Raw genomic sequence first — 144179 nt, 5'->3', positions numbered from 1 at the left:
TGTGGATTTTCGTGCACTGAACAAAATCATGGTAAAGAACCATTATCCACTCCCAAGAAGAGTATATTTGGATCAATGGTGTCCAATAGATGACAGATCTTGGATTTCCTTTGGTGTCTAACTTCTGGATGCTGAATGGAAACTTGTCTGACTGAAAGTACAAGAACATATGAAACAAAACTGAAGAGTATTTGAAAACTCTCTCATTTGGTAGTCTGATAAACTGTTCATGGATTCTGTCTGCTATGAACTGAGCATAGTTTTAAATTGTACCAGGAGGCTTGCCTGGGCAAAAGATGGAAAGGAAATCAAGAACAACCTCATCCACATGTTCATCAAAGGTGTACCCTAGAATTCAGGAGAGCATGGTAATACTTTGTCTGTGTTGGGTCCCTACAATACTAGTGATTACCCCATTACTATTGTAGTTATACCCCTTATTTATATTGTTGTGCCCCTATTACCCCCATATTGTTATTTCTGTGCCCCATAGAATCCCTCTATTGTTATTTTTGTGGCTTTATATTATTATTGTTAGGTCGGCTGGATTATATTTTGACTCCTTAGACTCCTATATATAGAAAGGAGGTTTTGTCATTTGAATCATCCAAGAATTGTTCATTTATGTAATGTAAAGGAGGTTGCCCCCTCAAAGAGGCTGAATTATAAGGCGTTGATCTATCTTTTCTATCTTTTCTTGAGCTGGTTTCATAACATTTGGTATCAGAGCTTTGGATTCTAGGGTTTCGCTGCTCCAAACAAGTCATCATGGAATTTTTGCTATAATTTTTTTTTTCTGTGACGTTTCAGAAGTCGCAAAAAAAACCCATTTGAGAAGAAATCGCGCTGAACCTTGGGTCCAAATTTTAGAGCTTTTTGCGCGATATTTTCGGAGATATGATCTGAGGAAGTTGGTCTTTTTGCAGACTCCTGAATTACATTCAAAACAGGTGACATGGGGAAAATCGTCATAACTTTCTCTCTGAGGATCGGATTGAAATTTTGTAAGAAGGTACAGAAAGAGGACAGACTGTAGTTTCTTGTATGCATTTTTCAGATCCATAGGTCGAAACAATGACTCGTGGCTCGTCATACAAGTTTGCTCTACTAAACTAGTCTATAAGCAAGTCATTGAGGGAGATTTCGCATAACTCTTCCTCAGAGAAACCAATTTGTGTCAGACTTGTGGCATTGGAAAGAGGACTCAGAAGGCTACTACAGGTAAAAATTTCAGAACTGAATGATCCGAAATTACAGAGATACATCAGATTCAATATCAGGCTTCTACAAAGTGAAAAAAGGTGTGTAGTTTTTCTTTAAATTTTTGCATAAGCTTGGTTTGAAGGAATTCAAAGGGCATAGTGAAGCATTATTATCAGTAACTTATGCACCGAGGAAAGAAAATGCAAACACATAGTAAGGAACCTAAAATCTCTAGCATGACTCGTGAAGAAGAGGAAGAAATGCTACATGATATATCAAAGTTACAAGAACAAGTGCAACAAATGTCACGCTCACAAAAGCTAACAGAAGCTAAGATAAATGGCGTGGAATCTAAGATAAAGGGCATGGAAGCTAATATGGATGATTCGAACACAGATTTGAAGAGAGACATGGCAGATTTGAAGACAAATTTGAAGACAGACATGGACGAATTGAAGATAAATATGAATAAGTTGCTACAAGAAATGGGCACTAAGGATGAAAGGGTACTAAAGGAAACTCATGATGAGAATAAAAGAAATGTTAATCATGATTCCATAGATGCTAATGTTGGATCGAAGACTTACCATATTCCAAAAATCGATATGAGGAAGTTTGATGGCAAGGATCCTGCCACATGGATATTACAGATGGAGCAATTCTTCGATCTCAATAATGTGAAAAACACACAAAAGGTACGTATGGCAACTGTATATTTGGAACCAAATCAGTTTGTATGGTATCAATGGCTTTGGTCTCGTAAACAATTTATCACTTGGGCAATTTTTACGGAAGAATTGATAGCACATTATGAGGATACAAAAAGCAACACTTTTTTTAGCCAATTGATAAGTCTCAAACAAAAGGGTTCAGTAATGGAGCACATTGAGGAGTTCCAAAAATTGAACATAAGGGTAAAAGATATTCCGAGGAGCATAGGATTGATGTGTTCATAGGGTCTTTAAAGGATAATATCCAACATGATGTTCGCCTTTGGGAACCTGATTCATTAGAGAAGGCATTCAGGTTAGCAAGAAAAATGGAAAGCAAAATTATGGCAACCAGGAAGCATACCACTCACAACTATAAAGACGGAAGTGTTGTTGCCCCTAGTCTTCCACAACCTATAAGGTTGACACCACAACAATTGGAAGAAAAAAGAGCAAAAGGGCTTTGTTACAGTTGTGATAGCAAATACACTAAAGGTCATAAGTGTGCTGAGAAGAAATTATTCTACATAGATTGTGAAGAGGAAGAAGAAAAGGAGCAAGAAAGGTCAAAAGAAGAGGATATATTCCAGGAACAAAGCCTAGATGAAGAACAAATAAATCCAACCATATCTTGTAATGCATTGGTGGGAATTACCACTCCTCAAACCATCAAGATAGAAGGACAAATCAAGAAGAAAAAGGTAATAGTGTTGATTGATTCAGGAAGCACCCACAATTTTATTCATTGTAGGGTAGCAAAAGAATTGAATTGCTTCCTATATCCAGCACCAGAGTGTCAAGTGATGATTGCAAATGGAGGAACAATAAATTGCTCTGGAAGGTGCCATAATATCAAGCTATCCATGGGAGAATATGTATTGACTAGCCCAATGCTTTCCATTCCAATGGGAGGTGCTGATGTTGTACTAGGAGTCCAATGGCTACAATCCTTGGGTACAATAGCTTTTAATTTTCAAGAACTTTTCATCAAATTTTCTACGAAAGGAAAGGAAGTTGAATTAAGGGGTATTGCAGGGAAACCAGGAAAGATAATCAGCTCTAATGGTATGACAAAGCTTCTAAAAAAGGAGCAAAGAGGTGTAATTGCACAATTATGTTCGCTAGATGTTTCCACATTGGAATCATCTATTTCTCCAGATCTCCAAAAAGTCCTGGACAATCATTCCAAGGTATTTGAGACTCCCAAAGGTCTCCCACCTATGCGTGATCATGATCATGCTATTCATCTGATTCCAGGAAGTGTTCCTCCAAACATCAGGCCGTACAGATATCCCTATGTCCAAAAAAGTGAAATTGAACGTATGGTTGCAGAAATGCTAGAGGCTGGTATAATTCAACCGAGTCAAAGTTCTTTCTCTACTCCAGTAGTATTGGTGCACAAGAAGGATGGATCATGGCGCATGTGTCCGGATTATAGGGAGCTCAACAAGCTCACTATTAAAGATAAGTTCCCCATTCCTGTCATTGATGAATTACTGGATGAATTGCATGGATCAATTTACTTCACCAAGTTGGATCTTCGTTCGGGATATCATCAAATCAGAATGAAGATTGAAGACATTCCGAAAACAACATTTAGAACTCATGAGGGTCATTATGAATTTTTGGTCATGCCTTTTGGCCTTACCAATGCACCTTCAACATTTCAAGGTTTGATGAATTCAATTTTCAAACCATTCCTTAGAAAATTTGTGTTAGTATTTTTTGATGATATACTAATCTACAACAAGTCTTGGAAGGATCATGTTGAACATGTTGACAGGGTGCTACAACTATTGGAGGAGAAACAATTATATGCAAAAAGATCCAAATGTTTCTTTGGAGTCCAGGAGGTGGAATATTTGGGTCATATTGTATCTCATGAAGGAGTTAAGGTAGACCCTAGCAAAATTAAAGCCATTAAGGAATGGAAAATCCCCACATCCATAAAGCATCTGCGAGGATTTCTTGGGTTGACAGGGTATTATCGCAAGTTTGTTAAGAATTATGGGAGAATAGCAGCACCTCTAACAACATTATTGAAGAAAGATGCATTTTCATGGACTCCGGAAGCAACAAAGGCCTTTGAACATCTTAAAGAGGCAATGTGCCAAGCACCGGTCTTAGCTACACCGGACTTCACAAAAACCTTTATTGTGGAATGTGATGCTTCAGGAAATGGAATTGGTGTTGTTCTAATGCAAGATGAAAGACCCATTGCTTTTGAAAGTCGTCCAATCAAGGGAAAGTTTTTAAGCAAAGCTATTTATGAGAAGGAAATGTTGGCAATACTCCATGCACTTAAGAAATGGCGACCCTACCTAATGGGAAGACACTTCAAGGTAAAAACGGATCATGATAGCCTTAAATACTTTTTAGAACAAAGATTATCCTCTGAAGAGCAACAAAAGTGGGTCACAAAGATGTTGGGTTATGACTTTGAAATCATCTACAAAAAAGGGAAGCAAAATGTGGTGGCAGATGCACTCTCAAGAAAGGATGAGGATGTGGAAGCATTGTTGTGTGCCATTTCTATTATCCAACCAGATTGGATAAATGAAGCAAGGGAGGAATGGAAGAATGACGAAGAAGTGTGGGCACTTATTCGAAAGCTACAACAAGATTCCAGTACGTCTGATACATTTAGCTGGCAAAATGATTCGTTATGGTACAAAGATCGCTTATACCTCTGTAAGAATTCCCAGCTAAAACAAAAGATTCTTATGGAATTGCACACTTCTCCCTTAGGAGGGCACTCAGGATTTTTAAAAACTTATCAAAGTTTTTGGGATGGCCTTAAATCAGATATTCAAAAGTTTGTGGCGGAATGTTTGGTTTGCCAACAAAATAAAGTTGAAACAATTAAGACACCGGGTCTATTACAACCTTTATCCATTCCAAGCCAACGTTGGGAGGAGGTTTCAATGGATTTTATCACAGGTTTACCCAAGTCTGAGGGAAAAAGTGTCATCATGGTGGTAGTTGACAGACTTACCAAGTATGCACACTTTTGTGCATTATCACATCCATTTAAAGCCAGTACAGTTTCTACTGCATTTATGGAAACAATTCAAAAGCTACATGGAAACCCAAAGATTATTGTAAGTGACAGAGATCCCATTTTCACTGGAAATTTTTGGACAAAATTATTTTCTTGTCTTGGTACTCAGTTAGCTCATAGCTCATCTTATCATCCTCAATCTGATGGGCAAACTGAGATAGTAAACAAATGTTTGGAAGGATATCTTCGTTGCTTTGTATCTGATAAACAGACACAATGGGTCAAATGGTTGCCTCTGGCTGAATGGTGGTATAACACTTCCTTCCATACAGCAACAAAAATGACCCCATTTATGGCACTTTATGGGTATCAACCACCATCCATCACATCATATTTAAGAGAAAATTCTAAGGTTCAGGCAGTGGAACATCACATCGAACATCAACAACAAGTCCTCCAACTCTTAAAGGATAACCTCGTGTTGGCACAAAATAAAATGAAACAACAGGCAGATCAACATCGCAGTGAAAGAAGTTTTGATGTAGGTGATTGGGTATTCCTACGGCTACAACCATATAAGCAAATGTCCCTAAAGCAAGCTAAGAAGGATAATAAATTATCACCAAAGTATTATGGTCCGTACAAGGTGTTGCAAAAGATTGGTACTATGGCATACAAATTGGAGCTTCCTGCAGCTTCTCGATTGCACCCAGTTTTCCATGTTTCATGTTTAAAGAAGGTTATAGGCGACAAGCTCCCAGTTCAAACAATATTTCCAGAACTTGACGAGGAAGGAAAAATTATATTGGAACTGGAAGCAGTCACAGAAACAAGAACTCGACAGCTACGAAATCGATCAATTTCAGAGTATCTTATCAAGTGGAAGAACTTATCCGCTGAAGATTCCACATGGGAGGATGAGAATTTTATGCAGAAGTATCCAGAACTACTCAAGCGTTGAGGACAACACTTTTTTGAAGGAGAGGGGCATGTTGGGTCCCTATAATACTAGTGATTACCCCATTACTATTGTAGTTATACCCCTTATTTATATTGTTGTGCCCTTATTACCCCCATATTGTTATTTCTGTGCCCCATAGAATCCCTCTATTATTATTTTTGTGGCTTTATATTATTATTGTTAGGTCGGCTGGATTATATTGTGACTCCTTAGACTCCTATATATAGAAAGGAGGTTTTGTCATTTGAATCATCCAAGAATTGTTCATTTATGTAATGTAAAGGAGGTTGCCCCCTCGAAGAGGCTGAATTCTAAGGCGTTGATCTATCTTTTCTATATTTTCTTGAGCTGGTTTCATAACAGTCTGCCCCTCTTAGAGAAAATGGTGGCAGCATATGGAGGACTACTTGTAGGAGTATGAGACTCCTCTATGATGAAAGTTTGAAAAATCTGGGCCAACTTGGGAAGGTCCAAGTTCGTGTAGAGTTCAAGTAAACCTTCAATGGAAAGTGGGGTCTCATTTGGGCTTGGCTATATTTGCAACATTTTATTAATTGATTCTGTAGTGATGGTGAATAAAACTTGTTGGTCAGGGGTGACTATGGCTCTTTGGCTGGGAATATAGCAAGCTTGGTAGAAGTGGATGATTTATGGGAATTGGTGTACCTGTGTGAAACAATACTTGGGAAAATTTGACTCCCAAAGGTGAATGTCATCATTCTGGTTCAAAAACTTGTCTTTACTCCAGCAGTGGAGTTTTAGTAGGTAGGCAGGCGAAAAATTGTCCCTGATTTGAAAGTCTCTGTCGGCTAAAGGAAGGTGGTCAATGTCCAGGTGAGGGGTTTGCAAAGGTCTTACATCCAAAGAGGTTTGGGAATCCATAATTAGGTTTATTTAATTGAATTGTGTTTTATTTGGCTTTAGTAGTGAGGTTTAGAAGCTTTGGAACAGTGGGGAGGGTAATTACAGTCTGTAAAAAAGGGTTTGGGATGTACAGTCGGCTTCTCATCAATTCAGGAAGGTTTTTAATTAATTTAATCAATTAACCTTTGAGAATTATTGTTTATAATTCAAATTTACAACGTCGTTCTGGTTCTATCAGGAATACCTGGAAATTTGACGGTTTGGTGTGTAGACGGGGTTCTGTGGCAGCTGTAGAGGGTACTGAGGCTTGAATTGACTATTTACTGCTTCAATTTGGTGTTTGCAGCGTCTTCAGGTGGAAAAAGGCAGCTAAATTAGTCGCTTGGAGGTTCAGGGTGTCAGAATTGGTTTAGCAGAGGTTTACAGTGAAAACAAGCGAAAAGAGCAATTTGGGGCTTTTTCAGCCTTTTAAGAGATAACAGTTACATTTTGGCATGAAATTTATTGAATGAACAGTGGGTAGTTTTTGGTTTAGGCAGGGAGGTTGTTTTGTACAATATTGCACCGCTTTTGGATGGCGGGTGGTATTTTTTCGCGAGCACGCGATATAACCCAGTGCCGCCACGTAGCAAAACAGTGCCCGGCCAAAACCGTGAATCTCGCATGCTCTCAGGCCGTTAACTGTTGAACAATGAATCCACGCGATATGGCTGTGCACCGTTGGATCTGTGGGTGGGAGATCAAAGGGATATCGAGCAGTGAAGTTGCACGGACAGGGTTGTGAAAGTGGTTGGCGTGGCACGGGGTTTAATTACAATAAATTGTAATTAATTAATGAATAATGTCGAGATTTTTAATATAAGAAAATGGATAATAAAGGTGGGACCCTGGGTTATGTGGCGGGGTTTTTTTAACTGCACCAAGGGTTGGTGGGTTAAAAGGGGTGTCAGGGAAATATAAAGTGGGGGACGTTAATTACATAATGCGGGGGCATAGTAAATAACTTAGGATAAAAGGGGTTTTGTGTGTTTTTAAAGCGAAAAGGGGAAACTAATAAGGGGGGAATGTAGTATTTGTAATGGGAATGGATTTCACACTTAGGGAAAGGGGTTTTGGGAAGGGGGGATGATTTTTGAAGGGTAATGTCTAGGGAAATGTGTGAAACCAAGGGAATAAAAGGTCAAAATGAAGGGAAAGGGTTTTTACAAGTCATGAAGGGATAATGAGGGGAAATTAGCAAATAAGCATGTGAGGGTCCAGTGATATGAGGGGAAATTAGTGAACCAGCTTTGGTGAATATCTTTTCTTTTTCACAACTCCTCCTGCACATGAAACATAGGATCTAAGCATGATGAATGTGCTTTTGACTCGGCAACCTTGTACATTTGCAACATTTCTTCTACCTTCCCTTTATTTATCCTATCATTTTCTCTTCATTTTAATGGGTGCATTTGAGCTCACTGATCCAGGTGGATGTTGGTGGCCACCCACCTATCCCATTTGGACTCCCACAACTGTCTTTTTAATTTTTTTCATTTTCCTAAATTGTAGCACACTTTACTATTTTTAGCAGTTTTTTTTTGTCCTGAACTTCTGGAGCCGTTTTGAGGCCCTAAACGACATTTTTTGGGAAATCCAAGGGCAACATGGGTTCATGGACTGATGTTGCCCTTCCTAAAGTGGTAGTGCTCGGATAGATCTTTCTAACGAGCTATTGTACGTGTCAAACACAAAGATCGTATGCCAAAGTTACGACCTCGGGAAATTGATGTACCAATTTACCCAAACGGGGCCCACAATTTGGCATTTCATCTTCTAGGGTTAGGTTTTGCGATGTGAAGGGTTTTCTATCATTTCTCAACAATAAATAGGCCTTTGAGCCTCATTGTAACACAGTTCAGAGGCATGTAGCTGCCACATCTCTTCTCAAAGATAAGCTACCATCGCCCTAGCTGGTTTATTTCCATTTTTGGTTGTAAGAATATTTCAGTATTTTCCATTAATGAAATGAAACATTATTTCCGTTGCATCTTTGTGTATATGGTTCTCTGTATTTTGTTGCGTTCCTGTTTAAATCCAGATGACTTACTGACCCTTTATTTCCTTTTCTTTTGATGAGAAAACTATCTAATTCTAACCTTATAATTTCCAGTGGCTTAGATTAAACTGATGAGATCATTATTATTCTCTACCAAACTACTGATCTGCCAAGATTAAACAGTTTGGCTAGATCTTTATTCTCTATCTATCAACATGAAATTTAAATCATGAATGAGTCGAGATTAAACTATTTGACCACCATGGATTGTGGTATTTTTGACAAGCTGCACACAATCTTATTTTGCAAGGTAAAGTAAAAAGTAGTGGCATTTGAATTTGCACACTTTCATGATCTATTTTTGTCTCTTTTTGGGGTTCACATTTTTTGCTTTTTTGATCTTTTTCTCTCTTTTTGTCCTTTGATTATTCTTTTAGGACATACCCTCTTTAAATTTTTTAATTTGTAATATGGAAACATTTTGTAGAAAGCAAAAGTATGTACAATATTACAATACTAACCATAGCCAATTCAAAATTATGAATCCTATTATTATAGGACCCTAACAGTGGCTCCACATGGGGACGACATTTCCTGGTGAAATGTCAAGAACTTTAAGATCAATAGCCTTTGAAACTTTGACTGTGGTTGCCTTGTAACTGATGCGTTGTGATCATCTTTATTCATACATATGATGGTACAGCGTTGAAAGCTTAGGGCCTTCTCTCCGGGCTTCAACTTCAAAATATTACCATCCAATCCAATCTAACTTTGCAATGTTATATACAATGAGCAAAGTAAAATGAACTACTGTTAATCTGTGGATAAGTAGTGCTTTAGCATTCTACCATTGACTGGTCCACCTAGTAGATATGTTCCATCTAATTATCTCAAGAAAAATGCATTGTTACCTCTGTAACCATAACTGATATAGGGGCCTTGGCACGAGGAATCAAATTTACCATGTTTACCCTTCTCTTCTCTTCTAGAATCCCATTTGAGTACTTTATCACCTATGTAGAAATCATCAACTTTGGTTTTCTTGTCAAAAATATTTTTGATTTTATCCTGGATCACTTGTGATTTGACATAGACTTGTTCTCTGGTTTGCTGCAAGTGTATTGTCTAATTTATCCTCCTTTGGATATCATTTGGTTCTACTTGCAGCTCTTGAATCATTTTCATTATTGGTACTCCTAAGGAGGATGGAAAAACAACATCCGTTCCATATAGTAACTGGTAAGGAGATGTACCAATGGACTTTTTGGTAGTTAGCCTGTCTGCCTATAAGGCATTGACCAACTTTTTGTTGCAAGTCTTCTTGTTGTCTTCTAACAGATTCTTGATGATATTAACAAGGCTTTTGTTTGAGGATTCTGCAATTCCATTACCTTGAGGGTAATAGGTAGTAGAATGGCCAAGGGTAATGTGATATCTATTACAAAAGTCTACAATTTTCTTGAATTTGAAAGCAGCTGCATTATCAGTAATGAGCTTTTGTGGGCATCCAAATCTTGACAGGATATTGTTCTCAAGAAATGAAATGATGACAGAGTCTATGGCTTGTCTAGAAGGGATGGTTTCTATCCATTTAGTAAAGTAATAAGTGGCTGTCAAAATCCATTTATGCTGGGCTGAGGAGGATGGGTGAATTTCCCCAATGAAGTCTAAACCCCATTGTTGAAAAGGCATTTCTGTGGAGATGGGTTTGAGAGGTAATGGTAAGAGTTTCCTTTTGCCTTCAAATATTTGGCACTTGTGACATGAGGTCACATGTTTCTTAACATTTGCAAAAAGGGTGGGCTAGTAAAAACCTACCCTTAAAAGCTTATCAGCAGTAGTTTTCCAATATAGGTGTCCTCCACAATCTCTTGCATGAAATTCTTGCATAACTTTGTCAGCTTTATCTTTTAATAAACAATTCAATAGAGTGCCACCATTAAATATGATACAATATTTCATTGATTTCATTTTCAAAAATCTAGCTTTAGTTCTAGACAAACCAAGAGGAGCTTGTAGGTTTAGTAAAACAAATATAATATTTTCATACCACAGTGAATCTATGAAAGCTTCACTGGTTTGTGGAGTCGCCATCTCTTCTTGATCATCTATGGCACCAATGAAAATTATATCTAAAGCTTGACAGTTTGATTCGGCCATGAGTTTAGCTAAACCTTGGCCTTTGATAAGTTTTGTAGGCTTTATTTCTATGTCATATTACAAAATAGTGGCAATCCATTTGCCTCTCTTTCCTTCAGGCCTGTTCTATGTCAGAATGTCCTTTACTATTGAATTTGGAACATAAGCAATGATGTGTGAATACAAGATGTACACTTTGAAATCTTTAATAGCTTTCACTAAAGCAAGTGCTTGTTTTTCCATTATGTTGTACTTCAGTGTAGCATCCCACAAAGATTTGCTGAAAAATGCAATAGGTTGTTCATAGCTTTGGCCATTCTTTTGCAACAAGGCTACTGCAATAGTATGTTCTGAAGCAAAAGAAAAAATTATAAAATCTTTTTGGAAATCAGGACTTATGAGGACTGGTGTTTTAGTAAGGGCTTCCTTGATTGCCTCAAAAGATTGTTTAGCGTCTACTATCCACTTAAATGATGAAACTTTCTTTAACATGTTATTTAGTTCTCTAATTAATTCTGCTAAGTTAGAAATGAATCTCCTAAGAAAATTTATTTTTCCTAAAAATGACTGTAATTCTTTGATGTTTCTAGGATGAGTGATGGTTAGGATTTCCTCTATTCTAGTTGGATCTATTTTAATTCCATCCTTTGATATTATGTGCCCTAAGAGTTTACCTTCTTTTAGACCAAAGAGTGCCTTTTTGGGATTTAAGGAAATGCCAAATTTTCTGCATTTAATGAAAACTCTTCTTAGGTGATCTAGATGTTCATTATTTGATTTGGAAAACACTGTGATGTCATCTTGGTAAACTACTAGAAAGTCATGGATTTCTTTTGCAAAGACTATGTCCATTGCTCTTTGGAATGTAGCTCCAGCATTCATCAATCCAAAAGGCATATTCAAATACATGAAAGTACCCCAGGGAGTGGTAAATGCAGTCTTTGCTTGATCCTCTGGTTGAACTAAGATTTGGTTGTATTTAGAAAATCCATCAAGCAATGGAATTCTGGATGAACGCGCTGCCCTCTGAAGAATGTCGTCCATTTTAGGGAGAGGGTAGTTATCTTTTAATGACACTTTGTTCAAGTTTCTGAAATCAACACAGAGTCTGATTTCTTCTATTTTCTTTCTAGTAGTGACTAAATTAGAGACCCAATCTGAGTATCTAATAGGTGCTATGATTTGTGCATCATACATCCTTTTCACTTCTTTCTCCATTAATGGCATAAGAACTGGATTAATTATCCTAAGATTCTGTTTAAAGGGTTTATGATCTTCTTTGATGGGTATCTTATTTTGAATAATGCTGGTATCATGAGACTTAAGGTCTTCATAACTCCAGGCAAAGACATCTTGAAACTCTTTGAACAAACTAATGTATTTCAGATTTTCATCTGGAGGTAATGCTTTGGATTATTTGATAAGTTTGGGTTTTTCTTCAGTTCCCATGTTACATTCTTCTATGTCTACTCTTAAAGGCTCCATTTTTTGTTTCCTAGCTACATCCTTTGAATCAAATAAATCTTCTAATGGGACAAAGTTATTTTTAAGGTTTAAAATTTCAGGATCATCATTCATTATTTCTTCTATTTCTACCTTCTCTAAGTTATCTATTTCTACTTTAGTGAAACTAGTGGGTTTATCTGTATCTAAAGCATTTATATCTATCTCACTATCTATGTTATTGTCTACTGTATAATCAATATCTATGTTATTGTTTTGAAACTCTCCTTCAGCATTCATGAAATCATAGATTTGAGAATCTTGTGAGAAAATCTACCAATATTTCAAATTATTAGGTATAACAGGCCTATGTCTCACTTCTGTAGTGTACTTGTGGTTGGGTTGAAAAGGTAATTTGCAGGTACTAGCAAAAGTGGCCAGACTGTGAGCTTGCATGTTCTGTTTCCTAGGAATGGCAGCAAAATCAGTTTCAAGAAGGTCCTTAATCAGATCTAGGACAGTCTCTCTGTATTGGCTAAGTCTGGGATTAGTCACAGAGTATTCACCTTTGATTTGTTTTATAGTCAATTCTGAGTCTCCCATGATAGAAACTCTCTTGGCTCCTAGTTTTCTTACAATTTGTAATTCTAAGATTAAAGCTTCATATCCTTCCATGTTGTTAAAGGCATCGCCTTCAGAATGATTATTTTCCATGTTGTGAATCCAAACTCCTGCACCTGCTCCTAATATATTCATAGAGCCATCAAAATCTAAATGCCATAGAGACTCATGAAATATGTTTTCATTATCAGGTGCTTTGTAATTTTCTTCTACAACTGTGACTTCAGTTTTTCCATTATCTGAATTATACAAGATAAATGAGTCCATATCAGAATGCATGGAGTATATGGGGTAATTCTGTGGTTTTTCTGAACTACTTGCCATGTACTTCATCAATGTTTCTCTGTAAAGATTTTTTTGCTGACCAAGCATTGATATGGTGGCATATGACATGTCTAACTGTAGAGATCCCTGTAATTTTGCTCCCCATGAGCGAGCTAACAACATTCCATATTTGGGCGGGATATCAACTACTACTATGTCCATGACGATACTCTTTGCTGAGCACTGGACTAGAGACACACACAAATCTTTAATTAGGTCAAGGCATTTGACTTGGCTTGAATCAAAGGAAAAGAGGTCCTTGTAGGGTCTGGTGATATCTAAGTTTAACCTCTCCATGATTGCTTTAAGCATTAAGTTATGGGATGCCCTGAATCTAGCATAGCATTATGTAAGATTTTATCATGAGCATTTAAGCTTATGTACAATGGAGTGATACCCCCTTGTTGATGTTTGCCATTTACTTTTGGACCAAACAATAACTCATGTTGATCATCATTAAGGTTTACAACATCTTCTCCTTCACCTATGTTTAGTGTTTCAATGATTCATGCTTTGTATGCTTTGTTCGTTACTAGCTCTTTCAAAGGAACTGATATTTTCAACTTGGCTACTTCAGTCTTAATGTTGAATGGCAATTGAGTTTTGCTTGATTGGATGATATCTTCCTTAGGAATTGTGGTCCGTGTAGTTTTATCTTCTTTTTCAGCACTTGGAAATTCAGTTTGTGTCTCAATAGTTTTGTTTTGAATTCTCTTAATTGGAATGGTCTAAGTAACAATTTTAGTTTGAGTTTTATTTGAATTTATATCTACAATTTCTGGGCTGGAAGGCTCCTGAGTTCCTCTAGGGAGAATTTGCAGAACTTTGGTCATAGGAGCTTCTGTTATTTTCTTAGTTTGGGTTTGGACTGATTTCTTAGTGGGAATTTCATTATTCTTTTTGCTTCTAAGGCTATATTGTTTGTGGACTTCATAAATAGCAGATTCATAGCCTTGTTTGTAGTCAAAGGACTCCCCAGATTCTAATTTCAATTGTTGTAACATGTACATTTCCTGTTCTTCCTAAGTAAGAAAAACAACATCTTCATTTTTAATTCCTAATAGATTTATCTGGATATCGTCCTCTTCTTCATGGTTTTGTGAACCTTCAGCATAGTTTTCCTGGAAAGGAGGTCTAATCTACTGATCTGGTATAACATCTCTTGTTTTTCCAGTGTTAGGATTCTTCTAAAGTTGGGGTTTCTTATTGGGGGTGTTTTTTGATTTTCCCACTGAGATTTTCTTTCCATGTTTTCTAATATAACCATTATCCTTTCTACACTCTTAGCTAAACTATCTATTTTACCATCAGAAGTGGAGGTTTCCTCTTTAATGACAATTATTTTATCATTTCTCATCCTAGCTTTCTTAGCTAATAAATTGGCTTCTACACTAACATCATTTCTTTGCATTTTTTCCAATGTTTCAGGGTTTCTTTCCCTTAATTGGTAAGACATGTTAGTGTCAAAACCATCAAGAAATTTGATCAATGTTAGGTTTGGTGCAGGTTTAATATTAGCAGGGATTGCATTGTAGATTCTATTGAACCTAGTACAATAATCATGAACTGATTCATTAGGAGCTCTTATAATGTTGTCATATTCAGATAATATTTGCAAAGGGTTTTTCTTTCTTTCCCATCTATCAATAAACAATCTATGGAAAGAAGCTAAATCTGCAATATGATTAGCAGGTAAAACTTTGAACCATTTTAACACCCCCTGTTAATGTTTGGGCAAAAACCTCATTTGAACATCAGACTCATCAATCTCATGCAATTTGAAATAAACAATCATTTTATTCACATGTTGTTGGGCAGTATACTAGCGAGTAGCATCAAACAAAAAGATTTTACTTTGATAATCTTGGGGCATGGCATGAAGTTGTGCTGGTAAGACCAAAGGTGCATATTTGTCTGCCATGGCTGAGATTTTGGTTTTGACTTGGGGGCAAAGTAGTGGTGCTTGAAGACGTACTTGAGATGGCTGTAGATGAACTAGATGAACTTGAGATGTTCGGTTGAAGAGGAAGTTGAGGAATGAATGGTTTAGGGGAATGAACTGTGGTGGATATTATAGGTGAGGTGGTAGTAAATGAAGTTGTATTTACAGTATTTGAAGATTTTGTAGAAATGTCAGGGGTAGCAGCGTTCAAGGCAGCTAATTCAACTGATTGTTGAAGATAGGCCTCGTTTATATGTCTTATTAAGGCATAGGTTAAAGCTTCTAGTTTATCAAAAGTATCCAAAACCCGTTGATCTAAATTTTGATGTATAGGCACCTTTTTTGACTCAATGAATTGAATAAAATTAGGGTCTATTACACTTTCATGAATTGAATTTTCTGATTTGCTTCTAAACAAGGAAAGCTCAAATGACAGATCAAACTGAATATCCTCTAAACTTGATAATTCTTTGGGGAGTCAAAATTTGCTTTAACTAACTTACTACTACTTCCTTGACTTTCTACCTTTTTTGGTTTTCTTTAAATTCTGTCAGGGTCATCAACTATTGTAGCGGGGTTTGGATCTAGATTGGCCCTGGTATAGTGTGTTCTCCTGGAAGCTAGAATTTTAATTTTTTAATTGTTTTATGGAACTTTTTTCAACAACTCTAAAATGACCTTAAGGTGCAAAAGATGAGTTTTAAAGTTTTCTTAAAGTTTTATTACACTAAGGACTAGTCCCCAGTATGGTTGCCATTATGTTATCATTCAAAAATTTCTCTAGAGTTGTTATGAAATAAATGATAGAGGTAACCATAAACCTACTTTGGAGATTAGGATCTAGCCTTCCTAATACTTAGAGAGGGCTCTCTCTTTATGATTTAACTTTGTTTAGTTAGTTGATTTTAGGCTAGTTATGATTGTACTTGGGTTTTGATTTTGATTTGGTGGTGAGATCACTAACTTAGATGGATAGAGGGATGTCTTTTACCATTGGGCTATGGGGTCAAATGTCAAGCAATCAGGACTGGATCAAGTTCTAAAGATAGTGTTTACAGGGTAAGGTAGCTGAGTAAATTTAGATCTTAAGGCTGGATGGTGAAGTTGATTTCAATCGGATCCAAGGGGAAATTAAGGGTTCCTTAAATCGGATTATGAAGGAAGTGAAAGAGGTCAACGGAGATGGGAGAGCAATTAAGGATTCTCAGATCTGGATATCAGAAGAAAACATTAAAATTATTAACTATTCAAGATGGAGCGTACTTAAACAAATTCTGTAATATAATTCCAATTAGTTCATTCAATTTAGATACCATGCAAGTTTGTGAAATACATAAGAAGATAACAATTTGACAAAAGAAAATACTTCACTGCAGTAGCTCAACACATGAATCCTGTAATGCAATCTCTTTATTACTCAGTCCAGTCTGCTAACTTGAAAAATTGGTATAGTAACCCTTAGGTTTCAGATCAATACAACTATAGAAATGTCTAGCAATCCACACCCAATACTTCAAATTATGAAGTATTTATACAAAAATAATGTACAAAATATCCCAAATTGTCTTGGGAATTAATATAGGAGAAAGAAATATCTTCATGTAAGAAGATAGAGACAGATGTTCAACTGCTGCAATCTTTCCCTGTTTATTAGGCTTTGTTGTCTTATTCTTTGATCTTTTGTTGTTTATTCTCCTTTGTTGTTGGCCTTCTACACTGGCTGTTCTTTTTGCTTTGCCTTTTTTAACTGATACACTTTCATCTGGCTGATCTGTCAGTTTTCTTTCACTGTGTTGTTTTCACTTTTATTGTGCATTTTTATAGTAAGTCATTTAACATCTCCCAAATATATGCATTTGGTAATTTGATATTTACCATTCTCCTGTAAATTTCATTTGCTTCTGTGTACTTAGCAAAGGTGGGTCTGTTCACAAAAAGGTGTTTTACCTCATGACGGAAGTAGAATAGGTTCTCAAATGTTTGGTACAGAACCTTTCCTGTAGGCATTCCCTTCATAGAGGAATTATTGGCTTGATCTCTTGCCACCTCTCTGACTTTCCTGTTGTAGTCTTCTTGTGGCATCAATTTGGCATTTATCACCAAGGGATTTGGCAGACCTTTTTGCCTTAAAGCATCAAACTTTACCATGAACCTGTCTATAGCCAGCTGCATGGTTTGGCACTTGTCCTCAAGGTTGATCATTAAATTCCTCTTGGTGGGCACCTTTTTCTCTTCTAGTGTTGTGCTAGTCCTATCAGCTATGTCCAACTCCTGCAATTCATATTTGTTCTTAGAGTTAAGAAAGTGGATTATTTTGGTGGCTTCTTCATCCTTAACTCTCTGAATTTCTTCTGTAGCCTCTTTGATTAAATCAATTTGTTCAAAGATGACTTGAATGGATGGCCAAATATCATTGACAGAGTCAATGATATTGGCCCATAACTATTCTTTAGCTTGGCCAAGTGGCTCCTTTAATGTCAATTCTTTTTCCAAGCTCTTCATTCTTTCAGTCAACCTAGTTGACTTCTAAACTTCATCCTTGTGCATAATCTGTGCAAGCTTATTCTCGTTCTCTAGACTTGTTATCTTTTCTTTAAGTTTATTTATCTCTGTGGTCTGAATGGACATGTCCTCCATTGCTTTGACCAATTTGCTAGCCTCATCACTTGGCTGAGCTACTGCTGTTGTGGAACCTGTTGCTGATGTAGATGTTGTTGCAACTGGAAGTGTTGTAGCCAGTGGAGTTGTGGGAGCCAATGAAGCTACCAAGGTGGATGGTACTGTTGTAGTGACTATTGGAATGGCAGTGGCAGTGGCTGTCTCAAGGCTAGCTTGTTTCAACTGTATCAAACTGTCCAATTCCTTCTCCATTTCCTTTAATTGATCATTTAATTGGAGAATGAGGTCCATCATCTCCTCTTGCTGGGTTTGGATTTCAAGGACCTCCTTGGTCTGTGGATGCTTTGAATGAGGCAGCTTCAGTTGCTTCTTTAAAGCAGCAATATCCTCATTCTTCTTTTTTATTAATTTCTCTGCAGCTTTGACATCATTGGGATTATACCCAAGCTCAATCACCAAGTCTTCCAGTGACTTGATTCTGTTGTCCTTGGCCTATGAGGAGGCCTTTTCCAGCTTGTACTGTGCAGTGATATTATCCAATGAACTTTGAAGTTTGTGCACAGTCATAGCTTTGTTTGTAATGGTGGAATAGATCATCTCACCCGCCTGCTTATGAAACTCAATTTGCTAAATGGGGTGAACATCCTTGGCCAAAACTTCAAAATCTATTTTCTTATAGTCTGTTGATGATCTTGGCTACTGGACTGTAGGTTGCATGAGTTTCATTTTCATCTTCCGAGTCTTAATGTCAAAGGTTGACATTAAACTATTTTGATTGGTAGGTGTTTTCTTGAAGTACTAGGCATAAGTCTCGGCCTTCAATGCCTCATTTCTCAACTTAATTTCCTTGTATTTTTCCTTAATATCTTTCTCTTTATCTACAGGCTTGCGGGATGAAGAGACTTCAATGCTGAGTTGTTTCTCAATAGGTTGGGTGTTTGAGGTAGAAGGCTGGTGTGTTTCTCCTGAAGTTGTTGGGCCTTTATTCCTTGCAACCATTGTTTCAATGTTAGTGATTTCCACTGTGTCAATGGTGTCTTCTTGTTTAGTTATAGGATTAAGTTTGGGCTTCTTCCTGTAACTAATCTCAAATTGGTCATTTGTAGTGTCCATTGCTAAACTAGAACCTTCTTCCCTGGTTCTCTTAACATTTTTGTCTTCATTGGCTGGAGTCTGTAAAAGAGGAGGAATATTCATTGGTTCTTCTAGGGCTGGAACCTGCAGAAAGGAACTAGTATCAATATTCTTTTCCACATCAATTAAAGTATTCTCCACATCCACTACAGTATTGTCCACATATATCAAAGTGTTTTCCAACCATTCTGACTGGTCGACAAATCTCCCAATGTCTGTGTTTGGTCAATTTAGTGTGATATAAATTGCTATTTAAAATGTCAATCCGGGATTCGTAAACTGACGAAGTGAAGTGTACTATATGTACTAGATAACCGTTTCCTTAGTCTTTTGTCGTTTTTGAGTTTTTTTTTGAGTTTGTTTTTGGATTTATCTTTCCCTAATGTGTGATGGCGAAAATGAAAGTGAAGTATGAAGTATGGATGGTGATGGTGGTTTCTACAATGATTTTCTCAAACTTGAAAGTGCTCAAGAAGAAAGTTTTAAAACAACTAAACTGAAATCAATTCTTAAGAGGAAGTAAATGCATCAAACATTGAACTAATGACAATGGCCCAGTATCCTTGCTGCTGAATGAAAAGAAAGTAAAAACTGAACTTAAAGCAACTCAAACTAAAAGCAAAGCAACTAATTCACACTACTTAAACTCTTCAGATCCTTTACCCTTCAGCTCAATCTACCTTGTGGGAAGCAATCATGAACAAGTCAAGCAATATGATATCTAAATGGCAAGAAATTAAATTGCATAAAAGAAACTAGTCACACTACTTTAACTCTTCTGGTCCTTTACCCTTTAGCTCAATCTACCTTGTGGGAAGCAACCATGAATAAGTTTAAGCAATATGATAACTAAATTGCAGAAAGGAAACTAATCACACTACTTCAACTCTTCTGATCCTTTACCCTTCAGCTCAATCTACCTTGTGGGAAGCAATCATGAATAAGTTTAAGCAATATGATAACTAAATCACACTACAGTTAGTAATATTCTGATTTCTTGCTAATAGAGTCACTTGACTATAGAAAGAAACCATAAACTGATGAGCAATATGATATCTAAATAACAGAAAAAATAAATAAGCAAATCACAACTTGAAAAAGACAGTGCTGGAATTAAACTTCAGAAAATGAAAGTTAGCAGGAAGGACAAGATGATCTCATATGTCAATAGTTATCAAAAAGATGAAAATTTGCCCGGGCTGCCTAAGAAAACCTGCAGAAAATCACTGATCAGCTGACAGCTATAAGAAAACAGAGGTGAAAATATAAACAACAGTGAGTTAAGAAACATTAAAACAACGTGTTTGTACAAGCTAAAGATTATGAAAGCAGAAACATAATAAAACCAAATGAAAACTTTACAGGGCTTCAGCGCGCAGGGGCCCTCTGCCACTTCAGCTAGTCAACGAGTAGTCACACGAATGAACTCAGAAAAGTCTTCTCATATATTAAAGCAGCAACATATATAAAACAGTGGGGTGATAACAATAACAGTTCCGAAATTACATATCCAAAAGCCTCTCTACAACGTTCATCAACGCGTTATTTATAATGAAAAAGTGCTGAACTAACTAACTGAATCCTATGCTATTAACTGCGTTTCCAAAGACACGTAGATCCCTTCAGCCGAGATCTAGCGTAACTGTCATCATGTCTATTAAATCTTCGGAGTGGTAGCTGTTGGATTCAGGTTACGGGGATGATCTCCAGGTGTGCCGGTGTCTTCGTGAGCTGAGGACTGTGCCACGTAAACGTTCACGTGCTCAAAACAGAGACGTGCCACCGCTGAACTCCTTGGTTGGCTTTGCCTTTGACCCTCGTTGACCGTGACCTTCCATGGATGATTTGGCTGATTTGAAGGGACACGTTCCATGTATCCGTCACCTGGAGCTTGCCCATGTGGCTCGTTTCTTCATAGGACACCTGTAGCATAGCTTTTAACAAAATAGCTGCGGAATCCTGTGCTGGCTGCAGAAACCTGTGCTGGCTGCGGAAACTGACAAGTTTCTGCAGCTGCATGAACAAAAAAACTAAACCAAACAACAGTCATAAGCATAGTCAGAAAACCATATAAAAAGCTCTTTTTAGACTATAATGCAATGATTTAACAACTGGGTGGATGAAGTAAGTGGAAAAAGAAGGCTGAGAGGGTGTATAGGAAGGTGCAGGTTTGAGGCTCAACATACCCCCATTGTGAAGGTGTTGCATGTCCTCATGCAACCAAAATTGAGTTATTTCCCTCTAATCCATATGTTCTGATGCTTCTGCAAGGACATCTAGCCCTCTTTTCTTCTTCCTTGATGCTAACATCATCCTTGGCTTCTTGACTAGACATTTGAACTTGAGGTTAATCAATGCTCTGCTTAACTTTTTGCACTTCTTCTTCAGTTTTCTGTTTTTCTTTTGCCACAGTCCTAAATGGAGCATAGTGTTATCATGGACAATCTTGTCTACTTTACTCTGCTCTTTGAGTGCTTCATTTTCTTGTATGATATGCCTATTTAGGACTTCTAACTCAAATACCTCCTGTTTCAAAGACTGAACTTGTGCATCAAGTGGCAGAGTGGTACTTGGTCCTGCAGCTGATTGTTCTAAGGATTCCAGGTAGTTATATACCTCTTGCTGATTAGGATCTACCTCAGGTGTCTTTCTCGGCCTAAACTCAAAATCTGGTGGAGGAGGACTGCTCTCTCTTTCCGGCCGAAAAGGGCTTTCCTCACGTGGAGGACTTGACTCAATGCTTGGCTAGGCTGGAGATTTCTCAAGTGTCTCTTCACCTAAATCAATAAAGTGAGACTGTTTTTCTTTGGTTTTATTCCCCTTCCCTTTTAGCCTAGTGCTCCTTCTTAAGTATGAACTAGTACTCTTCTTTTGTGCACTCTGTTTTCCTTTTTGCTTTTTCTTGGCTATAGCAGCAGCCTGAAGATCTATTAATCTTTCTGACAGAGGTTGATAATCCTCTTCTATGGATTGCTCAGGGGATGGATAGACTTCTTGAATGGTTCTTTTGCCTTTTTCTTTCTTTTGTTTCTTACTTTTAGCTCTGTCTTCTTCTTTTTTTTTGGACAGTTTCTTGAATTTCTATTGTAGGAGAGTCTTGGATTGTAATGTTCTTTTCTTTCCTCCTACTTTTCCTTGGAATCTTTGGTGGACTGCTTCCAGAGGCCTCAGACGGCTCTTGGAAGTAGTTTCTTGTCAAGAATTGCTCCCAAGTATCCTTAGTTTTCTTCAACTGATCCTCAATAAGAATTTTTATGAGCCCATGATGGTAGAGATGAGGTTCAATGTTGCCTACGTGTTTTTGAACTGTAAAACTCATCTTTTTCAAACTTGATAGCAGAAAATGAGGCAAATTAAGAGTGTGACCGTCTATGAAATTCATCATCAGTTTAACATGATACATATACATAGAGCCAAAACGACCTTCACACGTGATAAATTTTTTGGATGACTAACAGTAGACTAGACCATTCCTCTTTTAGTACATGAACAGGGATGCCTCTTGTAAATACGGTGGTATCCATACCTTGGTTTTGTAGCATGGTTCTCCATATTTGATCGTCCACACTTCTATTTTTAAACCACCTTTCACCTTCTTGAGGTAGACCCGTGGCAGCTGCTACTGTGGCCTCGGTCACTGTGAATTTTAAGTCTCCAACCTCCACTGTTTGTCCATCAAAAGACCACGCAAAAGCTTTGGTCACCTCCTTGTTATGGCCTTTAAATTTTTGGATAAATCGTAGCCATCTGACTTTCTTCAGCAATTCCTTAACTTGAGGATAACCCTCCTAGTATTTCGGTCCTTCCGGCTCAGCTCTCAGTAATTTTCCCATCCTCTGTTTTAAATTCCACTGAGAGTTATTCTGCATGTGAGGGTTTAAGGAAAAAATAGCTCTGTTACAGGGTTTAGGATAGACTGTAGTGACTGCAACGGGGTTTAGGATGACTGTAGTGACTGCAGTCAGGGTTTAGAACGAACTGTAGTGGCTGCAGTTAGAAATGGAGAACAGGGAATGGAAGTATCCAAATTACCGGAGGAACAGAGGGTGAGCAGCAGTGAACAAGTTTAAAATAAAATGTGGATGCATGCGAGGAGTATGGTATAAGTGGAGTGATAAGCGAGTGGAGTAACGGCGGGATTCTTCGAATCGGATGACTGTGTATGAGGTTTTACACGTCTCAACAGACGGCTGCGGAAATTACGGCTAAGAAGAGCCGTAACACAATAGGTCACGTCTCAAGAGTACGGGTAATAAATGGAAGTGCAGTCAGTCTTGAGTTTAAACTCGGGATAATCATGAGACCGTTAGGGCAATGAATGCGAGGTGTGTGGAGTGATATCGTAGAATAGGAGTGGTAGTGGAGCTATCGTATCAAATCATTGCTCATAGTAGAACTTGTTATGGTTTAATGACTATGCGTAATTATGACTTGAATTGTTATTTGATAAAGATTTTTTTGATCATACCTTTGTAACTTTGTCAAGTCTTGCTCAAGGCTTCTAACCAGTTGCTCTTCTTTGATGTCTTGAAGATGCCCCATGTCTTTAGCTCAATTACTCCTGCATTTCATGATGATTGCACTAACAGTTGACTGTAAATTTTGAAAACATAGTGATACTGGCTGCGGAAATCATTTCTGGCTGCGAAACTGCTTCTGGCTGCGGAAATGGTTTCCTAGCTGTGGAAACGGTTTCCCAGCTGCGGAAACTCAGACAACATCCCCTTGACTGCACAAAGATAGTTAGAAAAGAACTAACTGAATGAAAATAGTCCTGAAAGGGACTTTTATTAATGAAATGAAATGGAATGAGTGGAATGAAGTGAAAATGAAGTGGAATGAAGTGAAATGGAAATGAGAATGAGATGGAGATGGAGTGAGATGGCAAATGAGGTGGAGTGAAGATGGAAAAGAAGGAGAGGAGATTTTTTTGGAAAATATAGAGTGTCAGGTGTCCCTGATTTTCACTCTACATTTTCTGCATAAGACCGCCAATCTGTGATTGGTTTTCAGGCTTATACATTTTTTTTTTTTTTCAAAAACTGAAAGAAACAAAGATTAGGCTGATGGGGGAGAAGGATTCTTCTCCACCAGCCTTATTGCAGAATTCTCTTGGAACATTTTGACAAACTCCTCTTTTGAAAGTGGCTTATGATAAATTTTCAATCGGTGGCCATTCACAATAAGAGGAGTTTGAAATTCATCAATGGTCTTGATTCTTACCGCTCCATTGTTAAAGACTTTGTCAATCTCATATGGCCCAAGCCAATGAGTCTGAAATTTTCCTTTGAAGTCTTTAAACTTGGAATCAAACAGTAAAGCCCAATCTCCCTCTTGAAACTTTCTCTCTTTGATGTATCTGTCATGCCACTTAGCTCTTTGATGTTGAACTAGATCAGTCCTTAAAATTGCATCTTGTCTGATCTCATCTAGCTCATTCAGCTGCTCCATTCTGTGCTTTTGGGCTTCTGATAGATTCATCCCCAACTGGACTGCCATCTTGAAGGTCTTGACTTGAAACTCAATGGGGAGCAGGACTTCTTTCCCATAAACAAGTTCATAGGGAGAATGTCCTGTTGTGTTCCTCCATGTAGTTCTGTAGGCCCATAAGGCTTCAGGAAGCCTTTCTGCCCAATCTCTTCTGTGGAGATGAACAGTTTTGGTGATGATGCTCTCAAGAACTTTGTTTGTAGATTCCACTTGGCCATTTGCTTGCGGATGGTAAGGAGTAGATTTTCTGTGCTTGATTTTGTATTCTTCCATCAGCTTCTCCATCAAGTTAGATGTAAATTGACTTCCCTGATCTGTCACAATTTCTCTTGGGACACCAAAACGAGTAAAAATATCCTCAAAAAGAAATTGAATAACTGAATTTTCAGTGGCAGAAGGCAATGCTTTGGCTTCTACCCATTTAGTGACATAATCAGTGCAAACCAATATATACTTCTTTTGTCTAGATGGTGGATTAATGGGTCCAATGAAATCTAAAGCCCATTTTTCAAAGGGTTCGATGAGTACCTGTGGTTGTAATGGCATTTCATTTGAAAGAGTCGGTCTCCCAACTCTTTGGCAGCTGTCACACCTTCTGACATATTGTTTTGCATCTTTGAAGAGAGAAGGCCAATAATATCCTAAAGAAAGGATTTTATAGGCCGTCCTCTTGTCAGCAAAGTGTCCACCGCATGGTTCATCATGACATGCCTTGAGGATGTCAGGCATTTCATCTTCCCGAACACATCTTCTGATCACACAATCTAGCCCTGTTTTAAACAATTCATTAGAAATCCATGAATAATTTGAACTCTCCTGAATAATTTTCCTTTTCTCATTAGGAAATAAGTGTGGAGGTAGCTTCCCTGTAACCAAATAGTTAGCAATATCTGCATACCAAGGAGTCTTAGTAGTTACTGCAAACAAATATTCATCTGGAAACTTATCCTCTACAGGAGAATCTTCGTTAGTATTTTGGATTCTAGACAAGAAATCAGCTACTGTATTTTGTTTCCCTGGTCTATCTAACACAGTAATATTGAATTCTTGTAAAAGTAAAAGCCATCTTGTAACTCTGCCATTAGTAACAGGTTTGTTCATGAGATATCTAATTGCAGAATGATCAGTATGGACAAAAGTTTCATAGCCTGTTATATAATGTCTAAACTTGTTGATTGCATGAACAACAACTAAGAACTCTTTCACAGTCACAGTATAGTTTAACTCAGTGGGAGTCAAATTTTTACTGGTGTAGTAAATGGCATAAGGAACTAAATCCTTTTGACCCAACACAGCTCCTAGAGCTGTATCTGAAGCATCTGTAGAAATATGGAAAGGAAGTTTCCAATTTGGCCCTCTCAAAATGGGTGCTTCAGATATTCTTGTTTTCAAAGTTTCAAATGCAGATTGACAATCAGGATCCCATTTGAATTCACAGTCTTTTGTAAGTAATTTGAAGAGTGGAGATGCTATTTTGGTGAAGTTTTCAATAAATCTTCTATAATATCCAGTAAATCCAAGAAAACTTCTAACATCTTTTTGACAATTTGGAATAGGCAACTTGGAGATGACTTCAACTTTTGATCTATCAACTTTAATCCCATCCCCTGAAATATGATGTCCTAAAACAATCCCTTCAGTAAACATCATAAAGCATTTCTCATGACTTAATGAAAGGTTTGTTTCTTTACATCTTATAAGGACTTTTTCCAAATTCTCTAATGCCTCTTCAAATGAATTACCATAAACTGTAAAATCATCCATATAAACCTCTACACAATCATGAATTAGATCAGAAAAGATTCCTAGTACTGCCCTTTGAAATGTTGCGGGTGCATTACATAATCCAAAAGGAAGTACTCGGTAAGCAAAAGTTCCCCATGGACAGGTAAATGTGGTCTTGTCCTGATCTTCAGGTGCTACCTGAATCTGATTGTAACCACTAAAACCATCCAAAAATGAGAAATACTTTTTGCCTGCTAAAGTATCTAATACCTGATCAATAAAGGGTAAAGGAAAGTGATCCTTCAAAGTTGCTTTGTTCAATTCCCTGTAATCAATGCAAACCCTCCATTTACCATTCTTTTTAGGTACTATAACCAAAGGAGAAACCCATCGGCTATCTGATATGGGATAAATGAAGTTCACATTAAGTAACTTTTGGAGCTCTTCTTTCACTATCTCCCTAAGGTTTGGATTCATCCTTCTTTGAGGTTGTCTGATTGGTCTACTGTTTTCCTCAATGTAGATGTGATGAATGCAAGTCTTAGGGTCAATACCTTTCATATCGGTATACTCCCATGCAAATGCAGTAGAATGTTTTTGCAAGATTTTGGTTAGCTCTTCCTGTTGTGATTTTTCCAAGTTTTTGTTGATATTCAATGTTTTTCCTGGAAAGATCTCAATGGCGGAACTACCAAACTCTTCCATAGAGAAAAGAGACATTTGTCTAGATGATAGATACTCAATGTCAGAATCCAACTGAAATTGTGTGTGGTCATATTCTGAAGATGTTTCAAAGTTTTCTAATGTGTTCAGAATTTGACTATCTTCACTGATCTCAGAAATGGTAAAGACAGGTTGTATAGTATCTTCATCATCAATCCACTCATTATCTCCTATTTCTGTAATTGCTTTTGCTGGAGGATACAGATTGAATTTCTTTGTCGAATTACCATCAGAAATATACATATCCCCAGACCTACAACTGATAAAAGCATCAGCTGTGGCTAGCCAAGGTCTTCCTAAAATGAGAGGATGTCCTCCTAAATTACTCTTGGGAGTTAAAATCATGAAATCTACTGGATATTCCCAAGAGTCTAAGGAGACTGAAATGTCTTCTAATACACCATCTGGTTTGATAATTGATCGATCTGCAAGTTGCAATAAAGTAGGTGTAAAAAGAAGATTAGGAAGTTTTAGTTGTTCCATAGTCTGTCTACTCATGATGTTGATAGCAGCCCCCAAATCAATCAAAGTATTTGGAATTTCTACCCCATTGATATGTGTTTTGACAATTGGACTACCGGGATCTACATACTTCTGCATAGTAATTTTTCCCATCATGATATCTGCAATTTTTCCTACCAGGTGGATTCTTCTTGTATCTCTTGGTTTCCTTCCTGGTCTTTTAAGACTCAACTCCTTTATTGTTTTTGCTAGAATAGGAATCTCTTTAATGGCTTGTAACAAGGGAATCTTGATACAGACATTCTTCAATTCATCTAGAAAATCATAGTCAGGCAACAAGATTTGTTTTTCCACCCCTTTGTCAATTTGTAATCTTTCAGGAAAAGGAGGTGTGGATGAAGATGCAGGTTGCTCAACTATAGGAGTTGTGGGGGTTAACTCTTTTTCTTTTCCTTTTTGAGTGCTTGGGTTTTGAAGAGATGCTTCAGAACCCTTATTGGCTTCAAGAGAATCTTCCTCAGAAATGCTTTGCTTTTGAGCATCTATAGAAGGCTTATCTAAGACTCTACCTGATCTGAGTTGTACATCATTGAGAGGAACAATCATATAGGCAGGAAATTGTTGACCTTCCATCATGTAAGCATTTTGAGGGTTTTTATTATTGGGGTTTGGCAATGGCTGAGAAGGAAGTTGATTTGACTTCTGTTGGAATGGAAGCAAGAGTTGAGAATTTGGATTCTGTTGAGAAGGTTGTTGTTGTTGTGGAAATGGCAATGATAATTGTGGATTTTGATTTGGAAGTTGTGGAGCTTGTTGGTTTTGAAAAGATGGAGGATATTGATAAAATTGAGCAAATCTCCCATAAGGATTTTGCATACCTTGTACCCATGATTGAAAAGGATTTTGAGGTTGGGACCAAGGTTGTTGCCAAGGATTCCAATTTGGTGGGGGTTGAAAGTTCATAGAGTTGTTAAACCCTTGATTTTGTTGCCCTTGCCAAGGTCTCCTTGCAACAAAATAGAGAGACTCGATTGTATTTGGATCTTCTTGAAAGACAGCTTTGAGCCCAGGAATTGAAGGACAATCCTTGGTCTCATGATTCTCTGAACAGATTACACATGTTTCTACAACTTTTGCATCCAAGGGACATTCCCTTAGAGCATGTTTCTTTCTACATTTTGGGCAAAAGATGGCCAAAGCTTCAGCTTCTGCTTTCTGCTTATTGTGAATCTTAAGAGTGTCTAGTTGCTCACTAAGACTCCCTAAGATGTCAGTTTTGAATTCATCAAGCATGTTGCCAATCTCAGCCCTACTTACTGATCCAGTTGCAGATTTGTTTGCTCTGATGAGAGAAGGATCTCTAGGCCCTTTTTGAGTTTTAGATTTCCCCCTTGAGAGATGGACACATAGCTCTGCTATATCATGAAGTGGAAGTTGAGATATGTCTCCTTTTCCCATCATGTTCAAAATATCTATCCATTCATCTCTAATGGCTTTTAATAGAAGGGCTTTCAAGGTCTCCTCATCTAAGTTACTCATTTTTGCTCTTTTCAGGTTGTATTGAAATCTTTCAAGTAAATCCTCCAAGTTTTCATCTTCTCTTTGCACCATTTTGAATACCTCATCCTTGTGATTGGTGGGCATACAATAGTCCAGGTACCTATCCAAAAATGTTTGTTTCATATCATTCCAAGTCCTAATGGATTGAGTGAGTAATCCCATGAACCATTTCAAAGCTGCTCCTTTCAATGTTGAAGGAAACAGTTTGAGTTTTTGAGAGTCTTCCAGATAATCATAAGTTCGACACACGACCTCAAACTCAAATAGAAATGTTTCAGGATCCTCATTTCTTAACCCATGAAAGTTTGGGAGGACAGATGGTGAGATGTTTTTCATTGTTGCTCGAGAGTCCTCATCGACTATAGGAAATCCGAATGAGTTATCTCCATCCCTATTTCCCCCAATGTTACCTCTACCTCCTCCATTATTTCCTCCTCCTCCTCCTCTACCTCTACCTCTACCGAATCCGTTTTCTCCTTCCTCTGTCATGGTAGTTTCCCCAGAGACTTCAGAGTCCTCTGGTTCCTCTATTAAGGGCGAACGAGAAGGAATTTCTCCCTCTTCTTCTTCAGGTGATTCTACTTCTTCAATTACAATTTGTCTCCCTGTAGAAGGAAGGAAAGGATCTCTTCCTAATTCAGATTCGATGGATGGTGTGGGAGAGTCAACTACTGCCTCTTGAATACCAAGAATCCTAGGGCTAGGAGTGTAGGTTGGAGATGATGGAGGTGTCTCTTGTCTATTCCTTGAAGTAGATGGAGTTGTAAAAATCGAACTCTTGGCTCTAGCTAAAAACCTTCCCCTAGAATCTCTTGCTCTATGCATGTCATTTTTTTTATTTTTCTTCAAGTCGGGCTAATAATTCTCTTTCTGATCTTCCAGGTCACTCTAGGTGCAAGAAGAGAGCATACTCAAGAAACTATTAAACCAATAACTTTCTCTTTTCTGATCCTCCAGATCACACTAAGTGCAAGAGGAGAGCATACTTTGAGAGGTTATCAATTTTCCTTCCTTGAAATTTTCTTGTTTTTTTTTTTTAAGAAATTGGCTACCTAATTTCACTTCCCCGGCAACGACGCCAAAATGTTTGGTCAATTTAGTGTGATCTAAATTGCTATTTAAAATGTCAATCCGGGATTCGTAAACTGACGAAGTGAAGTGTACTATATGTACTAGATAACCATTTCCTTAGTCTTTTGTCGTTTTTGAGTTTTTTTTTAGTTTGTTTTTGGATTTATCTTTCCCTAATGTGTGATGGCGAAAATGAAAGTGAAGTATGAAGTATGGATGGTGATGGTGGTTTCTACAGTGATTTTCTCAAACTTGAAAGTGCTCAAGAAGAAAGTTTTAAAATAACTAAACTGAAATCAATTCTTAAGAGGAAGTGAATGCATCAAACAATGAACTAATGCCAATGGCCCAATATCCTTGCTGCTGAATGAAAAGAAAGTAAAAACTGAACTTAAAGCAACTCAAACTAAAAGCAAAGCAACTAATTCACACTACTTAAACTCTTCAGATCCTTTACCCTTCAGCTCAATCTACCTTGTGGGAAGAAATCATGAACAAGTCAAGCAATATGATATCTAAATGGCAAGAAATTAAATTGCATAAAAGAAACTAGTCACACTACTTTAACTCTTCTGGTCCTTTACCCTTCAGCTCAATCTACCTTGTGGGAAGCAACCATGAATAAGTTTAAGCAATATGATAACTAAATTGCAGAAAGGAAACTAATCACACTACTTCAACTCTTCTGATCCTTTACCCTTCAGCTCAATCTACCTTGTGGGAAGCAATCATGAATAAGTTTAAGCAATATGATAACTAAATCACACTACAGTTAGTAATATTCTGATTTCTTGCTAATAGAGTCACTTGACTATAGAAAGAAACCATAAACTGATGAGCAGTATGATATCTAAATAACAGAAAAAATAAATAAGCAAATCACAACTTGAAAAAGACAGTGCTGGAATTAAACTTCAGAAAATGAAAGTTAGCAGGAAGGACAAGATGATCTCATATGTCAATAGTTATCAAAAAGATGAAAATTTGCCCGGGCTGCCTAAGAAAACCTGCAGAAAAGCACTGATCAGCTGACAGCTATAAGAAAACAGAGGTGAAAATATAAACAACAGTGAGTTAAGAAACATTAAAACAGCGTGTTATGTACAAGCTAAAGATTATGAAAGCAGAAACATAATAAAACCAAATGAAAACTTTACAAGGCTTCAGCGCGCAGGGGCCCTCTGCCACTTCAGCCAGTCAACGAGTAGTCACACGAATGAACTCAGAAAAGTCTTCTCATATATTAAAGCAGCAACATATATAAAACAGTGGGGTGATAACAATAACAGTTCAGAAATTACATATCCAAAAGCCTCTCTACAGCGTTCATCGACGCGTTATTTATAATGAAAAAGTGCTGAACTAACTAACTGAATCCTACGCTATTAACTGCGTTGCCAAAGACACGTAGATCCCTTTAGTCGAGATCTAGCGTAACTGTCATCATGTCTATTAAATCTTCGAAGTGGTAGCTGTTGGATTCAGGTTACGGGGATGATCTCCAGGTGTGCCGGTGTCTTCGTGAGCTGAGCACTATGCCACGTAAACGTTCACGTGCTCAAAACAGAGACGTGCCACCGCTGAACTCCTTTGTTGGCTTTGCATTTGACCCTTGTTGACCGTGACCTTCCATGGATGATTTCGCTGATTTGAAGGGACACGTTCCATGTATCCGTCACCTGGAGCTTGCCCATGTGGCTCGTTTCTTCATAGGACACCTGTAGCATAGCTTTTAACAAAATAGCTGCGGAATCCTGTGCTGGCTGCGGAAACCTGTGCTGGCTGTGGAAACTGACAAGTTTCTGCAGCTGCATGAACAAAAAAACTAAACCAAACAACAGTTATAAGCATAGTCAGAAAACCATATAAAAAGCTCTTTTTAGACTATAATGCAATGATTTAACAACTGGGTGGATGAAGTAAGTGGAAAAAGAAGGCTGAGAGGGTGTATAGGAAGGTGCAGGTTTGAGGCTCAACAGTCTGGCCTGGGATGATGTATGAAAGGACCCATTTGACTTTGAGCCTTAGTTTATTTATGAATCCATGAGAGTCATATTGCCACATAAAACTATTCTTGAAGTTCATCTGCTGCAAAAATTCATCTGCCTCTGGTCCAGCGTCCCTATTATTACAAATAAAAGGGCCCAAATGTTTTTTCATTTTAAATTGGGTCTTCTTCCTAGCTGATAGGAAATTGACTTCATTAGAGTTTATAATCTGCATAAAGTACTCTAATGCAAGTATCCTCATGGGTAAGTATTTGGGCAGTTTGTAAGGAGCTAGTTAGCATCCATATATCCTGATCTCTGTGTGGTCCTGGTATAGATACCAAACCCCCACTCTATTGTTATTTTCCAACTGTAAAATTCTTTTAATATTTTAGAGAAGATTCTTCGGCGAAAATCACATGGAATCTCATTTGTCGACGCGTTTCGAACCAACTAGTGTGGTTCATCGTCAGGACAAGTTGAAGAAACAGATCTAGTCTAGCAAGATAAATAGTCCAAGCAGAGACTCCAACGGCTACAAAAGATTAACGACTAATTTCTGACTCTAGAACCCAGGTTTAATTATTATTTTATTAATTTAATATTATTACTATTATTTATAACCAAGTAAAAATGAATTAACGGTTACTATTTAAAATATTACTTATATATATATATATATATATATATATATATATATAAATTTTAATTAAAATAATAATAATCGAATGATAAGAAAAGGTTAAGATTAATAAATTAAATACTAGGTTGGTATAAAAGTTAATTTAATTGTTATATATTAATTATCATTAATATTTACTCTTTTAATTTCATAGAACTAAGGTGAATTAGGTACAAATAAACAAATTAATGGTTAGTAATTCCTATATTTATTTAAATTATGTATATATATTTAATAAAACAAAATTATTTAATTAAAATAATATGTATAAATTGACCAATGGCTAATATAAGGACCATGGTCAAAATAAGTTATAATGGATGAAAGTAATTATAATTAGTATTAATAGCTAGTTAAAAGATAATATTTAATAATTATGAGCTACTTAGAAATCAAAAGGAAGGTAGGACCTCCCCCGATATTATAAGACTAAATTATATTTATGTAAAAATATAAATTATTGGTTAGCTTTTTATTCATTTATTTCTTTAAATTATTACTTATATATATATATTATACTTAAAATAATAATAATCAAATGTAAAGGTTAGGATTAATAAAATAAATATCACGATACTATAAAAAGTTAAATTTAATTGTTAATTAAATTATTCATTATATTAATTATTATTATTATTTACTATTTTATTTAATGGAATTAGGTACAAATAAACAAATAAACGGTTAGTAATTCTTTAATTTATTTAAATTATGTATAAAAATATTTATTTATTTATTTATTTATTTTTTAATTAAAATAAAATAAATTATAAATAAATACTATATGTTTAAAATAATATGCTAATATAAGGACCATGGTCAAAATAAGTTATATTAGGCGAAGTAATTATTATTAGTATTAATAGTCCGTTTAAAAGATATTATTTAATAATTATGAGCTATTTAGAAAAATAATTATGAGCTATTTAAAAAAAAAAAAAAACCACAGAAGACTAGGAGGAGAGGGCTGGGACCCAACACCTACTGACTTTCCAACCATCCTCTCTATTGAGATTGCTTGGTCTCTTTTCAATCTCAAGCGCTTCCCTGAATTTATGATGATGGAACTGCGAAACCTTAACAATAACACTGGCTTCTTCAATACAAACATGATGATTGGTTTTCTCAGCATGCTCAGCCAAAGCGGAAGACTTAGATCTCCTGTGCTTCAGATCCGCTGCGTGCTCGCTAATCCTTTGATTAATGGAGCGACCAGTCTCCCCAATATAGGGGGTCCCACAGGAACAAGGGATCATATAAACGCCCTTCATATCCTTAGGGTCGATGGGATCCTTTACTGATCTGAGGGACATACGAATAGTGCTCAGCGGCCTAAAGGTAACAGGGATACTATGTCTCCTGAGAATCCTACCAATTCTATCAGTGGTCCCTTGAACATACGGAAGATGGACACCAGGAACTCGATCTTTCGGTTCTCTTTTAGCCAGAGAATTCCTGGAAGCTTTAAGGAAAGCCCTTTGACCCATGTATCTACTGTAACCATTCTCCACGAAAAGATCCAGCAGATGGGATTTTTCCTTCTCAAAGCTCTCCTTGTCCGAGATCCTCAGGGCCCGAGTAGCAAGGGTACTTAGAACACCCATCTTTTGAGCCGGGAAATGGTGGGAACTGGCATGAAGATACTGCTCCATATGAGTTTTCTTACGAAAAACTCGATGGGCAAGGGAACCATCATCATTCCTAGAAATAAGGATATCAAGGAAAGGAAGACATCCCACAACCTCCTGCTCCTTCGTGAACTTAATGGCTGAGGATTGCCTGTTGAGATGATCAAAGAAGAGATCAAGCTCAACCTGGCCATGAGACCAGATGACATTGGTGTCATCCACATATCTCTTCCAAAGATTAGGCAGGAGCCGAGAAGAGTTCAGAGCCTTGGATTCAAAATCTTCCATAAACAGATTAGCAACAACAAGGGAGAGGGGGGATCCCATTGCAACCCCACATGTTTGCTCGAAGAACTCCCCTTCAAAACTGAAGAAGGTGGAAGTGAGACAAATCTCAACCAACCTGGCCGTGTCAGGATCTGTAAGGCGGTTGATCACATCCATGGCCTCATTAATGGGGATGCAAGCGAACAGGGAGACCACATCAAAACTGACCAGAATGTCCCCCGGATCCAGCTTAATGTCCTTGAGCTCCTCAATAAAGGAAGCAGAGTCTTTAACGAAGGACTCCGTATGACCAACAAGGGGCTTAAGCTTTAAAGCCAGGAACTTTGCCAGAAGATAGGTAGGACCTCCAATGGTGTTGACGATGGGCCTTAAGGGGACTCCCTCCTTGTGAATCTTGGGGAGGCCATAGATTCTAGGAGTAATAGGGTTGCTTTGAATGAGCTTATGGTGCAAGGAACTCAGAGAGCCAATGGATTTAATGGCCAAAGCCACATTTCTAGCAACCTTCTTTAAAGGATTTTTGGGAAGTTTTTTGTAGCTACCACTATTGTGAAGATGATCCAACATCTTACTGCGGTAATCAGCCTTGTTAAGAATCACGGCAGCACCACCCTTGTCTGCTTTGAGAAAAATGATATCCTTGTTCTGGTTTAAGGATCTGAGAGCAAAGGATTCTTCTTTGCTAAGGTTACTCTTAGGCGGCTTAGCCTTTCTCAAGACCACTGCACAATCCTGCCTGATAGTATCCTCGATCCTATCAGGTAAACCTCGGATCCCAAACTCAACATCACAGATAATGTCCTCCACCGGGATTTTTCTAGGGGCTAAGGCAAAATTTAAGCCTTTGCCCAAAACTTTAAAAACAGGAGGGGAAAAAACGAAACTGGAGAGATTAACAACCTTATTACCAGCAGCTCCTTTATTCTTATTATATTTGAGGCCATAGGAACTTTTGCTGGTGTCATTGATAATATCATTCTTGTTATTATTAATATTAGAATTAATATTATTATTATTATTAATGCAATAACTGTTATTATTAATATTATTAATAATATCACAGTTATTATTCGAATTATTAATATTATTAATAATATCACAATTATTATTCGAATTATTATTAATATTATTAATAATATCACAGTTATTATTCGAATTATTATTAATATTATTAATAATATCACAGTTCTTATTCGAAATATTATCAATATTATTTATCATATCACCGTTATTATTCGAAATAATATTAATATTATTAATAATATCACCATTGATATTCGAATCATTGCGCTGACTAATACTATCCAAATAATTCGAAGCAGCATAAGAAATATAACCCTGCTTAAAATTAAGGACCTGAGGGCAATCCCAACGAGTCAAACCACAGCTCAAGGGCTCATACTTACCGGCGTTGGAGCTGTGGACCACCGAGGCAGCGCTGTCCTCAGGCATAGCGGCAGCTTGACCAACGAAAGAAGAGTGGGGAGCGGAGATCGAACCCCCGCTGGCCTCCCCAACGTTGCCAGCCATACCGCAGCTATGGAACCCTGCCGCGTTCACCGAGGACGATGAGCCATCTATCCTTGATCTCGAAAATAAAGGCTCCACGCAGCCTGCACCCGAACGGTCACATCACCAACAGGAATCTCACGCTGCATTGATGAAACAGAGCTCTTGGAGGGAGAACACGGATCCGGATGGGAACCTTCGAAACGCGTCGACAAATGAGATTCCATGTGATTTTCGCCGAAGAATCTTCTCTAAAACTGATATGGATCACATAAGCCTTAACTCTCTTTTAATATCCTGACTAATCTTGGGCTAATGGCTTTGGTTAGCATGTTTATAACGGGATGCACAAATGAGTCATTGAACTCTTTATAGGAAGAAACAGTGGAGTATCTTTGGATCAATGGTATCCAATAGATGACCGATCTTGGATTGCCTCTGGTGTCTAACTTCTGGATGTTGAATGGAAACTTGTTTGACTGAAAGTACAACAACATATGAAACAAAACTGAAGAGTATTTGAAAAATCTCTCATTTGGTACTCTGATAAACTGCTCATGGATTCTCTCTGCTATGAACTGAGCATAGTTGTAAACTGTAGCAGGAGGGTTGCCTAGGAAAAATATGGAAAGGAAAGCAAGAAAAACCTCATCCACATATTCATCAGAGGTGTACCTTAGAATGCAGAAGAGCATGGTAATAATTTGTCTGCCCCTCTCAGAGAAAATGGTGGCAGCATATGCAGGACTATCTGTAGGAGTATGAGACTCGTATATGATGAAAGTTTGAAAAATTTGGGCCAGCTTGGTGTAGATTTCAAGTAAACCTTCAATGGAAAGTGGGGACTCATTTGGGCTTGTCTGGATTTGCAGCATTTGATTAATTGATTTTGTAGTGATGGTGGATAAAAATTGCTCGTCAGGGGTGACTATGGCACTTTGGCTGGGAATATAACAAGCTTGGTAGAAGTGGATGATTTCTGGGAATTGGTGTACTTGTGGGAAACAATACTCGGGCAAATTTGACTCCCAAAGGTGAATGTCATCATTCTCGTTTAAAAACTTGTCTTTACTCCAACAGTGGAGTTTTAGTAGGTAGGCACGGGAATGATCCGGATTTAAACAAGAACGCAACAAATTACAGATATGCAGCGGCAATAATAGTTTATTTCATTAATGTAAAATACTGAAATATGCTTACAAACAACAATGGAAATAAACCAGCTAGGGCGATGGTAGCTTATCTCTGAGAAGAGATGTGGTGGCTACATGCCTCTGAAATGTGTTACAATGAGGCTCAAAGGCCTATTTATTGTTGAGAAACAATGGAAAACCGTAAACATCCAAAAACATATCCCTAGAAGATGAAACGCCAAACTGTGGGCCTCGTTTGGGTAAATTGGTACATCAACTTCCCAGAGTCGTAACTTTGGCATATGATCCTCGTTTGAAGCGCACAATATCTCGTTAGAAATATCTATCCGAGAACTACAACTTTGGGAGGAACAATATTAGTCCATGGACCCATGTTGCTCCCAGTTTTCCCAAAAAACGTCGTTTATGGCCTCAAAATGGCTTTGGAAGTTCAGGACTTGAAAAATTGCTAAAAATAGTAAACTGTGCTACAATTAAGGAAACTGAAAAGCTGAAAGAAACAATGGTGGGGGTCTAAGTGGACTTGGTAGGTGGCCACCAATATCCACCTGGATCATTCCTCCCCCCTTAAGAAGCAATGGTCCCCATTGCATTGAGTTCCTCCATGAGATGAAGAAACTTCTGTTGAACTTGGTCCTTGGTGAGCCACTTGCCTTAGTGAAGGAGTTGGCTTGCTTTGACAACTTGATACAGTTGGATATTCTATTGGCGAGTGTGCTTGATCTGTGTGTCCATGATCCGATCAGTTGCAACTTGTTCCATGCAATCTTGATTTAACTCTCTGGGTGTGAGTTGTTCTGCAATGTCGGATGTGTCTAGTAATGGTGGAAAGTATGGCCAAAGGCAGTCCACATTGAACAGTGGGTGCAGGCCAAGAAACGGGGGAATGCTGAGCTCAAATGTATTACTTCCCACAACCTTGGTAATGGTGTAAGGACCATATTGGAGTGGTCTCAGTTTCTGATAGGCTTCGGTAATGCGTTCCTTTTACAAATGCAACCAGACTCTGTCGCCCACCTGAAACTTATGTGGCACCCGATGTTGATCATGTCGCTACTTGTACTTGGCATTTGATTTCTCCATAATGTCATGGACCTGTTGGCGAATATGTTGGATGTGCTCAATGAAGCTGGTTGCCTTATCTGTTTCGGACTAGACATGAGCCAAATCTGCGTAAGTAGCTACAAATGGCATGGCCACATCAATGGGACATAGTGGCTGGAATCCCAAGCCCACCTGAAAGGGTTGTGGCCAGTCGAGCTATGAAGAGCCCGGTTGTAGGTGCGTTAAACATAGGGGAGGCTCTTGTCCCATGTGCGTGGATGCTTTGAGTTGTACATGTGCATAATGTGTATGATCATACTGTTGACAACCTCTGTCTGGCCATCAATTTGAGGATGGAAAGCTGTGGACTTAGTGAGTTTGGTGTCTAGCATCAACCAGAGACTAGACCAAAATGTACTGAGGAACCTTTTGTCCCGATATGAGATGATAGACTGTGGGATCCCAATGTATACCCACACTCATTCAAAGAAGATTTTAGCAGTGGCTTCTGTTGTGATGTTCTTCTTGCAGGCCGCCATAATGGTCATCTTCGAGAACCTGTCGACGACCAAAAAAACATAGTTGTTTCCATGCTTAGTGGAAGGAAGGCCTGACATGTAATCAATGGAGATGGATTCCCAAGGTCGACTAGGGGTAGGCAGCGGGGTATAGAGGCCTTGCTTCTTGATGGTCGGTTTGGCATTGATGCACGCAGTGCATGATCTAATGTACTTCTTGACATCCTGTCGAAGATTCCGCCAATAGAAATACTTCTGAAATACTATCACCATTTTCTTGACCCCAAAATGCCCAACAACCCGATTGTAGTGTGCTTCCTAAATCATCTTGGCAGGCTCGCTTGAAGGAACGCAAAGGTGACCCAGGTGGCATAACATGGCATCCTGGAGGTGAAAATCTGGAACATGCTGATCCTCCAAGAGTGTCTAGTATGTGTGGTTGAATTCTGGGTCGCTTTTGTAGAGAAGTGGCCAATTATAAGTCTCGTGCCCACAAGAGTTGAGCATGGTGGTTAATGCCATGATCGGTGGTCGACTGAGGAAATATGAAACATTATTGGTGCTGCCCTTCTTATACTTGATATTCAAATGGAATTGTTGTAGGTATGTGGACCACTTTTGATGGTGATCATTCTGTAATTTCCCTTGGGTCTGTATGAACTACAGGGGTCGGTGGTTTGTGTGGATGACCGTTTCCTTCCCCAAAATATAATGCTTCCATTGTTGGTAGGCCTGCACAATGGAATACATCTCTTTGTCATAAGTGGGATACTTCCGGACTATGTCTGAAAGTGTCTCACTGTGATATGCCACTGGATGTCCGTGTTGAGTAAGGATTGCCCCAATAGCATAGTCAGAGGCATCTGTCTCAACCTCAAATGGTTATTTCAAGTCTGGTAATGCGAGCACTGGTGTCGTGCAGAGACAATCTTTCAACTCTATGAATGCCTCTTGTTGAGATTCAGACCAAAAGATTTTTTCTTTCGCTCCTCCCTTGGTGGCTTGACTCAAGGGTCAAGTGATATGAGAAAATCCCAACACGAACCTGTGGTAGAAGTTGGCAAGACCTAGAACGTTGCGAAGCTTTGTCAGAGTGGTTGGAGATAGCCAATCCTGAATGACTTGGATCGTGGCTGGATGCACATGCATCCTCTATTCATCAATAATGTATCCCAGATACTGAACCTGGGTCATGCCAAAAGTGCATTTCTCCAAATTGGCACATAACTTGTGTTGCCACAGTGTTTGGAGAACCTGTCGGATGTGGTGGAGGTGCTCTTGAAAACTCTGGCTGAAGATCATGATGTCATCCAAGTATACCACTACAAATGAGTTGGTGAATGGCCACAAGATGTTATCCATTAGCCTCATGAAGGTTGCAGGAGCATTTGTCAATCCGAAAGGCATCACCAACCATTTGAAAAGGCCCTCCTTGGCTTTGAAAGCAATCTTCCACACATCAGAGGGTTCGATTGGTACTTGGTGATATCCTAACTTCAGATCAATCTTGCTGAAATATTTTGCCTCCTTCAGTTGGTCCAGGATGTCATCAATCTGCGGGATCGGGTACCTATTACGGATAGTGATCTTGTTCAGCACCCAATAGCCAATACAGAGTCTCCAAGTCCCATCCTTCTTCTGTACCAACACGATCGGGCTCCCACAGGGCGATGAACTCAAACAGATGTGACCTTTCTACAACAGCTCTTGAAATTGCCTCTTGATTTCATTGTTCTCCAGAACGGAGCACCGATAGATTGGTCCATTGGGAAGTGGCGCACCTAGGGTCAAATCGATGGAGTGCTTGACCTGACAGTGTAGAGGAACCCCTACGGGGGAGGTGAATATGTCCTCATACTCCTCCACTGCCTTGTCCATCTGTAGTTGTCGTGTGGAGGGGCCTTGTCTGGAGGTCGTGGCCAACATCTTCTTCTTTTTTGATGGCGTATCATCAGGGAAATTTTTTTTCCCGGTTTTGGAAATGAGCTTACTGCATTGTTTTGTAGTAACCAAAGAGATGGTGGTAGGTGGTGCTACCTCCGGTATCCTATACAACTTATTTCCCAAAGTAACAATAATAGCATGGGACCTTGATTCATACACATCATGTCACTTCCATAAGTATGGTTGTCCTAGTAATACAGCACAAACTTCAAGGGGAGCAATGCCACACAATACCTCATCTGTGAAGGGCTCGATGTTGTATGGAAGACGAAACTGCTGGCTCACGCGAAGATCCCATCCTTGGTGAAGCCACTCGATGGTGTATGGTTGTGGATGTGCTGTGGTTGGTAAGCCCAACTACTTCATGACCTCTGCCAAAATGAGGTTTTTTTGGCTCCCGCTATCGATAATGAACTGTAGCAGGGAGCCCTTTATCCACATCTAGGAGTGGAAGAGATGCTCCTCCTCCTCTGGATCTTCGGGTTCCTCCTTATGTATCTTCGTGCTGGTGACGGTGGCATTGGGCTCCACATCAATAATATGCTTCCCTTTGTCATTCCCCTTGTCGAGTTTTGACTCAGAGTCGGAACATGCATCTGATTCTAAAACCTTTAGCTTGGCCACCAGTGACTTCTTGGCCCGATACTCACTTGTGTTGTGAGTGGATCTCTTATGGAACTCACACCACTTTCCTGTGTCCTTTTTTAGCTTCATGACACTGTTCTTTGCTTGCAACTTTGGTGGGTTGTCTTGGGCCGCCCAGCCTTGGCTTTGTCCTTTGTTCTGCGGTTTGGGGACACCTTTCCCTTGCTTTGGATTCGCAGATCCAAAGTCTCGCTTCTTCTATTTAAACTTTTGCTCGACCTTGACAGCATATAGGGACACCGTGCCGAGCGAGGGGATGTTCAGGAATTCTATTTCTTCCTAGATGTACTTGTGCAATCAGCCACGGTATTTGAGTACAAAATGCTACTATGAATCCTTGATACCCAACTTTGTGCAAAGGGTATGGAAAATATTGGTAAACTTTGGCACATCTTGGTCCCTCCCCTGCCGTAGCATGGTCCACTTTATGTATTGATCCTCATAGCTTCTGACAGGGTAGTACTGCTCCTTGATGGCATCCCGGAATGAATCCCAAGTGGGTGCGGCTAAAAATAGTGAGCCTATACTTTTATCCTTTTACTCGCAGTAGGTTTCCCACCAGTCCTTGACGTGGGGGGTTGCTTTGAGAAAAGAGAAAATAATCTTTTCCCGACTGGAAAAATCATGAACAGAAAAATAACCCTCTAGCAGATTTAACCATTTATCGACGGCATCTGCGTCTATCTGACCCTTGAATATGGGGATTTCAAAATTAACTTGTACCTTAAACGGTGTGGCGTTTCCAGAGTAGCTATTGGAAACTGATGTGTTGCCCCTAGGTAGCCGCTGAAGGCTCTGGGAAAAATTGTCCATCATCGGTTCCTTTATCGCTTGAGGGCTTCTTCAAGCAAGATTTTGATAGGATCTCCTGCCCCCTTGTATTTCTTTTCATCTGCTATAGGAGTCCATCGGGATTTGCGAGGCTGGTCTTGCAAAGGTTCGACCAGTTCAAGCCCTAACTCCTTATATCCCGACCTCATTGGGGACATGCAAAGAAAAACAAAGAAAAAGCAGACCAATCTAATACCACTGATCTAGATTTAAATAGGAACACAACAAATTATAGAGATAGACATAACACAAAGACGCAATGGAAATAATAATTCATTTCATTAATGTAAAATACTGAAATATGCTCACAAACAACAATGGAAATAAACTAGCTAGAACAATGGTAGCTTATCTTTGAGAAAAGATGTGGCGGCTACATGCCTCTGAACTGTGTTACAATGAGGCTTGAAGGCCTATTTATTGTTTAGAAACAATGGAAAACCCTAAACATCCAAAAACCTAACCCTAGAAGATGAAACACCAAACCGTGGGCCCCATTTGGGTAAATTGGTACATTAACTTCCCGGGGTTGTAACTTTTGCATATGATCTTTGTTTGACGTGCACAATATCTCGTTAGAAAGATCTATTCAAGAACTACAACTTTGGGAAGAGCAACATTCATCAATGGACCTACATTCTTCCATGGACCTATGTTGTTCTCAGTTTTCTCAAAAAACGTCCTTTAGGGCCTAAAAACGGCTCCGGAAGTTCAGGACCTGAAAAACTGCTAAAAACAGTAAATTGTGCTATAATTAAGGAAATTGAAAAGCTAAAAGAAACAATGGTGGGGGTCCAAGTGGACTTGGTAGGTGACCACCAATATCCAACTGGATCAGGGAAGCAGTGTCCTTGATTTTAAAGTCTTTGTCGGCTAAAGGAAGGTGGTCAATTTCCAAGTGAGTGGTTTGCAGAGGTCTTACATCCAAAGAGGTTTGGGAAGCCATAATTAGGTTTATTGAATTGAATTATACTTTCTGTGGCTTCAGGAGTGAGGTTTAGAAGCTTTGGAATAGTGTGGAAGATAATTATAGTCTGTAAAAAAGGGTTTGGGATGTACAGTAGGTTTCTCTTCAATTCAGGAAGGTTGTTTAATTAATTTAATCGATTTACCTTTAATAATTACTGTTATAATTCAAATTTACAGGGTCGTTCTAGTTCTATCAGGAATATCTGGAAATTTGACGTTTTGGTGTGCATACAGGGTTATGTGGCAGCTGTAGAGGGTACTGAAACTTGAACTGGCTAATTACTGCTTCAATTTGGTGTCTGCGACGTCTTCAGGTGGAAAAAGGTGGCTAAATTGGTTTCTTAGAGGTTCAGGGTGTTAGAATTGGTTTAGCAGAGGTTTACAGTGAAAACGAGCAAAAAGAGTAATCTGGGGCTTTTTCGCCCTTTTAACCGATAACAGTTACATTTTGGTGCAGAATTTATTGAATGAATAGTGGGCAGTTTCTGGTGTATTCGAGGAGGTGGTTATGTGCGATATGGCATCGCTTTTGGATGGCCGATGGTATTTTTCGCGAGCACGCGATATAACCTGGTGTTGCCATGTAGCAGAACAGTGCCAGGCCGAAACCGCTAATCTCGTGTGCTCTTGGGCTGTTAACTATTAGACAATGAAACCACGTGATATGAATGTGCATCGTTGGATTTGGGGTGGGAGATCGGAGGGATATCGCGCAGTGAAGTTGCACGGACGGAGTCGGGAAAGTGGTTGGCGGGGCCCAGGGTTTAATTACAATAAATTGTAATTAATTAATGAATAATGTCGTGATTTTTAATATAAACAAATGGATAATAAAGGTGGGACCTTGGGTTATGTGGGGGGTTTTTTAACTGCATCAAGGGTTGGTGGGTTAAAAAGGGTGTTGGGGAGGTATAAAGTGGGGGACGTTAATTACATAATGTGGGGGCATAGTAAATAACTTAGGGTAAAAGGGGCTTTGTGGGTTTATAAAGGGAAAAGGGGAAACTAATAAGGGGGGAATGTAGTATTTGTAATGGGAATGGGTTTCACACTTAGGGAAAGGATTTTTGGGAAGGAGGATGATTTTTGAAGGGTAATGTATAGGGAAATGTGTGAAACCAAGGGAATAAAGGTCAAAATGAAGGGAAATGGTTTTTACAAGTAATGAAGGGATAATGAGGGGAAATTAACAAATAAGTATGTGGGGGTCCAGTGAAATAAGGGGAAATTAGTAAACCAGCTTTGGTGAATATTGTCTAGTCAATTTAATGTCTTAAATTGCTCTACATAAATTATCAATCCGGGTATCGTAAACTGATGAAGTGTGGTGCACCATATGTGCTTAGTTAACCTTTCTCTTACTTCGTTGTTTTATAGTTTATGTTGTTTTTGGGGTTTTGTTCTTATTGGTTTTCTAAAGTGTTTAATGCAAATGGAAATCCTATTCTAAGGTCTTAAGAATACTTTTAAAGGACAAGTATGGATAAAGATTTCAAGACAAGGCCTATGTCCCTGATGGTAACTTCCAAAACTTAGCACTTCAAAAGAACTTAAAACATGTTATTGATGGAATTAGTATTTAAACAAAAGTGTAAATATACAACTAATTCAATCAAAATAAAATGCAATAACCAAACAATGAGCTAATGACTATGTGACCCAGTATCCTTGCTGCTTCAGCAAAAGGACAAGATGATTCTATCATGTCATTAGTCATTAAAAGGTTATGTGCATCACTAATCTACAATCAAAATAGAATGCAACAACCAAACAATGAGCTAGTGACTATGAGACCCAGTATCCTTGCTGCTTCAGCAAAAGGACAAGATGATTCTATCATGTCATTAGTCATTAAAAGGTTATGTGCATCACTAATCTACAATCAACCGGTTGAACACACTTGCATGAATTAAAATTGCATGAATGAAAAATCTAATCTATCAAACTTGAAAGCAATCAAATAACATAATGAAATCAAAGCAAAATTGAACACACTTGCATGAATTAAAATTGCATGAATGAAAAATCTAATCTATCAAACTTGAAAGCAATCAAATAACATAATGAAATCAAAGCAATATTTACAAAATGAAATCTACTCTACCTTACATTCTAATATGCTCCATGACATCTACTTCACATCTCCTTCCATGTTGAGAACATCAAAGCTTTATTCAAATTCTTCAAAAGTACAAAGTACAACAAAGTTCTCCAAAGCTTTCAAAAGCCATCAAGGAAGAACTACAACTTAAGAACTAGGGACTGAAAGACTAACTAATGAAGGAGAGAGATCTCCTATTTATACAAAAAGATGAGAGCCATCTCATTAATGATAGTCCATGAATCTCTCCCTCTACCTCTAGAGTCCTAATCAAAATAGGAACTGATAAGACACATGTCTTTTTAGAGTTACAATACAATTAGGAGATGTGACACATATCCTCATGATCCCATGATTCTTTCCAACCAAATTCGAATTTGGCCTTAGAGTGCCACATAAGGGTCTTCTAGAAGTCTCCTTTCAACCTAGACATGTCAACAACCTCAACCCATTTGTTAGGTATAAGCATATGCACATTATTTTCTAATGTTTAACCACAAATTCACTTAAAAGGCTTAGAATTAATAAAGATTGGAAAAACATAAAGGTGGCCCAATGATAATGAAAGTGGGATAAATGTGGTGACATAGTAGTGAAATGGAGGTGAAATGGAGGTGATATAATGGACATAATAGTGAAAGTGTAATGGAAATGAATGACATTTTCAAGACTCAACAAATATCCTTTCTTTTTCACAACTCCTCCTGCACATGAAACATAGGATCTAAGCATGAAGAATGTGCTTTTGACTCAACAACCTTGTGCATTTGCAAAATTTCTTCTACCTACCCTTTATTTATCCTAGAATTTTCTCTTCATTTTAATGGGTGCATTTGAGCTTGCTGACCCTTTATTTCCTTTTCTTTTGATAAGAAAACTATCTAATTCTAACCTTATAACTTCCAATGGCTCAGATTAAACTGATGAGTTCATTATTATTCTCTACCTAACTACTGATCAACCAAGATTAAACAGTTTGGCTAGATCATTATTCTTTATCTATCAACAAGAAATTTAAAGCACTAACGAGTCGAGATTAAATATTTGACCACCATGGATTGTGGCATTTTTGACAAGTTGCACATAATCTTATTTGCAAGGTAAAGTAAAAAGTAGTGACATTTGAATTTGCACACTTTCATGACCTATTATTTTTGGGGTTCATATTTTTTTTTTTTTTTTGTGATTTGATTATTCTTTTAAGACATACCCTCTTTACATTTTTTAATTTTTAATATGGAAAACATTTTTCAGAAAGCAAAAGTATGTACAATATTAGAATACTAATCATAGTCAATTCAAAATTATGAATCCTATTATTATAGGACCCTAACAGTGCCCAGAGATGGCCTTCTACGCTAAGCACTTCTTGGAGTTGAGAGATGGGCTTATTATTCGACCCCTGTATACGTTTCACCACTGGATACATGTTTTTCTCATTTCGCTAGGCCAGTTCAGAGTACGTTCTCATAGAGATGGACCACCATATTGATAGTCCAGACAAAATCTATTAGGTAGGTCATTTATTTGAAGTAGAGACCGAGGTGCACTTCATTTTTGAATGCCCTATCTACTACACGATCAGAGGAAGGTTCGATTTCTTGTTCATAGACTCTTAGACCCTCACAAAGTTTTTCTGGTATCTCGATCAGAGATGTTTGGCCCTATATATACAAGAGGCTCTTAAGTTCCGAGTGCATATTCTTCAGCCTCGCATCAGATCAGATGCCACAGAGAGGATCACAGATTTTTTCAGGGTACTACCTTCAGATAGGGGCACAAAGAGAATAATTGATATCATTTCATATCCAGACTCTAGACTAGTGAGGATCCGTGGGACCTCACCCCGCCACATGAGACCTCAGCTACTAAACCATCTTAGATCTGTCCCTAGGAGATATACTAGGTCCTCCAGACCTCAGCAATAGAAAAAATCCCCCAAAACAATGAGTTAGTGGACAGTCTGTACCTCGCACTAACCTTTCAGCAGGCCAACAAACTTTGTGGAATTTTTTCAGTGCTCTTCAATCAGTCTCGGATGTTAGGAGAGATGGGTATGATCCTCTTCGTCAAAGAATTCCATACATTGTATCTTTTACGTTCTTGCATTGTACCTTTTATATTCATGTATTGTGTTTTTTTAAAGGAGACCGTTTGGTTCTCCCACATTTTATGGACATCATTGTACTCAACAGTTCCTTTGACCTACTTTGTGGTCATTTGTTGCGCATAAATATAATCATCATATCTTATTTTATCCTCATAAAATCACTTATATACTTTGAATGCAATGTCGGAATTCAAATATACTAACTATAACTGGCTTCATACTGCGGCTACTAGACTAATGTCTAACTAAGGTCTATCTGTTCTATACCCTTGCATCTGAATTTCCCACCTGTGAAGACCATCGCACTGATCTGATTAGTCGTGGTTGATTCTTTTGGTATGACCGATGTCCAACTTATTATTGCAAGTATGTGTTAGGGCACCCTTCGCTGACCAGGCCTCGAACTTGTCCGACAGAGCATTAAAAAAAATATAAACCGCCGACTTCGAGCCACTTTCGTTGCGACAGGACTCAAACATGTTATCGAAGATCATCACATCCCGATATCATTTGATGTATCCACTTAGGGAATGAGAACAACCCTTTGCTCCCCTGATTTTCTTGTCGCAAGAAACGTCTAATTTCAGTCCGTCAAACGGACGAGAGAGAAGGGAGGGCTTGTTTCTGGATTTCGGTACACATTGGGGGTAGAGTGGAACTTGTTACTCTTCAACGCAGCTACAAATTGAACTTCGATTGACCTTAGATAGAAGTTCGTTGTGCCACTACCTCTGAATTTGACTTGGACCCCAAATGTTTTCCCTTTTGCCTTTATTCGATCTCTAGGAAATTACAAGCTTACACACCAATCTATACTTCATGCCCTAGAAACTTCGATTGCCACTAACTTTGTGGCCTAGAAACTTCCATTGACACAGGCACTCCAAATCTTTATTCCAAATTCATAGCTATTCAGAGCGGTTTCCTGTGTTGTTATGTGCCCTTAAATGATCCTCGTTACCGCAGAAACTAAATTATTTTACCTCGGGATATTTTCCATATGCTTAGGGGAAATTGGAGAACATTTCTCCAAATTAGATCTTAGTTGGCTTGAGACAAGGTTGATGTTCAACACAACTGGAAAAATTCCTCCCTTACTAACCCGAACAAAACACAGTTTTTTCAAAATGGTTTGTTGTGCCAGAGCAAAGAACATAAGGTGTCTGGGTAGGGATGGGATCAGCACCACTGAAACTAGATAGATGATTAGATATGGTGGAATCATCTCCACCAAAGCCAAAGAGAACGGGTCTTAAAACCCTTAGAGGCTCAGGCTCAAAGAAAACAGAGAAATCAATCCAACTTAATTATGATCAAATTGATTCTAACTCTCTTATATTTATAGATTTCTATCTCGGGTTTCTCCTCCTTAATTAATTGAGAGGGGTTCATGGAAACTCCTAACTTTGGGATTTTTTCCCTAGTTGCCTCAAAACTTACCCCATCTTTCCCAAACATTGGGTAATTAGGGTTTTCCCCTTTATCAAATACTATTTCCTGAAGGGGATTGATAAACTAATTCGTCCCTTGAGAAAATTAGTCCACTGGGGACATTACAGTCCCCCTTCCCAAATTTTCCCTTCCAAGAATGAAAACCCTTCAGTTTTAACAACATCCTTCCTTAGATTTTGCAGCTCAATAACTAACATGTTGGTGGGGAACATCATCATGCCATAGTTATTGTTTCACTTGTCAAATCATAGGTAAATTATGGGCAAATATATAATTGTGTGTTGTTGTTGAATTAAGTCCCATCTTAAATGATGTTCCTTCTCTTATCATAATTATAACCATTAGAAAAGAATTGTAGGTAGTTGATCCCCCCTTTGGTAGTAAAACCCTTGCAATAATTTCCATAAGATGTCCATGCTTTGATGTTATCTCCTCTTCCTTTGAAGGTGACTTATTTCCATCTTTTAGTGTTATGTCCTAGGCATGGTTGGCCATTGAAAAACTTCAACGTTGTGTAGGTGAAAGGCCCATAAACTTGTGAGGTTTCAATGGAACATATTTTCCTGCAATCTTGTAGTTGTTTGTCCTTGATAGGAATGATTCGGTAGCCTTCATAGTAACTGCCTGACTTTGAGGTAGGTTGAAAATCACCTTATTCCTATGGAGTATATCTTCCCTTTTGGTAGTTTTTGTCACCCCAAGATGCTTTGTAATAATATTGTGAGCATTGATTGTCATAAAATATTTGTAACAAAACTTGGCATGTAGTTCAAGGGCATGAGGTCTTTCCAGAAAATCATTAGCTTTTGCTGCCAAATAGTGGCTTTTACATAAAGCAACAAGCTTTGCCTCCTTAATATCATTGTTTCTTACCATTTTTTTTGCTACATACCTTTTTTCATGTCCCTTGAAGCACTCTTTGTAACCAGTATGATCTATGCTTCTTCCCTTTACATTTTTTCAGGAATCTACTAATACAATTTGCTCTGCCTTGTGGCCCCTGTTTTCACCAACAGTCTATTCCATATACATTGTTGTGCAGTCTTTGAAATAAGGGTGAGTTTCCAGAGTGACCTCAACTGGTTTGTCATTTGTAGTTGTAATGAGCTTCTCCTTAGGTGTAGATTCAAGTACAAAATATATCTCATCTTCATAGACTATGATCTCATCTTCCACCTTGTCATCATGAATGAATCTATCCAATAATTCAAAGGACAACTTATTCTTGGAGTACTCTACTAAGAGGTGGGCTCTCCAATCTCTCAAGAATGTGTCATGCTTGACATTCTCTTCATATCCCAGCTCATTAGATTGTAAGTTGTTACTTGTACTTCTACAAGCTGTCATGCAAATTACTTCGCCTTGTTTGGGTGTGACCTTCATTTGTGTGGTTGTTACAACTTGGGGACAACCAATGGCCATGCCTCTTAGTACTACCTTGTTGCCATTTGGGTCTCAGAATTCCATTTCCATTACTTGGTATTTCATTATGAATCTTCCTATTGGGAACAACCATTTTAGTCCCAACACCACATTAGTATTTGCCAATTCTATTACATAAAAACTGTCATTAAGTGTATACTTATCTAATTGCATGCTCAAATGTGGAATTACTAGTGTGCATGTCATATGATATCCATCAATCACCCTCACTTCGAAGCCCTCAAATTCTTGGGCATAAATGCTTCTCCTTACCACCACGACTGTATTAATAAAGTTGTATGTTGCTCTGTGAAGAGCATGACCCACCTTTGCTCCGGGATATTTGTCACCATGACTATTGTCTATTCAAATTCTGCGATGTACTCTTCTAGTGTCCCTGTTTGTTTGATTTGTGCCAATTCTCAAAATGTATACCAAGATCCTTCCAATCAAAATGTTTTATCAACCTTTGGGTGAAGTCCATATAAGAGGTTATGTTGGAGTGCCCCAAGGTGACCAGTCCATGGTACCACCATTCATGTGCTTCCCCTTCCAAATGTAAAGTGGAAAATTGGATAGCGTCTCATTTCGGCATGGGATTAAATTGGAAATAGGTATCCAACTTCTGTAACAGAGCCCTTACTGAGAATTTTGATGGCCCATCAAAAGAGGGGATGGATAGTTTTCCTACCTTGCGCATTGAATCTTGACTTCATTGTTCCTTGGGTCATTTTGGTATTTGATGTTGTTGTGTTCTCAGAAAGATAGAGTTTCTCGTGTATTTTCTTCTAGTGTTGCATACTCTCGAAAGTACGCATTAAATATTCCATCCTACTCTGCTGCTCGTTAGGTTGTGGTTGGTTGGTTGTCCAAAAACCGAGTAAATAAGGGTCTATGGTTACATCCATTGGTTGCCCTTGTGTTAGACTGTGAAAAGTATTGATGGCGCCACGATTATGCTTGTTGCTCCCTTCAGTGATAGGCCTATTACCAAAATTCAAACCATTGTTACCTAAATTGTGTATAGCATGGACAACGAGTTGTTTCATTTGTTGTTTCCATTGGGCTAATTGTTTTTTCCCTTGTACTATCATATTAGTCATTCATTGTTTTTCCCATGGATTATTCCCTGCAAGAGATCACCAGCCTCTTTTCCTCCTTGCCCTACTCTATCTCCCATATATAGATGATGGGTGATCCTCTTCCTTCTTACTCTAATGTTGCTTGTATTTTCTGGAAGCATATAAGCTCGTGCATTCAGAAGCTGGCAGGATGCATGGATCTAATACCACTATATTGTCCTAGGGTAATTTTTCCCCTTAGTGTTTCTTTGTTTGTTTAGGTTTTCCAATGATTTAAAAAAAACACATTTATGCATTCATATAACAATGGATATTCATTTATGTAATGCACAATTATAAATATCTTCAACAGTGATACAATCATTGCATCCAATGAGCAGTAGATTCAACCAATGACAAACAACACTTCAACTATTATTGTTCTATATTGTTGAAAGTAATAGGAAAACCATAGAAGTTAGGGTGGTTTTCTCACCAAATAGAAAATCAAGTCCCCTCACAAAAACACCAATATACTTTGGGTGCAATGTCAAAATTCATAAATCCAATATACTAACCATAGCTAGCTTTATACTGCAATTACTAGACTAATGTATAACTATAATCTATCTATTATAACCCTTGCATGTGAATTTCTCGCCTGTGAAGACCCTCACATTGATCGACGTATTTGTGGTTAATGTTTGTGGTATGACAAATGTTTGTCTTATTATTGTGAGTATGTGTTAGGGCACCCTTTGCTGACCAAGCCTTGAATTTATCTGACGGAGAGCTAAAAAAACATAAGTTGTAGACTTCAAGCCACTTCTGTTGTGATGAGACTTGACATGTTATTGTAGACCATCATGTCCCAATTTCATTTGATGTATTGACTCTGTGGGTTGGGGAATGAGAACAACCCTCTACTCCTCTAATTTTCTTGTTGCAAGAAATGTCTCATCTCATTGCATCAAACGAACAAGAGAGAAGGGGTGTTGCGGGTCTATCTCCGGATTTCAATCTATGCTAGGGGTCATAACATTTGCACTTGATACTCTTCGATACGACTACAAATTGAACGTCGATGGTCCTGTTGACCACTGGAGTGGCACCTGATGATTATATGAAGACTCCATGCCCAAGGATGTACTAAAGGACACTTGTACCATCAGATATCACCAGTCAACAGAGTTTTTAAACTCTACTTCTATTTCTCATCATCTTTCTTGTACCCAGATTCCACACCCCGCGGGGAATTGTAATAAGTGATTTAGTAATGATGAGTTTTGAGTTTGTAATAGGCCTAATATGTTGGGAATTGATCAATAAATGAGTTACACCTTGGAGTGTTTCTTTTATATGGTTAAATATCTTTTATTTTTTAGAGGCGGATAATTTTCTTGGTTTTTTCACTCACTTTTTACCCCAAATCCGGGGTGACAGTTTGAAGTTTGAGCCCCTAACACATCTTAGTTTTTAGAGTTGATGTATATTCCCATACTAGATCACACAAAAATATTCGTGGAATTTGGTTAGGTATAGGTAGTAATTTTTTAATTTTTTAGATTTTCCGCGGGTAAAAAATTGCAAATAAAATTGTATTTTAATTTTAATACGTGTAGTCTAGAGAAGTTGTATAGGGTATGAGTATTAAAAATTACACCTCTCACCCTCAAATTTCTTTTATAACACACTTTGAGGGGTTAATAATGTGTTTTGGACCTTCAAACCCCACATTTCCTAAGTTTAGTGGAAATTGTGGCATTTAATTAGACTAGAATTAAATAATATAAAGAGAAATAAATTATTCCATGTGACAAAATGACATGAAAATGAATTGGAAATTCTCCTAAGTCAAATATATGAGTCAATGGACATGTGGAAGATGACTGAGCACACTACATCATAAATACATCATTATTTGGCAAAATCGAATTTCCCATAGATAAAGCAGCAGTTGCACATGTGGAAAATCGAATTTATTAGAGGAACTCATGTACTAAAGGAATATTCTATGGAACATTTAGACTGAGGATTTCATGGGGTCTTCTCTCACTATTAGCTCAATTTGCTTCTACACTTAGCACTTCACATGGAGGATTACGAGTTTCACTTAGAGGAAATCACTCAGTCCCTATGGATTTGTGCAGAGCATCTTTGGGATCATCATCTGAAGTGGCAACAATTGGTTCGAATTTGACTGGAGTTATCTCATTACTTTGGTTCACTCAAGGATATGTTTACTATTCCATATAGAGAGTTCGACTTTTCATGGGTGCCACATGAGGAATTCGATTTGCCTTGATGTCTCTATCATCTCCACTTGGAACTCGACTTGCTCTTTCTTGGGATTTTCTCCAAGTTCAGTTCTCACATGCATTCTTCTTTGGGATTTGCTACCAAATTTCTATATAATGAGGCTATGGGCTCTCATATTATATCATGTAATACAAACTATTGTGCTTGATGAGACTCTGCGGGATTGTATTCACTACTTGCAATATAATACAACAGTTTTTGGAGTAAAGCATGATGGTGTTCTTCTCCTAATATATGTGGTAAATTCTTGACTTGTTATGCTTCTACTTATTTCCTCATGTCCTTGTTTTTTTCATGCTTGTTTCAAGTTATGTTAGTATGCATCTATCTCATATTAGCATAAGAATTACTTATTTTATTTAGGAAAAGAAATCTTCTAGTGGATGATAGATGTATCTCTAGGAATTCTTTCCACTGCACTTATTTAGTTTCATATCGATTTAATAATTTGTGGTGAAGTTTTGTATAGGAATCATTCTTTGGTCAACATTTTCAAGTGTGAAGGGAAATTCTCAGAGGAATCAACCCATTCTTGAAAAATATTCAAGGAGAGTCTGCATGTTTTGAATTCTAAAGTCTCATCTATATTTTATTTGTGTCTTTTATGGGTTCTTTCAAGTTTCTTAAAGCTTTGACTTCTTGCATCAAAATATGAAACTTAAAATAATTTTATTTCTCATGTATTGCACTTTATTTATCAACATCTGAGCTAAGTCATGGCTAGTCAAAGTGGAGAGTTTGTTCATACTCTTTGGCCTAGCCTCTTGTAGATTATTTTTTGTAACATACTTTGTAGTTTCTTGAGCTAACATTTGTTGTTGTAGATTTTTTCTAACTTGTTCTCTTGCAACTACTTGTAGGATTCATCATAAGAAAACTACTTAAAAGTTTGCATGCAGGACCTTGGGGCTCATATTTAGTGATTACTTCCACCTTTAGCCCGAATTCATCTTGGACAAGGCTGTGTTTTTCTTGAGGGAGATCGAGTTCATTTTGGCCATCTCTTTCTCTCTCTTGGTTGTGGCCATAGAGGAGGTTTATCTTCTCTTGTCCTTCTTCTAAAATATGCATTTTGTTGAGTCTTTGTGGGCCTCAAATTGCAAAAAACTTCAGCAAGGAAAGGTATATGGTTTGATTGCAATTTGGTATGACTTACCTTGGATTTTAAAGAATACTTCATTGTCTTTTCCTTCTTGTAACAACTAACAAAATTTCTAATTTTGAGAGCATAGATTTTACCCATTGGTATCCCAATCTCTCCACCTTTGGAGAAGCTTGTTGATTTGATTTTATTGGTTCTTTTTCATTTTGCATGCATATTATCTAATTGTGAAATTAACACAACATGCATCATACTTATTTTGCATTCAATTTAATTTAATTTACTACATGTTTTAAATCCATAACAAGTTTATATTATTTGCATGAAAACACTTTTTATTTGATCTTGTTTGTCTTGAACATTGTTCTGAGTTTACTTATGCTTCACCATTAAACATATTTTACATGCAGCAAGTGTTTTGACAAATTTTCTTCATAAAGTAACATTCTATTTCATGTCAAGCAAGTACATTTCAAGTTGAACTTAATTTTCATGTGTTTGGTTAATTTACTTACATGCACCAAGCATCACTACAACTTACCTCCAATTTAATTTGGTTGAATAGACTTTTAGGGACCCTCTACCTCTATTGATTCCTCATTGTGAGATCCAAATTTTTTGGGTGAGAATGAGGTCTAAGGACTAGAGTTCAATTGTAACTTTGTCTTAGAAATAATTAATCAAATAAACCAAGAACAACATTCCATCACATTTTCTTTGTTTGCAAAGTTCTTAAATTTCTTGCTATCTTGATGGTATAAAGTCTCACAAGTAAATCTTATTTTCAAAAGGCACTTTGGATGCAAGCATTGTAATCTCTTTTAATTTTGCAACAATTTTAATTTTCTTGTACTTGGAAATTGGCTTACCTTTTGGTTTAATTTCATATTGTCATGAATGATTGATTTCACTTTCAAGTACTATTATTTTGGGTTGCAAAATTAATTGCATGTTGTCATCTTGGTCTAAAATGTGAGTTCTTTTTTTCATCTCATTCTCACAAGTAGATTTCTAATTGTATCCTTTTGAGCGAGATAGTTTCCATGTTTTGATTGGTAGACTTATTCATCTTAAAAGAATTTATAATATCTTGTGCTAACAATTTATTGTTTCATTTTTCAAGATTAGTCCGGCTTTCCATTTGAAACCATTTCACTTCATTTTAGGCAAATACAATTTCATTTCTTAAAGAGAAATACTCTGAAGGCACTGGTTTTTTTTTTTTTTTTTTTTTTTTTTTTTTTTTTTTTTTTTTTTTTATGTATATCTTATGTATTGATGGTTATTAATCATGTCTATTTTTGCTTATAAATATTAAAGAAGTAATTTATTTATCTCTAACAACTCTTATAGAAACTCATATCACTTTTAACTCAACTTTTCATTAGGGACCACCCCCTTTAGCTAACCTAGGAGATAGGTCAAACAGAGAGAGTTGGGAGTGTAACAACCCCTTCTTTGAGTTACCTGCCACCAACCACACCTTGTGGGGTTGAAGGATTATCTCACTGACTTGTAGGTAGGTGTAGGCAGAAGGAGCAACATTTTTGGCGTCGTTTTCTGGGACTAGCTTTCTTGTACCTTGGAAATTGACTAGCCTTTTGGTTTTAGCATATTTGAACTTTAGATTTAGATTCTTGCTCAAATGGCGACTCCACTCAACCAAAAATTTGTAAGAGTCTCTACTAGGAGAAATTCAAGTGGTCTAGTTATCCCCTCTCCTGATCCTGAAAGGGTTTTTAGAGAGAGGTTGAACATACTTTATCATAATAGAGCTCTTACTAGTCTTGGGCAAGAGATTATTTTTTATATTCATTTTATTTTTCAAGAACAAGTAGAGTCTAGCATCATGAATGATCTTTTTGCTCTTTCTGACTTCACTAACATAAATGGTTATCCTCACAATATCCCTAAAAAGTCTATTGAAAAGTTGTCTTCCTTTCAAGGTAACAATGCCATTAGTGCTACATCACATGTGAAAAACTTTAATTTTTGTATCTTTAAATGGTGTAACACAGCTAACTATGAGGATGTGAAGATGAGACTTTTTGTTTTATCTTTAGAAGAGGATGCCCTTGATTGACTCACTGACCAATCTTCTAACTCATATAACTCTTCACAATCCATTATAACTGCATTTTTAGATAAGTTTGGAGAGAAGAAGGAAAATAGACATTTGATCAATGCCATTAGCGACATGAAGAAAAATGAGAATGAAACCATGGAGGAGTTTAACAAGAGATTCAATGAATTAGTAAAAAGCATGTCTGCTACTATTAAACCTCATAATGAATTTACGTTATGCTCATATCTAGATGCTTTTGGGGTTGACACTGCCTATGAGTTGAGGAGGAAGGAGCCTACAAATATATGTGTAGCTCAATATGAAGCCTTGAAGATAAAAAGGGCTAGAAAACAATCAGGAAAATCTGAAATTCTTGGTTTTAATAGAGGGCCATCAAAATCAAATAATTACAAAGGTAAAGCCAAAGAAGAGACAACACATGATCCTATTAAAGAATTATCTCAACTCATCAAGAGCATGGAAACAAATCACATTAAAGAAATGCAAGCCATGAAAAATAGGTCGGTGGCCATGGAAAGGTCATAAGTGTAAAGATTCCAACCTAGGCCAAATGATAGATGGAAAAAGAATAAAGGCCCCCCATAAGATTATAGGCATCTTAATCCATTAGAATCCACCAACATGGTATATCAAATTCCTCCTTTTTGTAGGCCATGTAATGAGTTCCATAAAGAGGCCACATGCCCATATGTGAAGAGAATCATGAAAAGTGGCATGTTAGGAGATGAACATGTAGGGACAAGTGGTCAAATAAATATGTTCTCCATGGAAGATCAGGTATACACCATTGAGATAAATCAAGAGATTGACCATAGGCCTAATAATTTTGGGGTTGACAATATGATTGCAAATTTTGACAAAGTCACTACGATTTTTGGGGAAAAGCCTACATCTGGATAGATTATCGCTATGGAAAAACACAAAGGGATGAATTATCATAGAAGGGATATTTAAGATATGAATAATCACAAAAACAATTCTCCTCCTACTTCAAAATTAATTTTTGACTTGGGAAATTGGGTGAATAATGCAGAGGTTTCTATTCTAGTGACAAAATTTTTAAGGATACCATCTCAAAGAGCCAAGTTACTAAATGCCATTGAAGTTAATCAAAGGGAAGAAAAGCCTAATGATGAACTAGAGGATGAGGAAATTGTATTGAAAAGTATGAACTGTTATGTGGGGAACGAATATCATCTACCATTTTGTGTTTCTTTGATAGTGAATGATCATTTTTTACACAAATTCATGCTTGATTCAAGGGCTTCATCAAATGTCATGACCAAGAAAGTCAAGGAGAAACTGAATTTAAGGGTATCTAGGCCCTATCACAACATATGTTCAATGGATTCTAAACGAATTGAAGTGTGTGGGATAATTAAATATTTTTCCTAGCTACATACCTAGACATAATAATGAGTATGGATATTGTTGTGATGGATGTTCCTGATTCATGGGGAATGCTGCTATCAATAAAATGGGCATTAGATATAGGTGGTAGCCCTCAAATGGACTTATCATATGCCACCATCCCCATGCCTAATAATACATTTGTCAGACTTGATCGGGAGTTAGAGAAAATATATCATGTTGAAGATCCAAGGAAACCCAACAATGAGATTTTCTATAGATCATGCTAGACAGGAAGTGATGTAGTGTTGACAAATTTTCTTCCCCCCCAATAGAAAAATTCAAAATGAAGAGATTAGACATAGCTCAAAAATCTTGGTTACTTCAAATTTTCAAGACAAAGCAGTAGGATTGACAATAATTGCATCATCATCACCATCGCAACTAACCAAGAAAAAAATAAAAAAGTGAAAAAAGACATAAAAAATGAACCACCAATTTTGAGAAGGATCAAGCCTCAACTCATCAATAGTTGAAAAAGGAAAAGGAAGAGGTTTGGTATATCTGATGGCCATAAACAGGTTAACATTGGGGCAAGTCATAGTCCCAAGATAGTCAGGATTGGACAAGGCACGTCAAAGAAAGAACCTATGGATTTTATTGTGAGTAGACAAGTTCTCAAGATGGATTTCACTGAAGACATCTGATGTCCGGGACATCTTTTTGTATCATATTTCTAACCTTATCCCTTGTCATTTTTGTTTAATTATTATTATTTCATGAATAAATTATCATTTATGCTCTTAGAATAAATTTACATTTCTTCATGTATGTACTTTATTTCATTTGATGATATTTTGAATGGATACTGTTGATATATGACTTTTGTCGGTGGATGCAGATTTCAGGTTTTTGCACACTATCACTTTGTATTTAGCATGAATCCCCATATGGAGCCAAATGTTCACCACAGGAGTGGCACATGATGATTATATGAAGACTCCATGCTCAAGGATGTAACCAGAGGACACGTGTACCATCATATATCCTTAGTCAACAGAGTTTTTAAACTCAACTTCTATTTCTCATCATCTTTCTTGTACCCAGATTTCACACCGTGCATGGAATTGTAATAAGTGATACTAGTAATGATAAGTTTTTGTAACAGGCTTAGGACGTTGGGACTCGATCAACAAATGAGTACACTTTGAGTGTTTTTGTATCTCGTTAATTATCCCTTTCTTTTTAAAGACAGATAATTTTCTAGGTTTTTTCACTCACTTTTTACCCCAAAGTCAGGTTGACGATTTCAAGGTTAAACCCCTAACACATATTAGTGTCTAAATTTGATGTATATTACCATACTAGATCACACGAAAAAAATCGTGGAATTTGGTTATGTCTAAGTAGTCATTTTTTAATTTCTTAAATTTCCCACAGGTCAAAAATTGCAAATAAAATTGTATTTAAATTGTGATATGTGTAGTCTAAAAATGTTGAATGGGGTATGAGTAATAAAAATTATACCTCTCACCCTCATCTTTCTACTATCACGCACTTTGAGGGGTTAATAATGTGTTTCGAACCCTCAAAACCCACATTTCCTAAGTTTAGTGGAAATTGTGGCAATTAATTAGGCTATAATTAAATAAAATAAAAAGAAATAAATTATTCCATGTGACAGATTGACTTGGAAATTATCCTAAGTCAAAGAGTTGAGTCAACGAACATGTGGAAGATGACTGATCACACTACATCATAAATACACCATCATTCGGCAAAATTGAATTTCTGAGAGATAAAGCAGCAGTTGCACATGTGGAAAATAGAATTTATTAGAGGAACTCATGTACTAAAGGAGTATTCTACAGAAAATTTAGACTGAGGATTTCGTGGGACCTTCTATCATTGTTAGCTCGAGTTTCTTTTACACTTATCACTTCACATGGAGGATTACGAGTTTCACTCAGAGGAAATCACACAATTCTTAGGGATCTGTGCAGAGCATCTTTGGGATCATCATCTGAAGTGGCATCACTTGGTTCGAGTTTGAATGGAGTTACCTCATTGCTTTGATTCACTCAGGGATGAGTTTAATATGCCATATAGAGAGTTTGATTTTCCTTGGTTGCCACATGAGGAATTTGATTTGCCTTGATGTCTCTATCATCTCCACTTGGAACTTGACTTGCTCTTTCTTTGGATTTGCTCCAAGTTCAGTTCTCACATGCATTTTCCTTGGGATTTTCTCTCAACTCTCTATATAATAAGGTTATGGTCTCTCATATTGTATCATGTAATACGAGCTATTATGCTCGAGGAGACTCTGCGAGATTGTATTCACTACTTGCAATATGATACAACAGTTTTGGGGTAAAGTGTGATGGTGTTCTTCTCCTTGCATGTGGTAAATTCTTTAGTTGTTGTTATGCTTCTACTTATTTCCTCATGTCATTGTTTATTTCATGCTTGTTTCAAGTTATGTTAGTATGCAGTTATCTTATATTAGCATACGAATTACTTATATGCTTTAGGAAAACAAATCTTCTAGTGGATAATAGATGTATCTCTAGGAATTCTTTCCACTACACTTATTTAATTTCATATTGATTTAATGATTTGTGGTGAGTTTTTGTCGATGAATCATTCTTTGGTCAATATTTTCAAGTGTGAGGGGAAATTCTCAAAAAAATCTACCTCTTATTGAAAAATATTCAAGGAGAACCCACATGTGTTGAATTCCAAAGTCTCATCTATACCTTATTTGTGTCTTTTAGGGATTCTTTCAAGTTTCTTAAAGATTTTATTTCTTGCATCAAAATATCAAACTTAAAATAATTTTATTTCTCACGTATTGCACTTCATTTATCAACATCTGGCTATTTTGAAGAGCTAAGTCATGGTTAGTCAAAGAGGAGAGTTTTCTCATACTCTTTGGTCTAGCCTCTTGTAGATTATTTTTTACAACATACTTTGTAGTTTCTTGAGATAACATTTGTTGTTGTAAATTGTTTATAACTTTTTCTTTTGCAGCTACTTGTAGGATTCATCATCAGAAAAATACTTACAAGTTTGCATGCAGGACCTTGGGGCTCAAATTTAGTGATTACTTCCACCTTTAGGCTGAATTCATCTTGGACAAGGTTGTGTTCTTCTTGAGGGAGGCCAAGTTCATTTTGGCCATCTCTTTCTCTCTCTTGGTCATGGCCATAGAGGAGGCTTATCTTCTCTTCTCCTTCTTCAAAAATCTGCATTTTGTTGAGGCTTTGTGGGCTTCAAATTGCAGAAATTTTCAGCAAGGAAAGTTCTATGGTTTTATGCCAATTTGTTAAGACTTACCTTGGATTTTAGAGAAGATTTCAATATTTTTTCCTTCTTGTAACAACGAATAAAATTTCTGATTTTGGGAGCGTGGGTTTTACCCATTAGTATCCCTATTTCTCCACCTTTGGAGGGGTTTGGTGGTTTGATTTTATTGGTTTATTTCTTTTTGCATGCATATCATCTAATTGTGAAATTAACACAACATGCATCACACTCATTTGGCATGCACTTCAATTTAATTTGGTACATGTTTTAAATCCATAACAAGTTCAAATTTTTTGCATGCAAACACTTTTTACTTGATATTGTTTGGCTTGAACATAGTTCCAAGTTTACTTATGATTCATCATTAAACATATTTTACATGCATCTAGTATTTGGACAAATTTTCTCCATAAAATAAAATCATATTTCATGTCAAGCAAGTACATTATAAGTTGTACTTAATTTCCATGTGTTTGATTCATTTACTTATATGCCTCAAGCATCACTACAACTTACCTCCAACTTAAGTTGGTTGAATATACTTTTAGGGACTTTCTACCTCTATTGACTCCTCATCGTGAGATCCAAATATTTGGGCAAGGATGAGGTCTTAAGATTAGAGTTCAATGCACTAATTAATACAATAAACCAAGAACAACATTCCATCACATTTGTTTTGTTTGCAAAGTTTTTAAATTTCTTGCTATCTTGATGGTTTAAAGTCTCACATGTAAATCTTATTTTCAAGAGGCACTTTGGATGCAAGCATTATAATCTCTTTTAATTTTGCAACAAGTTTAATTTTCTTGTACTTGGAAATTGGTTTACCTTTTGGTTTAATTGCATATTGTCATGAATGGTTGATTTCACTTTCAAGTACTATTATTTTGGGTTGCAAACTTAATTGCATGTTGTCATCTTAGTCCAACATTTGAGTTCTTTTTTTCATCTCATTCTCAAAGTAGATTTCTAATTGCATCCTTTTGAGCGAGATAGTTTCCATGCTTTGATTTGTAGACTTGTTCATCTTAAAAGCATTTATAATATCTTGTGCTAACAATTTATTGTTTCACTTTTCAGGGTTACTTGGGTTTTCCATTTGAAAGCATTTCACTTCATTTTAAGCAAATACAATTTCATTTCTTAAAGAGAAATACTTTGAAGGCACTGGTTGTTTATGTATTTCATGGTTATCCTATGTATTGATGGTCATTTCTCATATCAGTTTTTGCTTATAAATTTTAAAGAAGTAATCTATTTAACTCTAACAACTCTCCTAGAAACTCATATCACTTTTAACTTAACTTTTCATTAGGGACCACCCCCTTAGATAACCTAGGAGATGGCTCAAACGGAAAGAGTCGAAATTAGTGTGATAGCCCCTTCTCTAAGTTCCCTGCCACCAACCACACCTTGTGGGTTGAAGGACTTTCTCACTGACTTGTAGGTAGGTGTAGGCAGTAGGAGCAACAAGTCCTTAGACAATATTTTTTGTGTCACTACCACCAAATATAACTTAGACAAGCTTCGTTGTACCATAAGGATAAAATAATAACTTAATGCCTTGTTAAGCCGCTATGAATGCTAATATCAATATTGATTGTGGATAGGTACAGACCTATATGTTCCCTTTCCACCTTTACTCAATCACTAGGAAAATATAGGTTTATGTACCAATCTATACTTCATGCCCTAGAAACTTTTGTTGTCACTGACTTCATGCCCTATAAACTTTCATTGAAATGGGCACTCCAAATCGTATTCCAAATTCACAACTATTCGGAATGGTTTTCTGTGTTGTTAGGTTCCCTTAAATGATCCTATTTATTGCAAAAAATAAATTGTTGTGCCTTAGGATATTTGTCGTCTTCTGAGGGGAAATTGGATAGGATTCCTCCAAATTAGATCTCCGTTGGCTTGAGATAAATTTATCATTCAACACAAGTGACATAAACTCCTCCCTTACAAGCTAGGACAAAACCGAGTTTCTTCAAGATGATTTGTTGTGATAGAACAAAGAAAAAAGTAGGGTGGGATCAACACCACCGAAACTAAATAGATGATTAGATAGGGTGGCATCACCTCCGCCGAATCTAATAAAAAAGAAAGGGTCTTAAAACTCTCAGAACCTCAAGCTCAAAGAAAAACATAAACAAATTAATCCAATTCAATCATGATCAAAATGATTCTAAATCTCATGTATTTATAGATTTCCTTGTGGGGGTTTCTCCTCCTTAATTAATTAAGGGTTCATGGGAACCCCTAACTTTGGGTTTTTCCCCTAGATACTCCAAAACTTACCCCATGTTGAGCAAACATTGGGTAATTGGGGTTTTCTCATTTATCAAAAGATATAGCCGAAGGGGATTGATAGGTCACTTCGTCCCTTGAGGAAATAACTCCATTGGGGACATTACAACTCTGTTTATACTTGGATCTAACATGGGAGTTATCTGCTTCCAGTACCTTTTCCTAGATAGTTCTCCTAGCCTTGCTTAAAAAAAAAATGTCATGGATATTTCATCATATGTATTTGGTTGTTTCTTTGGATTGGCTATATCACCAGGGAATATGGTTAATAGTATTATATGAAGCATTGATATTGATTTAGTGGATCCCATGTATCAATTGAGGTCTCAAAAGGAAACTACATAGTTCTTCTAGGTAGGTTGTTAGGAGTTGAAATCATCAATTGGAAAATTCTCAGAGTGTAGGCCTAAAATGTATAGTGGCTTTTCAAAGAGGGATATTTTTTTTGGGGGTAAAAAGTGCTATAGTCTTTGAAGCATGTTCCAATAGTTTCATTATTTTTTATTAGGATAAAAGCATAATTTGAATCATTTCCCACCCTTCCATTGTGTATGAATTTCCAAACCTGTTGCCCAACTTTGCAAAACGCTTGGACTAAATCAATCTATATAATAGAATAACTAAGAGAGAAATTATTTAAAAAATACCTTAGGTATTTAACTCAACCATCCAGGATGGGTCGCTAACATGCAAGGAGCGTATGACTCCAACATTCACAGCCTTGCAAGGAATATAAAATAGAACATGGTTGAGTGTAGAGGTTGTTGGTTACTAGTTTGTTGCTTGCTCTAAGAAAGAGGAAACTAGAAGCCAAATGAGTTCTAATGGCTCAAGCAAAGGAGGTTATCAAATTCAATCGCAAGAAGATACCAAAGATATTTAACCTCTACTGGGTTCTGGTGAGGAAGAGCATGATAGCATTGGTCACACTTCAAGTGAAGCCATAAGAAATCACCAGCTAAGTGATACACACAACGATGAATATATTACCAATGATAATCCAACTAAGAATTGGCAACATGAATGTATGGAATTAAGAAAAATGGAGGTTAACTTTATTCCATTTTTTATCCAAGCGAAGGTAGTTTTGAATCAAAAATGTAGTTCATATTATGTTTTCTTACCACCCACGGCAAGCTAGGAATCATGGAACAAAAGCTCAAATAATAGTGCCACTAAAGTGGGGCAACCAAGATCATGGAGTATGTCGAGGAAAGAGAAAATGGAAAAATGTTATATATCTATTTAGGAGTATTTTTCCTCAAGGAAATTCCATGGACATTGTATTTATTCTTGATGTGGCCTCCCTGTACTTGAAATCCCTTCAGCTCGAAATCAAAAGGTTGGAGGCCAATCAAAATGATAGAACTTTTTCGAAGCCTTGAGATCCCTAATTGATGTGGAAAATCACATAGCTTTTAAGTTTTAAGCTATGTTTACATTCTTTGTTGGACACCAAAAACATCTTCTTCTCTAGTTTGGGGAATCATGTTGAAATGTGCCAAAAATAGCTTATTTGCTAAAAATATGAAGGAATAAAGATTTTAAAAAAAGTATGTCTACAATGACATATAAGCAACCATAACATTGGATTTCTCAGAATCTAGCAGAGTAGAGAAAATTTGATATGCTCCACCTGTAGGGAGAAAGTCTAACAATTCACAAGTGTGCAAATCTAGAAAAAAAAATGGAATTGGAAAAAGCCTAACAAACTTCAAGAAGATGAATCAAGTGAAAATTATATCAAGGAATGAGTAGTCAAAGACCTAAATGATCAAGAAGGATGTCGACAGTCTCATTAGCCACAAACCTATTGGGTATTCCCACCTTGACACATATTCATACATATCACAGATGACATCATTTAGCAAATAGAAAGATATATATATATACTGAGAGTGGTTGTCCAAAACTAAATATAATGGCCATCCTTACATGGGCCATTCTAGTAGTAAATGTTAAGGAAGAATGTTCTATGCCTGAGCAAGAAAATATTTCATAAAATTAGCCAAACTTAAATCTGTACAAAGTACCAAGAACTAAACACAAACTATCATGCTTATTTATAGTTGTCTTAGATTACAAGCCCACCAAGGAAGAAAGCTAGTAGTAGAAGTCTAGAAACCAAAAATATATTATGCCAACAAATAAACTTCTCGCATGTTCCACCATGTCTTTTAGCCCATTAAGTGAACAATATCACAAATAGATGTAAGACATGAAAACAACTCACAACTTATCTTCCATCTCTTCTAATAGGGCCCATTAATGCTACGTTATTATGTTCAATGGCTAATTTTTCTATTTTCTTAGTGAACTTATAAGTTAATTTGTTCAATGAATGTAGTGAACATAGAGTAGCTTGAATATTTCCCAATACAATTTCCATGAAGAGATTTTAAAGCTAGCAAGGAAATATCTCCAAACATTGAAAGGTAGCAGTGATTGTGTTGCAAATATGCCATGCTTCAGGCACAAAGATTGAGTTGTAAGGGAATTTTTTCTTAGCAGAAATTTTGGGATCCTAGCACTCATGCTAGGAAGGTGTGGGAACTTCTTGCTCGGGAGTATGGTCCTCTCAACTCTGGTTTCCCCCTTGATCATATAGTTGCAAGCCCTTATTCCAACATCCGAGTTCAATAACATTGATATTCTTGGGCCAATTTAGTAGGATTGGAAGTGGAGCTTTGGCCTTCAGTGTGACTTCTATAACATCTATTTAGTGCTTCATTAAAGACATCTTGTTTCCCTGATCCTCAATGAAAGATTGATATCTAAGTATCTAGAAGAACATTGGGTTTACCATATTCATAGAGTTTGGATGGTGCAACTTTCCTATATCTGACAAGCTTTTTGTGTGGTGGGTCATTTATCAAGGGATTCCTTCCAAGGCTAGGTTGGCCAAGAGTTCTCAGATAGACTTTGTCTAGTTTGAAAGGACTTGGAGACGGTCAAGCACATTTTATAGTAGTGTTGGATTGCCAATTGATGTTGAGGCTTGTTTGAGACTACTCAACATGATGTGTTACTTCAGGGTAGGGTGCACTGGCACACTACCTTGTATAGTGATGGTCATTCTACAGTGACTTTTTAGGGCTTTAGCATTTCTTGTGGATCTCAATGTTGTTTGTGCAATTGAATTTAGGTGTATGTTTTTTTTTTATCAGAATATTTTCTTTCTCTCTAATTTCAGTACATTGTCAAAAGATGAGGTACACCATCAACACTTCTGGTATAATCATTTTTACTTTAAAAGAGGTTTGCATATTTTATCCCTCTTGACGCTTGGTAGATCTGGAGTTAAGATGGATCTATGTTGGTTTAATTATTAATTATAGATTAAATATAGTTATTAATTTTTATTTTTTATTTTTTATTTTTACCAAGTCATAATGTTAACATAGTTGTTAAGTTTACTTATGAACCTAAAATATAAAGAAAAAAAATTAACAAAAATTGAATTGGTTGAGGGGAAATCTTGAATAAAATATAATATTACAATATTATATGTTACCAAATATTTATTACCACACCCACCCAATAAAAAGTGGCCATGGGTGGAGGACAATATTAATTAAAATGTAATATTATTACATTTTACTCAATATTTCCCCACCCTTGCTAATTTTATAGTTTAGTTTATTTACTTTCAAACTTCAAATATAAAGAAAAATTACAATAAGAATTGGGCTAGTTGAGGGGAAATATTGGTTAAAATGAATATTATAATATTATATTTTACACAATATAACCTAGTAAAAAATAGATGGAGGTACGTAAATTTATTAGATAAAATATAATAATTACATTGTTCTTAATATTTTCCCACCTCCGAACATATCCAGACAAATGCCTAGAATGAGCATATACAAGTTGCATGGATTCAATGTCATCATTTTCTACAACTAATTACGTATTTAAATATAACATCATATTAGGATGGATCTAGGCTAGTTCAATTTCCCCCCGAAATAGGTTATATTCCACATGAATATCATGGGTCAATACCATGGATTCTTAAATCCATAGGTCAATACCATGGGTCATTTTTTATTTTTACATCTTCCTCATACTAGAATATATACACAACATCTCTTGCACACACACACACACACACACATATATATATATATATATATATATGAATTGGGTTGTAGAGTGTCTCATGATGCAATTATCTCATTGTTTGTTGCTCATAATTCCCATTTTCTATATTTAAGATGCCATCTTGCTTCCCCTTCAAATTTATGGTTGCACCTTCTAGATCCACAAAATCCCGAGCACATATGGGAGGATAGTTTTGTGCAAGAGGTGACTTTGCAAAGTGGCCAAGTGGTTGTAAGATTGCATTAGAAGCAATGTGTCCAAAAACCTCTAATTAAAGACAAATAAAACTAGCATGCCTTTGAAATGGGGGAAGGAAACGCCGAAGAGAATGCAAGGTGTATATGTGGTAAAATAAAAGTAGAATGTCTTTTTTGGATAGTGAGTTGTGTATTGCTATGTTCCATAGGTGGTTGCTTCTAATAGAATATCAACAAATCTAAACTAATAATGGGTGATTGTAATAGATTATCAATAACAAGTGGTTGTTTCTAATATATGATTGTGTGAAAGAGGATCTTAATCATCTCCTTCAAAACATTGTAAACATATCAAATAGAAAAATAAATAAATAACATAAACAAATAAAAATAGATAATATGTTTTGCCATAAAAAGTAAAATGTTACAACCACTAAAATCCAAATTAAAAAACATTAAAAAAAGGTTCATATAACTAACCCAAGCACCAACATTAACAATTTTGAAAAGAACATTAAATTGTTGCAGCAAACTAGAGACATGTTGAGTGGTGAACATAGTACATACATATATATGTTATTTCCATGTTCTTTGTTCTAAGGTTGTCAAACTAATGGAAATTGTCTGAAACAACTTCAAAGTTCTTAACTATTATGCACTAATAAGGTTTTTTTCAAATAACCAAAGTGACCTAGCACTTAGCCACTTACTATGCTAGATCATCCACTGTAGGAACTGGAATATTTGGTGAAATAGTTATAGTTCTTAACTGCAAGGACTCAAGTTTGAAAGTACATTGTTAGTGTATCATTAAAGCAATTCTTCCTTGACCACACCATAAATATTGTAAAAATAAAACATATTGAACATCAATTGAACAAGAAAAAGCAAGGGAGAATGATCATTGTCAAGTGAAAGGGTTCCCAAATTAGAGAAACAATTTTAAATTCAACGACATTTTAAGAGAGAAGAAACAAATATAAAATGTATTTGCTAAACCAACCTTGATTTTTAATTTCAAGGAAATTTTAAAATAGAAGAAACAAAGATAACATATATTTGCTAAACCAACCTTGTTATGGAATAATTTAGTCCAAAAAATTCTCTCTAGATAGGGGGGCACTAGAGTAAGTATAACAACTCACCCCATCTTTTATCTGTGACAGAGGATGCAATTTTTCTTTACAACTGGAAGGAGTGAAAATTACAGTGTAAAGAAAAAGGAAATATAGTTGAGACAAAACATTGATCTATAGTTTGTGTCAATCTTGCCACAATCTCAAACTTTGGAACACCATCCCCATCTCCTAAAACCCTCAGCAGTTGGTGCCTCTTCAATGAACAAGTTTGTTTCAATTCATTTGATGCATAAATCCTATTGTAGCACCCGGCCATGGCCTGTGAAACCAGAACAATCCAAGTCATAGATCCAACCTAGAAATTGTATCAAAAAATTGATCATATATTCTCAACTTTGAGGTGAGGTAGATAACAAAGACAGGGAAAGCTATATTAAGTCAAATTAATGGAATTGGTTTGCAAATTCCATAACCTGGAAGATGAAAACATGGACCTTTCCATCTTGAAACCCTGCTTTCCAATGTGACATCAATTTCACATAAGATTCACAATGATTTTTGCTCAGTCCAAATTTGTACACATTTCTTGAATTTCACACACAATATTAACATAATTGTTCTAAATATGCCAAAAAAATTATTCCTGGTTATCCTTCTCATCTATAATTTCTCGAAAAACTAATCATTTGCCTCCTTATTTTCAAGCGGTCCCAAGGATGGAAAGAAGGGTTGTGATGTTTCTGACCTGGCTGCCTCCATACGTGCCACAAAATATCTCATAGCATTTCTTTGACAACATGCTCTCCTACACCAACCCCGAACCCCAACCCTTGTTCAAGTGGGACACCATGGATGTGACTACGACTGTGATTGTGACCACAACCACAAGAAAAACCACCACATATATGATGAGGCCACGACTGCTAGTGACACTGCTCAATCAAGGTTCATTGAAGATTCTCCAATTAAGATGTCAAAAATGTCTATTGTGGCCATGGAATGGAAAACAAGAAGGGAAACCACATCTAACTCTCAGTCCCTTTGGAATGAGGGGGAGCTAAAGGCAGTGGAAAGGAGCATTGGTGAGTCCTAGCGGATTGTACCACGTATGAACAGGGAAGATGAGAACCTCTTCAATATAGTGTTAGTAGTTTGCAAAGCCATTTTTCCAACTTCCTTAACATGTTGTAGTCATTCATTGGGCGTGGACAGACGACAAAATCACTCAAAGAAATCTCCCTGAAAGAACGCCTTCAGCGTAATTAGTTAATGATATTGCAAGATATAAATCATTGTTTAAAATTTCATAAAAATCAATTTACAATAGAGAGAATGGGTTGAATTGCATATACAATTATGAATCATAATTATTATCGCCCCTAGCAAGAATGAATGCTTACAAATAGAAAATTTCCTGAAACTTTGTAGTGACGAAGACAAAGTATACAACCGGAAGTCAATTCACATGTAGCTATGAAAATGGAAATCCATGGAGTTTGGCTTCAGTTAGTTGTATAAACGTAATGCACTTGTAAAGATTGGTGAATTCAGTTCATTTCTAGTCAAATATAAAGTATATCCTCCAATGGTTTTAATAGCCTAAGTAACAACTTAATATACTTGTCAGTAGTTGCAAGCGATATTTTAGTGACAAAAACTTCATGCATCTTACTCTGAAATCACCTCTTGTAAGCCACTCAAGCTTCTTTGCAGCAAATGCAGACCAAATCAATATGTTAGCCCCAAAATCCATATTCTAAATAAGCCTCAAATTGATATATCTGTAAATAGTGAAATGTTGAATCCTACTGCTTGTTTTCCAACTTGGATGAATAGACATCCAACAAGGACACAGACTTCAACTTTTTGACCATTTCTCAACCAAATGCATTGTCCAAGGGATCTACAACGATCCTTGATAGTAAAAAAGCTAATATTATAATGGTAACCTACAAATATAGTCCCTTCTTTTCCATGCCTTAAAAGTGTTTGATCTCCATGAAACTTTGCAACTACTTAAATGAATATCTAAAAATTGAAATTAGCAAACTTTCATCAAGATATAAAGCCTCTTACCAACTTATAAGGAATAGAATAAAAACACAGAGATAAAAACACATCACAAGAATTGACACACTTATTTTCCTCAGGAAACCCAAAAGGGAAAACTTGCTTGCTTGATGTGGCTATTTTATTGATTGTCTTGGAACAATTGAATCTATTACTGAGCAAATTGTCTCACTATAGAAAGTGTTATGCTTTACTCACAAATCTTAGTTGATACAACTAATATTAGTCTACCTTGATCACTACTTGATCTCGATTCCTGCACACAATTCTTCCTTTTCTACCTCCTTGAATTCCTTTGCAAACCCTTTTATCTTGCTTCAACTCCGCTCCTCCTTCCTTACGCACTTCAACCCCTTAATCCTTGCACTAATCTCTTATTTCCTAGCACACTCTAGGCCCTATTTTATAGCGCACTTGTGCCCTATTTCTTAATGCACTTCAGCCTCCTATTCTTTAGGACCCCATCTCCTCTCTCTTGCACACAACCAGATCCTAAATCCCAACACACTTGTGGCTCCTATTTCTTAGGACACAATTCTTGCACTCCACAATCAAAGCTCTCTCACAAACTCATCAACTATGTCTTGTCACAAAACTCTGTGCACAAAAAAATTGTATTTCACTTGTGCCTTCATCCTCTCTTTATAGGTGAACTTCAATCCACACAAAAAGAGGCCCAACTTAATTTAGAACTCGAGCTCTGATACCAAGTTAACTGAGATTGTTACTCGCTCTCCTTCCAATCATCACTGGATTTGTTAATTCTTGCTCTCTCCAATCAAGACTAGAGATCTAACTCACTCTTCCTTCAATCAATATTGAAGTCTAACTCGCTCTAACTGAACAGCTAACTGCCACCTCGTTATGTAGTCAACTAATGAAGACCCCACTTAACTGAAGCTACAACTATATGCATGTTAGAGAATTATTCCAGTAAACTGGAAATAACTCATCCTAACTAAAGTCTAACTCATGAGGACAACTCGAGGTCTTCATTGGCTATGACATAAGCCAGAATACCTTTCTCACTACATTTTCAACACCCCCTCTTAACGAGGAAGGTACTTCTAGAGAAACCTCATCCAACTGGATATGTCTCCAACACTACCACATTCTTTGCTGCTACAGTTGCTCCCTTTGAACTAGAAGACTTCCCTGCTTTCTCTTTCAGAATCCAATCTGAAGACCTATTCTTTCCAACCATGATTTGCGAGTCTATCACCTCAGTCATAAGTGCCATGTACTCCATGTAAATCTATGGTTGTTTACTCTAGCTGAAGGCGGTACTAGGAGGTCCAATGCTCTTGTGATTCTCCTTAAATAACTCTTTTTCCCACTTGGATTGAACTCTCCCTATACTAGGGGACATTGACTGAGTGGTTGCATTTGCTCGCTCTGGGCTCTGCTCCTCATCATCCTACTGGTCAGCCCAACTACCAACTATCCGAGACTCAAACTGAGATATTGGATGAGGCTCCTTCTTGAGTAGCTTCTTTTCAGGTACTCTAACCTGATCTTGCTCTAAGGACTCCCTTAGAGATCTACTCTCCTCAACCATCACCTCTCTACTCTGCACACTTCCTACCTTGTTGCTCAAAGTTGTGTTTGTCTCTACCTAGAACTTGTAGAGATTCTTCATCCTCACACCTATGTTCTTCTTACATCTAGAAGCCAAGTGTTGGAGGTTAGTCTTACCTTTATTGAAGATGACATCATAACCCTTGTCCTCAAGGGTAGCTAGTGAAACAAGATTCTTCTTTAGGAATGGAACATAGAGAACATCTCTACGATGGAGAGGATTACCTTACTCCCTCTAAAAATTGGCAGTACCAACTTCTCTAGTAGCATACATGCCATCAAATCCTAGCTCAATCTAAAACTGCATGTCCTTCTCCTTTAAGTGGCTAAAATACTTATTGTTCCCGATCATGTGGAAGGATGCTCCTAAATCAATATACCATACACTATTGTCTATTAATCTTGTTGTTATGAATAAAATATATATAAATAATATAAACATAAATATTAATTATAATTATAATAATTACTAGTTAATTAGTAATTAGTACTAAAGAGGCATGTCTAAATAGGACATAACCTTCCATGAAGAGGCACCTACCTAGGGTATATAAGCAGGCCCTCACTCTCATTTGTATCATCATTATCATTCATACTTTTTAATATATATATCCTTGTATCTCAAAGGATATCTTTATATTCCAAGTCTTCTGGAGTATTTAACTTGAAGAATGAACTTTGTTCGTTCCATTTGGTATCAGAATTTTTCGATCCTTTGGCCGCTTAACCGCTGCACAGAATCGTTTTCTCCAATCCACGTCCTTGGCCGTCAAAATTCATCAACTTTGTTGTGTGAAATTGAAAGTGTTTCGCTATAAAAGTTCTGGAGTTTCTCAGTTACTAATTTCGTCAGAGGCCCTTGGCCATTTTTAAAAAAATAAAATGAAATAAACATAATAAATATATATATATATATAAATACAAAATACAAAATAAAATAGAAAAGTATATATTAAAACTTGTAAAAATATAAATAAATAAATAAAGAGAAAGGAAAAAAAAAAGAATGACTTACCTACCTACTACTGTACGACAACAACCAATGGCATTGGTCATCCAATATACCCTCTCGTAGCCAACTGTTGGAATCCACCATTTGCAGGCAGTCACAGGTAGCCACAAGCAGACACCCTGACCCAACAAAACTTGCTACCATCGTTGTTCAGATTTGTCCCTGGACCAGTCATGTTGTCGCATCTGCATCTTTGTGTCGGATGCCTTCCCTGCCCAGTCTGATCGTTCCCAACCACTGCCACTACCAACGACTATATCCACCAACCACACCACAACGCTATTCACTTTTCCACTGCAATTTCCACCAAATGCAACTGACGTCCTACATACAACCTGCACCACCAAGATTGATTCGCCCAAAGATCATGCTACCACCCATTTTCTATTACAATAGTCAGTCGTCGACGTTCCTTGACACTACCACTGTCACAGACTAGCAACTTCCACTGCCACCGCTACCCAACAATTGTTGTCATCACTATTTCAAAGTGTTGTAGACACCCACTGTCGTGCAATAGGCTACGATCTACAGCGTGGCCGTTGTCGTTGACTAAATCTTCCCAGCCCAATGTTGTCACAGGCTAACTCCACCGCAGCCACAACCACCTCTGCCAGAGTTGTCGTTCACATACCCTGTTTACTAGCTACCAGAACTATCGTTGTGACATACGCACCTTTCCAGCACGCAGACCTACCACCACTGCTACACACAATACCTGCCACAACCTCACTATACAACCATTGTTTAAGCCTTAAGTTTCTTATGTTTTGATGCCATCTTCGCTCATTGACCCTGTTGTGCGCTCCACTGCAACCATACACGTCCAAAAAACTTCCAAGCAACACCATCCATACCATTGGCCAATCGTTGCATTTTTCAAAGAAATATGACGCGACATTCAAGGAATCGTGATGGTATAAAATTAACTCCATATATAAGAAGAGTGGTATATTTAAAGAACATATGTTTAATATGTATAAATATATGAAAATGTAAATATATGAAAATGTGACTTGTATTAAAAACAAAATAAGGTACCAAATACATCAAAAGAATTATTAAAGTGGAAAACACTTTAATTCAAAGAGCATAGGTAAAGTAAATTTTCTAAAATCAAAAGAAAAAATACTATTAAAAAAGAGAGAGAGAGATTTATAAAGTAAAGTGTAGGATAAAAATTATTGAAGTTCAAGTTTTGAATTATGAAAGGGGTTATTCGAAGTTATCCAATAGTTGAAGGGTATTAATATTAAAGGAAGGGTGAATTTGAAGGAAGATCATCTCCACAAGAAAAATGACATCTAATTCGGAAATGAAGGCCGAAATATTCCCAGAAACTTCATATAACTATGTCAGTGCTATTTAGAATTAAAGGGTTTATTGCGAGAAAATATGTTACTATCGCTATCTCACTAGCCAAAGATAAAAATTACATAAAACCTAAAATCGCAAACCAATTAGCAATTCCCGAGTCAAATATAATTGAAAAATTACACTGTTATAACAATAAAAAATATGAAATAACCAATTTATAGTTAAACATTGGAGATTATATATTCATATCACATTTCTCAGTTTAAAACCTATGGAGTGATCAAGGTGACATTATTTTAGGTTCACCCTGGGTGGCAACTCTCGGTTCCTTCATCCTAAATATGAAGAAAAAGTTTTTGACATTTTCTTACAAAAAGAAAAAGTAGCGCTACAAGATGTTACAGTGAAGCTGAATTCAGTAATACCAGAAGGCGTACTAGATATCTCAAAAGTAATTTTTCAAGAAGGTAAAAAATTACTACAAAATATGCAAAGAAAAGTTGACAAGATCACTGCTGAAAAAAATGAAGAAGTTTTTCGGCTTAAAGACCATAGTGGAAAGTCGTTAAAATACAAGTTAAAACATTATATTCATGATGAAGTATCGAAGTTGCCAATCGTAACAACTCCAATTGAAGATAAAGGAACGAATATCAAACCAGTCAATACCACAACTCAAGAAGAGGATAAGTCAGTTGAAGGAAAAATACACTCACATGTTGCAATTCAAATGATGAAAATTCCAAACAAATATTTTGTACCTAACTCAACAACTGTGGTACCAAAAGAAAATCAAAAAATTGCCACACACCTAATAATGGAAAGTCAAACCAAAATAATTCCCTATCGACATTTGAATCACGAGAGTATACAACTCAATCAAGCTACGTATCTATACCATTCAGAACATAAACAAAAATCTGATGTATCGAAGAATATTGAAGTAAGCTCAATCTAGTCCAGCAATAACAATTCATCACAAGTTTCTAGTAATCGAAAGATCCACAGAAGTTTAATTTAGGATGGTCGGATCCTTTCTCTGTGCGAAAATTTTATATGTCACTCCAAGGATCATATCATCTTGTATCAACAAAGATGACAGTTCCAAGACGAGAAGACATTTGAAACAAAAAACGTGATCAAGCCTTTTCATCAACAAGCTTTGAGGACAAATCTTTTTGAGGAGGAAGTCAATGTTATGAATAAAATAAATGTATATAATATAAATATAAATATTAATGATATTTGTTATAATGATTAATTAATTAGTAATTAGTACTGAAGAGGCATGTCTAAATAGGACATGACCTTCCATGAAGAGGCACCTACCTAGGATATATAAGCAAACCCTCACTCTCATTTGTATCATCATTTTCATTCATGATTTTTAATATATATTCTTGTATCTCAATGGAGATCTTTATATTCCAAGTCTTTTGGAGTATTTAACTTGAAGAACAAACTTTGTCTGTTCCACTTGCCATGCAAGATATCAATGAGAAATATTTCTCAAACTGGGAAAAGATGCATATACCTCCAATGATATAGCTACATGATTCTTACTAGACTCCCTCCGATTAGGACACGGTAGCATAGTGCCCGTACTCATGGAAATGGAAGAACTTAATCTTGCTCAGATCCTTCTTCTTCTCACCCTTCTAACTGGACTCAACCACTCCTTGGCCCTTCTTTCCATTGGCTTTGTTTCCTTTTCCTACACAGGAAAATTTCTCCTCGTCCTCTTCCAAAGTTGATCTCCTAGCTCTCATCCCTCTCTAGAGCTCTTCTTGAACACAATCACTCCATAACCTTTCCCAACTGGGAATATTCTCTCTAACACATACTACATCAAAAACTATACCAAGACTTATGGAGTCGCAGAATCATAAGATTCACAAGGTATTTTTTTGCTACTGTCTTACCCACACCACCTAGCTTATCCTAAACCTAAGTGAACTTTGAAAGATATGTAATGATAGGCTCTCCTTTGATCATTGGGATACTTCCTAGCTTCTCATTGAGAGCAAGCTTCCTGGCATCACTAGAACCCTGATACAAATCTAAGATGGCTTTAAACATCTCATATGTTGTCTTATTCTCATGAATATGTGGGGTAATATGATCTTTGTTCCCCTAAAGAATGATCCTCCTCTCCTTGGTGTCATTCTTGTTATGATGGGCCAATTATTTGGCATATGTAGGTGGCATTATTTGTTGCTTCACAAACTCTAGCACCCCATTATCTTCTAACACCATTGGTATTCGCTCCTTCCATGCACATAAATTTGAGGCTTCCTCTAAAATATGATCTGAATTTATTCCTAGGAACACCATATTATTATCCAAAGAACTGCTTTGCTTAGCTCTTCAAACTCTGGCACTAGCCTTCCTAACTAATATGCACCCTTCATTAACTAATTAACTTGGTGTTTGTCTTTATACTGATCTCTGCTCTTATAACTGTTAAATTTCCATGAAACTCTGCAACTACTTAGATGAATATGTGAAAATTGAAACTAGTTAACTTTCACGAAGATACATAGCCTCTTAACAACTTATAAATAGTGGAATAAAAACACAAAGATAAAAACACATCACACAGATTGATGAACTTATTTTCTCAGGAAACCCAACAGGGAAAACATGTTTGCCTGATGTGGCTATTTTATTGATTGTCTTGGCACAATTGAATCTATAACAGAGCAAATTGTCTCACTTGAGAAAGTGTTATGCTTTACTCACAAATCTCAATTGATACAATTTTTCTTGGCTTGCCTTGATCACTACTTGATCTCGATTCTTGCACACAATTATTCCTTTGCTGCCTCCTTGACTTGCTATGCAAACCCTGAAGTCTTGCTTCAATTTTTCTCCTCCTTCCTTGTGCACTTAAACCCCTTAATCCTTGTGTTGATCTCCAATTTCCTAGCGCACTCTAGACCTTATTTTCTAGCGCACTCTAGACCTTATTTTCTAGTGCACTTCAGCCTCCTATTCTTTAGGACCCCATCTCCTCTCTCTTGCATAGAACCAACTCCTAAATCCTAACACACTTTTGGCTCTTATTTCTTAGAACACAATTCATATGCTCCACAATCAAGGCTCTCTTACAAACTCAAAAGCTCTATCTTGTCAGAAACCTTTGCGCACAAAACAATTGTAATTTACTTATGCCTTCATCCTCTCTTTATAGGTGAACTTCGATCCATGTAAGGAGGCCCAACTTAATTTAGAACTCGAGATCTAATAGTGATTTAACTTAGAATGTTACATGCTCTCCTTCCAGTCATCATTGGAGTTGTTAACTTGTGCTCTCTCCAATAAACATTAGAGATCTAACTCGCTCTTCCTTCAATCAAGACTGAAGACTATGAATATTTTTGTCTTTGTATTAGTTTGGGCAGTTGGTACCAGTTAGTCCATTTCAGCAGTTTGGTACTTAGTTTGGTACCAGTTTAGTCTAGGCGGGCAGTTCGGTACTTAGTTCGGTACCATTTCTGCAGTTTGGTACCTGATTCTGCACTTGCGCACCAACAACTATGGGCAGTTACGTCTAGATCTGTAGCTATGTCCAAACTTGGAAAAAAATCAAACTAATTCCAAGTGGCAGCATTTCCATTTCCAACGAATGATTTAACATGATCTTGAATCATAACAAAATTATTTTAAATGATATTTGTTATTTTAATCATAGTATGGAGCGAGAGTTTTTTGGGAGTCAATGTTGTCTTTTGACCATCGCTTCCTCTGCCTTATGATGATATAAAAGAAAAATCTGTGGAATAGTGTGAGATTAGGTTGAAGAGGATGAAGAGAGACTTTATTCTAAAGTTGGTTATTGTAATAAATTTGAACCTTCATTGGTTTGAATTAATCGTTGGAACATTTCCAAGTTGGGAAGGGCCCCTCGATTCAGGTAACGCCCTGGTTTTTATTTGTAGAGTAGTTTAATATTCAGTTTTAGTTTTTTTCTGATTGCAAATTTTATTTGATGGTATTTTCAGTTCTTTTTCAGTAGATTTGTATTTCACACAGCCTTAGATCTATTGTTCTACCTTTAGATTTGTTAAGTAAAATGCATTATGATCAAATTAGAATTGACGTTCTCACGCTTAAAAGTTAAGCAAACTTGAATTGGTTTCTTAATATGTTTTGGTACTCATAAATTTAATCTACAGAATTTTTGTAATTAATTCGGTACTAATATTCAAAATTTCAATTTCCAGACATTTTGTACTTAATTCAGTACCGAGTTTTGTACTAGATCAGGATATATATATATATTGAATTTTAGGATTCTTTAATTGATTGGAGGTTTGCAGCGATTTGGTATAATATTCCTATAGCAAATAAGAAACTACAATATATCATTATGACTCTAAGTCTGCTTAGTATTTATTTTTATATTTTATTAATGCACTTCTTGTAGCTTATTGCCTTGTCTTTTTTACTTGCCTCACACACTTTTTCTTATAGTTGTCGGTATTTTCTTTTCTGCAATTTACTTTTCTGTAGCATGTTTAATGGGTTTTCATCACTAGAGGATTATAACCACTGAAGGCTCAAGACCTAATAAGCTACATAAATAACTCCACATGAACAATGTCTATTGGTAATGAAAGATTGTGGTTTAGAACCTAATAAGCATTAAAGTCTCACATTCCAGTGACAAGTGATAATCCATAGTGATTAGTTCTTTCTAGTGTTAGTTGTTAGCATAACCTAGAATATGCTCTAATCATGCATTTCATGTGCTTGCATCTCTAAGTCTTATGATCCCGAATTTGATAATTAAATGTTGGAATTAAAATACATATAATTCCACCAACATTTTTGGCGCCATTGTCGAGGAGGTGCTAACTAGATTAGAGCATAGTTGTTTTCACATGTTTTCGGCATGATTTTAGTGACAGGGACAACTTGGGGGTGGAGATAAAACGGTAAGACGAGAGGTAAGAACTTGCACATCCACTTTGGTGGGGTTGCTCCAACGCCTTTTTGTTTCCTTATTTTTATTTGCAAGTGTTTTTTCCTTTATATTGATTCATGAAAATAAGAGAAGCCTAAGTTGTGTGAACATATAACTTGATGACAGCAGGGTCTTAGTAGCATGGTGGCGCTTCAGGTACATGATTGGTTTGCATTTGTTTTAAGCGTGTTTCCTTCTTATTTTTTTAGGATTTTTAATAAGAACTCCATACACTAATCCATGTGCAGGACATGGACTAGGTACTAGCAAAGCAATATTCAAGGATGATCAAGGGTTTGGAAGAACTCTCTCAAATGCTAGCAATGACTAGGATATCTTCTTCTTAGGAAGAACAAATCTTGATAGTGGCCAAGAAATTATTTGCCTTCCCAAAAACGAAAGAAGAAAAACAACTCCATGAATCACATCCACACGAATACTTCACCCTTGCAAACTTGTTGAGTAAACTGAAGAATCATGGAGTGTATCCAAAGGAAAGCAACCATTAGAACCGAGGAAACTGAAGAATCATGGAGTGTATCCAAAGGAAAGCAACCATTAGAACCTGAGATTGAAGAATTTTTGACATGTTTATCTACGGATCCTCTAATCACACAAGACGATAATCATCTAATGCTAGAAGATCTGCATGGCGTGGTAAAGGAGGATATGCTAAGTGAGTCAAATAACGAGGTAAACCAAAAGCGTTTTGATTTTGTTGAAAATCGGTTCAAGAAATTATAAGGCCATACTACTCCTTCATCTTCCTTACTTTTTGACATCATCATTAAAACAACTGATACTTCATAGTCAGGTATGCATTGAAGATTATATTCTAAACTTGAGTATGAATGCATTTTTATACATATTACACACATGGTTACATTGGAAATACTCCTATACTTGAGGAGAGAAATTTCTTTTTCTCGAGTAGGATAATAAATAAATAAATGTTGAATATAATAGTTAGTTTAGTTCTAAAAATAGAGTGCAACATCTTTCTCATTTGATTTGTATAAGTGGGGATGTTAACAGCTAAAAAGTAAGTTGAAAATGGTAGATCTATGTTCCTATTGGATATTTTTGATGGGGTCTCTTTCAGTTGCATATTGTTTTAGAGAAGATTTCCACTTAGTCTTATTTCCAACTACAGCATGGTTCAACTATCACTTTGCTTTTCCACTTATTATTTCTTTCTTATAGTTAGATTTGTTTCTAGTTTTTCTTTTCAATAAAGTAAGCTATAACCATTATGCTTGGAATCTTATGTGAACTTGGAAATGATTGCATTGAAACATCATCTGGTATCGCATACCAATTGTCTGGTACCTTGTTTCAACTAATCAATACCCGAATTTTGGTACCAATTCATTATTTTGCAAGACAAAGCAGGATTTAAGGATATTGTTCATTTGGGATACTTGAATACTAGAAGAATATTTTCAAAAGCGGAAAAAACATATATAGCAATGGAATGGAACACTTAGGAGTATTTGATGACATCTTTCATTCTACCTTAAGTTGTTAAAAATGATGCATTTATGCTTTATCATTACTTATCTATTTTAAGACCGATATTTCACAAAAATGATTGAATAAGCATACATTTTCATAAAAATTGAATTGAATAATAATTCCAAACTATTCATAGTTGTCATTTATGTTTTGGAATTTCATTTTTTCTTATTCAAATCATTTCTTATTACCAATACGAAATAGTTGCTCAAAATATAGCTACCAAAACATATTAAGAGGATTAAAACAAAATTAAAAGGTCCATACAATGATACCAATGGAAAAAATCAACTTGAATACTATAACCACAACACCAAAGCATGATCTCCAAGCATATTATTAAGACTTGCAGTAGAGTTATTGAAGTCTCTACTCATAGTGGAACACTACTTTAAAAGCGAAAGCATACATGAAAACTATGATTAGTAGGACTTTAGGCGTCTTTTGTTTATTCTTTGGCAGCCTCATCCATCTCACATTAAAAATGGCTCATTTATGCTATGTCCTTTCAGTACCTATAAGTACCTTATGTGTCCAAGGCATGATGCAGGTAATCAAAGTCACTCTGGAAGGTATCATCCTATGCCTTCAAGGGGCTTTCTAAAGTTTCTCCCCCATCTACCAATTGCAAAGGTAATGATCATAATATAAACTTAAAATGGTAGGAAAGATGGGACTAGAGCCTTTAGTGTAAAATAGGTTTAAGAGGTTGACTCATCGAGGCTATGGACGTCTGCTGGTAGCGGATACTAATACCACTAGACAAACCCATCGGGGCTATGGACGTTTGCGGGCAATGGGGCATTCTGCCTAAAGAATTGTCAACCAAACCAAGGCTTTTATCTACACGTACGATGGTTACTCTATAGTGTTACAATAAAAAAGAAGCACGTGTGGATGAAATCAAAGAAAAAATGAACTCCATAAATTCATTGCTAAATAATGGCCTTAATGTAACCTTGAGTCCTTTGTCATTGGTTTTTCATACTGTTTCTAAGATTTAATTATCTTAGAAATGGGACCTATGATCACAAAGAATTAATAAAACTCAATTTCAATGCTTATCTATAATACTTGGATGACTATAAGACTTTGGGATTTGGTAAGTAATGACTAATTTTTCATCGGTTCATCATTTGTTGTGATCACAAAAAAACCTCCTTCCTACAAAGAAGGGTAGCCCCTTAAATTTATAAAATGTTTCTTTTTCTTGAGCATTAAATTGTTAAAGGTTGATGAAATCATATGTAATGAGTGATTTGGAATTTCTTTTATGTTTGGTGTTAGTTTAGCATCATTTTAATAAATCTAAGATGACTTATTTTTGTTCAGTATTCATATCATTAGTTCCATTGTTTTGCTTTTCAGGTCCCTTTTTGTACTAGAGTCATCTCAGCAACCCTCCTCACTTCTTTAGTACCTCACTTTGTTTGCATGAGGACATGCAAAACCTCAAGCATGGGGGAGTGGTTGTTGGGACCTTTTCAGCATCTTCAGTTCATTCTCTTCAACTTTCTTTAGCAAATCAATTTGGAACTCATCAAATCCACCTCTTCTAGATCATTTCAGACTCTCAGCCTTGTGCTACCTCATTTTCAGCGTCATACAACGTTTATTGCAACATGTGCTATAAATCAAAATTCAAAAGGTATATTTGAGGTAAAACATGTTAAGACTCTTTAACTCATTAGAAATTAAGGAATCTTTATGATTAACCACTTCTTATTCCATAAATATTCATCTTTCTTAAACCCCCATTTCCAAATCTATTAATGCATATTCTAGTAAGAACATAGGAATGATTGTGGCACATGAATATCTATAGTGTCTTCTCCTTGTACATCATAAAGCATTCACAAAATCATCATTTGAATGCTCTCAATAAGAGGATGAAGTCATCGTTTCTTATCTGAGAAAATAACCACAAAATGAGTAATGGTCTTACAAATTTCCAAGTCCATATTTATTTAGCCATTATCTTCATCATCTTATATCATCCACCATCCCTTCTTAGTCCATATTTTGTTTACATGAGGGCATGCAAAGTCTTAGGCATGGAGGATTGTTGGTTTCTGAATATGTCATAACTCATACTATTCAATATATAAAGTCTTTATTCATAGGCCATATTCTGGCATTTATGACACTTACTGTAGCCATTTTACCATCAACTTCCGCTAAATGAACGTCTTCTACGCTATGGTTAAATATGATGGATTTCTTATATTTTTAATGGTTAAATGTGTTTTTGACATGGATTTATCAATGATGGGTTACTAATCTGGTTATGTGACCAAGGAGCATGTTCAACTACGAAGATTTTTATCTTTGTATTAGTTCTAGCAGTATGGTACCAGTTCCGCAGTTTGGTACTTAGTTCGGTAACAGTTCAATCTAATCTTGTGATTCGGTACTTGATTCTGCACCTGCGCACCAACAACTATGGCCAGTTACGTCTAGATTTGCAGTTACATCCAAACTTGGAAAAAAGTCAAATTAATGCCAAATAGCACCATTTCCAACTCCAACGAATGATTTAACATGATCTTGAATCATAACAAAATTGTTTTAAATAATATTTGTTATTTTAATCATAGTATGGAGCGAGAGATTTTTGGGAGTCGATGTTGTCTTTCGACCATCGCTTGTTATGCCTTATGAAGATATAAAAATATATCTACGGAACAATGTGAGATTAGGTTGGAAAGGAATCAAAGATACTTTATTCTGAAGTTTGTTATTGTAATAAATTTGAACCTTCACATGAAAACAAAAGCTAAAGTTTTTGGTGAGATTAGGTTGGAGAGGAATCAAAGATACTTTATTCTGAAGTTGTTATTGTAATAAATTTGAACCTTCACATGTAAACAAAAGCTTTTTGGGTAATGAATATTTAATTATTGAAATTTGAGCATCGTATTGGTTTGAATTAGTTGTTGGAAATGTTGTCAAGTCGGGAATGGCCCCTCGACTCAAGAACGCCCTAGTTTTTATTTGTAGGGTAGTTTTTTTTGTTGTTAACAGTAGATTTGCATTTCACAGTCTTAGATCTATTGTTCTACCTTCATATTTGTTAAGTAAAAGGCATTATGATCATATTAGAATTAATTTTTTTAGGCTTAAGAGTTAAGCAAACTTGAATTGGTTTCTTAATATGTTTTGGTACCCAAAATTTTAATCTACATAATTTGTGTACTTAATTCAATACTAATATTCAAAATTTCAATTGCCAGAGTTTGTGTACTTAATCCGATACCAGGTTTTGTATTAAATCTATATATATTGCAGTTTAGAATTCTTTAATTGATTGGAGCTTTGCAACTACTTGGTAAAAGATTCCTGTAGCAAAAAAGAATCTATAATAAATTATTATGACTCTAAGCCTACTTAGCATTTATTTTTATATTTTCTTAATGCATTTCTTGTAGCTTATTGCCTTGTCTTTTTCACTTGGCTCGCACGCTTTTGCTTATAGTTGTTGGCATTTACTTTTCTGCAACATGTTTAATGGGTTTTCATCACTAGAGGATTATAACCACTGAATTCTCAAGACCTAATAAGCTACATAAATAAAATGACATGATCATTGTTTATTGGTAATGACATGTTGTGGTTTAGAACTCGATAAGCATTAAAATGCCACGGTCCAATGACAAGTGATAATGCTTAGTGATTAGTTCTTTCTAATGTTAGTTGTTAACATAACCTAGAATAAGCTCTAATCCTGCATTTCATTTGCTTGGATCTCTAGGTCTTACGATCTCGGATTCGATAATTAAATGTTGGAATTAGAACACATATAATTCCACCAACACCTTGCTCACTACATTTTTCAATAAAAGGAACACTCCATGAAGGAGCAAGCAAGGTCGATGCCATCATTAGCAAGAAAATTAAAAGGAAACAATTAGTGGTAATAATGCCCAAAATTATTGCAGATTAAGAGAGGTCCAATAACTTGTAAAGTTAATTTGGGATATGTCCTGGAAGAATTAAAATACCTATTGCATAAGTGAAGTAAATGAATCTTTTGAAAGCTCTCAAAGCCAATACTTGCCATATTTTCCACAACCTACCCAGATAACTAAATAAATCTACTAGAAAGAGGACCAGTAATAATGTTTCAAAAAATTAACAGAAAAGACAACTACTATGAGAACAAATAAGAAATCATGTATCTAGATCACCCTGAGAGTAGATATTATCATAGAATCTCGTCCATCCATAGTATCCACCCACTCTCGGAACCCTTATGGCACCACAAGGGATCCAATTTTTGGTTTGTTTTCTTTCAAACAGGTGAATATACCAATCACTTATGCCCCTTATACCAGCTTTCAACAACTTATGCATACATGTGGAATCATCAATGTCATTATGCCACAATAGCTTGACATAAGGTGAGACTCTTCACAATAGTGCTCGGCGTATAAACAAAATCACATAGGCCTTCATGACTTTCATGCATAAACACAATCGCATAGGCCTTCATGACTTTCATGCATAGTATCATTGGGTCAAAAGGGATTTATTATAAAAAAGAAAAGGTAGAGGGAAAAGCACCACAATGCATTATGGAGATTGCATCAAAGAAAGTTGAAAGGTCACAATGGAAGCTAAAGCACAAAGAATGGGTATGAAGAGTTTTAAACACAAAACTTTGATTAGACAACAAGAGTTCAAAGACGATACACAGTTAATCAATGCAATAAATAAACAAGAATATTGTCATTTGTCAAGTTAGTGAACCTTAATGGATAAAGAGATAGAGATGCAGAGTATCCATTTATTGAGTAATAAGAACGAATATAACTATTTTTTAATGGCTATGGAATTTTATTTTTTATTTTTTACAATACTAGGCTGTGATTTTCCCATAAGTAAGATGCTATCACCAAAAAGATTGTGCAAAGCTCAATCAAAACTGGCCATACCATGGAACAATGTAAGCCCAATAATTGGCTATCACCCTCAACCCCTCCCCGTGAGATTTCAACTTGTGTCCTAATGAGGACTAAACCCCACACAAGCCAACTGATCTACCTAAAACCTGTTGGACACTATACAAACCAACTTATCTTCATCTCATTGATATTGAATTTGGTATTTATAAATCATGATATGGGTAATTGTGTTCCATGTATCATGTTAAAATGGTTTTTGTTTATAAGTATACTCGGTCTACAAATGCAGGGAATCCACTAGGTTGTGCTCATGGGAGTAAAATATAAATCCCTTCAAACACAGTCCTAGCCCCAAGAAGCAACCGTGTCATTATTTTGTTTCAATGGACTTCTTACAATCATCGCACATTTATCATTAATATAATTTTTTTCCTTCAAAATGAAGACACCTTTCACTTTAAACAGTGTTCTACACTTTTGCACCGTAAGTGTTAAAATATGAAAGAAAAGTTTCGTATTGCCTAGCCTCGTGGCTATCATTACTTACAAGATACAGTTTATTTGACAGTATCCCTTATTGCAGGCTGTGTGTTTGTCTCACCAAGAAATTGCATTAATCACAACAAACATTGATGGCAAAGTGAAATCTAAAAGAAATCTCCGCAAGAATTATCATTTCATTATTTACAAGATACATATTTTATATTGTCAATGTCCTTCACTGTGAGATTTTGTCTTGATCCCATCGAAAACAAAGAGCAAAACACCAAATCTATATCAATTGTATGTTAATGTAAGATGTTTGTGCATATTGCTTGCTATATTGGTTGGGATATTTTTACTCTTGTGGTTGAAAGTACCGTGTGAACTCGAAGCAAAAGATTATGAGAGGCTTGAGATTTAATGTTTCAGTCCATTTTACCCTCTTTTGGAAGAGTTCTAGATTGACAGCAGTTATCCAGATATTCAAACCCTTACATCACAAATATGCACACACACCCCACCCCTCAGAAAGTCGTAACGAAACTGGCATCTGGAAGTCCTTCGAAACAGATTGATAATTATTATTAATAGAAATTATAGTAATGTTTACCACGTAACAGAATTTGTTAGAGGCTATTGAAATTTGAAACCCTCTGGACCCTAGAAGACAACAGGGTTAGCAGAGTTTCATTGTCTTGTGGAATATAAACAATTCAACAATGCAGATATTTTATCTTGATGTGCAGTCATATATTTCATGCAACAACTACAGTTTATACTGTAATTCTAGAGCATGGACATACAATTTCAGATTTTTCTTCATTTTCCCATATCTCAGGTAGGGCTTCCTTTATGTTGAGAATGCTTTCCAGAGCAAAATCTGCTCCTGTTCAGACATATCTGCCAACCTGCAATCCAAACAAAAAGCAGTTATCGAGTGCTGGTTATAAAATTCTGTTGCAATTCCAACAAAACTGGTTTTATGTTTTTCAGATGTGAATTAGATATGAATAATGTACTGGGGACTTACCAAAATAGTATGCAACCCTGCAGCTTTGTTAGCTGCTATGTTATGTACACTGTTGTCAAAAAACATCTGCGTAGAGATATTTAAAATCGACTTTAGCAGAGTGGAGAGACAAAGAAAGAGGGAATTTTCATTGGAGCAGAAAGTTAAAGAAATAGGAGGGAATATGCATAGTCTTCAATGTTGTTTTTATCAATGTTCCACGGGACACGCCCCCTAGGGTGAGGGACGTGCTTATTCGCTCCTCCACGCTCCCGGGACAGGAAAACACCTAGGGAAACGTTTCTCCAAGTCTTTTTTTGGGGGCAACTCAGGGAACTTCTTTCTGGTGACAAAAAGCGTCCCCTCAATAATTTTTGCTAATAACAATTAAAAACATTAAAAAAAAATGTCCTTCCAATTTATTTTTGCTAATAACAATTAAAAACATAAAGAAATTTAAAAATTACAAATTTTAACATAATTAAAAAGCCAAAAAAAAAAATATATATATATATATATATATAAAATAAAAATAAAATAATAAAACATAATCATTCACATCTCTTATTCATTCTTCATTAACCTTACAATTTTACCTTGTCACCTCACATTTTTCTTCTATTGTCGTTCAACATTTTACCTTGCCGCTCGAGATTTTCCTGTTGTCACTCTCAACATTTTCCATCTACATTTTATTGTCATTCAAATTTACCATTGACCAGGGCCTAAGACATTTGGAGTTGCGATTTTGATTTTGTGACTTGGAGCTGTGATCTATTATTTAGTAATTTCTAAGAAATTTTACTAGTACTTCACTGTTTTCTATGCTTACTTTTAGTTTTTTATTCTATGGCTACTTTAAAGGCTTCAACATAATCTCAGCCATATAACAAATTTACTTTTCGATGTGCATTGTGTAATTTCAATTGTCAAATGATTAATTTAATTTAGATGTACCTTCCATAATATTAATCCCATCGCCAAATGATGTATATGAATTTAGATGGAACATTGTAAAATGTCGAATGATGGATTCAATTTAGTAATTTACTTTTAGATTTACAATTTTACATTGATGATTACAGAAATGACAAATGATAATTTTAATTCATAATAGTCTAATACGAAATTATGATCATATTTTTTATTTTTATATATTAAATTTTTTATAATTTTACAATTTTTAAGACTCTTATACCCCCCCCAAATTTTGGGGTTGCTTATATATGCCCCCCTTGTACATATCTTCGCTCCCGCAAACTTGGTGGAACATTGGTTTTTATTGACTTGACCTGGCTATGGCTAATAAGTGTGATTTTTGTCCAAAAAACAAAGGATGTGGTTTGAATAAACTCTAATGTTGTCATTCCATTACATGAAAGAGCTTTTTAAATATGAATAGTTGGGCATAGCCAAGAACACACAACTCACAGGATTTGAGAGATTTGTAGTCGGAGAGACAAATATGGCTCTTCTTGTTATATTGTTTGTTATGTGCATGGCCGCTTCTATGGCTATTGCAACGTCTATCAATCACTCAACATGCAAGCCATATTCTCATCATCCACGTCAATTTGTTTCTAAAGGCATGGTGGATGAAGCATTGTGTTATCGGGAAATCTAGTGTCTATGCAGCGCTGCTAGTCCCACTAACGCTGGTAGCTACCTTCGAAATAAACAAATTAAAACCACTTTCGTTTTCCTTTATAAAAAGTAGATAAGAGGGGAACAAAGGAGACCAACCTCTGTCTTGCGCTTGGTTCCTTGTTTGATTCCTCTCCCTTCTAATAGATCTTTGCCACTCGTTTCCTCGTCTACCTAGCTTCAAAGAGCACCTGTAGAATCAAAGCAGCATAACACTATCCAAGAACAGAGATCTACTATCATAAACAATATAGGACCAGATATACATTGACCACACAAATGCATATATCATCAATCATACAAGAATGTGGAGGAAAACTTGAATAGCTTTATTAATAATCAAGAATAGCAAAGAGGATTACAACCAATTGCTCTGACCCAGCGTCATCCTCTCAGCAAGATAGCCCTTCTTCACCTCATGAAAAGCTTAGATCACCCAACACTATGATGTTACACCAAGAAACCAGCAGCACTTCCTTACAAGATACAAAATTCTAGCCTCCGGATCTCTGGGATGAGGGATCCATATATAGATGTTTGCAAGGGGGGTGAGTCAGATTTTGAGATTTGATTAGTGTCCTCTCTCTGATAGTTCTTGATTCCACTTGGAGATTGATGATCTCTTACTCATCCCTAGGCGAATGCAGAGAGGCAAGTGTCATAGGAGAAGTTTCTGGAAGATTCCATGATCTTCCACCTCGCAAATTGACCCTGCCATTTGTCCACTCTCGCCCATCGCACCCCATAGAAGGGCTTTTCAGTATGCATCGCACCTCCCGTGTGCATTTAGGTGGGATGCAGCGCACTTTGACCATGGAGCAGGTGAGATGGTCCAGTTTTGACCAGTTCTGAGTAGTTTTTCATGGAGAACTTCTGGGAGATGATGTAATCAGCTGACCTTGTTCTTTTAGGGGTCGGAACAACACTTTTAGGGACTTAGGAGCCCTTGGTTTATGGACATTTATGATTGGGGTTGCAGTGCCCAAAAATGTCTATAACAGTTGCCCCCTAAAGCATGAGGTCGTTAATCTTTTGATGTCGGGTGAAATGCTTTATCATGAGGATCCGAAGTTTTTTCAAGCTGGAAGGCGACCTGTAATAAGATACAATACAATACATTATCTTCATAATATTTTCATGATCTAGCTGAGGCGGGCATCCCCATGCTCAGCTTTATAAATTCATTCTCATGTACATAAGACGGACAATCGTCTGTGTGCAGACTGATGATTCTGGTAGAGCCATCATTCCTTGGATTGGATGATTATCTGTGCAGCAATGATGTACATTTGATGTCTTTATTTTCCTGAATATATATCGCAGCCCGGAAAGATGAAACTAGATCCAGGATCTTCAATCTCATTCGATCTTCACTCAAAGTACAAGTCGATCCATGTGAGAGATGTTCTGGAGTCGAATATGGAAAGACATCGCCTGATTACCAGCCAATGATGTAAGTTGTTAACAGGCGCGAGAGGAATCACCGATAATGATGATGACCCTCAAGGTACTACAGTACAATTCACGTGGTGTGAATAAGGGACTTGGCATCGAACACCACGCAAAATCTTTCGGTCGAAGGCCATTGATGTAAACCTGTCGCAGGAAGTGAGAAACTTGCCATTGAGGCATGCAAGCTTCAAAGTACTGAAAGGGTTGTTCCTAGATCGACTTCCTGGATAATGAGCTGATGTCGACAAAAAACGATTCGTCATAGGAGGGCCTTAGTGAATCCCACATCAATGACACGGAACGGAGCAAATAATTTTAATGGAGATGAAAACAATCTGATGACATAAGGTTCAGGGTGGCGGTCATGAAAGAATGGAGCATAAATGTATTGCAGTGGATGAGACACAGGTGAATTCTCTGAGCGACTTCTCTTGAACATATCGGCGACACTGACATGCTGGATTGGTAGCGTTAACCCCAAATATGGATGGTGTGATGGACCAATGGTGATATGACCAGTGAACGGAACAACCCAACCCGACTCGAATGAGAGTGAAAGTGTCATGTTCAAGAGCGACTTGCTACCAATAAAGTTTCTTCAAGTTTTCTTCCCAATTTTTCCCCAGTCATTACTGACCAGTACCTTTTTATTTTTGTCAAGCTTGAGGAGGATAACATATGCTTGTTCTATAACTTGCTTTTCGGGCAAACCCATCGCTATGTTTTAACGAGCCTAGCAATAGTGAAACTCGTTCTTGTCTGTATGGACAAGTTTGTCGCTATTCGATTTTAACGAGTTTAACGACAAAGATAACTCGGTCCTTTTCAATTTTAGAGAGTCTGAAAAGGGACGTAAAGAAAACTCCAATAATCCTTTTTCGTTAAATAATCCCTTGAATCCGAAAAAGTATAAAACAATACAAAAGGCATGAATTTTCGGTATTTTAACGAGCCGAACAAAACAAGCGCTCGATCTTTTTGTGTAATAATCCCGCAGGTCCAAAAAGATTAAAATCTAAAGGAGGGATAGCACTTCCGGTCACTTTAACGAGTTGGAGAGGCCAATTGTTCGGCAATCTTTTCATATTTTACGAGTCAGATGAAAAGATCTTAAAGGAGACTCGTTTTTCAAGGAACGAGTGATAAATTCGGGTAGCAGCTAATTCCAGGTAAGGTTTGGAATTTTCCAATCACGGCAGTGTCACAAGGATGGCTAACAGGATCACTCTTCGCAGTTGTTCCTCAAAAGGGGTAAACAATCAAATGGAAGTGAATGATCGGCCAATACAGAGTGGAGGTGATGATGAGAACACGACCAAGGCTTCCAAGGCTAATGATAATGCATTCACGATGGTTATTTACCGGAAATTGGTTCATTTTTTAATAAATGAGCTTAAACTCTGGGGGAAACATTTGCTCATTGCTTATGTTTATTTTTTAACGAGCTTGAATTCCGCGTTAAAACTGCTCGATCTAGTCGTATAATAAGGATGTCTCATTTAAAATGGCATTTTTTCAAAGCTTTGCCTTGCATCCTTTCTTTATGCAAGTTAGGAAACGACCAATCCTACGAGTTTAAAGGGTTAGAGGACCTACAAATTTAAAAAATAAATGGTCGCTCTTCGCTTGCACGCCAAAAGGTTTGCATGCCCCCGGGTATAGCGAAAAATTTCCAAGTTACCAAAGATTGTTCTATCCGCACTGCGGACAAAACACTTCCTCGGCGATGTCTACCGAAATAAACAAAGGTGAGTGGCGCAACTGGCTCCACTCACATAACTTTGACGAAGGAATCTTATTCCAGTCTAATCTCATAAACCAGTCATATATCCTTCGCGGAAACCTACCCTATACCCAAGGTTTTCCTGTTGAAACAGACCAGGGTGCATGCCCCCTGGGTTTCAGTCATGTCCTCCGAATCACTCGCGCTCATCAAGTGGACGGACTAGGAATTGATGAGACATTCCTTGCGCGAAAAGACTATTCAGGGATGGTATTTGACTATTTGCTATGTGTGAATCAGGGAATGAAAGCTGGTCTACGAGCTTGACCACTCTTCCTTCATGCGGAAAACACATTACTCTAAAGAGTGAGGAGACAATGGCTCCCATGCAATAAATATAGTCGTGTCCAAGAAGTAGATTATAATCCAGGGGTCTTTGGACTACCATTACGTTCATGTGAACGGTTTTCCTTCTCAATGTTATCGGCACATTGGGAAGGATCCCTAACGGTCAACTGGTTCCTTTGTCAAAGCCTGTTAGATTTCTCATTTCAGGCCTGTTGGATATAATTGAAATTCATATATCCATCCCTCCATGTCCTCCTTCCTTTGACAGAGGTCTTTTTTGTTCCTGTTTCATGAACTATACGTTGGTTCGATCGCTGCTGCACTGATTCATGGGGTGAACGGGTTACCATAAAAGTACTTGTGACAATGCCTTCATCCTTGGTGGGCTGTTAGCTCTAGACCTAAGGTGAAAGGCCCTACCTGCCTTCTCTGAATGTATATCTCCTCTCTAGTCCCTTCTCACTGAAAGTCTCTCGATCTACCCGCTCTCCCTGATCTATAGCTATTGGATGGTTCGATGGCTTGGCTTGGCAGGTTAGAGGGCTTGTAGGTAGGAGCGTAATTACATATGCCCATATATGCATTTTCTGCTAAAGCATAATGACATATATAATATATGCATGATCTGCTAAAGCGTAATTACCTATCTCATTCAGGCAGGGAGATCGTCATGATCGAATTGATGGCGGCGATGGTTTTAGTTCTTCAAGTTGATGAACTCAGGCGATCTTTTCACATGATTCATCGTTACTCATGTCAGCATTCTCACTTCTGATATCTCCAGGTCCCTTCCCCGATTGACAGAACGTCCCGCTACTGACACTTGGTTGGCGCCTCGCTTTCTCGCCGGCGTAGTCGAGCCACTAAACGTACCTCTCAATGGCGGCCCGAGAGTTCATTACTTACTTCACCCTCACCATATGAATAGTGAGTGACTCCGTCCCTACGGGCCTGTCATCAGGGAAGGACTTATTTCAAAGTCCATTTCTTCCAATCATTCATTATATATGTCATTATGCATGAATGACTTGATCGAATGGAAATGATTTCTTCCCCTCAACCTCTTTCTTCCCCTCCTTCAAGTCTTTCTTCCCTACTGAAACTGAAGGAGCCGAGGTTAGCGCGTTGTTGGGTTTTGAACAATAGAGGCAGGCCGACTAAGCCGAGGAGCCTACCTACGACAACCAAGGTGTAGACCGCGCTTGAACAATCGATTCAATCGGAGTCAATTCCCAAACTCTCCCTAACCTCCTTCCCCTACGCAAGGATGGTGATCCCCACGAACGTAGTGGTTGTCCAGCTGACCTCGTCCTTCTATTCGGCTGATAATACCTGGTTCTAGCTGGGTCTGATAAGCCTACCTTGAGTACGCTAGGATGCTTGGCATAGAATCCCTCACCATATGAATAGTGAGTGACTCCGTCCCTTGCCTCGACCTCTCAACGCCTGGCTGAGCGCTTTCATAAGGCCAAATGCTTGTGTAATTATCCAGGGGTGACGTAACTAACTATCTTTGGTAGGCTCTCGTCCTTCTGTCTAAAAGCGTGGGATCAATGGTAAAAGTATCCTATCAATGTGCCAGGAGGAGTGTAACCACAAGATGCTCGGCAAGCACTGTACCCAGCGCCCAGTTCATAAGGTAACTAGCAGAATAACCGTAAAGAGTAGCTTCATCTTAATCATATGGGTTTCAGGGTGGGACCATGTTAATGATGAGCAGAAGATGTGGGCAAATAATTGGGGACTTCAACACTGTAGTTCAGGAGTTTCAGATTCTGTCTGTCTGAAGGTAGCACTTGGCAATTCTGAGGCAGTACGGCATATCTAAGCACCGAGTATGAGGGCCTAACTAAAGTGGTTCCGGTCTCCCGAAGAATCAGGGTGTAAATGTGTGGGACCATAGCTTAAACAACTAACTAACAGGGACTGCTTCAACCGGCTAAAATCAACTAGGTAAGGTGGCTCATATGCAGCTTAAGGTGTATTTGGTGGTGGATAGGTTGGATCTACTAAAACTTCATCGACAGGTTCAACTGCACATCGACAAAATGGTGGTTAAGCACGCCTGACTCTTCCTTCTGAATATCTGGGGCTGAAGCTCTTCAACTGGTGAAACAACTGGCTTTGGATTAGGCCCGTACGAAAAAGACGTCCACGAATTCCCTCACCATATGAATGGTGAGCGTTAACACCCTTATTTCCCGTTCCCATTCGTAGAAGAATGTTACAGCAAGAAATTCATTCACCTACCTAAGTTCGAAGTTCAAATAGTCGTAGTAGTATAAGATTTGAAGTGAGTTATTCTCCAGCCTTAGAAGCAGTTGAAGTATCGGATTATACATCCTACTAAGTTTGAAGTTGAAGTAGTCGATTCTAAACCTTCCTAAGTGATAGTTTAGAATCGACTACTTCAACTTCAAACTTAGTAGGATGTATAATCCGATACTTCAACTGCTTCTAAGGCTGGAGAATAACTCACTTCAAATCTTATACTACTACGACTATTTCAACTTCGAACTTAGGTAGGTGAATGAATTTCTTGCTGTAACATTCTTCTACGAATGGGAACGGGAAATAAGGGTGTTAACGCTCACCATTCATATGGTGAGGGAATTCGTGGACGTCTTTTTCGTACGGGCCTAATCCAAAGCCAGTTGTTTCACCAGTTGAAGAGCTTCAGCCCCAGATATTCAGAAGGAAGATTCAAGCGTGCTTAACCACCATTTTGTCGATGTGCAATTGAACCTGTCGATGAAGTTTTAGTAGATCCAACCTATCCACCACCAAATACACCTTAAGTTGCATATGAGCCACCTTACCTAGTTGATTTTAGTCGGTTGAAGCAGTCCCTGTTAGTTAGTTGTTTAAGCTATGGTCCCACACATTTACACCCTGATTCTTCAGGAGACCGGAACCACTTTAGTTAGGCCCTCATACTCGGTGCTTAGATATGCCGTACTGCCTCAGACCTCAGAATTGCCAAGTGCTACCTTCAGACAGACAGAATCTGAAACTCCTGAACTACAGTGCTGAAGTCCCCAATTATTTACCCACATCTTCTGCTCATCATTAACATGGTCCCACACTGAAACCCATATGATTAAGATGAAGCTACTCTTTACGGTTATTCTGCTAGTTACCTTATGAATTGGGCGCTGGGTACAGTGCTTGCCGAGCATCTTGTGGTTACACTCCTCCTGGCACATTGATAGGATACTTTTACCATTGATCCCACGCTTTTAGACAGAAGGACGAGAGCCTACCAAAGATAGTTAGTTACGTCACCCCTGGATAATTACACAAGCATTTGGCCTTATGAAAGCGCTCAGCCAGGCGTTGAGAGGTCGAGGCAAGGGACGGAGTCACTCACTATTCATATGGTGAGGGATTCTATGCCAAGCATCCTAGCGTACTCAAGGTAGGCTTATCAGACCCAGCTAGAACCAGGTATTATCAGCCGAATAGAAGGACGAGGTCAGCTGGACAACCACTACGTTCGTGGGGATCACCATCCTTGCGTAGGGGAAGGAGGTTAGGGAGAGTTTGGGAATTGACTCCGATTGAATCGATTGTTCAAGCGCGGTCTACACCTTGGTTGTCGTAGGTAGGCTCCTCGGCTTAGTCGGCCTGCCTCTATTGTTCAAAACCCAACAACGCGCTAACCTCGGCTCCTTCAGTTTCAGTAGGGAAGAAAGACTTGAAGGAGGGGAAGAAAGAGGTTGAGGGGAAGAAATCATTTCCATTCGATCAAGTCATTCATGCATAATGACATATATAATGAATGATTGGAAGAAATGGACTTTGAAATAAGTCCTTCCTTGATGACAGGCCCGTAGGGACGGAGTCACTCACTATTCATATGGTGAGGGTGAAGTAAGTAATGAACTCTCGGGCCGCCATCGCCGCCATCGAGAGGTACGTTTAGTGGCTCGACTACGCCGACGAGAAAGCGAGGCGCCAACCAAGTGTCAGTAGTGGGACGTTCTGTCAATCGGGGAAGGGACCTGGAGATATCAGAAGTGAGAATGCTGACATGAGTAACGATGAATCATGTGAAAAGATCGCCTGAGTTCATCAACTTGAAGAACTAAAACCATCGCCGCCATCAATTCGATCATGACGATCTCCCTGCCTGAATGAGATAGGTAATTACGCTTTAGCAGATCATGCATATATTATATATGTCATTATGCTTTAGCAGAAAATGCATATATGGGCATATGTAATTACGCTCCTACCTACAAGCCCTCTAACCTGCCAAGCCAAGCCATCGAACCATCCAATAGCTATAGATCAGGGAGAGCGGGTAGATCGAGAGACTTTCAGTGAGAAGGGACTAGAGAGGAGATATACATTCAGAGAAGGCAGGTAGGGCCTTTCACCTTAGGTCTAGAGCTAACAACCCACCAAGGATGAAGGCATTGTCACAGGTACTTTTATGGTAACCCGTTCACCCCATGAATCAGTGTAGCAGCGATCGAACCAGCGTATAGTTCATGAAACAGGAACAAAAAAGACCTCTGTCAAAGGAAGGAGGACATGGAGGGATGGATATATGAATTTCAATTATATCCACCTCTAAGTAGCTGGACCAGGACAAAGAAGGACCAAGGGAAAAGGCGCCGGCCCACCCCAATTGATCAATAGGAAACTCTGCTAGCTCACCTAACAACACTAGCTTTGGAATAGACACACCTGATTACCTGTATTACACCCTTCAGACCAAGACAACGAACCTTGAGCTTCAGGATTTAGATGCTTCTTCTGTATGTAAACAACTTAGCATCCTTATTCTTGTTAGTATACCTCCTTACAATTCTTCTTACCTCATTACGGGCCGCCCAGGCAGCTCTCCGTCTTTATTTATTTCCTGACCTTACCTGTCCTCTTGTTTTCATATTCTTGGCTTCTACCAGGAGTGATATAATTCTCTGGCTTCTCTAGCTTGGAAAGCTGCTTCTCTACACACTATGAAACATTACCCCATTAGTTGTTGCTTACCCATTCTCGCCTATGAACCCACCCTACTTGCTTGCGAATTATTGCTACATGTAGATTAGTTATTAGTATATTGTAGACGTCTCCCCCCCATAAGTGAGTAGCTGCTTGAATCCAACCCAGTTAGTTAGTGGGCAACAGGTTAGTTAGTGGACAACAGCAGGGAGTAGCGTTCCGTAGTTGATGCCTATCCCTCGGACAGATTTACTACCTGCCTCCTCACTTAACCCACTTAGGAATCATCTCCCAACTTACAGCGAGCGGATCGGGAATGGAAGGAAGGACATAGAGCTGTTGGACAACGGAACGGGTGGGTATATGGGGCACACAAGCTTCAATCACACCTTCTTGCTTGAGGCGAGCGAGTATCGGTAGCTGCTCTTTGACTCTGCCTACCTTTACTTCCTAAGAGCTACTTTCTAATCTCTGAGAAATACCTACTTCCTAATAGTACCTTACTAATAAATAAGAATTCCTTACCTTATAGAGGGAGTTGGGTCTTTGTCTGCAGCTAAGGGTGCAAAGGTTTTATCTCCGTCCTATATAGAATATAGACCTCTCTATGCTGGGATCGAATCCCTCACCATATGAATAGTGAGTGACCCCTAAGAAGTAAGGGCCCTTGTTGAGCCCGATTCCCCATAGCACAATTACTACCCATCCCTTGTGAGCCCGATTCCCGCACGATTCACATACCACCATTCCCATAACACGAGGCCCATACACGTAGAGGAGGATTTACGTACAGGCGTTACCACAGATACACATTGAGCTACACTACTCACACACACACATACCCAACATTCACAATAAGCACCAGACGTAGCAGCACATACAGCATCCTCACATAACCGACAAAGCCAGTCATAAACAGTGCTCAGAGCCAGTGGTTACGCATCGCAAGTATGGCCCCCACGTAGCCCACCTCATTGAGCCCGCTGAGAGGAGAGCCCATCACTGCCAACCGGTGTTCCCACCTCATATAGCATACCCCCACACATAGCCCACCTCATATTCAGTTTCTTCTTATTGGGCAACCCAACCCCACCTTCTGTTTCATATGCGAAGGGACTTGTCTTCAGATACGTTTTTTAGAGCATTTGAAAGCTTGTCTTTTCACTTCCTAGGATATGCACGCACCCTGGGTTATTTAGTTGCGGGACGAGAAACCCCTATTTGGCTCTCTATTCACCAGATAAGATTTCCTCCATGGACCTCCTCTCAGGGCGAAGGTGGTATTTGTTTTCATAGGCTTCTTCACTACTACAGTCTATCAATATTGATATTTAGGAGCAAGTTCAACTGGGTTTCCCCTCCTTTAGCTCTTCTCTGGACGATCCTAGCCACTCGCACCCTACTAAACTGAAAGGTGCTTAGAATACATATAAAAAAGTATATCTAGGTCACTCGTATCTCCCACCCCGGCTCTTGGCCCTAAGATTGCCTTCTCTTATGAGCACTTTTGACAGTTTAAGGATGACTGAGTTATCTGCCTCGAATACATTCAACATCATTGGCCACATACATGGCCTCATAATTTCGTTCATTCAATTGAAAGTTTGTGCTCACCAACTACGGGTCGAGTCTGATCACTATATCCCGCAGATGGATAGATAGGGTTTATCAAATCATCTACATGAGATTGAGATGGAGGAGTGCTTCATCTTTAGATATCCCATATATTAGGAGATTCGAGGTATATATAAGTGGCGGAGGTTAGGGAAGTTTTACTTATCATTTGATCATATCAACTTGGCCATCTTGACCCATTTGAAGCTTACTTTTTCAGATCTGCCTTGGCGGCACTTTGACCACCCTTCCCTCCTAGTTTTACTTATTCACCTTGGCGGAGGTTTGATGCTTTGTCCCTTGCCCGATGCGGACAAGCGACTACGTTCCTTTCTTTCTTTGTTCTTCTTATTATTGGGTTTACAGCATATTTGGAGTGGTTTCTCTCTCTTTCCTGTTGTTCCTGCCCAGTTGCTGTTGTTGTTCTCGCCCACCCAGTCGTTGCCCCTAGCGGTAGCGTCAATCGCCGTTTGCTCTTCTGCCCATAGCGGTATCGTCTGTCGAGGGTGCTCTTTTCCCCATAGCGGTATCGTCCATCGCTGAGTGTTTCCAGTAGCGGAACCTCATGGGATGTTTTGGGGGCAAGCAATCAAGCACTCATTTCTCTTCCATTGTGGGCAGGTGGTTGGTTCCTTTATTGAATAATCTCTGTAGGTGGAGGCTCCCATTCCAAGGTTAGGTTGAAACTGGCTCCCTTTGGCCCCTACCCATGGTTAGGTCGAAACTAGACTGCCCCTTTCCCTTAATTGGGGATGAGGTTCCGCTACCACATAGGGGTTGGCACCACCTATCAGGTGAGATGAGTTAGGCCGGTAGTGAGTCAGTCATTCCGGGAGTCAGTCGAACTTGAGATAGGCCTGGACAACGACGATAATGTGTCTGTGGCCCGGTCACTTCCAGCATTAGTCCGTGAATAGACATTAGTTACATTTGCATGAGTACTGGGATAGCCTTCATACGTCCTTCCTTCTTGCCCTTACCGAGACGGAACACACGTTCCTACCTCATGCACACAGTGCAGACTTACTGCCAGACATAGTAGCCTCTGTCAGAGACAGAGAGAATATGCCTCTGGGACCAATTGATTGAAACCTGGATCAATTGTATAATCACCTGGATTGAGCCTTGGATGAAGGTACAGGCCTCTAGTGAATAACCACCTGTAAGCATAAACTTTCAGAAAGGATATGTTTCATTAATAGAAAAGCCATTTCGTCGTTTTGATTAGAATTCTTTGGCTCTTCAAAAGTAGCAATTTTTTAGTTACCAAATAATGTGGAATGAGGCCGTGTAGCCCACCTAGCTAAAGTATATGAGTTGTTGAGTAGCCAATCCATTCCCAGGAGGTGTCATTGCTAGCCGATCATAGCCGATTGATCCTAGACGATAGCCAACTATTGCCGAATCCCCTGTTTCATCTAGCCCACCTCATATTGGCAACTAGCTGATAGCCAATAGCCCAGCATTGCCAATAATAGCCCGTAGCAGCACATATTTCTCATAAATATATACCTATAAGTCCTGATCTCAAACTCTACCTTTACCTCTACCTAGACCCTCTAACAATACGGAGCCTTGGGAGTAATGTTCTTACCTGGGTGGGCTGTTAGCTCAAGGCTTATGTGAAATGTATCTAGCCCCTCCCTGAATATATCTATATAGCCCCCTCTCGCTGAATGTCTCTCTATCTACCTGCCCTCCCTTACCTGGATGGCTCTATCTACTAGCCCTACTTCGTTCAGCAAGAGTGAAACCTCGATCTCCTAGCGTCCGATGAGTGGCTCGTAGAATTGATATCTAATAGGATTTGACCTCACCCGTGCATAAGCCTCCTGCTGCTTCCACCTTCAAGATATTATTATCACATTTTGGTTTGTTAGGAAGGAAACTAGCTTTTGAACTTGATATGAGGAGCCCCAAATGAACATTGAAAGTTATGCTTTTCTTTTAAAATCAAAGGTCCGGAGGGCTTGCGCTTCTGAGGGCAAGGAGTTACCCATATTCACCGGGACAGACAAGGCTTACCCCTACGGAACATAAGTTCCTACCTCAACTTTATGCTATAAGCACGCATTACTTACAATGCACCTGTTTAGGATCACATACGCCAGGTCATAGCCCATAAGCACTGTCAAGAGCTATTGCTGCTAGAAGGAAGGTCATTGCTACAAGCTCTAGTCATTGCCAATCAGAGCCGCCATAAGGTCATTCCAGTCAGAGCCCACAAGCAACAGTAAGAAACACTCATAGCCGATCAGAGCTGCCATCAGACCCAGGAGACCTAGCCAGGAAAACTAACCGGGAGAACTAATCTTAGCAGTCATAACTCCTCGAAGGAAACACAGCCCCCGACCCTTCTCCCTATACATAGATGCAACGATGCAACCTCGACCCTTTCAATTTACACAACCGTGGCCCTACACCTCCAACCTCGACCCTCCAACTAGACCCTTGAACCCACAGAGAAATCCTAGAACCTTGGCCTAGAACCTTACCCTACGGAACACAGGGAGGGCTCCTACCTGGCCTGGGATACTCAGCTTGCTTACTCGACTAGAGACAGGAAGATTACATGGTTGTTACTTACGAGCATTTCGATTGAGAATGATTGGATTAGATTGGATTTTAAACTGATTAGTCTTCTGAGAGGGCCAACGGACGGAAGCAGCACACATATTGGGGTGGGGCGCTACTACGGACGGTACAGTATGGGAAGGTACGGTACAGGGCCGAGTGAGTGAGGCACTGAGGGTATACGATAGCCGCTAGTCTTCGGGTTGTCGATGCCAAGAGGTCAGTCCAGTGGTCGCCGATAAGGAAGGAGGTAGTCTTTGACAGAAAGTGACGAGAGCTGCTAGTCAATGCCAGGTGCCTATACCCAAGGTTTCCCGGTTGAAACAGACCAGGGTGCATGCCCCCTGGGTTTCAGTCATGTCCTCCGAATCACTCGCGCTCATCAAGTGGACGGACTAGGAATTGATGAGACATTCCTTGCGCGAAAAGACTATTCAGGGATGGTATTTGACTATTTGCTATGTGTGAACCAGGGAATGAAAGCTGGTCTACGAGCTTGACCACTCTTCCTTCATGCGGAAAACACATTACTCTAAAGAGTGAGGAGACAATGGCTCCCATGCAATAAATATAGTCGTGTCCAAGGAGTAGATTATAAGCCAGGGGTCTTTGGACTACCATTACGTTCATGTGAACGGTTTTCCTTCTCAATGTTATCGGCACATTGGGAAGGATCCCTAACGGTCAACTGGTTCCTTTGTCAAAGCCTGTTAGATTTCTCATTTCAGGCAAAAGCGATGGCGAACCAAGCGCTTTCCAAGCAGTTGAGGAAAGGATACTCACAGAAGCCCCTTCATCTATGATGGTACCGGCCATGACCATTCTATATATTTGAGCAATGATTCAAAATGGTACACTAGCCGGTAAACGGGGTCTGCCTAGTAGATTCCAATCGAAGGAAACAACTAGGTTGCTTGGAGGTGGGACCGAATAGACGGCCGGATATGACTCTGATGAACTTCCTTCCTGCGGTAAAGGAACGGGTAGACTGCCCCCATGTTCATCGGAGTCTGTGCTTACAAAGAGAATTTGAACGGTGTCGTTCTTGTTCTCTCCGGTGAATATATCATCTGAAGATGGACCTTCTGAAGGCAAGACCGGGTCAACTACCGACTCGACCTTTTGACTTTCGTCTGGTGTGGATTCAAAGGGTTCATCTTCAATGATAGACGCTTCAGCCGACCACAATGGCGTGTCAGCCAAATTTTCAACTAATGACGGACTCGGCAAGAGTTTCTTACATCCAGGAGGAAGCCGTAATGGTGAAACCAGACGGTCGTCCAAAACTTTTTTAGCCTCGTCTAAGAAAGGACAACGGTGGACGACGTGATCGCCTTCACACAGTTTACAAGGAAATTTACATTTTCCTTTTTGTCTAGGGACTTCACTTTCACTAGTTGACGGTGTATTCTCAACATGATCGTCAGAGGTTGATGACACCGGATTGTGCAAACGAGGAGACCAGTCCCTTAAGATCCGAGGGATGCAAGGACAATCTCGATGATAGTGGTCTCCTTTGCAAATGACACATGGCGATTTAGGCCTGGACGGTGCAGTGTGTGGATTTTCGCTAGACGATGCCTGGTTGCCCCTTTTCGCCTTTGGCTCCTTCTTCTTCTTAGTTACTTGATTTTTGGCTTTACCAGCTTCATCAAGCGAAGAGGAAGGAGGAGAGGGAGAATTGGACGAAGTAGAAGGTTGGGGGGTAACTCTGGTATCATTTAGTTGCTGACTTGATTGTTCAGGAATCACGGTGTTCTGAACGACAGAGGTCGAGAAGAGCCATACGGGCAAGCTGATTGTCAATCCTGGAAGCGACAATGTGGCCATATGGGGTGCACCAACATCTCCCCAAGAGGAGAAAGGACTAGGATTTCCTCCAAGGGGGAATCCTTGGTTGGTGGACTCCATTTTTCTCAACCTAAGACCAACGTAGGAAAGGTGATGTTTATTCCAATTAAAATAAATTTTAGACGCTTTGACACAACTTGTTTTTTCAATTTTTAAGATTCGAGAAAAAAAAAAGATGACTCTAGTCGCCTTCGATTTTTAATGAGCTTGAAGTGACAAGTGCTTAGATGGACCTTTTCCTTTAAGGAGTCTGAAAAGGAACGAAAGAGACTACTCTGGAAATCTAGACAGAGGGATTACCAAACCAATCACAAAACTGCAGAATACTTTTTACGGTACGGCAGTCAATCTTCCCGAATGTTGTGTTCAGTGCATTGCGATCAATAGGGCGGCAGACACGGCTTCCTATGGATAAAGGATAAAGCCTATTGTGGTCTCCCAATATATACTCGATGGTACGTGGGAGCACAAGTCTGTACTGGCACTTATCGTCTCAAAGTGGAGGAATCACCCAACCAGCAATGAAAACAACAGTTACCAGGATTTACGACGCTGGAATACGTCTCTAGTCTAGACTTCTAAATGTTGTGTGTTAGGTTCCAAAGCGTTTTTAGATTCGTTAAATTTATTTTACAGTTGATCTTGCTTAAGAAATTTGCCTTTCAGGTTCACCGCGTGATGTAGATATACAATTCCTAAAATGCAATCTAAGATGATAAACAATCGTTTAATCTTCTTTTTGCAATGAAAATCCTAGCTACTAAGGAAAGAGAGACGATATTCTTTCAACATAGAGCAGATAGCACACACTATATGCACTGTCCTAAATCAAACCAACAAACAGTCTAAATGCAAATGCACATGCATGTATTTGTTTTCAACTTTCTTAATGTGTGAATGATAGAAAGAAAGCTAAGTGCAAATCTGAATTATTTTTCAAAGCGACATTACTAACAAGTTTCTTTTCAAGACAAAATGAAGATAATGACGACACTTTGTGATTTGGAATTGAAAACTTGTTTTCGACACTTAAAAACTACTAATTCAAATCAAATACAAGAGTAACAGTGTAATCGACTATCAAGAACAATCGGATTCTCTTTTATGACTGAAAACGACACTTGCGACACTTCCAGATCAAGAAACGACAGTTCAATTACGCTACTTCTTTGTAAAGGAGAACTGAAAATGGCTCACAGTACATAAAAACATTTACAGTTCTTTGCATAATGGAGGCTAAATAATGGCAAGGAAGGGGGTTTCCAACAGAGGTATACTGACTACAGACAACAAAACTCCTGAATAGAGCTGAAAAGAGTGAAAAAACCAAAGTCTGAAGGCAAAATTAGCCTTTTCTGATCAGCACACTTGTTACACAGGGATTCCAGTATGCATCACACCTACAGCACACGGGAAGTGCGATGCATACTGATATCCTTGAAGAGAGGATGCGATGGTACAGTGCGAGACTTTTGATCCAGTTGTTGATCACAGTTTGCAGCACAGTTCAGGGATTTAGGCCGAGCAAGTGGTAATCAGTAAATAAATCACATGAGTAGATCTAAAGAGGTTATTAGAGCCACCACAAGGGCAATTAGAGAGCTTGTAAATCGATTATTCAGTTTATAAACAAAACCCGGAGATAGACTGAAGCAGCATTGATCTACTTTGCACTCGCATAGCAAATGCAGTTCGAAGGCTAGCTAGCTTGACTTCAGGCTCTGTCTATAAGTTTATAAAGCAAACAAATATAGACAAACAAACAATCTATTCGCTCCCCAGTGGAGTCGCCATTTTGTTATCGAGAAATCTAGTGTCTATGCAGAGCTGCTAGTCCCACTAAGGCTGGTAGCTACCTTAGAAACAAAAAAACTAAAACCACTTTCGTTTTCCTTTATAAAAAGTAGATAAGAGGGGAACAAAGGAGACCAACCTCTGTCTTGCGCTTGGTTCCTTACTTGATTCCTCTCCCTTCTGATAGATCTTTGCCACTCGTTTCCTCGTCTACCCAGCTTCAAAGAGCACCTGTAGAATCAAAGCAGCATAACACTATCCAAGAACAGATATCTACTATCATAAACAATATAGGACCAGATATATATTGACCACACAAATTCATATATCATCAATCATACAAGAATGTGGAGGAAAACTTGAATAGCTTTATTAATAATCAAGAATAGCAAAGAGGATTACAACCAATTGTTCTGACCCAGCGTCATCCTCTCAGCGAGAAAGCCCTTCTTCACCTCATGAAAAGCTCAGATCACCCAACACTTTGATGTTACACCAAGAAACCAGCAGCACTTCCTTACAAGATACAAAATTACAGCCTCCGGATCTCTGGGATGAGGGATCCATATAAAGATGTTTGCAAGGGGGTGAGTCAGCTTTTGAGATTTGATTAGTGTCCTCTCTCTGATAGTTCTTGATTCCACTTGGAGATTGATGATCTCTTACTCATCCCTGGGCGAATGCAGAGAGGCAAGTGTCACAGGAGAAGTTTCTGGAAGATTTCATGATCTTCCACCTCGCAAATTGACCCTGCCATTTGTCCACTCTCGCCCATTGCACCCCATAGAAGGGCTTTCCAGTATGCATCGCACCTCCCATGTGCATTTAGGTGGGATGCAACCCACTTTGACCATGGAGCAGGTGAGATGGTCCAGTGTTGACCAGTTCTGAGTAGTTTTTCATGGAGAACTTATGGGAGATGATGTAATCAGCTGACCTTGTTCTTTTAGGGGTCGGAACAACACTTTTAGGGACTTAGGAACCCTTGGTTTATGGACATTTATGATTGGGGTTGCAGTGCCCAAAAATGTCTATAACACATTGTCATCAATGGATACACACAATAAAAGGGATCTTAATGTTCTCTTGTCATTCAAAAAGTCTATCATGTCAAATCCATATGGCTTCTTCTCCAACTGAACAGCTCAGAAGTCTGAGAACATGAGAACATATGCTCATCATGGTATGGTATCAGTTGCAGACGTCGTACCGAAAATGTAGTCACCATAAATCTTGATGCAAGAGATTTGGATGGTACCATTTCTCTCTCTTGACAACCTCTCATTATTGCACTCTTTACATATTTTTATAATCATTTTACGTGAAGCATACTACCCGAGTTTGATCAACTCAAAACGTTGCAAGTACTCAATCTTGACTTGAATCATCTTCACGAGTCCATTCCAATTCGATTGAGCCTGTAGCAGAAGCTTAACTCCTTAGCTCTAACCAACAACGATTTCTCGGGCAGTAAACCACGACAATTGGGTAATTTAACACAACTTACTCACCTAAGAATTTCCCGCAATGATATGACGAGTTCTATTCCTAGTGAAATATTTCGGCTTCCTCTTGAAAGTCTTTCTCTAAGCCTAAACTTAATCATACGTAAAGCCATTGTTAATTTTACATTCCCAGTTAGATATATATAGATATACGTTCATTAACACACATTAAAGTAGTCAATTTCACTAAATTGATTACCTCTGTTTTCATGAAAAATTGATATACTAGCAATATATTTAAAATATTTAAATTCATTGTCAATTGAACCAAATTAACTCCCTTAGGTCTTTGGAGAAATAACCTTACTAGGAACATCCCTATAGTCCTTGACAATTTGACTTGGTTAACTTTTTTAGATCTTTCTAAAAACAAGTTTGATGATAAAATTCATGTAGCTCTTACCACTTTTACTCAATTGACTTCTCTATATCTTTCTAAAACAAACTCAGTGATATCCTTGATGTCCTTGCCAATTTGACTCGATTGATATACCTATTTGTTTATGGAAACAAACTCAGTGGTAATACTTTTCAGTTTGACACAATTAACTAAGTTAGATCTTTCTAATAACAAGCTCACCGATAAGATCTCTGAAGTCATTGTTGAGTTGGCTCAGTTGAACTACCTAGATCTTTATGAAAACAAGCTCACTGATGGTATCCCTGTGGCCCGTGGAAATTTGACTCAGTGCACCTCCCTATATATTTTTAAAAACAAACTCGTTGGAAGCATCCCTGTAATCTTTACTAGTTTGCAACATCTTCAAAAACTTTTATTCTAAAAAAACATGGAAGTACTAGTTCCAGATGACATTGGCAATTGTATTCCTATGATAGTTTTTTCTAGTTATTTTGATAACTTTTCGGAAGAATTACCACCATTATTGGCCAATTGGACCTAGCTTCAGCTACAAGATTTGAGGAAAAATGGATTGACAAAGAAATTTTTTCAATACCTCACAAGTTTTCATAAATTGAAACCCTTGCATATAATAATTTGTGTGGTTGTATTCTTCAATAGATCACACATCTTAACAAATTGTAGGTGTTGGATTTATCCAACAATAAATTCAGTGGAAAAATACCAGTGAATCTTGAGAGGCTCTTTGAATTTGTTTCTTTTCATGTCAATTTCCATTTTAAAATGTAATTTTCTTTTCATGTCAATTTCCATTTTAAAATGTGATTTTTCATGATATGACACATTTGCAAATCCAAAAAACTTTTCAAGATGCACTGATATTCTTTCACTGAATTTATTGTTAGATAAATCCAACAACTGCAACTTGTTGAAATTTATGATTTGTTAAAGAATACAACCATGGAGATTATTATACGCAATATTCAAAACTCTCAACTTATGAAAACCTGTGAGGTATTGAGAGAGTTTCCCTATCAATTTATTTTTCCTTGAATCTAGTAGTTGCAACGAGGTCCAATTGGCCAAAGTGGTGGCATTTCTCTCGAGAAGTTATTAGAGTAACAAGAAAAAACCATCATCATATAAATGCAATTGTCAATACCATTAGAAATCAGTCCCTCCAAGTTGTTTTATAAAAATAAAAGTTTTTGAAAATTTTGTAAACTAATAAAGATTATATGAATGTTATTGGTAAGCTTGTTTTTAAAAAAATATAGGGAGGTCAATTGAATCAAATTGTCAAGGGTCGTAAAGATACCACTGGTGAGCTTGTTTTCAAAAATATCTAGGTAGTTTAACCGAATCAAATTGGTAAGGACTTTAGAGATCTTGTTGGGGCTCTTGTTATTAAAAAGATTTAGTTCAACCAATTGAGTCAAATTGAAAAAGAATATAAGGATTTAACCAGTGAGTTTTTCTTGAAACCAATAGGTATGTCAATAGAGTCAAATTGACAAGGGCATTAGGGATATCAGTGAGTTTGTTTTTAGAAAGATATTGAAAAGTCACTTGAGTCAACATGGTAAGAGCTACAGGAATTTTACCATCAAACTTGTTTTTAAAAATATCTTAAAAAGTCAACCGAGTCAAATTGGGAAGGACTATAGAGATACTCCCCATAAAGTTATTTCTCCAAAGACTTAAAGAAATTAATTTGGTTCAATTGGCAATGAATTTAAATATATTGCTAACACATTGATTTTCCATGAAAACAAAAGCAGCCAATGTGGTGAAATTAGCAATACTTTCAAGTATGTTAGTGAACGTATATTCATATATAGCTAACTCGGTTAAGAAAATCAATTTAGCAATGGCTTTAGGTATAATTAAATTCAGACTTCGAAAAAAAACTTTAAAAACTTTCAAGAGGAAGTCGAAGTACTTCACTAGGAATAAAACTCGTCATATTATCAGGTGAAACTTTTAGGTGAATAAGCTATGTCAAATTTTAAATTATCTAATTGTCATGGTATGCTACCTGAGAAATCGTTGTTGCTTAGAGCTAAGGAGTTCAGCTTTTGCAGCAAGTCCAATTGAACTAAAATGGACTTGTAGAGATGATTCAAGTCAACGTCAAGTACTCGCAATGCTTTGAGTTAGCCAAAGTCAGGTGGTATGTTGTCAAGAGACGAGTAAATGGTACTTTCTAAATCTCCTGCATCAAGATGTATGACAACTACTTTTTTGATATGATGCTTGTAGTTGATACCATACCGTTATGAGCATATGTTCTCATGTTCTCAAAGTTCTGAATCATCCAGTTGGAGAGGAAGCCATATGGATCTAACATGATAGACTTTATGAACAACAAAAAAGCATCGAAGTCCCCCCTTTATCGTGCGCGTTCATTGATGATAGTCTTTCTTCCACCATGCGTTAAAAAACAAAATGACGTAGATGACAAGAATACAGCGTCCACATTGAATATTTGATATGCGTTGCAATAGCCACAGAGGCAGTCATGCACAAAACCAACAATATAACAAAAAAACCCATATTTGTCTCTCCAACTACAAATCCTTCAAACCCTATGAAAGAGTTGTGTGTTATTGGCTATGCACTACTGTTCACATTTAAATAACTCTTTCTTGTTATGGAATTACAACAGTAGAGTTTATTCAAGCCCCATTCTTTGTATGTTGTGTTATGCTCCTATACCAATAGGTGTCATATTTCATGATTGACTTGATCAGCTCTGTAATATGTTCATCATTTCCCTGCTGTACAAGTTTCTATATTGTGAAAAATCAAAAAATTTAAAAAATGTAAAGAGGGTATACCCTAAAAGAAAAATCAAAGGGTAAAAAGAATGAAATGGTCAAAAGAAAAAATGAAAGAAATGAACCTCAAAGAAAAAAAACCAGGAAAGTGTGCAAGTCCAAATGCCACTACTACTTCATTTTTGTAAATAAAGTATCATATGTAGTTTGTTGAACTTCATGTTGCAGTTGATGAATGGCCAAACAACCTAATCTTAGCTAGTTCATGTTTCAATTTCCTGTTTTAGTGATAGAGAATAAAATCTGTCCAAACTGTTTAAACTCGGCAGATAAGTAGATAGATAGAGAAGCAAAAGAGCTCAATAGTGCAATCTGAGCCCTTGGAAGAAATAGGTGCACACTTAGATAGGCTTGGCATGTAAAGAAAGGAAAAGAAGATTTATGAGGGTTTGCCAGTCCAAGTGCACCCAGTGGCAAAAGAAGAAAAAATGTTAGGTATTGTAGGCTGGGTAGGCAGTTTTGGTGTCGCTAAAAGAAACTTGTGATAGGTTTTGTCTCTCAAAGATGTTCATCTTGCTATTATCACAAGTACCATGGCAACTGTTTGGTTACAAATCAAGCAAAGCATGATTAACTCCCCTTCATCTTTTCCCCAATCATTTACTAACCTCCCTCCAAAGATATTAAGATCTGCTTAATATCCCTCTTAAATCACTCCATCTCATTTCATAAAGGCCTAAATAAAACCACATTTTTACTTAGGCACAAAGCCACATTTCTTGTGCAAAACCCTTTTCATTCCCTTAGCCTAAGTTTCTTAACACTAGTCTTAGCGCTCTTTTTAACATATCTCTCATATTAACTCTTAACATTACTTAGTAATTCCCTATATTCTTTCCCCTTCCCGTATTATATATATAATAAAAACCCCAAATGTTATTATTCCCGCCCCGGCTAAGTTATAGCCATATACTGCTGTGTCAAATGGAATTGAAGATTTATTTGCAGCCTTTAACAACCATAACCCTATCCGTGCAAACACCGGGATTAATTAACATTTGGTTAATTAATAGCTTACTGTAAACACCCCAACAACCAATAATAATCGCCCCGAGAATTGTTAAATCATTGTTTGAATTACATGGGCCCCACGCATTAATCCTCCACCACCTCCAATGAGCGCCAACCGTCTGATCGGCGCCCGCTCATTGGACGGCTCCAGATCATATCGCGCCCACTCCGTTGTTGTACTTTAACGCCCGGGGAATGGGTGGTATTACGCCCGTACCTTGGACGCGTGGCGCATCCCCGCATTGCTCGCTGACTCTCCACCCAAAACCACTCTGGCTCATAAGCGGTGCGGGAGGAAACAGCTTACCGCCCTCCCACTGGCCCTCAGCTGACGTCATGACCACGTCACCTCCACGTCACCATTCCATACCCCCGCTAAACGACAACCTGTCTCCTCGCTGACGTCATCTGTCATTAAATGTCAAAATTACCCGCCAAAGCCAAATTTTGTTAAATTATCGGGAAAATGTCATTTTCATTCACTTTCTCTGCGAACTGTTTCCATGCACATTACGTTCGTTGATTGCTCGAGCACCCAGTCCGCCACCCAGCCAAGAAATTACAGTGTCATGCTCTGCAACTCGTCGGTCAACCTGCGAATCGCACTGTTTTTCGCCTAAATACAGGTATTTACCCCGTTTTCACTTCCCGAACCTGTAATTTCATTTTTCCTCTATGAATTTTACCTAAAAGAGCCAAATTCAAGCTGAAAACAGTCCACAGTTGCCATACGAGGACACCAGAACCACTGTTGTTTTGCCCCTTTTCCTACAGAAGCCCGACCTCCAGTTTAAAGATACAAAAACCAAAAATGGAAGCTCCCGTAGCCCTCAATGTGGCGCCCCTCAATGCACCTCATAAAGACCAGGATTGGTTACCCTTGGCTGACAGAGATTTTCAAATTAAAGAGTTATCTGGTGATATGAACCATCTCCAGGTATTTTGCCGAATTAGGAACAGTCATTTGAGCAACTCTAATATCTATGGAATATGGGAATCTAATCTTCCCAGATATTACCTTCCCTTAGTCAATGTGTTCCCAGATATTATTCACCATTGCTGTGCAAACTATGACCCTGTCAGTAAAGCAGTTATGACCCCATCCCAAACTATTCTCTTTTACATAACTGCTGAATCTATCAATGAGATGTTACACTTCCATCCCACTCAGCCCCTTGCTCCTCTTTCAATGGGATTTTTGCTTGAACAAGGCTCTCAATTGCCCAATTCAGAAATAACTCAGATTGCTCGATTATTCATGAAACCAGATTGCCAACCCCAAGGCCCACCTCCCTATGTGCATTCCTGATTCACTGAAACAGGCAAGCTTATTCTAGACATAATATCCTTTATTTTGGGATTCAAAACCAGTGAATTTGTTGATGAGACCATCTTTGTTATGTGTCAATGTTTACTCCAGGACAGCCCCCTGCTGTCAAATATGATTATGCCTCTTTCATTGCCAATAAAATCAATGAGCAATTTATAAATCTGGACAGAGAAGGAGTCTTCAAGTACACTTCATTCGTATACCACCTTCTGCTATATTATCAGCCAGACAACTTTTCATTTCCCATCAGGAAATTGGATTCCAAAGGAGAGTGGAGGTCTGTGATCTTTTGGACTTCAGTGTTCCACAATGTTTGTGAATCCCCTTATACCTGTTGTGAATTCATTGACTTGTTTGTGCATTCAACATCCACTCTATTGATAGGAGCTCCTCCTCCTAGGCTCTTTGGTGATATAAAGAAGATTTTATAGCTCTCCAAAAACTACAGAATAGGTGACTGGTACCTCTACCAGAATCACACCGAAATCAGAATATATGGCTGTGAACTGTGCCCTTACAAGCTGCCCAAATATGTGCCCATGAGACTATTTGCACTGGAGTATTTCAGGCAGCTTATCAATGTAGATTTAACCCACTTTTGCAATGTAAAGAAAAAGGCTCAGCTGAGAATAAGAAACCAGTTAGGCCCTTTTATCATCAATAAGAGGGAGGCATGGGAAGATGCTGATAAGATATTAGGGGAAGACCTTAAATTGAAGAAAAGTTTCTGGTGGGTACCATATGACCCAAATAGCTTTATAAGTGACAGAAAAGTAAGAAACAGGCTATCGGCTTATATACATCATAGGATCCCTGAAATTGAACAGTTTGCTAATCAGGATGAGTGGGTAGAGGGTACATTAATAGAAGAGATTCCTGAACAAGAAAAAATGGAAAAAGCTATGAAAGATCTTGAAAAGACCCTTGACCTGGACTCTTTTAGACAGGTATCTTTTAAGCTGCCTCAGCAAACTGGAGTGGGTTCATCCTCTGCTGGAACTTCACAGCAGCCTGTACAAGAAACCAGCGCACCAATTGCAGGGTCTTCTAAGGGCAAGGAAGTGGCAAACACAGAGCAGCAAGCAATGACTGATCAGCAAGGGCAAATTCCTCCAGTCCAGACCAAAGCAGCAGAGATCCCAGCTTTGCAGACTCCTGTAAATGAGGAAAAAGGCAAGAAGAGAGATAGAGAAGAGACCACACCTATTAGTGGACCTGCAGAACAACCAAGTGCAAAGAGGCAAAGATTGGATCCTCTATCAGAAGAGGAAATCATTGAAGAAACAACAGACAGCCTAAGAGGTGAGAAGGTGTCAGCCAGCCGACTTCTCCAGTGATGGATACATCAACTAGCTCACATAGGCAGGAGCTAGAAAGGCAGCATAGAGTGGAAGTTTCATCTACCAGGCCACCAAGCAAGCAGCCCTCTGACATCAAAAGGACATTCCCTGAGACAAAGGCCAGGAACAATCCACTGAGGCTTCAAATTTACAACTAGTATCTTAAGATGGCTCCCGCAAAACAGCAAATATTAATGTCAGCATATGACATAAAAGAAGGAAAGATGATCATGAGTTATTTCAAACCCAAGGAGAAGCAACCACAATCAGCAGCTGATTACATCAGAACAAATCTGGAGGTCTTGGCCAAGGATATTCATCCAATGGACCAGATTGAGCTGCATAAATAGACTGGAGAGATGGTATACTCCACACTAGCTAATAAAGCTATGTTAGCTCATAAATTGCAAAACTCCTTGAATAATACCTTTGCTTAGCTAGATCTGAAAAAAAGCCTCTTCTCTAGCTAAGGACAACAGGATAAAATCCTTAGAAGATATTATCATTGAGTTGGGACATAATCCCAAAGATGCCAAAGGCATAAAGGCACTGATGAAGAAGAAAGAAGAGGACATTGCTGCCCTCAGAAAACAGCTGAAACTGCCTCCTTCCATGCATGCACAGACTGCAGAAGTTGTGCAACAGAAGTCTGAAGAGGACATGATGGACCTGTTCATGAGACTGAATGAGAGATTGAGTGAGACGGAGCAGGCATTGGAAAAAGCTCTACAAGAAAAGCAGGGAGAGTCGACCTCCCAGCCATTTGAAGTAGTCCCAACAGTCACTACTGCCCCCTCCATATTTATAACAGCATTGCCTCCCACTGTCTCAGCATCAACAGCAGAGATCATCACAAGTACCTCAGCAACAGAAATAGCACCAGGCAGCAGTACAGGTATGAGTACAGAGGCACTGATAAAAGCCATGGAAGAACTAAAACTACAAGTCTCAAAACTGAAGCAAGTAAAAGAAAAATTGGCAAAGGTAGAAAAAAGTTATGACAAATCCAAGATGACTGTAGCAGAGAAAACAAGGGAGGTTAAGGCATTAGAGAACAAAGTAAGAGCATTGGAAAATGATCTCTCTCTAGATAAACCTCTAGCAGAAATCAGAGAAATTTTGTGGACCAACATCAATCAATCCCTTAGTAATGTGTGGAGGTCTATCCAAGTCATTAATGAGTAGATCGACTTGATAAGAGTGGCCCAACTGGAGATTCAAAAGACAAGAGCCTTATTGTCACAGATGCTTGAACAAACTAACATGTTGATACATTTTTTAAACACCAAGACCAGTGAAGAACTGGAAGCACTAGAAATTAGAGACAGAACAGGCACCATCCTAGACATCAAGAGAGTTCTAACCATGAGAACTCTGATGCAAAATTTGGAAAGGAGATGCCAGGACATGCAGGGGAGATTGATTCTTTCACAGAAAAATTTACAGTGTTGCATAAAAAAGATTTGCCAAGCCCTTTGGAAAGTGATAATCCTCTGATAAGACATGTAGATTACACGCACAAATTGAATAAATATGCTGCTGATGAAGTTAATGCATCATCAAGTACTTCAGGAGTGAAGGCACTTCCATCTGGCCAAGCCCTCTACGACAGCCTGGAAAATTTATTCTACATTGAGCACGAGATAGAGCATATGTTCACCATCCCACCTAATTTCTTCAGATACACAGAGACTAATGAAACTTTAAGGAAGCTTCAGAGACATAAAATACTGGGACCGAAATGCTGGCAAAGTATGTTAGCTATAAACTTATCTTTGGTCAATTGAAAATTTTGGACCATCTACTATAATGCGGAGAATAGAAATGAATCCGAGTCATGCGGGTCAAAGCGCATCACATCAAGGTCAAAGAAAATCTGGCCAAGGCAGAATAACCAGCACAGAGTATCAGTGGGAGACTGCCGTAAACCGACTCGCAGCACCTACCTCCGGTACATCTCATAAAGATGGAACAGCCAGCACAGCATGAATTTATTGCATCTATTTATTATTCCCCTGTTTCCGAGACTGTCTGTCTCTATCTTTGTAAAACGCATTAACTATCACCAGATATTTTTCTATCAGATATTTTGTAAGATATTTGATATTTTTGTATAAATACCCCCCAGACGAAGTATTTGGGGTTGGTTGATGGGCGTTCATAGCTTTTCACTGTAATACTGAAGTTTTCTAGAATAAAAGGTTGTTGGAACCATTTTTGTCTGGCTTACTGAATGAGGAATTGACGCTGAGGACCATGTTACAGAATTCTTGAATCATCTTATGGATCAATAAGTCCCTTCTAACTTGTGTTTTACAGTTTCTATGTTTATTATATCATCTATGTTTCATGATCTCAATAATAAAGAAAAAGAATAATTCAGAATTTGCTTAATTGCACTTTGTCTTCAATATTTGTTATTTTCTATGTTTTCTTCAGAATTAGCATAAACAATGAATTCTTATTGCTCATGTTTCCCCTGATTCTTTTACCTTGAATATTTGTTAAGGAATTCTTAATTGCTTCTTAACAGTAATCAGCCATTTTCCTTCTGTCAACATGATGAAGGATTCTTAATTGCCCTTCACCCATTGACTCCATTCCATCTGATTTCTGCCTATGAATTGTCCCATATTTGAGTAACTTGCTCTGTGATACCTCCTCATTTAGAAACCGAATCCAGGAAGCTATCCTTCTTTGACTCCATCATGCCCAATGGACTAAAACTCTTTAGTGTGACCTCACTGTTCTATTGAAACTCCATCTCTCCAACCAAACTCAAAACAAAACCCCTTGTACTTCATAGCTAGCCTAACACACTTCAAAACAAAGCTAAATCATAAAGAGAGAGCCATTTCTGGATGCAGATTGGCTAGAATCTATATCTAAAAGATTGGTCTGTGGTTACCTCGGCCGTATTCCCTTTCCTACAACTTTAGAAAACAATCTGAGTGATAACATGTTGGACAAAATTCACACTTACTAGCCATAGTTAGGTCATGTCAATAAGAACAACATTAAAGTCTCTAAAGTCTCCCTCCTATTTCTTCACCCCTATGCTCCAAGGAAAATTCCCCGTGATTTCTTTGCCCCTCTACTCTACGAAGTCTATTTCTTGGCCCCTTAGTCCATTCTCCCCATTTCTTCACCCCAATGATGTCAAGTCAACACGGACAGCTCAAGCTTGCGAGGACCTTTAAAACCTGCAATTAAAGACAAATAAAATTAGTTATCAATATTGCAATGTTCAAAATTTCATAAAAATCAATTTACAAATGGGAGAATGGGTTGAATTTCATATTCAATTACAAATCATAATTCTTATCACCCCTAGCAAGAATGCATGCTTACAAATAGAGAATTTCCTGGAACTTTGCAGTGATGAAGACAAAGTATACAACTGGCAGTCAATTCACATGCAGCTATGGAAATGGAAATCCATAGTCTGGATTGAATTAGTTGAATAAACATAATGCACTTGTAAAGACTAGTGAATTCAGTTCATTGCTGGTATGAGTATTTCAAACATAAAGATACATTCTCCAATGGTGTTAACAGCTTAAGTAACAACTTAATAATGCTTCTCAGTGCACTCACAAGGGAAGTAACCCTCCATAAGCTCTTTCCAGCCTGCCCTTGCCGATTCAATAGTTGCAAGAGATCTTTTAGTGGCAACAACCTCATGCATCCAGCCACCCCCATTCTTTGGCAACAACCTCTGCCGTCACCCCCTGTAAGCCACTGAAGCTGCTTTGCAGCAAATGCAAACCAAATCAATATGTTAGCCCCATAATACAGATTCTCAATAAGCCTCAAATTGATATATTTGTAAATAGTGAAATGTTGAATCCTATTACCTGCTTGCCAGCTTGGATGAACAGGCAACCAACAGGGACATGGACTTCATCTTTTTGACCATTTCTCAACCAAATGCATTGTCCAGGGAATCTGCGGTGACCTTGGATAATCAGAAAGTTAATATCATAATGATAACCTGCAAATACAGTCCCTTCTTTTCCATGCCTTGAAAGGACACTCCCTTGAGCCAGCAAGTGAGGTCACTGCCATCATCAACAAGAAAATTGAAGGGAAACAATTAGTGGTAATAATACCCAAAATTATTGCAGATTAAGATAGGTCCAATAACTTGAAAAGTTAATAGGGGATATGTCTTGAAGTATTAAAATACCTGTTATAACATTGAAGTAAATGAATATTTTGAAAGCCCAAACCCAATTCCTGCCATCTCGTACACAACCTACCCAGATAACTGAATAAATATACTGGAAAGATAATGAAACAAAATGTTTTAAAAAATCAACAGAAAAGACAACTACTAATAAGAAATCATATCTCTAGATCACCCCGAGTATAAATCACCATAGAACCCCATCCATCCATAGTATCCGCCCACTCTGGGAACCCTTCTGGGACCACAGGATATCCAATTTTTGGTTTGTTTTCTTTCAGATAGGAGAATATAGGAGATCATGAAGAGACTATGCCAATCACTTAAGCCCCTTACACTAGCTTTCAACAACTTATGAAAGCATGTGGAATCATCAATGTCATCTATGCCACAATAGGTTAACATAAGGTGAGACTCTTCTCACTAGTGCTCAACCTATAAACACAACCACATAGGCCTTCATGACTTTCATGCATAGCACCATTTAGTCAAAAGGGATTTATTATAAAAATGAAATGGTCAAAAGGGAAAAGCACTACAATACATGATGGAGATTGCACCAAAAAAGGTGAAAGGTCACAATGGAAGCTAAAGCACAAAGAACAGGTCTAAAGAGTTTTGAACACAAAACATGGATTAGACAACAAAAGACGCTAGAGGAAAATGAAGAGTTCAAAGATGCTGCACAATTTATCAATGGAGTAAATAAACAAGAATATTGTCATTTGTCAAGTTAGCAAACCTTTATAGATAAAGAGTTAGAGATGTAGAGCATCCATTTATTGAGTAATAAGAATGAATATAACTATTTTTGAATGGTTATGGAATTTGTTTTTTTATTTTTTACAATATTAGGCTGTGATGTGCCCATCAGCAGGATGCTGTCACCAGGATTGTGCAAAACTCAACCAAGCCTGGCCATAACTTGGAACAATGTAAGCCCAACAATTAGCTGACACCCTCAACCCCTCCCCATGAGATTTCAACCTGTGCCCTAATAAGGACTAAACCCCACACAAGCCAACTGATCTACCAGAAACCAGATGGAAACTATACCATACAAACCAACTGTCTACATCTCATTGGTATTGAATTTTGTATTTATGATGTGGGTAATTGTGGTCCATTTATCCTCGTGTTAAAATGTTGTTGTTTATGAGTATGCTCAGTCTACAAATGCAGGGAATCCACTAGGTTTCGCCCATTGGAGTAAAATATAAATCCTTTCAAACACAGTCCTAGTCTCGAGAAGCAACCGTGTCAGAATTTTGTCTCAATAGACTTCCTACAATCTTTGCACATATATCATTAAAACTTTTAGATCCTTCAAAATGAAGACACCCTTAACCTTAAACAGTGTTCTACACTTCAGATTTACAGTGTATGCAATCATACATTTCATGCAACAACTACAATTTCTACGTAATTCCAGAGCATGGACATACTTCAATTTCAGATTTTCTTCATTTTCCCATATCTCAGGTGGGGTTTCATTTATGTTGTGAATGCTTTGCAGAGCAAAATCTGCTCCTTCTGTTCAGACATATCTGCCAACCTGCATTCCAAACAAAAAACAGTTATCCAATGCTAGTTATAAAACTATGTTACAATTCCAACAAAACTGGTTTTATGTTTTTCAGATGTGAATTAGATATGAATAATGTAATGAGGGCTTACCAAAACAGTATGCAACCCTGCAGCTTTGCCGGCTGCTATGTTATGTACACTGTCGTCAAAGAAAATCTGCGTAGAAATATTTAAAATTATATCACTCCAACTTTTCAAAATAGTTCTACGACATGCATTTCAAAAGGACTATTGATTAGAAAAACATACCGCTCTTTTTGGATCTGCATTTATTATTTTCAATGCAAACTCTATTGCCTCCAAGGAAGGATTGCAAAGAATAAGAGATTTGGAATTTGTTGACTTATCACCATTTATAGTTTCCAAGCAATCACTATAATCAGCTTTTCCGCGAGAGGTAATGACAGTTTCCAAGTCGTCTTCATTACCAGTAGTTTGCATACATGAGTTGACAGTCTTCAAGCTATTATTCTCATCAAGAAGTTGTTCAGAGCTATTCAGTGCTTCAAACCAGGTTTCCAAGTCATCTTCATTAACGGTGGTTTTGGTATTTGGGTTGACAGCTTTCAAGATATTACTATTATCAGTAATTTGTTGAGGGGGTTCAGTGTTTCAAAGCATATTACACCTTCAAAACAATCTTCCAACCGCTGTCTACTTAAGGTTTTTGTAGCATGAACTTTGTCAGAATTGGTGAATATCTGCATCAGAGGATCAACAGCACTTTATAAACATATGATGATAATAATAATAATAATGTAATTCTAAGGTCATTGCCAAGCCAGACACCAAATTGGTGTATAAGACCCCCTTGTTTGTGGGACAAGGGGCCCACCACACAATGATTTGACTACTAAAATCTACAGTAGTGTACATACTCTACCCCCCTTTGGATTAGGACATGTGACCTCCTATGAAGAGGCACATGTTCTTGAATCTTAACCATCAGGTCTACTCAAGCAGAAGCTCCCATATATAGAGTAGAGGAATTAAGATAACATACAAGAACTCAGAATCTCTCATATATAGAATATAAGAATTAAGATAACATACAATAACTCAGAATCTCTCATATATAGAATATAAGAATTAAGATAACATACAAGAACTCAGCTACAGTACTTTATATTTTCTGTTGTGGCATACTCAGTAACAAACTCCTCAGCACAGGATCAGGTCTAAGGTTCTCATATGGCAATCTCCCGTACACAAAACTGCAGATACAAATTTTTAGAACAACCAGGAGTCACAATTATTTTGAATCAAAGAACAAGCACATCAACTGGTTGAAAATAAAGAGTGAGAATACCCATGGAAGTCATCATTATCAAAATCATAGCCCAGTACCTGTTTCAAACCCATCAAGATGAAAGATTAGATGGATGATGTAAAAATTAAAACGCATTTGTGGTTTGTTTCTCAGTCCATAATTTTATTCTTAGTATGTTAAGTTATGGTATGTTCTATGTTTAGTGCAATTTACTTCAGTTTCTTCTTATTAGCCCAATGTCATCACATTAACATAAAGTAAAATGGTGATAGAACATAAATAAATTGACAAAAGACAAGCCAAGACAAGAGGCACCAGATGTGGCGGCTAGCCAGGGACAAACCCCAATGTGGGGAAACCCTTTGATCAATTCTTCTATAATCTTCAATAATTCAGCAAAGAGAGAGAAATAGTACAAATATACAATTCTGTAATTTTATGACAGCAGCAGCGAAACCCTAACCGGAAAAGTCAAAGCTGGCCAAACAAGTCAGAATTGACCTCCAATCAGCTTGGTCAATATCCCAGTCAACTCGGCCTCCAACAGCAAGAAGAGGCAGCCCAAAAACAGTCCGAAAAACTCAGTCAAACGAAGGTCAACAGAAGTCAACCTGCAGCCAGCAATTAGGGCAGTCAAAGCTGGTCAAACCTTAAGGTCAGATTGCCTCAGTTTGTGTGCCAAAATCTGTGACCTACCTAGGAGAGAGCCACACCAAAACCGCAGTCCAAAAAAGGTCAACGCTGGTCAAAGAGACTTTCTGCAGCCCTGGTCAAACTCGGTCAACACAGTCAAACAGTCATGTGTCCTTCCTGCGTCCTCCTTCCCACGTGAGAGAGATGATGCTCCTTGTGCGTACCCAATCAAATAAGGAGAGAGAGAAGAATGTAAGATGAGATGAGATGAGTGAATAATGCCACAAGGTGACTTGTACTTATATGAATCGTTGAGGATGTGTGCCACACATTTTGTTGTTCACTGACCTTGACAAGTTGTCAAGTAAATACAAATAAATTCATATCTCCATAAATACATGTCGAAATCTGATGATCGTCAGATCAATCCTACACCTCTCAATGAGAGGAATCCAAGAAAAATATTAGCTGCCATAAATAAGATAACCCACATGGAGTTTGGCTCTAGTTGCCAATTGTAACACTCCCTCTCAACTAACGAGAACTCCATCTGCTAATCCATCTAACCGTCGGTACTATCTCTGCCATCAAATGCACTGCTTGACTTTGCTCTGCTCTGCTCTGCCTAACTATGAAGAAGAAGAAACGATCGAGGATGTATCATACCATCCTCTACTGACCCGAAGTCAGTCACAGAGGGTGTGTCATACCACTCTTACTGATCCCAGATTAGTGCCAAATGAGAGTGAGCTATATCACTCTCACTGACCCGAAGTCAGTTCCAATTGATCCCAGATCAATGTAGGTCATCCTAGCATAGGGGGTATGGTAGATACAACGATGCGTCCATTGATAGTAGTACTATGGTCCCTAACCCCATTTCCCTACTCATTGGCCAAATGAGAGGTACTTCCCATGAGTCCCAGACCGCATGGGTATAATGCCTTGATAGGAGAACCACTCATCCTATCCATAAGTCACCATAGGGTATCACAGGGGAAGGCTGAACCATTCACCTTGTACACAACGCACCACTAGGGGAGGGTGAGTCGCCCTATGGTCGTTTGTCACTCCAAGAAGTACCTGAAGCTCCCTGGAGCTCCCAGAGCTCAATGCATGCATCATATAGGACCCTCATTAGAGGGTCTCTCAACGACTCCAAGTCATTCTCGGAAAGTCAAGAATTTGACCTTTCCTAGGGGCTTTGTTAGAATGTCGGCGACTTGCTCATCTGTACCAATATGATGGAGCCTTATTGCTCCTCATTGTACCATATCCCGGATAAAGTGGTACCTGATATAGATATGTTTTGAGCGATCATGAAATACAGGATTCTCTGATAAACGAATCCCACTTTGGTTGTCACAAAGGATCACGATAGTATCCAATGTATATCCAAACAGCTCACTGAAGAGCTTCCGCAACCAGACAGCCTCACAAGAGGCCATAATCGCAGCAATGTACTCTACTTCAGCGGTGCTCAAAGCCACTGACTTCTACTTCATGCTCATCCAGGATATTGAGGCAGATCCCAAAGAGAAACAACACCCGGAAGTGCTCTTTTGGTCCACCACACTGCCTACCCAATCAGCGTCGATATATCCATGTAGTCTCACATCTCCAGCAGTGTATCTCAACCGAAGAGTGATTGTGCCCCGAAGATATCTCAAAAGTTTCTTGGCACCAATCCAATGTGAGTGGTGAGGCTCAACGTGTTTACTACAAAACATATATCCGAATGGGAGTTCACCAAGAACATCAATGCTCCTATGAGTTGACGATACTAGGTAGCATTTCCCAAAGCACGTCCGATAGCACTACCGCTTAACTTCTTGAAGTCAAACTCCATCGGGGTAGTCATAGGCTTGCAGTCCACCATACCGAATCTCTCCAATATCTTCACCACATATTTTCCTTCAGATAGGAAAATATCTGCTAGTTACTGCCAAACTTCCAGCCCTAGGAAATAGTGCATCAGTCCTAGATCCTTCATCTCAAATTTGGAAGCCAACTCCCTTTTACATTTGTGAATGAGAGGGTTTGCACCTGTCAGAAAGAGGTCGTCAACGTACAACACCAGTATGAGAGGCTTATCATCTTCAACCTTAAAGTAAAGGTTTGGATCGACTTCACTCCTAGTGAATCCCAGCTTCATCAAGTAGCTATCGATCCTCTCATACCAAGCTCGGGGTGCTTGCTTCAGCCCATAGAGGGCTTTCTTCAACCTGCACACGTGAGATTCCCGATCATGAATCTCAAATCCCTCGGGTTGTTCCACATAGACTTCCTCTTTGATCGAACCATGCAAGAACGCGGTCTTGACATCCATCTGATGTAGGTTCCATCCTTGCAAAGCAGCAAGGTCTATGATCAAGCGAATGGTGGTGTATCGGGCAACAGGTGCAAATATCTCGTCATTATCTATACCTTCCTTTTGAGAGAAGCCACGAGGGACAAAACGAGCCTTATACTTTTTGGCGCTTCCATCAGCTCCATGCTTTATTTTGTAAAGCCACTTCAAGGTGATAATTGTTTTGTCCTGGAGTCTGGGGATCACATCCCAGACATCGTTCTTCATGATGGACTCGTATTCCTCATTCATAGCATCCTTCCATACTTGATGCTTCACGGCTTCTGCAAACGATGAAGGCTCATTTTGAATGATCGTGCTGATAATGGTCAAGTATCCCTGGTACCTAGTCGGCTTCTTACTTTCACGGAAAGTCCCTCTAGGTGCAATGTGTCCTTCAGCATCATCAAATGCCCCCCTAAGCCATGAGGGCCTCTTCCTAGAAAAGGAAGGCTCTTGTGGAGGGGGATCAATAGGATCCATAGGTTCTTCCGCTTCGGGCATCGTCTCATCTTCCTTTTCCTCCGGTTTCCTGGTGTCAGTTTCTTTAGTTTTCCTTAGTATAGGAAGATTGTCAACTTTGCTAAGAGCCATATCTTCGTCAAAGGTGACATCATGGCTAATCTCGACTTCCCTTTGACCAGCCACATAGACTCTATAGCCCTTAGAATTTTCGCTATAGCCCACGGAGATTCCTTTCTTTCCAAATGCACCTAATTTATTCCTTTTCTCTTTCGGCACATGAAAATATACAGGGCTTCAAAAAATTCTAAAATGAGAGACATCAGGTTTCTTACCAATGAACATCTCTTTGGGAGTCTTTGAACCCAATGCTTGATGAGGGCATCGGTTTTGAACATATACGGTGGTATTCGCAGCTTCAGAAGCCTTTAATCATGGAGCATAGCATGAACAGCTTCCACAATCGTACAATTCTTCCTTTCCGCCATACCATTCTGCTCAGGAGTATGTGGTGTTGTGGTCTCCCTCTTAATGCCAGCCTCTTTGCAAAAGTCATGGAACTCATTGGATTCATACTCAGTCGCATTGTCAGTCCTTAAGATCTTGATCTTCTTTTCAGTTTGATTCTTGATTAAGGCTTTGAAGTGTCAGAACTAGGAGAACACTTCATCCTTCTTTTTCAAGAAGTATATCCACGTCTTGCGAGAATAGTCATCTGTAAAAGTGAGATAATATAAATAACCTCCTAAAGAGTTCACGGGCATCATACCAGATATGTCAGAGTGAACCAACTGCAAAATATCGGAGGTCTTGCTACGGCTTGAGGGGAATGGTCCCCTTTTGAGTTTTCCTTCGGCACATCCCGGACATACACCTTCTTGCTATATTTTGAACTCGGGCATCCTTGTCACCATTTGTCTCACATCAGGTAGAGCCTTATAATGAAGGTGGGCAAACCTCCCGTGCCATAGTTCGGATTGAAGAGATGTGTCACAGGACATGACTCCCAACAGACTTCCTCCGACTTGATATAGAGAGTCAACTCAAAACCCAAGAGTGAAAGCATCTTTAAAATTATTTTTCCATACATGTAACTTGCCATCGATGAAGGCCACCTTGTAGCCTTTGTCTTCCATTACGAAAATGGACACCAGGTTCTTCTTGAGATCAGATACATGTAGGACTTCTTGCAAATGAATTGTGTTCCCTTGATTCAATTGAAGAGTAACATTTCCTACACCCTTCACAGGATAGATGGAGTTGTCTCCAAGAATAATTTCCAGGTTGGTCTCCTTCTCTATCAGATTAAAGAGAGCTTCTTTGTAACCAGTGAAGTGCCTTGAGGCACCACTATCAATAAGCCAATTGCCCAAAGAGCCTAGAGGAGTAGTAGAGAGGGCCGCTATCGGATTATATTCATCTTGCTTATTGTTAACAATATTAGATTCATACCTGGAGTTTCTTGCCTTCTTGGAGGGTTGACCACTTCCTTGATTTCCAGCATTCCTCTTTCCTCTGCCATTGTACCTACCATTGCTTTGATTGTAGTTGGAATTGCCTCAGGAGTGATTTTGATCATCGTCGTGAGATGTGTCGATTCTATTAGGACACTCCCTCGCATAGTGGCCAATTTTGTTGCAAACGAAACATCTACCCTTCCTTTCACCTTTCGATCTGGCCTTTCCTTTAGATTTAGACCCGGAATTATTTCTCCTTTTAGCATGAGAGGAGAAAGCAGTGGGGTTGCCTTTGAATGCAGGCATTTCCTGCTCTTCCATCCTTGTCTCTTCTTGAATGCATCTCGCCATTAATTCCTCAAATCCTGGAATGACATTATTGTTGAGAAGAGTGGTTTTAAATACATACCATTCCGATGGGAGCCCTCCAAGAGTTGTGATGGTCAGTTCCCTGTCAGGAATGACTTCCCCAATCGATAGGAGATCATTCTTGATCTCGGTGATCCTTAAGAAGTAAGATTGCATATTCTCATCTTTGCCCTTCTTGATTTCCTTTGGCTTATTTTTTAGGAACATAACTTGATTTGCATCACTAATTTTAAACAAGCTTACCAGTCTATCGTAGATTTCCTTGGAGGTGTTCAGCTTGGAAATGTAGACCACCAAGCGCTTATCGATAGAGTCTCGGATGATCTTCTTTGCTTTGACTTCACCCTTAGTCCACTTGTTCCTTGTAGCAACCGGTGCATTTGATGGAGGCTCAGTGATTCTGCCTTTCACATAGTCCAACACTTCCTGCTCTTCCAATGTCAGATCGAGAGACATCTTCCATCCTTCATAGTCAGGCTTCCCACAGGGCTTGTCTTCGGCGAGGAAGTGTGATGAGGAACACATGAAGTCTTTAAGATTTTTCCAACAGTCTTCGATGATTGCTCTTGCTCTTGCTCTTGCTTGGGCTTTATCTTCACCTTAGCTCTGATACCAAGTTAAGCTAAGTTACCAGGATTCGAATACGGATACGGATCTGAATTCAAATTCACTAGTTTTTTGAAAATCTAGGATCCGGATACAACAAGGATACGTCGAGTACAAAAAAGTTAAAATATAATAATTTTTTTAATTTTAAAAAACACTTTAGAGTTCAAAAATCAAATAATCCCTAAAACCATGAAACACTTTTAAAACCTAAACCATTAGATCTATTAAAAATATGAAGGTTGAAACACTGAAATGATGCATTCTCCCTCATACAAAGTAATAAAAAGGATAATATCATAAATGATAATAGTGAATACATTTACATATCCTCAAATGGATCTGCATTATCTTCTGCATATTGCAACTCTACATCATGAATAGATGATGGGGGTCCTAGAATGTAGGAAGTTGCATCAGTAGGCTGGATTGGTGGTGGAACAATATCCTCAAGTAGGTCGAGGTGAGTCATTGCATTCAGTGTCAAGTTCAAGTCATAGATCTCAAGCTCCACAGCCCACATCCTACTTGGACTTTTTTTATACTCTGGTTCAACATGTGATAGAAGACGGAGGTTGGAATGAACATACACAAGATCCTCAGCGTTTCCCGCTCCCAACCTGTTTCACTTCACTGAATGGATGAAGCCATATGTACTCCAATTCCTCTCAGCTAGTGAGGAACTAGAAACTTGTGATAACAACCTAGTGGCTAGAGTGGAGCGGAATGCTATCCCCACCAAATAATAGGATCAAGATGCCCTCGATCATCCATAGCTACTGGATCTGAAAAGCTACCAGTAGATTGTACAAATCCTCCAAATTCTTGGCATACTTCCATTGCAACTCCCATATCTCTATAATTTTTCCTCAAAGTTGTCTTGTATTGTTGTACCAATTCAAAATCCTTGTTTGGTGTTAGTCTACCAGGTAAAGAAACAATTTTGTAATGATAATATTTAGGGTGCAATGCATAGGCCAAAAGGTGTAATGGTGTGATCATTTTGTTTCACATTTCTATAACTATGTCCTTCACTTCATAATAGAATGTTTCAAAAGGGTCATTTTCATTTGTCCTAATCATTTCCCTTATCCTCTCCAACATACTATCAATGTTTTCATAAACTTCCCCCAAGCAAGGTGTATTTGTGTCAAATGTCTTGATCAAGGTCAAGATTGGTTCAGTAAACCACAGAAGGTATTGGACATTGTCTCACAATGCATCATCAAGAATGATGGACTTGATTTTTTGCCCCCTATCAGAAGTGGAAGTCCTCCATGATTCCCAAAGAGGGTCAATGACTATTGCTTGTAATGTTGGTCTCACCTCCACAAGCCTCTAAATGATAAGAGCATGGGAAGCAAAATGAGTTTCAGCAACCTACAAGTTTCAAAAAGTCAAATCTCAAATGAGAAAACATATATAAATTTGTAATTAATATTAAGAATTTCCAATACAAATAATATTGATTAAAAAAAAGTACCTTCAGTAGCTCTAACTTTGCAAAACCTCGATAAATGGCTTGGGACATTGAATGATTGGTTATGAACATTTTGATTTCTTTTGTTGCTACATATATTTCATTAATCCATTCAATCTCACAAATCTTGGCAAGCATAAGGTTCAATGAATGTACTACACATAGAGTCCAAAAGATGTGATCATATCAACCCTCTACAATCAAACCTACAGCTTTACAAACTTGTGCGTTGTCTGCAATGACTTGGACAACATTATGTAGCCCATGCATCAATAAGAATTGTGGATATGAAAGATACATCTTTCTCTATTCCACTGCAATCAACAGCCTTCAAAAACATTGCCCCCTAGGGGCATACTGCAACAATATTAATTAATGGACGATTTCTTTGGTCTTTCCATCTATCAGAAATGATGGGCACCCCTCTTTTTGTCCATGTATCACGGATTATCTCTAGTTGTCTATCCATGGATTGTCTCTCTGATGCCAACAAAGTAGTGCGGACCTTTTCATATTCAAGGCTTTTGTACCCTTTTGGCACTTCATTAACTGCCTTAATTATTTGTTGCCAATAAGGGTAATGCACCAAATTGAATGCTAATCTATTTGCATAGATGCAACGAGCTACATGGTCATCGGCTATGTCTCTACCTTGATTATTGAAAGTTGCTAAAAGAGGGCCTAAAGTGGGTTTTTTATTAGTTGTGGCAGCAAGGCCTTGTTGTAGAGCTTTGCATAGGGTATTTTCCCTTAGCAAGTTTTCTATCAGCAGCTTCTTGCAAAGATGCATACAATTTCATTTTTCTAGGACTCAAACCTTGGCCAGGTTTGCCATTTGTATCTTTTGATCTGGTGCATACTCGCACCCCTATGTTAGTTTGACCAATGAGATGGGATTTCACTCTAATATGTGAGCCATTTTTGATATCTTGGCATTCATTGCACTTCCATTTAAATGAACCACCTCCGGGGTTTTTTTCAATAATCTCCATAGACTACCATAGAGGAGATTTTGGGTCTGTTTTAATGATTTCCCCTTCACTCTGTTCATGTTGTGATGGTTCCATAATGATAATGGCCTATAAGTTACCTTACTACATATAAAATTCAAATTATAATATATTATCAATACACAATTAAAAATTAAAATACACTTCATCTAACACACCACTACAATATCTTCCTGAATTTCTAATAACAAGATAAGAGCACATGTACAAATGATGTCTGCTTTATTTTAATGTCTATGGATGTCTCTCTAAACTCTCTCTTTGGAAAAGATTGGTTCATGCAGAGATTGAATGATGGTTTGTAAAGAAAGATACTTATCTTCTTGTCAATAACAAGATAGGATAGAAATTGTTTGCCTCCGGATTTGCTTACATCAGTTAATTGGTTGGCTGTCCTAGATGGTCTTTATGACCTACTTCCAACCAGATTTTATCATTTTAACAGTCCCAAACTAGGGTTTATAATGCTAGATCCAAGGGTTTAATTGAAATATGTAGGTTGGATTATTAACATATGCCGTAGCTTTCAGTTTTAAATGCTACGTGGCAGGTGGAAGGTCTCCATCAAACAGGAAGTCCGAGTCATTTGTGGCTCATATTTGTAGGATGTAGATAGGCAGACTGGGTTATTAACATAAATAGTAGCAATCGGCCATCCTCAAATGCTATAAGGCAAGCGGGTTTCAGTGGAATTGGGGAACAAAAATAAATTGAAACAAACTCTCGAACCTTCGAAGAACTAAATTGAGGTTTGAATATCGGGATACGAGTGCGATGAAGTGTTAACAGTTATACCTTGGTCCCGAACGGTGATGAATACGAGTGAGATGAAGTGTTAACAATTATACCTTGGTCCCGAACGGTGATGAATACGAGTGCAATGAAGTGTTAACAGTTATACCTTGGTCCCAAACGCTGATGAATACGAGTGCAACGAAGTGTTAACAGTTATACCTTGGTCCTGAATGGTGATGAATACGAGTGCGATGAATAACGTTGAATGATGATGAATAAGTCGGTGATGAAGTCGTGATGAATAAGCGCAGTCGTGCCTTCCTCGCCTTCCTCCTGTTCCGCCGGTTCCTCAAGAGTAGGGTGCACTGCCGACAAAGAGGGACCACAGTGCACACTTTAACCTTTACCAAAAAGACAAAAACCTAAAATCATTCACGGCATTTTCTTTTCACATTCACCAGTTCCAGCAAACTTATACGAGATCCATTTCCGTCGACAAGGAGCCATTTCTGCAAACCCTAGATCCGCCACCTGCCATTTTTTCCGTGTATTCCGGCAGATCCGGGGATCTTGGCCCTCCCCTTGCCGGATATGGTAACTTAGCAATTGCCTAAGGCCTGTGAACAACACAAATATCTGCTGATAGCCTTGTCAGAGGAATATGTGATGGCAGTGAGATTACTGTATATGATCAAAAGAAACAAGGAAACCAGAAATAGAAGCTCCAGCCTGTTCATTCAACATTTACAAGTGGCTTCATGGGACCATAGAGTAAGAGATGAAGCTGGCTTCCCAGCTTTTGCTTTGGAAAGTAAGGCCACCAAGCATTCTCTGAAACATGAGAAGGAATGGAACCAGATATACGTAGGCAGATTACAATCATGACAAGGTAGAGGTGTCAATTCTCTGGACCTTGAGTGCAGTTGTTAGAAATGGGTATAATTGCCTAAGGCTTGTGAACAACTGCAAAAACTGCTGATGGCCATGTCTAAGGAATATGCAATGGTAGCAAGCTTACTATCTCTGTATGAAAGAAACAGAGTAACCAGAAATGGAAGCTCTAGCCTGTTCATTCAACAATTATAATATGGACAGCAAGATCAGAACGTGCTAATCATTCTTCAACTGTGGGATCAAAACATGGTAGGAGTAAAGCCTGATTCAGCTCCAAGAATGATCAGATCCCTTGTGTTTGTCAACCTCTTTTGCTGGTGATTTTTGATAAAACTGTTGCTTGCCAAAGATCAGGCAAGATCAGTATTTGCTCATACCAGTGCTATATATTGTTAAAGAGATTCTAATTAAAAAATAAAGCATCCTACCCCTGGATAATTAGAAAAATTGGATAAACAATTCAGGTTAAAAGTTAAAACCCTGTATCTACAGTACTCTTGCTCTTGAACTTTTAAAAAGAAATACCCTAAATTTGGATAAACCATTAAGGTTAAGACCTTGTGTCTATAGTATTCTTGCTCTGGAACTTTTAAAAAGAAAAACCCTTTTGAGATAGCACATTGGGGTTATGAAACTCAGCTAATAACTCAACTATAGCTGACAATAAGAGTCGGTTATACTCCTTAAAACCCTTGGCACAGAGGCACTAATTCACAAAGGAATTTTGTCTGAACACTGAGAAATGACGTAAAAATCTTGAAAATCTAATTGAGAGTAGCAGAGCATAACTCGTTACCTGGACGGGCTCTCTGCGTCCTCTACAGGTCCAGTACCATGTTGACAAGGGTTTCCGTATCGATAAATGCCTTAATCAAAAACCCTGTAAGGAAATTGTAAGAAAACACTTGCGTTGTTTCTCCGGAAATCTCAAAGAAAGAAATGCAGAAAACACTCTATTAACATCAAAAGAGTCTAATCTATCAATAATTAATCGTGTATACCTGTTTGAGAAGGAATGGAGAAAGACATACCGCATCCCTTCCAACTTGGGTTCAAATTTGTAGGAGTGAGTGCGCTCTGAATTTCGCAAATGACTGAATCTTTAAGCGGCTGCTGTGTCCGCAGAGACTATTTTCAATAGAATCCATTTCCAGGTGTAATAATGAAGGGATAATGTTCCCGAGATACTTCCTTTATAAGCCAATGAAGCTTTGCTAACTCCCTGGGAAATTTTATTTGACGCGACGTCTTTAAAGCTCTTCGAAGGAGCTGAGAAAATAAAAACATTATCTCGCAGGTATTAGAAGGGTTTCTCAAAAATACAGTAAAACCCCGAGGAACATGTAAATGATTATTCTCTCTCATACCTGAAATCAAGTTCAAACATAAAAAAACAAAAAAGCCCTCAACAAAAATAGCTAACAGTGAAGTCATAAATTACCTGACGACTGTCACTTGAAAAGCTATGGATGTAATCTTCAGAAATCAAAACTCCTTCGACCATAAGTGAAATATAACCACAAAGGTCAAAACGCTGGTTTATCGCCACAGGAACCGCTGTTTCAAAGGACAAAAAAAATGCCCAAATGAATCAAACAGTTAAATTCAATTTGATAAGATCTTAACAATATAAGCATTTGAAGAGCGATAAGTTTACCTGACGATGCAATTTTCCACATGTTATCAGCGAAGGATCGAAATATCTCGGGTAGTTTGGAGGTCCAGCTATGTTCCGGAGGCAGCCAATCTAGAATCGTCTCAAATCTAAAGCCCGGCTGAGATTTAATAGATTCCACAGATCTGGTTCTAATGAGGCGCTCTTGTATATATTAGGTGTTAACGAAGGTGAGCATCATACCAAATATATGTCGTAAACACCGCGTTGATATAATAGTGCCATTAAACCACAATTGGACACCCTGCAAGTGGCAGAGGTATCGGCAACCGCAGTAACTACATTTAGATGGATACGGAAAACTAAAACAAAAGGACATTTTATAATTTTGGCAACAACATTAAACCTGAATTGGACACCCTGCAAGTGGTAGAGTGTCAGCAACCACAGTAACTACATTTAGATGGATACAGAAACAAAAAGTCATATTTGCGCATCAAACACATTCAAGTGATTAAATTTTGATTCGGCAGGTAGGGCAATTTTAAAATTCCTGGAATGGTTTAGAAGCCCTTGTGCAAACTAAGACGCTGACAGCAACGGTTTCAGCTACCTCTCGGACCACATCAGAACGTAAGGCTATTTAAATGCCCCCTTACTGCTCAAAACCAAGTTCGTATGCGTACCCTTCTACCGTTCATTTTGTTACGTTTCCCATTGGGGTTTCACATTTTGTTACGTTTACGTGATATGCCTTTTTTCTGTTAGCCTCGATTGTGAAATCGAGCCCACCTGGTCCCCTGGTCAAATGTTCCGATGGACCCACTAACTGCACAGTTTCTAATGCTTATGGCGTGTTTCCCGATCGTAGCACTTGCAGGGCTGCGCAAGTTGTGTATCCCTCCACCGAAGAGCATCGTGCGGCCTAAGTCTCCAGCGGGGCATGCAAGTTTACCTCAGAAGAGTCTATCGACTTATGCTTCGACCTGACTTCCTTCTTAAGGTATTTCACCTCCTTGCTTGGCCCCTTTAAGCAATCCGATTGTGGTTCTCTCTTAATCCCTTCGACCTTATCCTCCTCCCTTCTTAAGTGCACCAATCAAGTGTCCATTGACTCCCTTCTATATGAAGTGAACTAAGTCTCGAATCTTGAATCCCTTCGAGCTTATCCTCCATCGGTCCCTGCTTAAGTGCACCAATCAAGTGTCCATTGACTCTTTCTATACAAAGTGAATTAAGCCTCAAACATTTGGTAATGTTTGGTTGATAGTCCCCAACTCTGTTAATGTAATCGAGCTCATCTTGCTCTAGCACTACGGTCGTTCTACCAAGAAAGTCCTTATTTATCTCGTCCTCAAGTCGCTTGACTTCTGCCTCCACTATGGTGCTTTTTTCTCTCAACCGAACTCTTTCATCCATGAGTTCTTAGAGCCTAAGATCACCCTGTTGGATCTCTTCATCAAGTCCTTTGAACTCATCAGTGTCCACATGAAGATCATTCAAGTCCTCCCGCAAATCTACTATGTTTCTCCCTATATGCATCAAAGGTTCCCACCCTTGTACAAAGGCTTCATAGTGTTTCTGTGTTTCTTCTTTCCAACAATCACCCATGTTTTTCAACTCTTGAAATGCTCTTTCGAGCATCTTCATCTGTTCGGCAAGAGTTTACAACCTACGTTACCTTCAACAGTGATTAACCTTCAAAACCCAAAACTTCAACTGAAACCACCCGGATACCAACTGTCACAATGATCAGCTTGTACCACTTCACCTGTAATTATGAATCACCAAAGCAGAATATGGAGCTCTGATAAGTGGGATCAACTCCTCATCACATACTTAGTGCCTCGATACCACCTGTCACAAAGTGCAGTGGGATCAGCTCCTCGTCACGTATTCAGTACCTCTAATACCACCTGTCACGCCCCTACCCTGGCGATACTCTTCCAACCGCACGATGGGGAGTGCAGCACCACCACCCACTTTCTTTTTAATAGTACTTGTAAGTATGGACTACGCCTACTTTCTATACTTAGTTTATTTTTCAATTCTCCAAGTATAATCTTTCGTTAACACAGTAGAAACATTCATAACACATTCATTCGTTCATTACTATTATCATTTAACACAAGTGCATAACAGATATAACTTGGGAGGGGCAACTCCCTGCAAATAAGAGTTTGCCCGAATAATAATGATAATAACACTTTTACACAAGTTTACAATCACCCTGCAAATTTTTACACGTTCGGCCTGCACCACTGTGCAACTTACACTTTCACCGGGAAGAGGCACCCACCGGTCACCTCCAGGCTCCATCGTTATTTCGTTCAGCAAGTCGTTCACCGTTACCCTGAACGCCCTTGCTCGTTTCACCGAACGCCCTCGCCCGTTTCACCAAATTCCCTTGCCTGTTTCACCGAACATCTTCGCCCGTTTCACCAAACGCCCTCGCCCGTTTCATCTAACGCCCTCGCCCGTTTCAACTAACCGACCAACACACATCTCGTCCGTTCGGCCCGCCCGGCATGCACACCTGACTCACCATTCAGCTCGCCCGGGCGCTTCCACCTGAACTTGTCCAGCTCGCCCTTGACGCCTGCCCGCGGCCTAACCCATGCACCTCATGTGTGCTCACCCGGCCTGCAGCAAACCCGTTTACCTTTGCCTGCCTGCTTGGTAGCTCGTTGCACTTCGTGCGCCCATTTTTCAGCCCGCGCCCAACCTGTGATGCCTCCGTCACCCGACCTACACCTTGACCCGCCGATTCTGCCACCCGAACGACTCGCCCAATCTGCGACCTATTTTCCTGAGACTCCGTGATTCAGCCAAGATGTCGCCTACACTTCGCCAAGTTTCAGTCTCCTCCAAGTAGCTCGCACCCTTGCTTGCATGAACACTTAAAGAGTTTGCTTGATGTCTTTGCCACCATTCCGCCGATCTACTTATATGGTAGTTGACCCTTCGGTTGGGACATCGACCCACCGTTTCGTCCAACTCGCCCCATCTTCGCGTCGACATATGGTGTGGGCACCCCTACATGGGACTGCCCATCATATAAACTCACCAATGTTCCAACACTTTAGTCATTTTATCCAAGATGACTTTCGTGTTTGTCTCCACCATTCAACCAACTCGTCGCACCATGCGGGCACGCCCAACTCGCCGGTCACACTTCCAGCTCGTTGCTTGCCCGTCGTGCGCCCTTTGTCGACCTGCCGCATTGCACAATGACTCCTTGGGCCTTACACCTTGGGACCCATCCACTGGGACACCCATTCACTATGTATTAATCTATATTTAAAAAAAAATTAGGCTGCCCTTATGTATTTTGAGTAAGAAATTTGTTGTTTTGTGAAGTCTTGTCTCCTCAAAAAGATCAGTTACACTGTTCACTTTTAGGTTGCTAACAAAGTGACAAACTGACGGTTCATAAGCTGCACACTCTTTGATAAAATGTCATTCTCTTTCTACCATCTCTTTCTTCCCAATCTTCTTTAGGCACCCGCAACGCCCATCTACCAATTTCACATCTTAAATAATGTGAGCTAGTCTTTATACGCAACACACTTTTTGATAAAATGTCATTCTCTTTCTACCAATTCTTTCTTCCCAATCTTCTTTAGGCACCGCCCATCTACTAGTTTCACATTTTAACAGCCGAACAATTAAAATTTTAGTTGTTCCTTTGATTTAGGAACTCAAATACTCTTTATCATCATGTTTCCACGTTGAATTAAATTCATTGACATAATATGCTTTCTTTTTGCCTACCTGCTTTGTCCACATGGTACTCTTAAATTTTCTAACACCCACTTTTTTATCTCCTCCTTAAGGTGGGCAATCATGAAGATTTATGTCCCATTTACGTAACCACTTTCTGTTTTGTTTCGTCCATGTCTTTTTCTAGTTGTTTAACTCTTCTTCAACAACCAATTTGGGCCACCTTGCTTATTCATATTTTTAACTTTTCTTTAGTCACTTAGCAAATGATCCATGTCTTTTTCCGGTTGTTTAGCTCTTCTTCAACAACCAATTTGGGCCACCCCACTTATCCATATTTTAACTTTCTTTAGGTCACTCAGCGAATGAATGATGGTTGACGCCTCAATTGGAAACATATCAGCCTCAGCGAAAAAGATATCACATGGAATTGTTGATTTAACTTTGACACTACTTGTGATGAAGTGCTTTTGAATTCTTTCTATTTGTGGCCATTTGTAGCTTGACATGTTGCTCTTCCTATTTCGCAACCATAAAAAATAACTAACCCCACTAATATACTAGAGAAAAATTTCTTAGTCTTCCAATCTCATGGTTCTGCCCCTGCATGTTCTGAAAAAGATAAAAAGTTTTCCACGCTCTTTTAATTCATCAATTACCTAATGATCAAATGTATAAAAATTATAAGTTTTTGTCTGTGCTGCGCAGGTCACCGTCACCCTCCAATTGCAGTGTATGTTCGAGCGATCCATCACGAACGTTGAGCAAGATGACTTCGATCTTGAAAACAGGATGGCGCAGTTGGGGCCGGAGCAGAAATTCGCAGATATTACGTGGCATCCTGCTCAGCGAAAGGTCGTTTATAGAGCAGATGATCATGTGCCTGTTAATACATCTGGGAATGGAGTAAACGATTTCATCGGATTTCTCCCTACTAACCACAGCGAGGAAAATGTATTTTCCTCGGTTACTATTGATGAATTTTCTTATTGATAAGGAGTATTCAGGATGAGAAATCATTTTAATAAGTCACCACTACTTCATTGTTTAATTCAGTGACTTTTGAACAAATGGAGCAACTCAAATGACAAGGGCTCATAGAATTACGAAGATCACAATTATATTCCACCTTTTTGAAAAATTGAAATCTAGCTTTGAATTTTTTTGCAATTTTTTTGGATATGGATTTGGGATGAGGAAGTTATGCAAGCTCAGTCCTCTCTCGAGTGTGCATGCTTAACCTAGCTCTAATCTATAGTCGTTATCATTCTTTTGGGTGGTCCTCTTGGTTATGTGTTTGGGAGGGGAGACTTATGCAAGCTCGCTTCTCTTTCTAAGAGTGTGCCTACCTTTTAACAATTAGTCATTGCACTCAGGAAAACTCCTCGCACTCACTTCTCAATTGGTAAAGATAGTAAAATTCATCTTTAATGTCTATCTTCCTCCTAAAACATCCCAAGTTTATAGCACTTTGTAGGGAGAATTCTTACTCGTGAATTCAATAACCTATGGCTTTCCCTAAAAACCATGGATAAATGGATTAAAATACACTAGATGGAACTATTCAATTGAATCTTCTATTATATTTTTTTTCTATGGAAGAGGGTATTACACTATCTTGTTTGAGCTTAAAGAGGATAGGGATATGAATTTCTAGACTAACCCTTGCTTCATGGCCCCGAGAGATGTGTATTGGACATATAGACCTTTACTTTTATTTCAAGGTGGATGTGCTCTCAATATTTGTAGTTTGAGTTCATCTTCTTGATGTCACTCCTCATTGTTGAAGCAATGAGTTACTATAAGCAATGGGTTATTCCTTAGGAAACACATAGATAAGTTTGAATCAAATTGAGATTGTATGTTTGTGCTTGAATCCGTGTAAACATTGATTTGGAAAAAGGAATTTTACAGGCCATAAACTTAACCTTGGATAATCACACCCATCCTCAATAAATGGGTTATGGGTATTTTCCTCTTAAGATTAAATCTCACCATGAATATGGTCACTTTGCAAAACATCACAAATTTACTACTCTTTCTTAGTGCCCCTTTGCCACTTTGGATAATAGTAGTGGTAAAAAAAAATCCCTCTAAGCCTTCTTAAAAAGCCTCAACTTTCTCTCAAGCCTTTCTTGATAAATTCTGTCCTCTTTGAATTAATACTCCATTCCTTCTAGTGTGATTTAGCCCCTCCCTCCACTCTAACCTCTTCACCTCTTACCCTCCATCCTCCTCTTTCTAGCCTCCTTTCATGCACCCTTATCACATCCTAATATAGCAATTCATGGAATATACCACCTCCTTTCCATAATCATCTCCCTTTCTCAACTCTAAGTCCTCCTCTTAGAAGATTGTGGTCTCATTAATGTCCTCTAAAGAATTTTTGCAAAAATCACAACCCCCTCTTGACAGGATTTAAATTAGTAAATAATATTTCGATCTAGAGAAGATGGGAAGGAAGAAGGATGTACCCTAATGAATACTACAAGAAAAAAGAAAACAAGGAAGGCTAGAAGAAAAAAGTAAAGATAAGAATCATGTGTCCCAGTCTACCCTAGATTTGGCCTTCATTGGTGGGATCACAATTCTTCTACTAGGAAATGAAGTCAGCATTTTGATATTGTTAAGTGATAAGTAGTTTGCTAACTAGAAGTTACAAGGGATTTGATATGATGTGATAAGCCTAATACTCCCTCCTTTAGGAATCCAAGGTAGAATATTGTATTATGATGGAAACATAAAACAAACTTCGGTAAATTAATAACATTGTTGTAGTTCTTGGGGGGCATCCAAAGGCTTTGCATTTTATGGGACTAATGCTTAATGGAACTACAAATAAATCAAACTTCACTTCATCTTCATAGTACTAACCTCTACATTCTTAGTTAATAAAATATTCAATATTTATTCACCAATTCATTTTAGGCTAAAATGAGAATGTGACACTTCATTCATAAATTCTTCAAAGATCCCAGTTATCTTGAAAATTATGTAATTGATGGATACAAAATTATGTCATTATGCAATCTAAAAAAATAGGTGGAGTACATATTTGACTCTTTTAGGAAATAGTTGGATGATATCATTATGGAACATAACCCTTTTGGCCCCAAACCCTCCAACGTTAAATTAACCTTGAAAAATAGAAGACTAGGCCCTTGTCATATAATTGAGTTCCTAGCTTACTTCTTATCTTAGATCACTTTCATTCTTGACAATCTACACATCTCTTCCATTATCCCCTTTTTCATTTTAGACCATGAACCTATTTTGTTGACTTTCTAAGAGGACCTCTGTTATTATCCCATCACTTTCAAGTTTAACCCTTGTTGTTCCATGTTCCCAATTTCTAACTATCATACGTTTGATGTAGAGTCTTTTGGTTCAAGCATCTTGATCTTTTGTCTAGGATACCAAAATCAAGCAAAATAAACAAAAAGTAAGAGCGTGAAAGAAAGCATTTCCCATTTTGATCAAAGGAAAGATAAGATTGCAGAATAAATTGATTTCTCTTGATACCCAAATGGATGAACAAGAAATTATTTCTGTGAAAAGAGTGAAAATTGTTGGTTATACACCGGCACAACTCCTATGGAAAAAAGATGAAGCATTGGAATTTAAAATCCAATTGTTTCTAGTAGAAGGAAGGTGATAGAAATATTGCATTCTTTCACAAATAAGAAAGATCAAGGAACTCAAGGAATAATGTAAAGGATATTATACTAGAGATGAATAGGTATCTAGTTTTAAAGAGATCCATGAGGTAGGACACTACGATTTCAAACAAATATATTAAGAGGATTCCAACTATTCAATTGATGTTGCGCAAATAATATTATAGGACAATCCTTTTTTAGTATCAAAGTCCCATAATCACGTCTTGATCATCATGATCATTTAGGTAGGAAAAGTAAATGCAATTTGGATACCAAATCTAGAGAAGACAAATGGACTTGACAATTTTTCAATAATATTTCACTACGTATGTTGGAATATAATTAGGTGTAATCATAGTTTCACAAAAAAAAAACATCATGTATTGAGGAAAAATTAAGTGGGAAGGTTAACTCCTCCTTCCTAGCTCTAATCTCAAAAGAAAGCAATTCCAATTCCACCTCTTTTTCTCAGTTTCATCCAATAGCTCCATGTAATGCCCCTGATAAGATTCTAACCAATATTATGGCCAATGGGCTTAAATCCATCCTATAAAATCTCATCTTGGGAAATCAAGGGGTATTTGTTTAACAATCAGAAATTATATATATTATTATACTGGTCTAAGAGGTGATCCACTTTATAGGAACTGACAATGAGAGAGGCATGATCATATTACCATGGAAAACAATTTTGATAAAGTGTATCGTGATTTTCATTTTGATGTTCCTAGAAAATTTACGAGTTTGCTCATAAATTGTTCAAGTATTGCATCAATAGTGGATCAATTCATGGGATTCTTAGGAAATTTGGATTTGCTCTTATTTTTGTTAAATGGCTTTGCATTAGAATCCTGTGAGTTGCTTGACAATAATAAATGGTTGATTCACCTCTATTTTCTAATGTTGAAGAGAATTGTTGTAACAACCATGGTTAAAATTCATGTAAATAAAGTTCATAAATGCAAAATAATAACTATGGTCATGGAACACATATTCCAAGATTAATGTTGGGCAAAAACACGGTGATGGGGATCACTTGTGATTAATTAATGGCTATGGAAATTGGCAAAGGCAATGACAAAGGATTTGGAAAGGCAAAGTGGCATTAATTGGCATTTTATTTATGAAAATAATGGAAATTAGGAGAAAAGGAAGGTGAAAGGTCACATGTTGCATGTGAGGAGGAAAATGAAGGAAAATAATGGAAAATTGAAGAAAATAGAGGCCTTATTAATAAAAAGGCTTATGAGGATCAGTTTGCATTTTTTGTTAGTTGAGATTTTTATCTGTTTTAGCTTGGAGCACTCTTGGAGGAGTGTGGCATACTTGGAGTTTTGGAGCAAGAAGGCAAAGGAAGAGAAGGAAAGCATAAGAGGACATCGAGATCACCAACTACAATGGGTTTTACTTGCAGGTACTGAATTGCATGTATGATTTCCTTGCTAGTTTTGGCATGCATGGCATATGCATGTGGTTTATTGGTTATGATATGTAATTGACATGGGGGATTGCCTAGATTGATTGTAGTTTTTCCCAGCCTTTCCATTTCCTAGACAACCATGCTGTTGTGGGTTTTATATTTGTTTTCGGGTTGGTTCTCATGTTCCTTTGGTTGTGGGTTGAGTTATTAGGTCCTGGAAGCCTTGGTTGGACAAATGATCTGGACACCCTGTAACAGCTTAGATTGAGTTACTAGTCCTAGAAGCTTTGGTTGGAAAAACGCTCTAGAAGCCCTTGGTGGGTTGAGTTACTAATCTTGGAATCCCTAGTTGGACAAATGCCCTAGAAGCCCAACAACAGCTATGGGTTGAGTTACTAGTCCTAGAAACCCTGGTTGGAACAAATGCTCTAGAGCCCTAGATAGCTTGGGTAGAGACCAATTTGGTGATGGTTAGTGATGTTTGATCGTGAGGTGGAATCACTGCTTCAGGGTTGACGTGGTTTGGCCTCTGGAAGCCCTAGTTTGGTTTTATTTGGATTATTCCATGAGATCCCACATTCATGCTTGGAATATGGCATGGGGGTGACTGATTGAAAGAGAGATTTGGTTCAACCTGTTAGTGTCGGTATCTTCATCCCTCCATCAGTGATCAAATTCTCTTGTTGCATTGCATTTTAGGTGTCTCGCTTAGTCAGCTGCATTCCATTAGGATCATGGATCATCTGACGGTAATGGCTTGTTGTAAATTTTCCCTCATGCCCTTTACCTGCTGGCCCATTTCCATTCGTCAAGATCATCTGCAGTCATTTTTGTCTTTAAATCTGCTTTAGGGTTTCAGTTTCATTAGGGTTTAGGTCTAGGGTTTCGTCAAAAATATCTTCAAAAGGTCCAATAACGTTCAGTAGGCACATGAGGAGGCTGAATAAAGTCCCAGTACCAATAAATTTTGCAATCACATGCTCAGAGATGTATTTTTCCTCAAAACCCTGTTTTGAGGAAAAACAGAGTATTTTAGGTTTTTTTGTATAAATTTGATGTAATTTCAGTTCTTTCATATGTAAATAACTTCAGTGGCAACCCTGGTCACCTTGCCAAGCTTCAACAGCTCCATCCCCTGCAAGGCAAATAAAAAATCAAATCCTTCAGTTCATCAAAGGCAAAAATAAAGTAAACTGCCCAAAAAACAGAGTTTAAAAGTAAGTCACAATGCAAACATTACAAAAGTGGGTTTTATGAATGAAAAATCAAAATCTCTTGTATATAACTCATTGGTCATGTTCAAAGAGCTCACTTGCATTCAAAAAAGAAATATTGAGCAAGAGAAGGTTGTGTTGGAGAAAGGGAGCAAGTTTGAAGCAAAATTGTGCAAGTTCAAGGGCACAGCGCATTGGGTGAGAGGCGCGGCGCATTGGGCCAGCCTCCACAGTGTAAAAAATACACTACGGCGCGTTGGGTTTGTGGCACTGCACATAGAGCTGCAAGCCCGATTTCACCATAAACTCCCTCAAATTTCCAAATTTGCTCAATCCTATGGTGTGCAAGTAAGTCTATATTTCTTCCCTTGCTAGTGAAAGATTTTTTCTTAAAATTTATGGTGGTTTAGTGTGAAAAACTCAAACCCTACCTCTTTGCAACTTTTGCTCAAAAACAAATTGCCTAGGATTTCTATTTGTGTTTTTGCTACCAAGTCTATTCCATCACTCCCTCACTCTTTGACTCCTCCATTTGTTTTCCAGTTTCATCCACTCATTCCCTAATTCCCATATTCCTAAAAATCATTCACCCCTATCCCTAATTCCCATTATCCCAAACCCTAGCTACAAAATCCCCAAACCCTAATTGTTATCCCATAGCCTAAAACCCGTCCCTAAAACCCTTCCATTCCCCAAAAAACTCGTCATAACATTCCCAAAACCCCTCATACCCTCTCCCTCCACAGTCCCTCATACATTCTCATCCTTGGTGGCAGAAAACTAAAAACACCATAAATCTCTTCATACTCATCAAGAAAACTCACACATTAGCAAACATGGAGTCTGATCCTTCCTATGACCGAGATGAAGAGACACACAGTGACTCTCCTACAGAAATGCATGCACCAAGGAGACCTCACAAGGGTGGCAAACATATATGAGAGGAGCCTACTTCACTTGCCGAGCTACAGGCCTGCCCTCTCGCTGTCACATGCTTCCAACACTAATCCTGTTATCAGTTCTGTGAGATGGTTGCTAGAGTCCAGTACCATCATGAGTTGGCCAGGTTGTTTG

General features: G+C 38.1%; 1 long non-coding RNA gene and 2 pseudogenes across 3 annotated transcripts; 1 reads left to right on the top strand and 2 right to left on the bottom strand.

Annotated features, from left to right (window-relative positions):
• The first annotated feature begins 64384 nt into the window (after positions 1 to 64384).
• Positions 64385 to 65237, top strand: LOC149214248 (uncharacterized; annotated as a pseudogene).
• Positions 65238 to 87640: 22403 nt separating this feature from the next.
• On the bottom strand, positions 87641 to 128207 carry LOC149214247 (uncharacterized; annotated as a pseudogene). The gene is made up of 11 exons (XR_016250059.1): positions 128095 to 128207; positions 127682 to 127975; positions 120458 to 120931; positions 120299 to 120364; positions 120067 to 120176; positions 118622 to 118690; positions 118290 to 118493; positions 118030 to 118179; positions 117416 to 117635; positions 88114 to 88435; positions 87641 to 87991 (listed from the first exon to the last, which is right to left on the bottom strand). The product of XR_016250059.1 is annotated as an uncharacterized LOC149214247 (transcript).
• A 4064-nt stretch (positions 128208 to 132271) lies between these two features.
• On the bottom strand, positions 132272 to 134055 carry LOC149214246 (uncharacterized). 2 transcript variants are annotated; one of them, XR_016250910.1, is made up of 4 exons: positions 133132 to 134055; positions 132916 to 133031; positions 132476 to 132743; positions 132272 to 132354 (listed from the first exon to the last, which is right to left on the bottom strand). It is a non-coding gene; the product is annotated as an uncharacterized LOC149214246 (long non-coding RNA). The 2 variants fall into 2 exon arrangements; XR_016250909.1 differs by having other exon boundaries at positions 132506 to 132743; positions 133132 to 134054.
• Between the last annotated feature and the right edge of the window lie 10124 nt (positions 134056 to 144179).

Source organism: Pinus tabuliformis, chromosome 1_1 (genome assembly GCF_031772625.1).
Source record: "Pinus tabuliformis cultivar Carrire ecotype Pingquan chromosome 1_1, CPIR1, whole genome shotgun sequence".
NCBI lineage: Eukaryota > Viridiplantae > Streptophyta > Pinopsida > Pinales > Pinaceae > Pinus > Pinus tabuliformis.
The sequence above is the reverse complement of the archived record's forward strand: the minus strand, read 5'-3'. Positions and strand labels throughout refer to the sequence as shown.